Source organism: Silene latifolia, chromosome X, assembly GCF_048544455.1.
Source record: "Silene latifolia isolate original U9 population chromosome X, ASM4854445v1, whole genome shotgun sequence".
NCBI lineage: Eukaryota > Viridiplantae > Streptophyta > Magnoliopsida > Caryophyllales > Caryophyllaceae > Silene > Silene latifolia.
In genome coordinates this window covers 341,616,571-341,757,719 of record NC_133537.1, presented here as the reverse complement: position 1 = coordinate 341,757,719, position 141,149 = coordinate 341,616,571, and the positions used below count along the sequence as shown (strand labels likewise).

At 37.9% G+C, this 141,149-nt stretch overlaps 16 protein-coding genes and 1 long non-coding RNA gene across 21 annotated transcripts; 9 read left to right on the top strand and 8 right to left on the bottom strand.

Annotated features, from left to right (window-relative positions):
• Positions 1–20,083: 20,083 nt before the first annotated feature.
• Positions 20,084–25,919, bottom strand: LOC141619543 (transcription factor Pur-alpha 1). The gene is made up of 5 exons (XM_074436555.1): positions 25,297–25,919; positions 25,135–25,182; positions 21,751–21,891; positions 20,629–20,862; positions 20,084–20,544 (listed from the first exon to the last, which is right to left on the bottom strand). Exons 1-5 carry the CDS (start codon positions 25,549–25,551, stop codon positions 20,392–20,394), a joined length of 831 nt encoding a protein of 276 aa, XP_074292656.1. The 5' UTR covers positions 25,552–25,919; the 3' UTR covers positions 20,084–20,391.
• A 1,253-nt stretch (positions 25,920–27,172) lies between these two features.
• Positions 27,173–32,265, bottom strand: LOC141619536 (RGS1-HXK1-interacting protein 1). Its single transcript, XM_074436549.1, has 8 exons — positions 31,916–32,265; positions 31,558–31,624; positions 30,990–31,067; positions 29,657–29,709; positions 28,898–29,034; positions 28,752–28,816; positions 28,294–28,352; positions 27,173–27,625 (listed from the first exon to the last, which is right to left on the bottom strand). Exons 1-8 carry the CDS (start codon positions 32,156–32,158, stop codon positions 27,536–27,538), a joined length of 792 nt encoding a protein of 263 aa, XP_074292650.1. The 5' UTR covers positions 32,159–32,265; the 3' UTR covers positions 27,173–27,535.
• Positions 32,266–34,494: 2,229 nt separating this feature from the next.
• LOC141619535 (2-oxoisovalerate dehydrogenase subunit beta 1, mitochondrial-like) lies at positions 34,495–38,735 on the top strand. The gene is made up of 11 exons (XM_074436547.1): positions 34,495–35,004; positions 36,382–36,441; positions 36,577–36,634; positions 36,724–36,821; positions 37,289–37,378; positions 37,471–37,539; positions 37,617–37,703; positions 37,884–37,979; positions 38,063–38,140; positions 38,270–38,356; positions 38,466–38,735. The coding sequence occupies exons 1-11, from the start codon at positions 34,609–34,611 to the stop codon at positions 38,499–38,501; spliced, it is 1,155 nt and encodes a 384-aa protein (XP_074292648.1). The 5' UTR covers positions 34,495–34,608; the 3' UTR covers positions 38,502–38,735.
• A 4,526-nt stretch (positions 38,736–43,261) lies between these two features.
• On the top strand, positions 43,262–47,733 carry LOC141619534 (protein neprosin). Its single transcript, XM_074436546.1, has 6 exons — positions 43,262–43,782; positions 44,563–44,649; positions 44,756–45,187; positions 45,296–45,349; positions 45,457–45,603; positions 47,129–47,733. The coding sequence occupies exons 1-6, from the start codon at positions 43,618–43,620 to the stop codon at positions 47,504–47,506; spliced, it is 1,263 nt and encodes a 420-aa protein (XP_074292647.1). The 5' UTR covers positions 43,262–43,617; the 3' UTR covers positions 47,507–47,733.
• An 810-nt stretch (positions 47,734–48,543) lies between these two features.
• Positions 48,544–66,241, bottom strand: LOC141619532 (mediator of RNA polymerase II transcription subunit 13). Of its 2 annotated transcripts, none has more exons than XM_074436544.1 (23): positions 65,983–66,241; positions 65,270–65,352; positions 64,763–64,836; positions 64,533–64,672; positions 64,346–64,432; positions 63,916–64,003; positions 63,686–63,769; positions 63,437–63,514; positions 63,221–63,300; positions 61,193–61,271; positions 60,129–60,416; positions 59,318–59,377; positions 58,419–58,665; positions 57,815–58,054; positions 55,840–57,183; positions 55,286–55,553; positions 54,255–54,387; positions 53,722–53,809; positions 53,503–53,581; positions 53,000–53,295; positions 50,908–52,006; positions 49,769–50,125; positions 48,544–49,354 (listed from the first exon to the last, which is right to left on the bottom strand). In XM_074436544.1, exons 2-23 carry the CDS (start codon positions 65,291–65,293, stop codon positions 48,801–48,803), a joined length of 5,787 nt encoding a protein of 1,928 aa, XP_074292645.1. In that variant the 5' UTR covers positions 65,294–65,352; positions 65,983–66,241; the 3' UTR covers positions 48,544–48,800. The 2 variants fall into 2 exon arrangements, with proteins under 2 accessions (XP_074292645.1, XP_074292646.1); XM_074436545.1 differs by having other exon boundaries at positions 65,270–65,340; positions 65,983–66,220.
• Positions 66,242–68,141: 1,900 nt separating this feature from the next.
• Positions 68,142–73,175, top strand: LOC141619530 (peptidyl-tRNA hydrolase, mitochondrial). The gene is made up of 8 exons (XM_074436542.1): positions 68,142–68,445; positions 68,605–68,689; positions 71,100–71,167; positions 71,387–71,437; positions 71,555–71,628; positions 72,041–72,099; positions 72,173–72,249; positions 72,807–73,175. Exons 1-8 carry the CDS (start codon positions 68,308–68,310, stop codon positions 72,948–72,950), a joined length of 696 nt encoding a protein of 231 aa, XP_074292643.1. The 5' UTR covers positions 68,142–68,307; the 3' UTR covers positions 72,951–73,175.
• A 319-nt stretch (positions 73,176–73,494) lies between these two features.
• LOC141619529 (uncharacterized) lies at positions 73,495–75,734 on the top strand. Its single transcript, XM_074436541.1, has 8 exons — positions 73,495–73,788; positions 73,869–73,961; positions 74,124–74,335; positions 74,413–74,557; positions 74,655–74,727; positions 74,817–74,963; positions 75,093–75,218; positions 75,305–75,734. Exons 1-8 carry the CDS (start codon positions 73,514–73,516, stop codon positions 75,386–75,388), a joined length of 1,155 nt encoding a protein of 384 aa, XP_074292642.1. The 5' UTR covers positions 73,495–73,513; the 3' UTR covers positions 75,389–75,734.
• A 16-nt stretch (positions 75,735–75,750) lies between these two features.
• LOC141619528 (uncharacterized) lies at positions 75,751–78,280 on the bottom strand. Its single transcript, XM_074436540.1, has one exon. It carries the CDS (start codon positions 77,607–77,609, stop codon positions 75,951–75,953), a length of 1,659 nt encoding a protein of 552 aa, XP_074292641.1. The 5' UTR covers positions 77,610–78,280; the 3' UTR covers positions 75,751–75,950.
• Positions 78,281–83,633: 5,353 nt separating this feature from the next.
• Positions 83,634–87,206, bottom strand: LOC141619527 (protochlorophyllide-dependent translocon component 52, chloroplastic-like). Its single transcript, XM_074436539.1, has 4 exons — positions 86,614–87,206; positions 85,238–85,518; positions 84,774–85,152; positions 83,634–84,201 (listed from the first exon to the last, which is right to left on the bottom strand). The coding sequence occupies exons 1-4, from the start codon at positions 87,127–87,129 to the stop codon at positions 83,779–83,781; spliced, it is 1,599 nt and encodes a 532-aa protein (XP_074292640.1). The 5' UTR covers positions 87,130–87,206; the 3' UTR covers positions 83,634–83,778.
• Positions 87,207–94,138: 6,932 nt separating this feature from the next.
• Positions 94,139–96,849, top strand: LOC141622686 (uncharacterized). Its single transcript, XM_074438691.1, has 6 exons — positions 94,139–94,368; positions 95,234–95,266; positions 95,801–95,896; positions 95,978–96,104; positions 96,314–96,518; positions 96,623–96,849. Exons 1-6 carry the CDS (start codon positions 94,196–94,198, stop codon positions 96,715–96,717), a joined length of 729 nt encoding a protein of 242 aa, XP_074294792.1. The 5' UTR covers positions 94,139–94,195; the 3' UTR covers positions 96,718–96,849.
• A 6,408-nt stretch (positions 96,850–103,257) lies between these two features.
• On the top strand, positions 103,258–117,267 carry LOC141619525 (serine/arginine-rich SC35-like splicing factor SCL30A). 3 transcript variants are annotated; one of them, XM_074436538.1, is made up of 6 exons: positions 103,258–103,368; positions 113,516–113,580; positions 114,085–114,162; positions 114,952–115,116; positions 115,955–116,110; positions 116,727–117,267. In XM_074436538.1, the coding sequence occupies exons 1-6, from the start codon at positions 103,273–103,275 to the stop codon at positions 116,914–116,916; spliced, it is 750 nt and encodes a 249-aa protein (XP_074292639.1). In that variant the 5' UTR covers positions 103,258–103,272; the 3' UTR covers positions 116,917–117,267. The 3 variants fall into 3 exon arrangements, with proteins under 3 accessions (XP_074292639.1, XP_074292638.1, XP_074292637.1); XM_074436537.1 differs by lacking the exon at positions 103,258–103,368 and adding an exon at positions 112,293–112,398 and having other exon boundaries at positions 113,364–113,580; positions 115,958–116,110; XM_074436536.1 differs by lacking the exon at positions 103,258–103,368 and adding an exon at positions 112,293–112,398 and having other exon boundaries at positions 113,364–113,580.
• LOC141621925 (protochlorophyllide-dependent translocon component 52, chloroplastic-like) lies at positions 104,396–107,032 on the bottom strand. Its single transcript, XM_074438052.1, has 3 exons — positions 106,493–107,032; positions 105,695–105,975; positions 104,396–105,606 (listed from the first exon to the last, which is right to left on the bottom strand). Exons 1-3 carry the CDS (start codon positions 107,030–107,032, stop codon positions 104,763–104,765), a joined length of 1,665 nt encoding a protein of 554 aa, XP_074294153.1. The 3' UTR covers positions 104,396–104,762.
• Positions 117,268–118,034: 767 nt separating the features above from the next.
• LOC141619520 (constitutive photomorphogenesis protein 10) lies at positions 118,035–120,041 on the top strand. The gene is made up of 4 exons (XM_074436533.1): positions 118,035–118,200; positions 118,447–118,899; positions 119,411–119,632; positions 119,704–120,041. The coding sequence occupies exons 2-4, from the start codon at positions 118,701–118,703 to the stop codon at positions 119,799–119,801; spliced, it is 519 nt and encodes a 172-aa protein (XP_074292634.1). The 5' UTR covers positions 118,035–118,200; positions 118,447–118,700; the 3' UTR covers positions 119,802–120,041.
• Positions 120,042–120,308: 267 nt separating this feature from the next.
• On the bottom strand, positions 120,309–122,344 carry LOC141619522 (feruloyl CoA ortho-hydroxylase F6H1-3). Its single transcript, XM_074436534.1, has 2 exons — positions 121,720–122,344; positions 120,309–120,916 (listed from the first exon to the last, which is right to left on the bottom strand). The coding sequence occupies exons 1-2, from the start codon at positions 122,247–122,249 to the stop codon at positions 120,340–120,342; spliced, it is 1,107 nt and encodes a 368-aa protein (XP_074292635.1). The 5' UTR covers positions 122,250–122,344; the 3' UTR covers positions 120,309–120,339.
• A 1,983-nt stretch (positions 122,345–124,327) lies between these two features.
• On the top strand, positions 124,328–126,473 carry LOC141619519 (protochlorophyllide-dependent translocon component 52, chloroplastic-like). The gene is made up of 3 exons (XM_074436532.1): positions 124,328–124,922; positions 125,017–125,297; positions 125,386–126,473. The coding sequence occupies exons 1-3, from the start codon at positions 124,380–124,382 to the stop codon at positions 126,227–126,229; spliced, it is 1,668 nt and encodes a 555-aa protein (XP_074292633.1). The 5' UTR covers positions 124,328–124,379; the 3' UTR covers positions 126,230–126,473.
• LOC141619523 (uncharacterized) lies at positions 126,023–128,550 on the bottom strand. 2 transcript variants are annotated; one of them, XR_012531731.1, is made up of 4 exons: positions 127,673–128,550; positions 127,216–127,365; positions 126,711–127,108; positions 126,023–126,111 (listed from the first exon to the last, which is right to left on the bottom strand). It is a non-coding gene; the product is annotated as an uncharacterized LOC141619523 (long non-coding RNA). The 2 variants fall into 2 exon arrangements; XR_012531730.1 differs by having other exon boundaries at positions 126,711–127,365; positions 127,673–128,549.
• Positions 128,551–138,249: 9,699 nt separating this feature from the next.
• LOC141622684 (glucan endo-1,3-beta-glucosidase-like) lies at positions 138,250–139,988 on the top strand. Its single transcript, XM_074438690.1, has 2 exons — positions 138,250–138,343; positions 138,937–139,988. The coding sequence occupies exons 1-2, from the start codon at positions 138,262–138,264 to the stop codon at positions 139,875–139,877; spliced, it is 1,023 nt and encodes a 340-aa protein (XP_074294791.1). The 5' UTR covers positions 138,250–138,261; the 3' UTR covers positions 139,878–139,988.
• Positions 139,989–141,149: the final 1,161 nt, after the last annotated feature.

Below are 141,149 nucleotides of genomic sequence, written 5' to 3'. Positions count from 1 at the left end.
CAATTATCTATATGTTATTGTTGGTAATTCAATGATGATGCGTAGCTAATTCCCTTCTGCTAAGACTAAAGGGGATCCATAATTATGAAGGGATAGTAATCGATTTATTGGGTTAATGCTGGTATAGTCTTTGTTGTTAACTGCTGCAATTATCTGTATCTGTCTAATTGAGTCGACGCGATTAGGCATTTATATCATAGTGATCCTTGACCTGGACCGAAAGGTTGGAAGAGGCGAGACTAGTAGCGAACAATAGGGCATTATAGTTAGGGCGAAAGCTAAGCTATTTGTGCTTTAGGGCGAATTGAGACCGAAAGGAGATATTCACTGCTCCTCAGACCGTACTTGCATTGACCTGAGACCTAGATTACTTGACCGAATGATTATGGTGAACCGTCTGTCTTAGCTGTTTTCTCTTCTTGGTTAATCTTTATTCTCTTATTCTCTCTTCTCTATCCTTATCATTAGTTTAGATCAAACAATTAGAAACCCCCCAAATTGGTTACCGTGACGAACTTAGACAAAGCTGACATTTTCCCATCTCCCTGTGGAGATCGACCCGACTTCCCTAGCTATATTAGTTAGAGCCAGTTGGTTATTTTTGATAGGTATACGACTGCCCTGTCAAATTTTGGCGCCGTTGTCGGGGAGGTGGCGCAATTTTGCTTCTTTATTTAAGTTTGTTTCTCGTCTCAGGGAATTTATTCCTTGAGACTGATCTCATTTCTGCAAAGTTTTTTGATTAGTTTTGCAGGTTAGTTGTTTGCTTTGTAAAGTCTATTTGCCAGAATGCCTAAATTAGCCAGTCATTCAGAGCCTAATGTGGATTCGCTGCCGAAAGGTTTCCTATTACCCATTACTGATCTGGGAAACTTTGGAATCCACCCATCTTACATACAGCTGGTAGAGAGAAATCTCTTTAGGGGGGTACCTGAAGAGGATCCATGCAGGCATATAGAGCTGTTTACAGAGTATTGCTCTACCATTCCCCTTTCTGCTGGGGTGACACATGACAAGGTTAAGGGAGCTCTCTTTCCCTTTTCTTTAGCTGATGATTCCCGGGAATGGTTGAGAGATCTTGATAGGGAGGCAGCCGGTGTAACCGACTGGAGTTCCCTTGCTTTGGCCTTTTACAGGCGATATTTCCCACCGCAGCGCACCAATGCGTTGAGAGCTCAGATTCGTTCTTTCGAGCAGCTGTCTACTGAAGATTTGAATGGGGCTTGGACTAGGTTCAAGAAGCTTGTCCGCTCTGTGCCTCATCACGGGTTCAAACATTGGTTCCTTTGTACTCAGTTTTACAACGGATTATATCGGAGCGAGAGAGCTATTCTTGACAGCGTAGCTAAAGGGAGATTCACGAAGAATGTTGAAGATGACCAAGGGTGGCGTCTCATTGAGGAGATGGCTATTCATGTCTCTGAATATGGAAATCCCCGAGGTGGTGAGCAAGTTAATGAGTTGGCAGCAGCTGCAGTGGAAGGTCCTAGCAAAAGTCTAGGTAATGTGGAGATTACAGAAGCCATAGGCGAGAGTACACAGGTTTGTTCGATTACTGAGCATGTGGAGCCATGTGGTAGATGTGGCATGGAAGGGCATGACCCTATTGGATGCCTGGCAAGTATAGAGTGCGTCCTTGCTTATCAGAAATACAAGCAAGGAGTTCCTTTTTCTCAACTGTATGAGGAAATAAAGAATGTCGCTACTCTTTCTACGCCAGCGCCGCAACCGGTTTCTCCTCCTGCAAATCAGGAAATTGCCGAACTGAAGTCCTTTATGTTGAGTATAACACAACAGTTTGATGAGAAGTGCAATAGAAAAGAAATTGTCATAGCGGAATTGAGAGAACAAGTCGCGCAGTTAACACTCGCGAAAGACCAAGCCAAGCTTCTACCGACATGCGATCCAGTTAGTGCAACGAATCTCCAAGTTGGCCTTACTCATGAAGGGCCAAAAGTACCAGAAGACGGGGTTTTGATAGCTGAAGATACCCCGGAGGATTATATAGATGAGTTTTTGGACGAAATCATTGTTGCGTGTGGTCCAAACACTCAATCGAGTGAAAAATCTACTCGATCGAGTGAAACAATTCATCCTATCACTCGATCGAGTGAAAATAGTGGTCGATCGAGAAGTGCACAGATTGAAGATGGTCGATCGAGTGATATTCTTACTCGATCGAGTAAATTTGCTGAAGAAATCACTCGATCGAGTGATAAAAACGGTCGATCGAGTAAGGCAGAAAAAGAGAATGGTCGATCGAGTGAAAATAGTGGTCGATCGAGAGAATCCCAAAGTGAAACCACTCGATCGAGTGGTAAAAGTACTCGATCGAGTACCAGAAGCGGCGGAGATCCTATTTTACTATCTAATTCCGCTACCGTGTCATCTTCCCCTGCTGTGGAGACGTCACGCACTGATAAAGGTAAAGAGAAAGTCGCGGGTCCACTCATTGCTACCAGAGTGCCTTTTCCAGGTCGTCTGAAGGACGCAAAGATCGAGCGACAGTACGGTAAGTTTGTGGACGTTGTGAAGAACCTCCAGGTAACTGTCCCTTTTACCAAACTTGTTACCCAGGCACCTACTTACGCTAAGTTTATGAAAGATATTGTGACGCGTAAGAGAGATGTAAGCGAATTTGAGACAGTTTCATTTATGGAAGAGTCTAGCAATTTACTTTTGAATAAGGCTCCACCTAAAATGAAAGACCCGAGTAGCTTCTCTATTACCTGTATTATAGGCAACGTGGTTATTGATAAGGCTCTTTGTGATTTAGGAGCCAGCGTCAGTGTCATGCCCCTATCTCTGTCAAAGAAACGAACATGAGTCATCTTAAAGTGACTAACATTACCCTACGAGATGGCCGATAGATCCGTTAGGAAGCCCTTAGGTATCTTAGAGGACGTGCTGTGAAAATAGGCAAGCTCTTTATTCCAAAGGATTTCATTTGTTTTAGATATAGCCGAGGACACCCAGACCCCAATTATCTTAGGAAGACCATTCCTTTGTACAGTTGGGGCCGTTATTGATGTCAAACAAGGGCGTTTGACTCTTGCAGTAGGGGATGACGCGATCACTTTCAGTCTACCTAGTACTTTGGCTCGGCCAATGATAGAGGATACTTGTTATTCGGTTGATATTATTGACGAGTCTATATATGACTTCTGGTCGGGTTCTTTTATGAAGGACCCACTAGAAGCCCTTATGCTTTTTGATGAGTGTGCAGATAACGCAGATGACCATGACGCTGTGATGGATTTGTTGGTAGATGATTTAGATGAGCGTGTACTCACCGACGCTGAGGGAGAGCAAGTGGAACAGATGATTAGCACTTTTTGCTCCATTGAGGTAAAGGTACCGGAACGTAAGCCTCTCCCTTCTCATCTTAAATATGTTTTCTTAGACGATACAGAGCAATATCCAGTCATTGTTAGTGCTAAACTTGATGATGATCAGCTGACTTCTTTGTTAGCTGTACTTAAGAAAAACAGGAAAGCACTGGGTTATTCATTGGACGATATCAAGGGGATTAGTCCCGATATTTATATGCACAGGATAGAGCTAGAGAAAGATCACAAACCTTGCAGACAGGGTCAGCGCAGACTGAACCAGAAGATGCAGGATGTTGTGATGGCTGAGGTAATGAAGCTGCTCGATGCAGGTATTATTTATTCCGTTGGTCATTCTAAATGGGTGAGTCCAGTACAGGTGGTCCCGAAGAAAGGAGGGACAACTGTGGTTAAGAATGATAAGAATGAATTAATACCTACTCGAGTAGTGACTGGTTGGCGGATGTGTATAGACTACAGACAGCTTAATGCCGCCACCAAGAAAGATCACTTTCCCCTTCCTTTTATTGATCAAATGGTAGAAAGGTTAGCTTCTCATAAGTTTTTCTGCTATTTAGACGGGTATTCCGGGTTCTTTCAGATCCCTATTCTCCCAGACGATCAAGCTAAGACTACATTTACTTGTCCTCAGGGCGTGTTTGCTTATCGCAGGATGCCTTTTGGTTTATGTAATGCCCCTGCCACCTTCCAAAGGTGTATGATGGGGATATTTTCAGAGTATATTGAGTCTATTATGGAAGTTTTCATGGACGATTTCAGTGTATATGGAAGTGATTTTTCTAACTGTCTGTCTAACCTTGAGAAAGTGTTGCATATTTGCATTGAGGTTAATCTTGTCTTTGAATCGGGAGAAGTGCCACTTTACGGTCAACGAGGGAGTTGTCTTAGGGCACTTAGTTTCTGATAGGGGAATAGAGGTTGATAAAGCAAAGGTGGAAGTGATTCAGCAATTACCACCTCCTGTTAATGTTAAGGGGGTGAGGAGTTTCCTTGGCCACGCCGGCTTTTATCGCCGGTTTATCAAGGACTTCTAAAAAATTGCTAAACCACTTACACAGTTGCTACTTAAGAATGCCCCTTTTGTGTTTACTGATGAGTGTCTTTCTGCTTTTCACAGGTTAAAGCAGGCTTTAGTCTCTGCGCCGATCATACAGCCTCCCGATTGGGACTTGCCGTTTGAGATAATGTGTGATGCGAGTGACTATGCACTAGGAGCGGTGCTGGGCTAAAGGAAAGACAAAGCTTTGAATGCAATCTACTATGCGAGCCGAACTCTGGATGAGGCTCAAGTGAAGTACACTACCACTGAGAAAGAGCTGCTAGCTGTAGTTTATGCCTTAGAGAAGTTTCGTTCTTATTTGATAGGGTCGAGGTTCTTGTTTTTCTTGACCATGCGCACTTTGAGGCATCTCCTTGTTAAGAAGGAGGCTAAACCGTGGCTATTGAGATGGATACTCCTTCTTCAGGAGTTTGATTTGCAGATTAAGGATAAGAAAGGAGCGGAGAACGTTGTAGCTGATCATCTGTCGCGACTGACGCGATAGGATGGGGAAGATTCTCTACCTATTGATGACTCTTTCCCTGACGATACTTTATTTGCTGTTTTATCGTCTATTGTTAACCAAGAGCCTTGGTATGCGAGATATAGCTAACTTCGTTGTCGGTGGCATCTTTGCCTTTGACCTTTCTTTCATCCAGAGAGAAGCGTTTTACGTATAACGCTAAGCGATATTTCGGATGATCCTTATTTGTTTAAGGAATGTGCCGACGGTCTCTACAGACGGTGTATTCCGCAGTGGGAGGCCAAAGTAGTCCCGGAAGGCTGTCACTCCTCTTAATATGGTGGTCGGACGGTCCATCGCGCACCGTGGCTAAGGTACTTCATCCGGTTTTTCTTGGCCTTCTTTGTTTGTTGATGCTAAGTCTTTTGTTTCAGCTTGTGATGCTTGCCAACGATCAGGGAACATTTCCAAGAGACATGAGATGCCACAAAATGGTATCTTAGAGGTTGAGGTTTTCGATGTCTGGGGCATTGACTTCCAAGGACCGTTCCCGTCTAGTAAAGGTAACAGGTATATCTTAGTGGCTGTAGATTATGTGTCGAAATGGGTTGAGGCAATTAGCTCACCTCATTGTGACGCCAAGACCGTGATAAAAATGTTCAAAAAGGTCATATTTCCCCGATTTGGTGTCCCTAGGGTCGTCATTAGTGATGGGGGAATGCACTTAAAGGAAAAGAAACTAACTTCTATTCTGTCTAAAGTTGGTGTCCAACACCGGCGTGGTTTGGGGTATCATCCCCAAACTAGTGGTCAAGTTGAGGTCTCTAATCGCGAGTTGAAAGAGATCTTATCTAAGATAGTTTCTAAATCACGGAAGGACTGGAGTCTTAAATTAGAAGACACATTATGGGCCTACAGAACTGCCTTTAAGACACCAATTGGTGCATCACCATATAGGTTAGTTTATGGGAAATCATGTGACTTACCTGTTGAATTGGAATGTAAGGCTTGGTGGGCAATTCGTGAGCTTAACTTTGATCCTAAGTTGTCTGGTCAGAATCGTCTTTTGCAGCTAGATGAGTTGGAAGAGTTTAGGCTTAATGTCTATGATAGCTCGCGCATTTACAAAGAAAAGACGAAGAGATGGCATGACAAGAGAATTCTACCTCGGGAGTTTCATGTTGGGCAAAAGGTGCTGCTGTTTAATGCCCGATTGAGATTATTTCCTGGCAAGCTAAAGTCCAGGTGGAGTGGTCCTTATACGGTGACAGCCATCACCAAATTTGGATCCGTGGAGCTCGAAGATTCCGAAAGTAGTAGGTTCAAGGTGAATGGGCAATATGTGAAGCATTATCACGAGGCAAATGAAGCAGACAATCGTGTTGAAGTCCTGTACTTCGACGAGCTAGATGCGCCGGTTAATTGATGCCAGAAAGGTCGTGCGGCACCTCTTAAACCAGCGCTCTCCGGGAGGCAGCCCGGACTGTTTTATTGTACTTTTGTTGAACTTTTTATTTTTCCTTAGCTTTATGTTGAACTTTAAACGCTGTTTTTACGCAACTTTTGTATTTTCCTTGCCTTTAATGCGTATTTTGCAGGTCCAGTCACTCGATCGAGTAGTTTTTCTACTCGATCGAGCACTTTTGGGGTATTATTCACTCGATCGAGTGATATATTTACTCGATCGACCAGATGCAAAATCACGTTTACTCGATCGAGTAGTTTTCTACTCGATCGAGTCCTTCCAGACACCAGTTTACTCGATCGAGCTGTCCAAGTTGCTCGATCGAGTAGTTATGTCTTCCAGCTGCTATTTTACGTCTATGTAGCTACTGCTTGACTTTCTTTGACCTCCCATGTTCATGGTCGGTTTGGGGAGGTCCCTCTTTATGACGTTTTGTAAGTTTTTCGACTCCACTTCTCCTTTTCTCTTCAGTTTGCATTTCTTTCCCTATTTTCGGTACAATGAGGGCATTGTACGGTTTGGTTTGGGGAGGTATGCATCCATATCTATGTCTGCATGTTTTCTTGCATTTTTGCTTGCACGTTTATTTATTCTCGCATGCATTGTTACTTTTAATTCAAAAAATCACATAAAATTCAAAAATTTCACGTTTAATTTGAGTCGGAACGTTTGAACTTTGACGCTACACTGAATCCTTACTTGAGCCCTGCATATTCTTGACATTTAGTTGGCATGATTATGTGCATAATCTACGAGTTTTTGTTTCTCTCTTATCTGAACGAATAGACTTGATTCATATATCGGCAAGCTACATTACATTCTGAGGTTAGAGCTTTATAAATTGGTGACATTCATGACCGGTTTCATTTAGGATGTGAGTAGTACTCTCTTTAAGACATGTAACATCAATTTGCATAACCATGAGTCTAGTCTTCTTAATACCTGTATGCATTCGGTCTGTGGATGGTGACACATGTTAGGAGAGGCAGTTCCCTTTTATTTCATTCTACCCATGAGCCCCACATAGCCAAATTGCCTTTTTGTCCTATTAGCTACTATCTATAATTTTTCCTACCCTAGCCGAGCTAGTGACGAGTAGCTGTTTGGAATGTTTTACTGCAGTTTGGTTATTTTTATCTGATTTCAGAATATGGTAGAAGAATTGAAGGGAATGAAAGAAAAAATGTTGAATGAAAAAAATGGAAAATGAAATGAAAAAGAAAAAAAGAGAACGAAAACGATGGAAATATGAAAAGAAGAAAAAGAAAGAAAAATCATGTGCGAAGAAGAATGAGAAACTGTATAATGATTTTCACTCCCATGTCTTACTTATATCTTATGGGGAGTTGATGAGTTTTTGGTGTTTAGTGAGTAGAGTGCATGGTATTTGCACCGTTTCATCTTGTTATATTGAGTACGAAGTTGGGATGCAGTTTATATTTGGATTCGTTGTTGCTAGCCTGGCTATTAACCCCATATATCCAAATTCATCTTAGCCCCTTCTTACCCATTACCTCACTTACCCAAATGTAAGTCCTCGGAATGTGTCTTGGTCATAAGTATGGTTGGAATGCATATGTACGGTTGTATAGACTTTATTCATGTTAACTGCATGCATGTTCTTATAAGTCGAGTTAGGTGAGTGTCTTTGCTTCTTTCTATCTTTCACATATATGCTCACCTTGTGCCTAATTTTGAGTGACGAGCGACCCGTGAGAGTCCGATATCTTTTGAGTCTTGCAAGGTCGACGGTTCAGTAAGTTTGAGACATTGATTTAACTCGTTTGCACTTCTCATTTGCCACTCTGTCAGTTGTTGCATTAAACTGGTTTTGGTGGGTGATTTGTAGCTGATGCGTTGGTCCCGTTCCACTGTTTATTCTTAGTTGCATTCATAATTTGCTTGGGGACAATCAAAGGTTTGGTTTGGGGAGATTTGATGCGTGTATTTTATATAAGGTTTTTACCTCATTTTTACACGCATTTCTGTACTATTTATGTAGCATCTGGCTATCTATAAATACCCCCGAATATTCTACTTTGGTTCGTTTTATGTAATTTGCAGGAATAAACCAAAGAGGAGCTAAATCGAGCCTAATTCGTCCCAATTGCATGCATTTATGGAGAATAAGGAGCCGGAGCTTGGAATCTAACATTTTGGAGACGTGTGAGCTGGTTTCGGAAGGTGTTTTAATGTCTTACGTGCCAAGATAGCTCGATCGAGTAGATTTTCTACTCGATCGAATGCTTTATATGCTTAAGGTTGCTCGATCGAGCAGTTCGAGGAGTCAATCGAGGAGACATAGCAAGGAATGCTCGATCGAGTGGTTTATTTACACTCGATCGAGAGGGTTGATGCATAGTTGCTCGATCGAGTGGTTTATTTCCACTCGATCGAGTAGTTTATCCTGCTATAGACTATTTTCCGCTTAATTTCGTATAGGCTTTTGTAATTAGTCCATAGATTAGGTTTAGAGTGGATTTTCGTATAAGACAGAGGGAAGAACAACGTAACTGGCTCTCTCATTCACTTTTACTCTATCACTTTCTACTGTTCTTAGATTTTGCTCTTCCTTTACACTTTGCTGCTCGGATTTGGATTGACGATTGGTATTATTATTCTTATTTAATCTCTTAATCATAATTTATTGTTATCGTGTTGCTATTCTTCTCTTACTATTTTATCTCTACCTTATTCAATCCTTATTAGCTTGTTATTATGTTTAGTTTCAATTATCTATATGTTATTGTTGGTAATTCAATGATGATGCGTAGCTAATTCCCTTCTGCTAAGACTAAAGGGGATCCATAATTATGAAGGGATAGTAATCGATTTATTGGGTTAATGCTGGTATAGTCTTTGTTGTTAACTGCTGCAATTATCTGTATCTGTCTAATTGAGTCGACGCGATTAGGCATTTATATCATAGTGATCCTTGACCTGGACCTAGGGATGGCAATGGGTAGGGTCTGGGTAGGGTCCGCCTAGACCCGGACCCGACCCGAGATTTTTCCTTTGGACCCGTACCCGACCCAGACCCGCAAAGGTCTAAAATTTGAGGACCCATACCCGGACCCTATGGGTAAGGGTAGGGTCTGGGTCTACCCGCGGGTCCGAGTTTCAGCCACTTTAGTAACAAGATTAACAGCTATGGGGTCTATAATATTAAAAAAAAAAATCATACTACTTTAACATTATGAGTTTATTAATCTGCCGTTAATGGTGGTTGTCGGTCGCCGCCTATTAGAGAGGTGGTTGCCAGTCGCGTATCAGTGCTGTGGTGGTGGTTTTCTTGTGTCAGTGGTGGAGTGGTGGTATTGTCAGAAGAGTTTGGTTGGGTTTTATCACTTTATGGGATGAGGGAAGAGAAAGAGACTTTAGTTGGATTTCAGAAAAGTTGTAATTTTGATTTTTTTTTTCTTTAATAAAGGGTCTAAGGGTCGGGTATGGGCCTCATAACTTAGACCCGGACCCGGACCCGAAATATTTTCTTAAGACCCATACCCGACCCATACCCATTGGGTCTGAAAAAATGAGACCCATACCCGACCCGTTAGGGTCCGACCCTCAGGGTCTGGGTCGGGTCCCCGACCCACTGCCATCCCTACCTAGACCGAAAGGTTGGAAGAGGCGAGACTAGTAGCGAACAATAGGGCATTATAGTTAGGGCGAAAGCTAAGCTATTTGTGCTTTAGGGCGAATTGAGACCGAAAGGAGATAATCACTGCTCCTCAGACCGTACTTGCATTGACCTGAGACCTAGATTACTTGACCGAATGATTATGGTGAACCGTCTGTCTTAGCTGTTTTCTCTTCTTGGTTAATCTTTATTCTCTTATTCTCTCTTCTCTATCCTTATCATTAGTTTAGATCAAACAATTAGAAACCCCCCAAATTGGTTACCGTGACGAACTTAGACAAAGCTGACATTTTCCCATCTCCCTGTGGAGATCGACCCGACTTCCCTAGCTATATTAGTTAGAGCCAGTTGGTTATTTTTGATAGGTATACGACTGCCCTGTCAATAACGACCATTAAACGAGCATTAATCCATTTTTTACGATTATCCGAGGTTCGACGATTGCTGGTTTGTGGCATACCGGCACCCCCAAATGTCTACCGTTGCTACTCAAATTTTGCGTGGCCGCTTTATCTGACCCGAGGAACTTTCTATTTGATTTCCGGAGAATTTTGTTCCGGGACCCTGGAATCCCGAAAAACCGTGTATTATACACTTCAATTTGAGCCGTTCGGGAGGTCATATCGGACCCAGTTTCTTTTTCTTCCGGTTTTTCTAGCACGCGTCCGAGTTCATTTCAGGAGTTAACCTATTCGATTCAGCCTCTAATAACGAGCATTAAACCATTTTTCACGATTATCCGAGGTTCGACGATTGTTGGTTTATGGCATACCAGCACCCACAAATGTCTCCCGTTACTACTCAAATTTTGCGTGGCCGCTTTATCTGACCCGAGGAACTTTTTATGTGATTTCCGGAGAATTTTGTTTTGGGACCCCGGAATCCCGAAAAACCATGTATTATACACTTCAATTTGAGCCGTTCGGGAGATCGTATCGTACCCAGTTTCTTTTTCTACCAGTTTTTCTATCACGCATCCGAGGTCATTTCAGGATTTAACCTATTCGATTCAGCCTCTAATAACGAGCATTAAACGAGCATTAATTCATTTTCACGATTATCTGAAGTTCGACAATTGCATGTTTATGGCATAGCGGCACCCCCAAATTTCTTCCGTTGCTATTCAAATTTTGAGTGGCCGCTTTATCTGACCCGAGGAACTTTCTACGTGATTTCCGGAGAATTTTGTTCCGGGACCCCGGAATCCCGAAAACCGTGTATTATACATTTCAATTTGAGTCGTTCGGGAGGTCGTACCGGACCCAATTTCTTTTTCTCCCGGTTTTTCTATCACGCGTCCGAGGTCATTTAAGGAGTTAACCTATATGATTCAGCCTCTAATAGCGACCATTAAACGAGCATTAATCCATTTTTCACGATTATCCGAGGTTCGACGATTGCAGTTTTATGGCATACCGGCACCCCAAATTGTCTTTCGTTGCTACTCAAATTTTGCGTGGCCGCTTTATCTGACCCGAGGAACTTTCTATGTGATTTCCGGAGAATTTTTTTCCGGGACCCTGGAATCCCGAAAAACCGTGTATTATACACTTCCTTTTGAGCCGTTCAGGAGGTCGTGCCGGACCCAGTTTCTTTTTTTCCCGGTTTTTCTATCACGCGTCCTGGGTTATTTAAGGAGTTAACCTATTCGATTCAGCCTCTAATAACGACCATTAAACGAGCATTAATCCATTTTTGACGATTATCCGAGGTTCGACGATTGCTGGTTTGTGGCATACCGGCACCCCCAAATGTCTTCCGTTGCTATTAAAATCTTGCATGGCCGCTTTATCTTACCCGAGGAACTTTCTACGTGATTTCCGAAGAATTTTGTTCCGGGACCCTGGAATCCCGAAAAACCGTGTATTATACACTTCAATTTGAGCCGTTCGACAGGTCGTACCGGACCCAGTTTCTTTTTCTTCCGGTTTTTCTATCACGCGTCCGAGGTCATTTCAGGAGTTAATTAACCTATTCGATTCAGCTTCTAATAACGAGCATTAAACAAGAATTAATCCATTTTTCACGATTATCCGAGGTTCGACGATTGCTGGTTTATGGCAAACCGGCACCTCCAAATGTCTTCCTTTGCTACTCAAATTTTGCGTGGCCGCTTCATCTTACCCGAGGAACCTTCTATGTGATTTCCGGAGAATTTTATTCCGGGACCCTGGAATCCCGAAAAACCGTGTATTATACACTTCAATTTGAGCCGTTCGGGAGGTCGTACCGGACCCAGTTTCTTTTTCTTCCGGTTTTTCTATCACGCGTCCGAGGTCATTAAACCCGAGGAACTTCAATTTGAGACGTTCGGGAGGTCGTACCGGACCCAGTTTTTTTTTCTCCCGTATTTTCTATCACGCGTCCGAAGTCATTTCGGGAGTTAACCTATTCGATTCAACATCTAATAACGAGCATTAAACGAGAATTAATCCATTTTTCACGATTATCCGATTATCGACGATCGCTGGTTTATGGCATACGGCACCCCAAAATTTCTTCCGTTGCTACTCAAATTTTGCTTGGCCGCTTTATCTGACCCGAGGAACTTTCTATGTGATTTCCGGAGAATTTTGTTCCGGGACCTAGGAATCCCGAAAAACCGTGTATTATACAATTCGATTTGAGACGTTCGAGAGGTCGTACCGGACCCAGTTTCTTTTTCTCCCGGATTTTCTATCACGCGTCCGAGGTTATTTCGGAAGTTAGCTTATTCGATTCAGCTTCTAATAACGATCATTAAACGAGAATTAATCCATTTTTCACGATTATCCCAGGTTAGACGATTGTTGGTTTATGGCATACGGCACCCCCAAATTTCTTCCGTTGCTACTAAAATTTTGTGTGGCCGCTTTATCTGACCCAAGGAACTTTCTATGTGATTTGCGGAGAATTTTATTCCGGGACCTTGGAATCCCGAAAAACCGTGTATTATACACTTCAATTTGAGCCGTTCGGGAGGTCGTACCGGACCCAGTTTCGTTTTCTCACGGATTTTGTATCACGCGCCCTAGGTCATTTCGGGAGTTAATCTACTCGATTCAGCCTCTAATAACAAGTATTAAACGAGCATTAATCCATTATCCACGATTATCCGAGGTTCGACGATTGCTGGTTTATGGCATAACGACACCCCCAAATGTCTTCCGTTGCTACTCAACTTTTGCGTGGCCGCTTTATCTAACCCGAGGAACTTTCTATGTGATTTCCGGAGAATTTTGTTCCGGGACCCTCGAATCCCAAAAAACCGTGTATTATACACTTCAATTTGAGCCGTTCGAGAGGTCGTACCGGACCAGTTTCTTTTTATCCCGGATTTTCTATCACGCGTCCGAGGTCATTTCAGGAGTTAACCTATTCGATTCAGCTTCTAATAACGAGCATTAAACGAGAATTAATCCATTTTTCACGATTATCCCAAGTTCGACGATTGCTGGTTTATGGCGCATACGGCACCCCCAAATTTCTTCCGTTGCTACTAAAATTTTGCGTGGCCGCTTTATCTAACCCGAGGAACTTTCTATGTGATTTCCGGAGAATTTTGTTCCGGGACCCTGGAATCCCGAAAAACCGTGTATTATACACTTCAATTTGAGCCGTTCGGAAGGTCGTACCGGACCCAGTTTCTTTTTCTTCCGGTTTTTCTATCACGCGTCCGAGGTCATTTCAGGAGTTAACCTATTCGATTCAGCCTCTAACAACGACCATTTAACGAGCATTAATCCATTTTTCACGATTATCCGAGCTGGTTCGACGATTACTGGTTTATGGCATACCGGCAACCCCAAATGTCTACCGTTGCTAGTCAAATTTTGCGTGGCCGCTTTATCTGACCCGAGGAACTTTCTATGTGATTTCCGGAGAATTTTGTTCCGGGACCCTGGAATCCCGAAAAACCGTGTATTATACACTTCAATTTGAGCCGTTCGGGAGGTCGTACTAGACCCAGTTTCTTTTTCTTCCGGTTTTTTTATCACGCGTCCGAGGTCATTTCATGAGTTCACCTATTCGATTTCAGCCTCAAATAACTAGCAATAATAGATTTTTTTACGATTATCCGAGGTTCGACGAATGCTGGTTTATGGCATACCGGCACACCAAATGTCTTAGGTTGGTACTCAAATTTTACGTGGCCGCTTTATCTGACCCGAACAACTTTCTATGTGATTTCCGGAGAATTTTGTTCCGGGACCCTGGAATCCCGAAAAACCGTGTATTATACACTTCAATTTGAGCCGTTCGGGAGGTCGTACCGGACCCAGTTTCGTTTTTTCCCGGTCTTCCTATCACTCGTCCGAGATCATTTCAAGAGTTAACCTATCGATTCAGCCTCTAATAACGACCATTAAATGAGCATTAATCCGTTTTTCACGATTATCCGAGGTTCGACGATTGCTGGTTTATGGCATACCGGCACCTCCAAATGTCTTCCGTTGCTAATCAAATTTTGCGTGGCCGCTTTATCTTTCCCGAGGAACTTTCTATGTGATTTCAGGAGAATTTTGTTCCGGGACCCTGGAATCCCGAAAAACCGTGTATTATAGACACTTCAATTTGAGCCGTTCGAGAGGTCGTACTGGACCGAGTTTCTTTTTTGCCCGGTTTTCCTATCACGCGTCCGAGGTCATTTCGGGAGTTAACCTATCGATTCAGCCTCTAATAACGACCATTAAACGAGCATTAATCCATTTTTCACGATTATCCGAGGTTCGACGATTACTGGTTTATGGCATACCGGCACCTCCAAATGTCTTCCGTTGCTACTCAAATTTTGCATGGCCGCTTTATCTTACCCGAGGAACTTTCTATGTGATTTCCGGAGAATTTGGTTCCGGGACCCTGGAATCCCGAAAAACCGTGTATTATACACTTCAATTTGAGCCGTTCGGGAGGTCGTACTAGACCCAGTTTTTTTTCTCCCGGTTTTTCTATTACGCGTCTGAGGTCATTTTAGGAGTAAACGTATTCGATTCAGCCTCTAATAACGAGCATTAAACGAGCATTAATCCATTTTTCACGATTATCCGAGGTTCGACGATTGCTGGTTTATGGCATACCGGCACCGCCAAATGTATTCCGTTACTACTCAAATTTTGCATGGCCGCTTTATCTCACCCGAGGAACTTTCTATGTGATTTCCGGAGAATTTTGTTCCGGGACCCACGAATCCCGAAAAACTGTGTATAATACACTTCAATTTGAGCCGTTCGGGAGGTCGTACCGGACCCAGTTTCTTTTGCTCCCGGCTTTTCTATCACGCGTCCAAGGTCATTTCAGGAGTTAACTTATTCGATTCAGCCTCTAATAACGAGCATTAATCCATTTTTCACGATTATCCGAGGTTCGATGATTGCTAGTTTATGGCATACCGGCGCCCCCAAATGTCTTCTGTTGCTACTCAAATTTTGTGTGGCCGCTTTATCCGACCCGAGGATCTTTCTATGTGATTTCCAGAGAATTTTGTTCCGGGACCCTGTAATCACGAAAACCGTGTATTATACACTTAACTTGAGTCGTTCGGGAGGTCATACTGGTTGACGTTTCTTTTTCACCCGGTGTTTCTACCTCGTGTCCGTGATCATTTCAGAGGTTAACCCATTCGATTTCGGCCCCAAATAATGAGTATTAATATATTTTTCACTATTATCCGGGGCTCGACGAATGCTGGTTTATCGCATACCAACACCTCCAAATATCCTCTGTTGCTTCCCGAATTTTGTTTGGTCGCTTTATCTGACCCGATGAACCTTTTGTGTGTTTTCTGGAGAATTTGGTTCTGGAATCCGCGAATCCCGAAAACCGTGTACTATACACTTAAACTTGAGTCGTTCGGAAGGTCATACCGGTCCACGTTTCTTTTTCACCCGGTGTTTCTACCACGTGTCCGAGATCAATTCAGAAGTTAACATATTCGATTTCGTCCCCAAATAATTAGTATTAATCAATTTTTTACTATTATCCGGGGTTCGACAAATGATGGTTTATTGCATATCAACCCCTCCAAATGTCCTCCGATGCTAATCAAATTTTTTGTTTTCGCTTTATCTAACCTGACGAACCTTCTGTGTGTTTTCCGGAGAATTTGGTTCCGGGACCCGCGAATCCCGAAAACCGTGTGTCCGAGATCATTTCAGGAGTTTATCTATTCGATTTCAGCTGCAAATAACAAGTATTAATCCATTTTTTCTCGATTATCCGAGGCTCGGCGAATGCTGGTTTATCGTATACCAATACCTTAAATGTCCTCCGTTGCTCCTCAAATTTTGTGTGCCCGCTTTATCTGACTCGAGGAATCTTCTCTGTAATTTTCGGAGAACTTTGTTCCGGTAGACTGGAATCCCGAAAAGCGTGTATTACACTTCAATTTGAGCCGTTCATGAGGTTGTACCGGACCACGTTTCTTTTTACCCGGTGTTTCTACCACATGTCCGAGATCATTTTAAAAGTTAACATATTCGATTTGAGCCCCCAAATAACGAGTATTAATCCATTTTTCACGAATATCCGAGGCTCGACGAATGCTGGTTTATTATCAACACCCCAAATGTCTTGCGTTGCTCCACAAATTTTATGTGGCCGCTTTATCTTACCCGAGGAACCTTCTTTGTGATTTTCGGAGAAGTTTGTTCACGGAGTCTGGAATCACGAAAACCGTGTATTATACACTTCAATTTGAGTCGTTTAGGAGGTCGTACCGGACCACGTTTCTTTTCACCCGGTGTTTCTACCACATGTCTGAGATCATTTTAGGAGCTAATGTACTCGATTTCATCTCCAAATAACGAGTACTAATCCATTTTTCACGATTCCCAAGGCTCGACGAATGTTGGTTTATCGCGTACCGACACCCCAAATGTCCTTCGTTGCTCCTCAAATTTTGTGTGGTCGCTTTATCAGACCTGAGGAACCTTCTGTTTGATTTTTGGAGATTTTTGTTCGGGGAGTTTCGAATCCTGAAACCGTGAATTATACATTTCAATTTGAGTCGTTCGGGAGGTTGTACCGGACCACGTTTCTTTTTCACCCGGTGTTTCTACCACGTGTCATAGATCATTTCAGGAGTTAACCTATTTGATTTGAGCCCCCAAATAACGAGTATTAAACCATTTTTTACGATTGTTCGATGCTCGACGAAACCGACACCCCAAATGTCGTGTCCGTTTTATCTTACCCGAGAAACCTTCTATGTAATTTTCGAAGAATTGTATTCCGGGAGCCTAGAATCCCGAAAACCGTGGATTATAAACTTCAATATGAGCCGTTCGGGAGGTCGTAAGGGACCACGTTTCTTTTTCACTCGGTGTTTCTACCACGTGTCCGAGATCATTTCAGGAGTTAAACTATTCGATTATAGCTCCCAAATAATGAGTACTAATCCATTTTTCACAATTATCCGAAGCTCAACGAATGCTGGTTTATTGCATATCGATACCCCAAATTTCCTCCGTTGCTCCACAAATTTTATGTGCCCGCTTTGTCTGACCCGACGAAACCTTCTTTGTGATTTTCGGAAAAAAAAAATCCGGGAGTCTGGAATCACGAAAACCGTGTATACTTCAATTTGAGGCGTTCAGGAAGTCGTACCGGACCACGTTTCTATTTAGCCGGTGTTTCTACCACATGTCCGAGATCATTTTAGAAGTTTACCTATTCGAGCCCCCAAATAATGAGTATTAATCCATTTTCACGAATATCCAAGACTCGACAAATGCTGGTTTATCGCATACCGACACCCCCAAATGTTCTCCGTTGCTCCTTCAATTTTGTGTGGCCGCTCCTCTATTCTATGTTAATTTGAAAGAGATTTGAACATTTGATATTTACTTTAGGATATATTAAACAATATAGACAAGGAGTGAAGAAAAAACCTTTCGAGTTTCGGAATCGCTGAAAGCAGCCGATTCTGAAGATTATTATCCACGGTTTTGAGCTGATTTGCCTTCGGGATAAAAAGTCTCAATATTCGCTCTATAGTACCTGTATACCATACAAAATGCGTCAGGGGTATTACAATTGACATACGGTTTGAAATAGAGAAATTTAGAGACCTTAGCACGAATTTTAAGTCGTGTTGTTAATAAGCAAAACAAGCTCTTACTTTATTTTATGTTATTTTGAGAGAGATTTTGAACATTTGATATTTATATTTTCGGACATTATTGACCATATAGTCATATAGACAAGGATTCAACAAAAAGAACTTATGGGATTCAGAATCACCGAAAACAGTCGATTTTGATGGTTATTTTCAACGGTCTTGGGCCGATTGGACTCCGGGGTAAGATGTCTAAAAATTTAGACCATATTACCTCTATACCATATAATAATGAGTCAGAGTATTAGAATTGGCGGACGGTATGAAATAGTGACATTAGAGAGCTTAACACTACTTTTATGGTGGTATATTGTTAATAAGCAAAACAAGTTGTATACTCTCTTCTGTGACGTTTTGAGAGAAATTTGAACATCTGGTATTTATTTTTAGGACACAATAGACCATATTGAATAGGATTAAGGGGAAAAAAAAAACTTTTCGGTTTTGGAATCGCTTGAAACAATCGATTCCGAAGGTTATTGTCCACAGTTTTTGGCCAATTGAGCGCCAGTATAGGAAGTCTCGAAATTTGCACCAGAGAACCTCTATACCATATAATAATGATTTAGGGTATTTGAGTTGGCATACGGTTTGAAATAGAAACATTTCGTAATCGGGTGTGACAGTAATCCGGCGGTACGGCAACCGACTTGGTGGTGGTTGAATGGTATGAGTGAAAGGGAGAGTATGAGGGAGGGAGGCAGGGAGGGAGGGAGGGAGAGATGTAAAGGGTAAGTTCGTCTTTTTGTTTAAAGTGTTGACGAATGACGATTCGTTATAAAACGTCGACGACATTTCGTTCGTAATCGTGTTTTTTAATTTATTTAGCTTGGATTTGTGCTATTGGGTTAGTTTTTCCTAATAATGATCCTATAAAACAATTTGTGTATTGGATTAGTCTTTCCCTAAACATACGTCTTATAAAACTATTTGTGATCTAAAGAATGATAATGTCTAGGCCATAATTATTGCAAGACAATTTTACAATTAGACACTCGATAATAACAAAATTTAACCAATAAAGGACTGTCTCGCATTAACAACGGCATTATTCTATAAGATGTTCTTTTTTTTTTTGTACAATAATTTTAGGCACTACTTTGGGCAATATTCTGAACATACTTGGGATACACTAAGACTCTGTTTAACAAAACTACCTGAAAAGGTAGCTGATTTTGGTAAAATGACGTAAAAGGATATGAAAACTATTTAATATTATAGAATAAAGAGGTACAAAATGGAAAATAAGTCATTTCAGGTACCTGATTTCTCAGATGCTACCCGATGTAGCATTTCATTTCAGGTACCTTATTTGATCAAATAAGCTACTTGTCAAACACTTGTAAAAAAATCAGGTAGCTGAAATTTTGGTCAAATAAGCTACCTGAAGTGTCATGCCAAACGGAGCCTAATTCTCATTTCAAACGGACTATTCCGCCTGAAGCCTTGAAATGGTCTCATCATATGACCATTTTTATGGTAAAATATGACCATTTAAACAAGGGTCACATTTTTACCATAAAAATGCTAACCATTTAAATTAGGTATTTGGCGTAAATGGATCACATATAGCCCGTCGCCCCGTCTTAAGATTTCAAACGAAAACAACCGTCTGAAAGAAGACCTTCTGGTTGTGTCAAGATCCTCTCCATTTCCTAAAAAGAAATGGAGAGACCATTTCCCATCAACGGACCAGATTGTATCTTGTTAATATCGAACGGTTCACGATTTATGCAAGAAAATAAAGGTTTAATAGGGTGTAGAGGGAAAAATATTATTAAATGGGTTTGTGAGAGGAAATGGAGAGAAAGAAATGGAGAGGATCTTAATTGCTTCTGGTTGGGATAAGTTGGAGTAAAACATTCATTACATGGACGATGAGATTGATGACCCTATGGGTGCCTCATCATTTAATTTATCGCATCATCTATAAGATTACATTTTACCATTTTTTGTACCCGTCTTGCTCGAATCATTGTTCATCCGAGATGATTCATTGTCAATTGATCAAAGAGGAAATGGACCGTAAAGTTGAACAAGCAAACAGGGTCATATGATTACATACCGGGGAATCGGAACTTACATACTAGCATGAAGGTTTATTATTGCCCTCTCTATACTTACTACCTTACTAATGAAGGTAAAAACATCTCACTGAAATAAATACCGAGTATTATTATTATTATTTGCAGGCACCAAACATAAAAAAAGGAAAAAGGAAAAAGGAACAGAAATGCAATCGAACGCTTGACATTCAAAGTTGGAACATCAAACCCAATCGTGTGACAATCATAGTCGTAAACCCATATCAACCAAACACAATCGAAAGCTTCAAACTTTTATCGCTGAGGAGGATCCACTGTCCTCACATTTGCACTAGTCATTCCTTCAATTTTATCTTTACTAATCTCCACAAAATGCCCCAACGTTTCATGAAACTGTTTTAGTCCCGACAATGGAAGAATGATGGAAGAACGATCAGGACCAGCCACCTGCATTTCATTTCGTTTAATAGCTCGATACATATCAAGTAGATTTACATGATCATAAAGTTAACAGCCAACTGAAATACACACCTCAGATATCCTCAAAAAGTGGCCTCTGTTGTTGTTCCCGAGGTCAAAGAAAAACCTCTTTTGGTCAACTCTGATAACTTTTGAAGCTCCCATATTTCCACCACTTTCATCTTGTGCAGGGTGCTCAGCAGGCCTCTCGGCGTTTAAATCTGATTGCGGTGTAGACAATGTAGCAATGAAGCCAGCACCAACATCATCAGATAGCCCAACCAGACGTTCTGAAGCTTCAGAATCCTGTTTTGAGCAGGTAGAATCAGTCTACAAACATACTCACACGCACAAACGCAAACGAAAAGCAAACATGAACAAACACTATCCTCAAGTAGATGTCAAGCAGTGGCAACTGGCAACTCTGGTACGTATGATCTGGGTTTGAATCGTCAGCATTACACATTACTCTGTGGGCTGTGGCTCCCTTAACACGACACCTTATTTCGTTTATCCAATAAATTATTGATCATTTTCCATGTATATTAAATATGAGAGTTAACATTTCCAAATTACACGGTTCGTACTAAAATCAGTCCCTGATTATTGATCACTTTCCAAGTATATTCTACGAAGCTCATAGGCCCTTGACCATAGCCAATCAGTCCCTTATTATTGATCACTTTCCAAGTATATTCAACGAAGCTCCTAGGCTCCTGACCATAGCTCATGGGGAGGCAAGGGTGGTCAAATCTAAGAAGTTCCTGACCATTACAGAAACATTCCCAAACAAAACCATTATAATTGATCACTTTCCAAGCATATTTTTCCTTTTCAAAGTAAAAGTACTTTTTAAAGACGAATACAACAACAACAACAACATTACCCTAGTGCCTCAATGGCTCCCGCAAATTGCGGGGTAAGGGGGGTCGGATGTACGTAGCCTTACCCTTGTGTTAGCAACACAAAGAGGCTGTTTCCGAATGACCCAAGATGAAAATTGCGTCGAGAACTGCATCGAAGGACCACTACTTCACAAGAGAAAGAAGCGCAGCCACTTTAGTGAGCCATTTTGCTTTATTCCATCATAATCCAGAACCAAGGAGTAATGAATCTTTGGCTCCATTGGAAATATGGAAACTACTTTTTAAAGACGAATACGATGGTAAATAATTTCAAGTTTCTCATTAATACCTGATTGGACAGGGCAAAAAGCCCTACTGTTTCGTTGATCTCAGCTAGTATGTTACGAAACGCAGCCCACCCTTCATCTCTGGTGGTACCTGCTGGGATGATTATTGTACTGCGGTTTCGGCTCATGGAAGCTTCCGATACCTGTTAAAATAAAAATATTTCCTTACAAATAGAAGACAAAGAAGAGTTTATACGACCACCTATGTCACATTGTCAGTTCGACTCGGTGTCTCAGCTTCAAGTGTCAAACAGGACATGGTGACGGGTGTCGGACACTGCTGTTTTTTTAAGTTTCATGCCTTGTGTCTAAAATGAAGTGTAGAGGTGTTCTTGTCGTATCTAAGCATCTGAAACGCAACAAGCCACCAAAGTGAAGTGTCAAAGTAAAATAGAGTCCACTAACAAATATTTGTCACAGCTATATTTCCTCGTCAAACTGTGTCAAAATTGATAAGCATTAATCCCAAAATCACTTATGGTCCGTTTGGGAACAAAGATTCATTTAGAAATCTGCATTTCAATCAAATTCCTTGTTTGGCAAATCAGAATATTTGGATTTGGAAATATTCTGGATTTGATTCAAATTTAAACCCACTGCTTTTTAGCTTATTTGAAATACGGGCCTGATTTCATAATTTTTTTCTAGTGTAATTAAAATTTTACCAAACACCAAAATTTGTATTTGGATTTCATTATTTCAAAATACAAATTACAAATATAACATTTCAAATGAAATGAAGGTTCCCAAACACTCCCTTAGGGTGTGTTTGGATTGAGGGATTTGAGAAGAAAGGGAGAGGAGGGAATTGGAAGGATGAGAAATCCATTGTTTGGTTAGCAAAATGAAGGTAGAGGGATTTGGAAGGGAGAGAAAATGGATCCCTCCATTTCCTTCCTACAAGGCAAATTATTTCCCCACCAACATAGGCAAGATTTGGAGGGAAAATCATCTCCTCCATTCTCCCTCCCCTCCCCTTTCCTTCCTTTCTCTTCCCTCCTTCTCCCTCCCCTTCCTTTCCTTCCTTTTTTTCTATCCAAACAATGCCTTAAGGGAAAGCCAATGTGAACCATCACAAAAAAAAAAAAGTGATGCTCAAAGTATGATACTACCTCCAGCCCATTTATATTTTCACCCTTTGACTTTGATAGTCAACTTGACGAATAATTTCTCACAAATATACCATAGTTACAACTATGTTAAAATACAATATGCATATTGTTGTTTTCATGAATGAAATATAACAAATATGACATTGTATTTTTACACATATTTGTAGAATATAATGGTCAAAGTTGATTATCAAAGTCAAAAGGGGACTACATAGATGCAAAATCTTCTTTGCGACCATCGTATGGTACGATGCCAGAAAAGGTGATCATTTTATGATAAAAAGTGACCACTTTTTAAAAGTGGTCACTTTTTATCATAAAATGGTCACTTTTCCTCCATCGCACCATACAATGGTCACACACAAGACCTACTACTACATAAATGGTATGGAGCCATGGAGGTAGTACTACAATGTCAAAGATAGTAATCACTCCGTAAATGCTACAAGAACAAGTGCTCCTCAAAATATTTACCTTAAAACAAAAACCTTACAAATAGAGCACAAAGAAGAGTTTATACGACCACCTATGTCACATTGTCACTCAGCTTCAAGCGTCAAATGTGACACGGTGACGAGTGTCAGACACTGCTACTGCTGTTTTTTTAAGTTTCATGCCTTGTGTCTAAAATGAAGTGTGGAGGTGTCTTGTTGCATCTAAGTATCTGACACGCAACAAGCCACCAAAGTGAAGTGTCAAAGTAAGATAGAGTCCACTACAAAATATTTGTCACAGCTATATGTCCTCTTCAAACCGTGTCAAAAATGATCAATATTTCTCCAGGTGTGCAAAATAAAGGCTTCAGATTGATAAGACAAAGCAAAAAAGGAAAAAAAAAATCCTAGTCCAGATTCGCTATGAATACGCTATATGCCTTTACTGGCGATCCCTCTGACATAATGTGTGTTATGTGTATTTTTATTAAGCAACATGATAGAATTCGCTCTTAACGATTCACAATTCACGATTCATAGGGTACAACGCGAATCTGGTAACCCTGTCTAGTTGCCATAATCCACAATTTCCTAACCCATTATCTACAGTGTTGCCCATGGTGGCTAGAGCTTCTCACATCCCCAACCCTTCCCGTGGAATTTATCCCTCGGAGTACATCACAAGTCACAACCACGACAAAAACAAAGCACTAATCCCATATTACTTAGCGAGTGTTTGGCAACAAGAATTTAATTTGAAATGCCTCATTTTAAATTTAGCAAAGTGAAATAAAGATTTGGAAATAAGGGGGCTTAGAGAGTGGATTTCAAATGGGTTTATTTTAGCCTTACTTGGATTTGGTAGGGATTTGGAAATCCAAATCTAATAGGTTTGCCAAACATGCAAATTGGTCCAAATCTGAATTTGAGAATACAATCTTTGTTCCCAAACACACCATTAAGGGAAAGCCAATGTGAACCATCACAAAAAATGTGATGCTCAAAGTATGATAGTCCCTCCAAGCTCCAGCCCATTAATATTTTCACCCTTTGACTTTGATGGTCAACTTTGACAAATAATTTCTCACAAATATACCATAGTTATAACGATGTTAAAATACAATATGAAGATTGTTGTTTTCATGAATGAAATATAACAAATACTGTATGACATTGTACTTTTACAGATATTTGTAGAATATACTGGTCAAAGTTGAACATCAAAGTCAAAAAGGGACTACATAAATGCAAAATCTCTTTTGCGACCATGGTATGGTGCGACAGAGAAAAAGTGATCATTTTATGATAAAAAGTGACCACTTTTTATTATTAAAAAAATAAAAAGTGGTCATTTTCTATCATAAAATGATCACTTTTCCTCCATCGCACCATACAATGGTCACACACACGACCTAGTACTACATAAATGCTACAGAGCCATGGATGTATTACTACGCTGTCAAAGATATTGCACTCCGTAAATGCTACAAGCACAAGTGCTACTCGGAAAGGGGATACCAGACATGCATTGTCAGCGAAAGCCAAACCAACCCCAAGAATTAAGCTTCACTTCAACTAACTAAAAACCATAATATACAAACTAATTCTCTCTTCAACACAATCTAAACTAAAAATGGCAAGCAATAACAGTATCAAAGGCAGTCAAAAGCGAAAACAAATACTCCCTACATCCCCAATCATTCGTTTACTTCTATTATTCTTTGTGACGAGTATTTATCAAAGGTAAACAAATGATCGAGACAAAGAAAGCATCAACAACCCAACAACACAAACATAAAATTACAAACCCAATCACAGTATAGTTAACAATCAACAGTACCTTCAAAAACCGCCCCCTCCGATTCTCGCCGACATCAAAATAAAACACCTGCAACATCAAAACCATCAAAATGAACTTAAACTTAATACCCTCACTAACATATTTTAAACAAACGTATGGAAATGAAATGAACACGAGAACGAAAAGACGGAGGAAGCTTGCCTTAGCATCAAGCTGCAATTCCTTGCTAAAAAAATCATTATCATCAGAATTAAGATAATAATTGAACAGATTAATAAACCAAGAAATTCCATTAGCAGGAAGAATAATAGTAGATCTTGTTGCAGAAGTTTTCTCAGAAATTTTGAGATAACGACCTCTTGGATTTTCCTTAAGATCGAAATAAAATAATTTGTGTTCAACTTGTAGGGTTTTGCTTACTAATTCCGCATCATTTCCACCTGTTTGATTATCCATGATTGAATTGGGATTGTGATTTTGATTTTGATTGTGATTTTTCCCCAATTGAGTAAACCCTAACCCTAATTAATCGATGTAATTGCAATTCAGTAAATACCCAATTGAATTTGAGCTATCTTCATACTTAGTCAGTAATTAGAGTAAGAAGTGGAGTGATGAAGTGAAGTTAGTTGAGATCGAGGAAGACGAGGTTGGTATTTGGGGTTGTTGATATTGAGGAATTAGGGTTTGTTAAGATTCAACGGATTATGAGTAGTGTTGTTTTATTAAATTTTTGGATATCGGATCGGATACGCAAATGTTATGGTACGGGACTACGGTAGTTATCGATCATGTTTTTATTCTAGTGTTAAATTAAATTTTTAGCTATCGGATCAGATATAATATTCCATATTAATATGATATGGCACTACGGTCGTTGTCGATAGTAATAGGTGACTTTTTTTTTTGGATCGGACGACTTTTCTTCCAACATCACACTATATAGTAGTATACTAGTAGAGATCCCGCGCAAATGCGCGGTTTTTTAGATAGGAATATTAGAGAATTTAACAATTATACTATTGGTATTTAACTGCATTTGAAATTTAATTATAAAATTTACTATTAATAATATTTTGTATTATTAAGAGCTAGAAAAAAGATTGTTCAACACTTTTACTCCGTATAAGATTGTCGAAACCGAAATTATTTTATTAACTTTGTTTTAAAAAAAAATATTGTTTTTAATTATATCATTATATCTACTAAAGCCGGTATATAAACAATTAAAAAAATTAACCAAAATTTAAGTTTTCATATAGTATGGAGCAAAGATATATATTAAGTTAAAGAGTAAGAAAAAATATGTCATAAGTTTTTCTTTTTAGAAGGAATAACAATTCATGAATACTCTCAAACCTGTACGTTTGTATCAAAAGATAGAAAAATACAATTAATTAAAATGTTTACTAAAAACATGTTCTTGGCCGTAATGTTTAGTTTTAAAAATAATAATAGTAAAAATATTTCTACCACATTATACATATAATTAGTGCAATTTTATGTATGTAATAAAATAATAATATCATATTAATATATCTATACAAATTAAAAAAAAAATATTATCCCTTTTTTAAATGGTATAGAATTATTTATGTATGAAATTAATCAGTATGGTGCACTTGTAGATATGATATTATGAAACCCATTTATAGCATAAGTCAAAATTAATCAGAATGACCCAGTTGTATATATGATGTTATGAAACCCATTTATAGCCTAATTCATTTAGGCGGGAAAACTTAGAGATCTCTTATTCTTTTAGTTTAATGGGGATGATTATATATTAATTATATATTAAGACTTTAATTCAGGGATTTTATGAAGGGGTTTGGATTCAGATTACGCAAATAATGAGGGATGAGAGTTTTTAAGAATTCACAAATTCTCATTTGTGAAGGCGCTATTCTGTAAGGAGAGGTCACAAGCTTGTGACAGTCACAAGCAAGACGGTCTGCAACGAATTAGGGTTTAATAAAATAGATTTCATTCACGTTGAGTTATTTTAGTTTCACTTGTGATTTCGACTTAAATACCATCCCTAATCATCGGCAAAGCATGAGGCTTATAAAAAGAATTTGCAACAAGGTTTACGAGTATTTGCGTAAAACAAGTCAATGTAAAACCGTGTTATACAGGTAACTTTGTAAATACTTTTAGTGCAAAAATTGTTGTCAAAAGTAACCATATCAACATGGTGTAGACTGTAGAGTTGGTCAACATACGTCGAGTCGTCGATAGCCGATCGCTAAAATTCATCTAACACGCGTTTCATTAGATTATTACAACTTGCACCAAATTTCTTCCAAGAAAATGTCATCTAACAATCCTAAAACGCTGGAGTATAAGAGTTCAATCACCAAGGTGAAGCAGCAACAATAAAATCCAGAGGCAAAAAGTAGCGACTCTCAGAAGTTGCTGACTTGCGGCTCATGCGAGATCACACTGGAATACCAGCTTCAGTTAATTTGCTCATCCTTTTAACTAAACCAGTCTTTTGATGATTAAGAAGAGATGCTGTTGAAGCAACCTGAGCAACAAAAGAAAACTACATCATAATTAACAATACGAATATACGATTCCACAGCAAAATTGGTATGGTGTAGGCTTTCACCCTTCATATTCATATCTTCTCTAAGCCTCGGTAATATTAAATAATCAATCATTAACTAATCCCTTTTCTTGTTAAATTCCCTCTAACCTTTTTATGCTCGTTCCTTTACCTAACCTGGCTTGGAGGATTGCCACCACCAAGTCTTTCATCCTAACCACAATCCTCGCCAGATCAATCCACCAACACATTAATCTTTTACAATTTTACGGTTACTCTTTACTGAACTTCAGAAAGAAAAAGAAGCCAACTGTACTCTAAAATTAAAACTGAGAATCTCATTTTCCCGTTCTTGATTCTTCTCTATATCATCTCCCCTTACCCTCATCTGAACAAAATAGTCGTCATGAATACCTTGGTTTTCACAACTGGCATCTTTTTGTTATACACCTTTCATTAACAACAGAAATGGGTAGTTTAACCATCCCAACAAACTAAGGGCTCCATCGTAAATGACAGGCATTCGTGGGAATGACTACTAGATAGCCAGAAAGTTACAAAACCAACAAAGAGATTTACTTATGCAAATATGGTACTAGAAAAAGTGTCATTTACTACAAAAATCACAATAATAAGTTGGTACTTGCCTCAGCTCGTAGCCGCAATGCCTCTCTACCTGGCATTTCCCGCAGCAGGTCCATTAAATCTAGACATGAAATGGGCAATTGAATATCATTACACTTACAGGGAACTGAAATAAGAAGCACAAGCCGACAACAACGTAAGTAACAACAAAGTTTGTGTTCCAATATGATTTGCGGTTGGCTACCACAGCATAAGTAACAACAATTAAATGTGAAGTTTTGTGAGTTCCTTTAATTGGGCTTCAGGCTGGTACTGAATAGTGAGTACCATATGTAAACAAACTCACAATTTAACAACACGACTTGGTAATATGTCACAACAAAAAGTTTCTCTCTCTATTTCAATTAATAAGTCCCATTTACCTTCTATAGTGAGGATATAAAATTAAATGAGGCGTATTCACTGAAATTGAGAGAGTAAAACCTAAGGGTATAGAAACTAAAAATCAATCCAGAATTACCAGCAGCTTGAGATTCAACATGATTGACTGATTTGGCAAGGCGCTGCATCTTCTTTCCGACATTACTGCATTAAGAACTTACATTAGGATTAGGCTATTAACTACTGTGTAGAAATTAAGAAGAGCTAACATATAATAAAAGTTACATGAGTTCAGCTAGGCCACTTCTCATCTCCTTCTCAGCAAAAGTTGACCTTTCGAGAAGTTTTCGGCTCTCCTTTTTCATTAAATCCACAGAAATTTCTAACATTTTCATATTCCTCTCAGCTCTAACAAATCGTGCCTGCAATTACTAAAGCATAATAGTCAATGCAAAAACCACTCTTTTTCATCACTCATCCTTGCATGTAGTAACGACTGAGACCATGCTTTTCAAACAAAAGAGAAGTCAACATGGTGTTGGGCTTGCTGGGTGGTGTGATCTAGAATTGGGAGACGAGGACGAAAAAGATGGAGGGGTGATTTGAGAGCAGGTGGCAAGGTGGCTAGGCAAATGATGGGGGTGAGTGAGTGGTTCTACGGGTGTCGGTAGGTGGATCAAGAAAAGAAGAGAAGAGACATGGTTGGCTGAGTGGGGAGAGAAAGGAGAAAATTTCAAGATGACCGAAGGAGTAGTATAAAGACTAAAGGGTACACTGAATCATGATTGTGTTATAATTATCCATAATCATGCACAAGAAAAGACCGCTGACAAGATGGGTAAGCAAGAAATCAGCCCAATGAATCATGAAGGCTCCTAAGAAAATGGGGATTTAAGTAGGCTCACTAACAATGGAAAAAATCAAATAAATGTTGAAAGCAGATTGCTGAAGGCTGCAAATAATATTTTTTTACTGGTAATGGTAGATGCATCAACTAGCAGAATGCTTCCATGGGCAACAGATGGTAGAAAATAAAACAATTACCTCTTCGCTTTGGAAACGACCCACTGTTTGACGAAACAAAAATCTTCTTGGACCTGCGCACGGGGAAGCAGAAATTAAAACATCAAATAGTCATTAAAAAAGGAGAAAGCTAATAACTTGTGAGCACCTTTCAAATGAACAAAAACAAAACATAGGATTATAAGTTAAATTTCTGAAAATCAAGGAAGTAAGTTAAACAATTGCAACAAGCGAGTATAAAACTATCATCTAACGAACCAGTTTTGCATAGGTAATACTGTGATCTAACTAGGCAATACCTCAACATCAAGGCTAATACAACAACATCCCCATGTTAAAGATGCCGGAATGATTTCAGTTGTACTAAATTAAAATTTTCAAAATGTAATAATCACTTCACAAAAACAGAAAGATCCTGAATCATTTTTCTCTTTCTATAATATAATGACATCTCCGATATATTACTGAACTAAATTTGAGGCATCTTTTCTATTTATAAGTAAGACATTAAATTGGAGGTTTTGACACCTAAGAAAAATGTCAAACCACACACAAAAAAAGCCTTTTACCAAAGTCCATGCAAGGCTACTTGGCTCGATATGAAACACCACATCTCTTGGACTGTTACATTAGACGCTCTTACGAGTCTCTCACACATGGATTTCAAGCAAGCGTTGTGAAAGAATCCGCTTGGAAATATTACGTGAATCACTGGGGGTTGAGCGAATCAAGTAACCCAGCCTCCATGCCATGAATCTCTGAACTCTTTCACTAAAAGGTTATAAATGTCTTTAAATAGGTGTAATATTAGCATACTTATGAATATGACGTCACAATAGGCCTTCCTTGTAACAACCTCATAGGAAGGTGGATTATCACATGATGAGAGAATCTCTTCACCCTTTCCAGACCAAGCACCATCTCCCATTACAAAGTTAAAACTTTTACTAAAAGGTTATAAATGTCTTTAGATAGGTGTAATATTAGCATACTTATGAATAATGACGTCACAATAGGCCTTCCTTGTAACAACCTCATAGGAAGGTGGATTATCACGTGATGAGAGAATCTCACCCTTTCCAGACCAAGCACCATCTCCCATTACAAGTTAAAACTTTTAAAAAGGATAGCCATGAAAGAGCCCAACTAACTCTTAAAATGTGCACATTATTGCAATGTCTCTACTTGTTTCCTCACCAAATTCACAACATGGGCCAGTTGAGCAATCAGACTAGAGATCAGATCAATGTTGGCAAGCAGCGATCACCACATTATGTATTTGCATCATCACAATCATGAATCATCTTTAACAAGACAGATACAAGGAAAAACCGCAAAAAGAAAAAAACCATACCACGAAAAAAGGCAAAAGTCGCCGCCAAAGTAATCCCCGCAGCCATCGCAGGGTGTTCCGCCCCAATGCTTAACCCATCTAGTACCAAATAGAACATACGAACAAAGTTGTTAAAGCATTATAATTTGATAGCAAACCTTGAAAATTCACAATTACTCCGTGAGTATAACATCATCGTGCACCCTAACCAATGAGAAGCCTCCTTTTTTATTCTAATTAGATTATTCTTAGTTCTTTATCCCAAACACTGCCAATTCCAAATCCACGTATTGGCCAAGGCGTACAACAACGCGGTACACGAATAGACCATCTTCAATACTCCTGGAGTACCACGTCACTTCACGTCATTGTACACCCTAAACCATGAAAAGTCTCCTTTTTTATTCTACTTTATGCTTGGTTATTCTTCTAAAACATTGTCAATTCCAATTTTCTAATCAGCCTAGGGTGAACGATGATGTGGTACACAAAGAAACCATCTTCAATACTATTTCGAGTACAAATGCGTAGAATTAACACGGATATATAATACAGTACGATTATAATGAATACTTAATGGAGTACTAACCTTTAAGATTTGTGAATGCAGCATGTTCATAACTTTGGAATTTCTGCTTAATTTCTGGAATAAAGTCCTGCATATACAAATTAGGTCATGAAAATCGCTAACCACTCCGTAATTGCATATCAATCGAGTGAAATTAGGGTTTAAAACATCCGAAAATCTCACGAATTACAGATTAAAGATGATGTGAATGAAGAAAAGCATAAATTAGGACATGAAAATCGCTAACTATTCCGTAATTACATATCAATCGAGTGAAATTAGGGTTTAAATAAGTCAGGAAAAGCTCGCGAATTAGGGATTGAACACAATGCAAATGAAAAAAATTGCAGAAATCGCACAATTGTAAAGATTGAGAGACCTGGAAAGAACGGAAACTGGCGAAAGCAGTATCAGTGGAATCCATGAATGATTGGGGAAGATCTTCTGAGAGATACGAGTGCCATGCTTTCGCTGGTTGTTCTTCAATCGTCGGCTTCGTTTCCGCCATTGCTGAATGATTTTGCAAAGTTGGTTGTTCTTCAATCGTCGGCTTCGTTTCCGCCATTGTTGAATGATTTTGCAAGGTTGGTGGTTCTTCGATCGTCGGCTTAGTTTCCGCCATTGTTGAATACTTCAGCAAGGTTGGTTGATGCGTCACTGGTTTAATTTTAGGCGATCAATTTACTGGGTTTTGGTTTGGGATTAGTCCGGGAAAATTGACCCGACACGAAAAACTCGGCTTGATAAGACGGTCGACGGACCGGAGATTCGAAATTGTGTAAGTTGAGTATGACCCGATCCGGGTGGCCCATTTGAGGATAGTCTCTTTTTTGGGACTTGACCGGACCTGAAAATTGGCCTGGCAAATCTGACAGAACCTGAATAAGTAATAACCCGGTCTAATAAGAATGAACCGAATACCGATTCTCAAGATTACATAATAAGAATGTGGCTCAATATTTGATTTGACTCGACTCGAACTCGATTTAAATAACCTATTTGCGGTAAATCTTATTTTGAAAACTTTTAATTGGGGTTTAATAAACAGGTGGCATTAGGTAGAAGTATTAAGTTTTCGTTATAAAACTTGGGTTATTTGTGGTTTGGGCTGTTTGATCGACTTGGTCAAATGATTAGGCCTATATTGTGCGAAAAGTATTGGGGTAAAGTAACTCCTTGAAGTTTTTTAGTCTTTTAACTTCTAAGGGGTCGTTTGATTCGCTGCTTAGAAATGGAATGGATTGGAATGAAAAACAAGTATGGGGTTCCAACTCCATGCCTTTTAAAACTTGTTTGGTTCATTGCAAAAATAAACATAAAAGTATGGAGTTTAAATTCATAGGGAGGAGGTGGGTATGGCTAGAGGTGGACAACACAGCGGGCCAGCCCGGTCCGGCTCGGCCCAGCACTGTCACACGGGCCAGAATTTAGCAGCCCGGTCAGCACATGGCCCAGCCTGGCCAGCCCTACGGGTCGTGCTAGTGTTGGGTTTTTTCAGCCCAGCCCGGTTTTCAGCCCGTTTTTTTTTTTTAAAAAAAAAAAAAAATTGTAACCAGCCCGCCCCTATAGTGTCGTGCCCGGGCCTGACCAAAACCGGCACAACCCGGTCCTATGTTAGTGTCGTGCCAGGGCTGCTCTACCCCAGCCCAACCCGCCCTTGGCCCAGCCCAGCCCAATGTCCATCTCTAGGTATGGCCGTATGGAATTCCAAAGGTTGGAATGAAGTTAGAATCCATTGAATATCTAACTTCATGTCTCCATTCCAAAATGTTCCAACCAAACATTGTAATAAATCAAATCCATTTCAATCTATTCCAATGATGTCAACCAAACACACCCCAAGTAAAGTACGGAGTATTTCTTCAGAAAAACGTTTTACACTTGCAAATCTACTCCTCATTGACCAATACATTTCTTTTCACAATAAAAATATACCATTAAATCATCTCTTAATAACATAATCATCGACAAGAAATCCATCTAAAAGTTTTTTTCTTTTGTAGAAATGGCAAGGCCCTATTTGATTTTTACAGTTGGTCTTGCTTCAGACGTGACATTTTGATCTAAAGTAAAAAGACGGAGATTTTATAACTGTTCCGGGTGTAATTCCAGAGCAGATATTTGATACCACTCGTAGCTAGTAGATTGATGTCCTTGCTTGAATGCTCCTTGCGGTCTCCTGAAACGATGAACAAACTGAGGGCTCGGCTTTGGCCGAGCGTCTTTACTCCGACGCTCAAGCTCGAAGTCGAAAACTTAGAGAGAAGTTGTTGTAACTTGGCTAAGCGTGTATTTGTAGAGAGATAAGGGAGATATTACTGGATGAATAGTGGTTATTAGGTCAATTTGTGGATCCTTTCCTCAATGAAGGTTGAGGAGTATTTATAGCGTTCACCTTTTGTCACGTAGTGGCCAGGGTGGCCAAGTGGCTATCAGGTGAAAAGACAGTTGTACCCTCGGTAGATGGACTGTGGCGGGCTCGCCGAGGTCTTGGATATGAGTCGCGGGTTGTGTCCCGGTTGGCGGTTAATGGCGGGACCAGTAATGTGTAGATGGGATCCATCGGCTTTGACTGTTCAAGTCGTTGACTTTGCTGTGGATACCCTTGACCTTGCTCAATATGTTGACTTGGTCAGCGGTGCAGAATATGCCCCATCAATAACTATTTTACAGCCAAATATAACCACTATTGAAAAACAAGTTATCACAAAATATAACGTTAAATGTACCATTATGGACATGGTTACATTAAGAATAAAATGGTCACATATGATCTTTGAAACTTCAAAATTTGCCTTGATTTTAAATTTTGATGACCATAAAAATATTGACTAGGATTGAAAAGGATATTGATGACATGGAAATGAAATCAATGATATAATCCAAATCACCTCACAAAGGAGAGTATGTACATAACTACATGCTCAATAAATAAAGGAAGCGTGTTAATTTAAAACTAAGATTAGGTGACACAGAATTAGGTGACACTTATAAATGTAACAACACAAATGGATTGCAAATTTGCAACCAAACACATCAATTTCATAACATCAAACAACAAAATAATCAAACATGGTAACTAAAATTTGTGAAATTATATGTAAAAAAAATGGTAGTATTACAACTACAAATCTTAGATGCATGAAATCATTTTTCAGAGGATTATCATCATCATCATCATGTAATAATCATAATACTACTACTAATAATATTACTAATAATAATAATATTAGTCAACAATTAGTAGAAGAAGGGAAACAAATGAATTTGTTTTCAGCAATTAATCAAGCATTAGATATAGCATTAGATTCTGATCCTAGAGCTTATGTATTTGGTGAAGATGTTGGTTTTGGTGGTGTTTTTCGTTGTACTATGGGATTAGCTGATAAATTTGGTCGAAACCGGGTTTTTAATACTCCTCTTTGTGAACAAGGCATTGTTGGTTTTGCAATTGGTCTTGCTGCTATGGTACTTCCTCAACTTTTGTCTTGTTTGCGGAACTAGGGGGCTAGCAGGGGCGATCACGTCTTTTTTAGCTTATTATATTGCAGAACTAGGGGCTAGCAGGGGCGATCACGTCTTTTTTAGCTTATTATATTGCAGAACTAGGGGGTTAGCAGGGGCGATCACGTCTTTTAGCTTATTATATTGCGGAACTAGGGGGTTAGCAGGGGTGATCACCCCACTAGGAATAAAAAGTTGTGATTTTTTAAGTTTAATTCTCGTATATTGCATTACTTGTTCGCCCCACTACGGTTTAAATGAAAACCAGTGTGACTACTAGTTTAGTGGTGCACCCACTTATTTTGGGGTGATCCCTCCCATGAAGAATAAAAAGTTTTGGTTTTTTAGTTTCACAAATTCTTGTTTCAGACAGCTATTTTGGTCTGAAATAATAAGACGGGATTTTGTGACCATTTTATGGTCAAATGTAACCACAATGGTTTAGTCAATGTTACAGCTTATGGTAACTTGTTTTCCAAGAGTGGTCACATTTGGTTATCAACTGGTAACAAAACCCCGTCTTATTATTTCAGACCAAAATGGTCCGTCTGAAGGAAGACCAACTGTTTTAGTTTATATATTGTATATTGCATTAGTGGTTCGCCCCGTTAAGTTTAAATCCTGACGGCTACTTTTGTGTTGCACCCACTTATTTTGGGGTGATGGTGCCCCTAAACAATAAAAAGTTCTGATCTTTTTAGTTTACTGTATTGCATTACTGGTTTGCCCCACTGGGTTTAAATCCCGGTTCTGCCAATGTGACTCCTAGTTAAGTGACGCGCCCTGGCAGTGTGACTACTAGTTAAGTGGCATGGCCAGTTATTTTGGGGTGATCGCGCCCCTAAACAATGAAAAAGTTCTGAACTTTTTAGTTTACTGCATTGCATTACTAGTTTGCCTCACTAAGTTTAAATGCTGGTTCCACCAGTGTGTCTGCTAGGTGATCGTGCCCCTGAACAATAGAAAGTTTCGATGTTTTTGTTTATACTGTTACATTACTGGTTTGCTGCTCTGAGTTTAAATTCTGTTTCCGCCAATGTGACTGATAGTTTTGTGGTGCTCTCACTTATTTTGAGGTGATCGCGCCCCTAGGCCTGAACAATAAAAAGTTTCGATTCTTTTAGTTTATACTGTTTTCTGGTTCCGCCAGTGTGACTACTAGTTTTGTGGTGCACCCACTTATTTTGGGGTGATCGAGCCCCCAAAGAATAAAAAGTTTCGATTTTTTAGTTTATTCTGTTACATTGCTGGTTTGCTGCTCTGAGTTTAATTTCTGGTTCCGCTAGTGTGACTACTACTGTTTTTGTGGTGCGCCTGCTTATATTGTTTACTGTGTTACAGGACAATCGAGCTATTGCAGAAATCCAGTTTGCTGATTATATATATCCTGCTTTTGATCAGGTATCATCCCTCTTTTCCCCTATATCCCTTGTATTATAGGTTATGCCTCACGTTATCTTAATGTAAGACGGTTATGTTATGGATTGTTATCAGTTCATTACTTGGTTATATCATGAAATGTTTCTTTCTTTGTAGATTGTGAATGAAGCTGCTAAATTTCGATATAGAAGTGGCAACCAGTTCAACTGTGGAGGTTATCATTTTTTTTTCTTTTGAATAGTTGTGTTGTACATGTGACTTATACTATCTCGTTGTTTTGACATTCGCTTTATGCGTTACCAGGATTAACAATAAGGGCTCCGTATGGAGCAGTTGGTCATGGTGGACATTACCACTCACAGTCTCCGGAAGCTTTCTTTTGCCATGTTCCTGGCATTAAAGTATGTCTTTATTCGTCCTTGTAAAACCAACCATTTTCATCTAGTATTTGGTTTGTTGTGAGAAAATTTTGAATAGAGCCTTCATTCACCATCATTTGCCTTAAAATATGATGGAACGAAGGAAAATTAATTGTTAAACAGCTTGTGAAAGAATTTAGGGTGACTTCAATCTTCAGTACGGGGTATGCCGGGTATCCATTAACAGCCTCTTTGTAGTTAAAACAAGCCGTTCATGGCTTGAGGCACTTGGGTAATGTTGGTTACTCGTGAAACAATGTTCACATTCATACCCTTGTGAGTCGGTGTTTTAGAGGTCTTTGTGATAGGAGAATAGGAGATACTGTAGCTGTGTGTGTGGGTTTTTGTTTATGTACGTCTAGTTGTGCACTTGTGCAGTTGTGCCCCTCTATGTATATCTTCCTCCGCAACGTGCTGATACACACAATCTCTAAACCATGTAATGACAGGTTGTTATTCCTCGAAGTCCACAACAAGCTAAAGGGTTGCTCCTTTCTTCCATACGCGATCCAAACCCTGTTGTCTTTTTTGAACCAAAGGTATGGATTCCCATGGTGTACTCAGCTTCAGCTTCAGCTTCTGTTGTATCATCTGATACAAATTATTAAGTCGTCTTTTTTTTTTGTGGCAGTCTCTTTACCGCATAGCAGTAGAAAATGTTCCTGAGAGTGATTACATGTTGCCTTTGTCACATGCAGAGGTATGTTGCTTAAAAGTAATTCCCTTTGATGTTATTATCCGCAATCGTGCCTAGAATGAGATGTGTTGAGTGTCTAGGTGATTCGAGAAGGCAGTGACATTACACTTGTTGGGTGGGGAGCTCAGTTAGCTGTCATGGAAGACGCTTGTAAAGATGCTGAAAAGGTACTTTTCTTGCAACAACTACTTTAAAGTAGTGCCGCAAAGTCTCCTGCTTACAGCGAGGTTGTTTTCAGATGACCCATAGTGAAAATTACGTCCGAATTGAGTCTTTTGCTCCATTGTAAGTGGAAGACGGAGAGGTGTTCTTATTGTCAAATTGTTTCACATGTGTTCGTGTTACAGGAGGGAATTTCATGCGAGCTTATAGACTTGAGAACGCTTATACCGTGGGATAAGGAAACTGTGGAAGCTTCTGTGAGTAAAACTGGAAGGTTACTTGTGAGTACATCGTCTTACTCTTGAAGTTTCTTTTACGAAAAAATCACTCCCATCTGTTTTCCTGAGTTATTTATCACTTACAGATCAGTCATGAAGCTCCAGTAACGGGAGGTTTTGGCGCTGAAATCGCTGCGTCTATTACCGAACGTTGCTTTCTAAGGGTAACTCTCTCCAACCGATTGACCTGAACACTCACACGGTTCAACATTTCTCCAAAATTTATGTACTACGTATTTTTTTGTGAAATGCTAACGCTGTTTGCTAATGAGTTATGACCGAATGAGTTGCAGTTAGAAGCTCCTATTGCTAGAGTCTGCGGCCTGGACACACCATTTCCGCTTGTATTTGAACCGTTCTATCTGCCTACCAAAAATAAGGCAAGCGATTGTACATTTGTTTGTACTTCTCTAGCTGCTGTTTTAAAAATCATATGAGAAAAGTTATTTGATGACATAAAACATATTGTACTCTGGGTGACATTTGCAGGTGTTAGATGCAATCAGATCCACTGTAAATTACTAAGTCATGCAATACTGCAATCAGATCCACTGTAGATTTCTGAGTCGATTCGCCGATGTCATCTATAAAACTGGCAGCTCAGTTTATTAATGCTTTGTATAATGTACTCCATAATCCATATATAATACAGTATACTCCTGAAGATCCTGTGTATCGGACATTGGTCGTCGTCGTCAAGTGTATATTTTATTTATACTCCGTCATTGTTTTCTGAATGTAAGATTTGTAATGACAAAATGTGCTGCCAGTTTAGATTTTCTAAAGCTTAATTTAGTTATTGTGATAATGTATATCTAATCCTTTTGTGGGATTAGATTAGACTTTTCTTACGATGAAAATGCCGTGAAGCTCGAACCAAGATCCATCGACTGTTGTCTCCTGAGTCAGCCGGGTGCTTCAGATCGGTTGCCTTAGGAACCGACTTGGTCCCGTCAATGCTCGAGGAAGCAACTTTGGAACTTGACCAATGCAACAAATTCAGCTCGATAACCGGGATAAACCCTCTAGACTTGGCAGAATTGATCAGACTTGAATAACCCGACCCGACACCTGAAGTCAAGACCCAAGCTTGACCCGAATCTCGAATTGACGCGACCCACTATAACCCCGACTCGAATGTTTATTGTTGTAAAAAAATTATTATCCACGAATAACTTGATAATAATTGACCGGAAAAGAACCCGAACGCAAAATAACCCAGCCCGATCTGAAACCAGTAAACCCGAATTGACCGACCCGAAATTGACCAAGTAAGCCCGTTTGTCAGGTCTACTTATAACTATACAACAAAGCTAGCTGACATCTGCACTACGTAATATAAGTATATAACAAACTCTTTTGCAATAGAGTTTTTTAGGTAGGAGGTAAAACCGTCTTACCCAGCTTTTCGAGATATAAAGTTTTTTACGTAGAAGGTAAAAACCGTCCTACCCGAGTTTTTGAGATACGGTAGTAAAAAGTAAAAAGAGTAAAATGGCACATTTTTTTCTACTAGTGGTTGATTACAAATTTGAAAAAAGAGGAATAAAAAAATGGGAAGAATATGGGCGAGTCGATGTTTTTCGTCTTTATCGACTATACTAGTGCATTGGGTTCCACGCACGAGGCAGCAGTACCTCATTAACCAACCTTTTTTTTGCATGGACCACCCTTCCCTTTTCTTTTGGGCGCCAGTCTCATAAAGTTAACTTTGCTTTTCACTAATTACTCTATTTTTAGGGTCATTAACTCTTCATATTTCGGTGGATTTATCATCATAATCCTTTTGATTATTACTACTTTTTAAGTTTTAAGTATGACTTAGAGAACACTTTAACTTTAAGTTTTACGTTTACACGGATTATTAGTTTTTTGTCAAAATATACGTTTGTGAAATATACTCCCTCCAATTCGCTATAATGTTCCCTCTTTCCTGAAACGGATTATTCAAGTAATGTTCCCCTTTCCTTTTTTGGTAATTTTTACTCTTATTTTATTCATCCCTCTCTCCTATTACCAAACCCACACAACTCTTTTACTCTTATTTTATTACTTTCTTAATGTTTTGGCCCCACAACTCCTTATTTAATTACTAACTATTCTTCCCTCTCTCCTATCAACAAATCCACATTTGTCCTTTATTCTTTTATATTGATTTTTCTTAAGTATTGTGTCATTCTCAAATGGGAACATTATGATGAATTGGAGGGAGTATTTAGATGATAAGTTCGTATATATTAGTCTCTCTAAAAGTAAACAAATGAATAATGCAAAAGAATACAACTCTGTACTTAATTGCCGTTTACTACAAATAATGAAATACGAGTAGAAATATTGTGGAGGGTGAAAATATTTAATACTTAATTATTGAAGTTAAAATCAATAATCTGATAAGAACGGATATTATACTTGATCTTAGCCAAAAGACTGAATCATTTGAGAATATCAGTTCTAGTAATTCTTAACTTTTTTATGTTTCTCGTCAATTTTACAACAACAACAACATCAGAGCCTAATCCCAAAATAATCTGGGGTCGGTTGACATGAATCATCCTTTAGAAGCGTCCATGATGAAAGCACACCTCAAAATGCGAAAATACAGAAAGAAAAAGTAAAAAATAAAAGAGGAGGGGGAGGGGGGACATAATACAAGGTAAACTAATAGATTTTAAAATCAAAGTCCGAATTTCTTCAAAGCATCTTGCTTGCGACGTACACAGTAGGTCTCATGTCTCATGATAGACCGTCTCTTACTAATTTAGTGAGAGACATAATAGGAAAAATATAAATTATATGAGTCCCTCACCCCATCGTGAGAGAGGACCGTCTCTCGGAAGTTTTTGTGGTGATGTACACTATCCGTCACAATTTGTGACGGATAGTGCTCCTCTCACAATAAGGCAAGTGGGAGGGCAGGTCGGGGGAAATGTAGCATCTTATGGATAGTGACACTTGCATATTGTAAGAGGGATACTATTCGTTTTCAGCTTATGACGAATAGTGTCCGTCTTCGATGAGAATTTATGGAATTTTTGTTTTAAAAACTTAGAAATTTAAATCGAGAATAAACATTAAAACCATTTCTCAGCGATTATACAAATAAGTAAAAATGTTTTTGGGTTATTCTACATGGTGACCCTGAACTTTTTCAGATCCCACGCGGTAACCCTGCAAATCAGAAAACAAAAATGGTAACCCTGAACTTCAATATTATATATCTCCGTAACCCTTAACTAAAATTCCGTCAATTTGCACCGTTAAGTGATGATGTGTCGTGTGATGTGGCTATTTGGTCTTGATGTGGCGTGTGACATGTATTACAAGGCGGGATTAATTAGTTAGTCGTATTAGTTAGATTTAATAAGTAGTCGGGTTTTTAATATATTATAAGTATCATTATTATTTTATTAATTTATTATGTAGGCGAGACGGGATTGCAAGGCGGGATTGCGAGACGGAATAATGTAAGATGAAAAACAAACAAAAACGACGCAAGTTAAACCATCTTCTACACCACCTCGCACCACCACCGTGGCTACCACCTCAGACCACCACCGTGGCTACCACCTCGACCCACCACGCCAAAGACACCCTCTCGCCGACCTCCACCATGGCGACACCGGAATAAATTTCCCAAAATTCATCCCCTCTCCATAAAACCCAGATCTAGTGTTTTTAGGGGGGTGAGATGAGATTACAAGGGTGGGGGAAAAGATTAAGGGTGTCGGGTTTCGACGGGCGACGGTGGTATTGGTGTTTCGACGGGCAGCTGCGGACGGTGAAGGGTGGGGAGTCGCTGACGATAGTTCGACGAAGGTTGGTGAAAGGTGGGGTGGCGGCGACGGTAGTGGTGGTTATGGCGAAGGCTGTGATTGTGGTGGATTGGTTTTTTTTCTTTAATTTATTCATAAACATCCTAGTCATTAGCCACATCAGCGAACATTAGCCATGTCATTCGCCACATATGACACTTAACGACCCATTTTGACGGAATTAAACTTCAGGGTCACGTTAATTACATTTAAGGGACTTCAGGGTTACCAAAAACTTTTTCTATTTTGTAGGGTTACCATGTGTGATTCGAAAAAGTTCAGGGTCACCATGTCGAAAAACCCAATGTTTTTCTTTCTTTTAGCTTGAGGTCCACCCTAACATCGTTGAAAAAAATATTCTATACAAATTTTTACGTTTAAGTTAGATAATCCGATTAATTAATACATTCGGAGCTAGCACAAATAAATTACCTCAGGCTTATTCCCTAGATTTACTCCATTAAACTCAATCAGAGAGGTAGTGTCAGATGGTGACAGTGTCCTTTTTGCTGCCATGTGCTGATGATAATACTGGAAAAATTAAGACTAATTATAGTTTATTGTTTGAACAATTAAACCTTTTGTAAGTGTTCTTACTCAATTGACTCATATACTTGACCACCTCTTACGGTCTTACCCCTTTGGTCCTTTACCAAATTACCACTAATACTAGTGATTAATGAATTTGGAAAATGGTTTTTAGTCTTCCACCATTATAGATAGTCTGTTTAAGACGGATATGTTTATTTTTAACGAGTATTTCAGAATTATTGTTATAACTATAGACTATAGTTATCCATGTCGTCAAATGATTGAGTCATTCGAATAGGAGAATGACCCGTCTACGTTTTTTATTCTCGATACAAAATAAGAATTAAATAAATTACATAGATAAAGAACAACCCAAACCAATCTGAACTCAATATTGACCCATCAAAACCCGAAGATGGTATATGACCAGACCGAATTTAGCCCAACTCATGTCCCTACCGATTGACCATATTACCACCTTTAGAGGGGATGGAGTAATTTATCCATCAAATTTCCATTTTGCTTAATCTCTCGCGCATATGCAATACCCTGCAAATCACGTGTGCCAGGTAAGACATCCATTGGGATGACAGGTAACAGCAGCACTCCCGTGTAGGGAGTCGAACCCGGGACCTCTCAATTCGTTGCCAATTGCAACACTTTGAGGCACTCCCGTGTTCCACTACACTAAAGCCACTTTGGTTAGGTGACCACCAATTTACCATCAAAAAGTGATACGAGTAATTTAAACGGTAATTTTTTATTACAAAATGTTTTAACATTAATTTCGTCGTCGTAATTTATGACAATCACAAATGAGAATGTGCACATTAAATAGTCCGTCCTCTCACCTTCTATTATCCAATTTTAATAAATAAAGACAAACAAATAACCGAAACAGACGAAATTATTACACATAAAAACAGTCCAAAATAATACTCCAAGACACGCTCACATTCACACACAAACATACAGACTAGTAGACCACAGAACCACACAGACACCCACCAACTTAAACAACCAAAAAAAAAACCAAAAAAAAAACCAAAAAAAAAGAGGAAAGTAGTGGAAATTTTTAGTGGAAGTGGAAAGTATTACTGCTCCTCACACTACTAGATCTCTGAATGTAGGCATTAATTTCAACTATACCCCAAATTTCAACTCAAATCTGGGTTTTTTTCAGCTAAAAATCCATTAAAAATCCAACTTTTTTGAGTTTTTTAGCTCAAAATTTGTTAAAAATCCATTTTTTTTGAGTTTTACAGTTGAAAGTATCATAAAGGTTGAAGCTTTTAAACATGGGTGTTAATGGTGGTGGTTGTTGTTCATTAATGGTGGTGTTGGTATTTGCTGTTTTTATTACTGTATGTTCTGCAGGAAGACACAGTTCTATTTCAAGGAATAAGTTGCAGCTTCAAAGGCATTTGAATCGTTTGAACAAGCCTTCTCAAAAAACCATTTTGGTAATTTTTTTTCTTTTTCTACTTATTTATGTTTTTCACTTTTTTGTTAAATGTTTTGGTTTTAGTTCAGTGGCGGAGCCAGAATTTGAAGTCGGGTTTTGGTGAATTAGTAATGTAGGAATAACCGAATAATAGAGTGACTTGTGAAAAAAAGTTGAAAGTTGAAAACTTTTTTGAGTAACAAAATTGTATTTTGTGTTGTAGGTGGTGATGCTTGTTGTTGTACTTTTGATTCTTTGATTCTTTTTTTTTTTTTAAATTAAATTTTTGGGATTTAGTAGTTTGGATTTTTGGTGTTAGTTTGTTTTTTCTTTTGTGGGTGTTTTTGATTTTTGATTTTTCAGCATTTCTTGTTTAAGGCTGTTTTTAATTTAAGACGGTTCTCACACCCGATTAAAATAGAGGTGAAATAAAGGAGGTTATGAGAGGTTTTAAGTTAAGACGATTTTAAGCAAGACTAACTGTTGATTTTTAGGGTATGAATGATGCATTGTGGGTGTTTTTGATTTTTTAGCATTTCTTGTTTAAGGCTGTTTTTAATTTAAGACGGTTCTCACACCCGATTAAAATAGATGTGAAATAGAGGAGGTTATGAGAGGTCTTAAGTTAAGACGATTTTAAGCAATACTAACTGTTGATTTTTAGGGTATGAATGATGCATTGTGGTCTTGTGGATACTTCAGTTGTTTGTTGAATAAATGGCAAGATTTGAAAAATGTAAGGTGAATGTTAGAATGTATTCATGGATGGTGTGTAAAGAAATTTGTGTTTTGTGAGCAGAGTCCAGATGGTGATGTGATAGAGTGTGTTCACATTAGTCGACAACCGGCTTTTGATCATCCTTTTCTTAAGAATCATACCATTCAGGTTAGCATTTTGTTCATTGAAAGGTGATTTCATTAGTTTACATTTTACAATGTATGGTGTGGCTCACACTGTGTGTGTGTGTGTTTGTTTTGTGGGGGTGATGTAGATGAGGCCTAATTACCACCCAGAAGGACTGTATGATGACAGCAAAGTGGCATCAAAATCGAAACCTAAAGAGAAACGACAGACAGTCAGTCAGCTGTGGCACCACAGTGGTGAAAAGTGTCCTGAGGGTACTATCCCGGTTAGGCGGACCAAGGAGGAGGATGTATTGAGGGCTAAGTCTATCAAAACATATGGTCGCAAGAAGCATCGGAGCATCGCCAAGCCTAGGTCACCTGATCCCGACCTTGTCAATGAAAGCGGTCATCAGCATGCAATTGCTTATGTTGAAGGAGACAAGTATTATGGAGCTAAAGCAACTATTAATGTGTGGGAGCCGAGGATTCAGCAGCCGAATGAGTTCAGTTTATCGCAAATTTGGGTTTTGGGTGGCTCCTTTGGTCAAGATCTTAACAGTATCGAAGCTGGTTGGCAGGTAATAAGCGATTATTTGGTTCTGCGAATCTGCGTACATGAACTTGTTACTCTTAGAAAGGACGGGTTATTTAATGGCTCTTTGCTTTGTGAAATTGAATGGTTACAGGTCAGTCCTGATCTATACGGGGATAATAACACCAGGCTTTTCACATACTGGACGGTAAGCCTTTCATCAAACCGCAGCATGCGTATATAACTACTTGCCTAATTGCCACGAGTTGCACGAGTCTAGTGTTAAATTCTAAATGAAATGCCAAATGTTAACAGAGTGATGCTTATCAAGCCACGGGTTGCTACAACCTTCTGTGCTCGGGATTCATACAAATCAACAGTGAAATTGCAATGGGAGCTAGCATCTCCCCTGTATCAGGCTACCGAGGTTCTCAGTACGACATCAGTATCCTTGTCTGGAAGGTAACTTCCCATTTTTTGCATTCAACCTAAGTTGTTTGTCACCCGTTAACTCAAACATCTTTCTCTTCAAATTATATCGACTCTTAAACCCTGCATTTTCAATACATCTTACATTCATTGTCGCTATCTCTATGAAGCTAGCATTCAAACCATTGAAGATGTTACAGCATTTGCTGCTAACCAGGCACCATTAATAATGGCGGATGTAAGATACATTGATGGATATTATAAGTCGTATGCTACTCCGACTCTTCTGATCCCCCTACGTACCCGTCCCGACACTCGGACAAGGGTACGACACTTCGACACCTCATTTTAGAGTCCATTTTTGAAATAATGGTCAAAAATAAAATATTTGTCGTTTTGGGTCGGTTTTGAAAATATTTGTCAAAATGGTGTCCACGTAGGCTCGGGATTTCTAGACCTGAAACACGCCACTACTAATGGCGTGTTTTGTGAAGGAAACACGCCATTAGCAGTGGCGTGTCTTTACAACAATTTTTTTCCTCAACTGACTGAACTTTAAAAAAAAAAAAAAAAAAAAAAATTATTACATAAGACACGCCATAGGGGGTGGCGTGTTTCCCCTCCGAAACCCGCCATTCCCAATGGCGTGTTTGTTTTAGTCCATTTTTTAATGAAGTTTCTTTCCCTACTCATTATAAACACGCCATTGGTAGTGGCGTGTTTTAGGTCCAGAAATCCCGAGCCTACGTGGACACCATTTTGACAAATATTTTCAAAACCGACCCAAAACGACAAATATTTTATTTTTGACCATTATTTCAAAAATGGATTCCTCATTTTAAGCCAAAATATGCATATTTTCAACTTTTCATTAAAAATGGCCAACTCTGTCACTTGGACACGCACCCACCCATGTCGGATACTTGTAAAGGAGTCTAGAGCAACATACACTATGAAGCTATGTTACTCGAACACTTAACCCTGGCCGAGTGTCGCATGGCCACGACACTTGGAGCGTCCGACACGACACAATACTTCGACACCATTTATACAAAAGAAAAAAAAACTTCACGAAAATATCTGTATCCGACAGTCTCAACGTGTCATGTCCGAGTCCGACACTTGGAGCTGAGTGGAAATGAAGCTAACATGCAAGATTGCAAGTATTTCAAAATAGCAACTTGGATACTAATAATTCAAAGGACTAAGAATCTTTCTCAATTTTCTCATGTCAATCAAGAGTGGAAACAAATGAAAAGTAATTGATTGTTAGTCTTGTGATTCAGAGTATATGGACAAAAGATGATCACATGTATACTGTAATTGCTGAAAATTAAACTAATAGGATGTGCTAAATAGTCCAAAACTACTTTTGACTCATACTGCATTTTGTGGGTAACCCTTTGTCTGCAAGAAGTGGTGTGTGGGTGCCCAGAATTAGGCTGTCTTTCTATCCTTAGATTAGTGCTATTGATTGATATTTCGTCGATAATATCGACACATGTATTGTCCGTCCTGTGTCGTCATTGATTGATTCATTTTTTTTTGCAAATGGTAGGATCCAAAAGAAGGGAACTGGTGGATGCAATTCGGGAACGACTATGTAATGGGGTACTGGCCATCGTTCCTGTTCTCGTATTTGGCAGATACAGCGTCGATGATTGAATGGGGAGGGGAAGTTGTGAACTCGGAACCTGATGGACAGCATACAGCAACTCAAATGGGGAGCGGTCATTTTCCTGAGGAAGGGTTTGGAAAGGCGAGTTATTTCAGGAACATTCAGGTTGTCGACGAGTCCAACAATCTTAAGGCGCCGAAAGATATTGGTACGTTCACCGAGCAATCCAACTGCTACGATGTTCAAACTGGTAACAACGGTGACTGGGGTCATTACTTCTATTACGGTGGTCCAGGCCGAAATGACAATTGTGCTTAGCATTTTTCTTAAAAAGTACGTATGTATTTAAAATACCGAAGTAGAAAGTCGAGTATTAAGACAAGCTTGAAGTCGGGTTTTAAAAAAGACAGGCATTTTGTGTGCAGGAGGCACCCCAAGGGATTGCCTCCCTAGTCTCTCCTCATCTGTAATATTCCGCCGCCATCTCTACATCTCCTAATTTGTTTCCACTGTGTAGCTTAATGCTGCTTCATGTTTCTTAATCATACTCTTATTATTATTTTAGTTTTATACCCACCCTGGTTTTCAAATCTAAAGGGCATAATATGGAGTTTTTCGATCCAAAATAATTCGTGTATTGGACTTGTTATCTAGAGCAATGTTCTGCAATTGTTTCCAACTCTATCATTAGAAGAGCGCGGCAGCGGCCTGGGTTTATTTGTTTCTGTTGTTGACTTGTTGCCAGCGCTTTTCTGGGCCGAGCCAGAGTTCAATATAAATAAAGAGTAGGCAAAGCCCAAAGGCTGTTATCCCAATGGCCAGGGACCGCGGACTGGCCCAATTACCACTGCAGTCGGGCCAAGCCTGAATTCTATGCAAATAAAGAGTAGGCAAAGCCCTAAAGGCTGTTATCCCAAACCGGACTTAGGAGAAATCCGATTACCATTGTAGTCGAGAAAGCGTGTTCCCTTCTTTCAAAAGAAAAATCACATTCTTGGTTTTCTTCGTTTTCAATTAAAAACAAAGAAAATCCCACTCGGAAGTTATTTACATTTAGAGAGTATAATCACCATTTATTCGAATAAATTGATTACCATTTGATTGATGAAGAATGAAAAAAACGTTCAACAGTAGATTTCATCTCGAGTCATCCAAAAAACCGACTTTCTGGATTGTTAACACAAGGGCTAGGCCCAATCTCCTTTGCCCTGCCATTTCGGAATCATTGAGAAATCAAGGTGATGTATTGGTTGTTATGCCAGTCAGATTCTCTCATTGAGTTCTCTGATGTTTAAGCTAGGCAAGAGTAGCATAAGTTCCAGGAAAAAAAAAAAAAAAAAAAACAGGCCGAAGAATTTGATGACCAGCACTCCGACAGCGGTAACGTGCTTAACTTTGTCCCTGTATTATAAGCAAAAATCCAGATGTAAGTTCATCTGGCATAATGCATTCTAAGTTGGTGGCTTGAATCGCTAGGTCCTATATTTTCATCGAATATACATCTACTTCCACCAGAGTTCGTGAGCAAATTGCCGACTTTCCTAAAAAAAACGTAGATATACGATATATTACATTTCTACATGAAGTACTATGCCAAACCCGATGAGATTCATTAGGACTTTTCAGTGTGATCAGCAAAATGAAGCAGTCTTCTGAGTCGTAACACGGCATCACAATGAAAAGGCAGTGCACTACGTCTATCCAAATAGGCAGGACTCGCGGTCATCCATGACAAAGCTTGGAGCTCTGATGCAACGGACTCGAGTATCACGTGAACTTGGTTGTCCCTGGCATCGGAGACCATGTTCCTTCCTCCTTGTTGCTTATGAGTCACTCTTTTCTCACTATACCCACCAAAATAATCGACAAGACTTACTGACAGAACTGAAGGCCATTCGTCTTTTATATTATTAGAATCTTTCTTAAGAGACGGAACAGCTTTGGAAACTGTAAAGCCTGTTGATAGAGGAATTGCATAGCCTTTACTGTGAAGAAGGTGAGCCAAAGGGGGGGATTCTGAAGTCAGGCATGTTGGAAGCTGAAGAGGGGCGGGAGTGAGGAAACGCATGGTGGGACCGGGAGCTATAATGTAAGATGCAGACGCACAACCAAGAGATTTAACAGGGGTGAAACCTTCCAGGTAATTCTGTGAGCCTTGGCTCGTCCCTGTAAAAACATCACTTCTTTATTAAAGCGTCATCATCCAATATGATTATAATTTATAAGGATGCCTTTATTTATTTTTTATTTTTTTCTAAAAAACAGAAAAAGTCCCTTCAATCTAGCCAATCAGAAAGAACACTTGGTCTTCCTTGAGACGAGAAAATTGTCACCATTTATAATAGAAAGTGACCATTTAATGATAAAAAGTTGTAACTAAAATTGTCACTTTCTAATAATAAACTGACGGCAACTTTTTATCAGGAAATGTTCGCATATCATCGTAAAATGGTCACATTTTATCCATCTTAATTTCAGACGGATTGAACCGTGAAATAAGAATTTGCGCACAAAGAATGCCAGGGAGCAGAAATTAGCTGCACACTTAACAAAGAATACACGGAAAGAAAGAAACCCAACCTGTAGAGACGTCAGCTTGAGAGACAAGACGCAAAGAATGGTCAACTGATATGGAAACAAAGCTTATGCTCTGAACCCACTGAAGTGGTCCCGTTGAGCCATCGACAACTGCTGGCCCACCTAATAGCTGCTTCCTACTATTAGTTTGTCCCAGGCCTCCTTTCATGATACCAGCAGATTTTGAATGAGGGCTGTACAAGGGATTGGGTGAAGATGGCAAACTTCTATCTAATTCTTGCTGCTGGAGTGTAGCTCCATTACTATTCGATGGCACACTATCTAGGCTAGTTCGTCGTAATTGTAACGGCCATTTTTTTAATTCTGGACCGCCTATGAAATATAGCGCCTTCTGCCATTCTGTACACACACAGCAAGTCAGGTTGTTAACATTCAATTTGTGCATACAACAAGGAGAATTTAGATGATTTTACGAAATAAGAACGTCAAAGATTGAGAATTTAGTTGATATTGAACGAAATAAGAGTGTCAATGATCCTAACTGCTTAACTGAGGTCATAACATATCAACCTACATGCAGGAATTAGTTTTCAGTCTTCCACGCGGAGAAAATTGGTTAAACATAGGTTTATCAGCAAAAGCATATTATCCACAAACTCTATTAAGGATTCCGGTCCCTAGAGTAAAGTAAAGTTCCGATCCCATGAATAGAGAACAAAGAAAGTGGGTAACGAACTATCGATGAAACATTCAGTAATTGTAATCTGTAAAGAACTTGTCACAATCAACCACATCAAGAAATGGGGGCCAGAGCAGTTACGATTTTTAGACTTCACGCGATTACACCAACTGCGTTACTCTCAAAACCTCAATGACTCCCATAAATGTAAGGTAAGGAGAATCGTATAAACGCAAATTACCTCAACACACTGACTGTTTTTAGGAAAGTTGAAAATAAAAATAAATCAGAATTATAATATCAATAAAACCAAATACCAAACAAATAAAATTAAAAATGACAATTTTTTTTAAGAAAAAAAAAAGTAATCAAAATAATTAAAAATGATAAAAAGGAGATTCAAGTGAAGATTGAGAAAAATGAACAAAAAAATAATAATTTAGAGGGGCAAAAATAATACCAACTACACACGATTACACGAGGTGGAAGCTGGTAGATTTACCTTGACATTCTAGTTCGTAGAAACATCCAATCCTTGTAATGACAAAATCTCTTGATCTGACAACACCATTATCTGGAGATGAACAGGCCTGCAGTAATTGGCAGCCTTGATGAAGAACTTGAACAAAAAGATTCTGCATGCCCTTTGTATCTTGTCTACTGCTAATTCCACCAAAAGGGAAAATGTGACTGTCCAACAACTCCCCCCTGGAATCAGTCCATACGCATACCAGCCACCGCCAATCTTCCGTCCACCCATAACAGCAATGCAGGCTAGGAGGTGGTCTTTGTTGGCTCGATCCAAAACCATCTCCCTCAGATCCATCAAGCTGAGAGCCAGGTCCAGTATCTCCGCATAAACTCTGAGTATGTCCGACACTGCTATCATCAGACATTTGCTTGGAGAGCTCCATAGCAAGATTACCGGTAAATGTAGGTGTCACTCCCTGCTCCACAGAGCCAGGTTCAGCCAAAATAAAAAGTGGTTCAAACATGAGATGGATTTCCTCTTGAAAGAAACTATCTCCAGCCCTGTTAGAGTCGGAACCTAAACCCACTGCCCTTGAATTTTGCCAGGTATTATCCCAAGTTCCTGCTCTTATACCAGGATCAAGATCACTCCCCCTTGTAAGGGACGTTCCAGAAATACGGGAACCAACACAGTCTTTCCACATACCTGGGACGGGGTTACCCATTTGCATAATTGAGGAATTAGATCTATCAGAAAAAGTTGATGATTGAGCGAAACCATTGGAAGATCCTCGTGACAGACGTCTAGCCTTGTTGTAAACTGTAAAAGCCATCTCCTTAAGCAAAACTATCTCATTAATACTAGGACTCGTAACTCGAAATACGGCATCTATGGGAACTACTTGCAAGACTAATTTAGGGATACTGAACCCAGAAATTGCAGGAATATTCGATATGGATGCTTCATCAACACCAGCAGCATAACTTAATGCTTTTCCCACGTGACTATATAAAGTGCTTCTCTTATCATTGTCTGATGAGTAGACTGAAGATGCAAGAGCGATAGAAGATTCAATTATAGTTTGGAGAACAGCTGTTGAATCAGGAAAGGGACACACAACATAAATCACCTGCTCCAAGAAACAGTGAAAGCCCATGCCAAGTGAGTTGCATGTCTCAAAATCCACAGCACAACAATTAAACCATGACAAAAATCTACATGCACTTTTTTTTTTCCTGAAATAGTCAATAAGCAGTATGAAATATGAAGCATTTAGAGAAGTACAAAAACATAGGTAAGACCATCAAAAGGCACGACTACTAGAACAGTGACATTTCAGGGTTTGAGCGAAATGTTGGAGGTCCAACCTGAAACCCACTCCCAAAGATTGTCATCACATTGACCCCAGATACAGCAACTAGCTCCAAGTACACCATCTCCAAAGAACACATATACAACTAAGAGTTAGCCTTAATAGACACGCCAGAATCCAGATACAGCAGTTCGTTTCAACATCCACAAAGAGCACAACTAACAGTTAGCCTTAAGAGACATTCTAGACAAGTTTGATGTGTTTTGTTCACTGACGTCAACCACTTCCGGGCCTTTAAGCGGTATCATCTACTACTTACCCAAACAAAAACAGCAACCAACCTCTAGCCTCATGCATAGCCTCCTTAAACAATAAAGTTAGCCTAAGATTCCCAATAGTTTCATTCTAATTCCAAAACTTTTGCATCGAAAGCTTGAACTGGACACTTACTATGCTCCACTCCTCATAACTAAAAATATGAAGCGTTTCGGAGACCCAACTTGATGTAATGTCGTATAACATCATTGTTGTGTGGTAACTACATAAGCCATACCTCTACATGAGTACAACACTATGAGTGAGCAGAAGGTGCTAAATTGAACCACAAGGCGACATAAGCCATACCTCTACATGACACTATGAGTGAGCAGAAGGTGCTAAATTGGGCCACAAGGCGTATCCATTCTTCCCTACTATATTTTCTTTAAAAAGAATAAACAGCCAGGATGAGCTAAATCAAAAGTTACATTGAAAAGTTGCTACTTCAGAATTGAAAGTTGTTGGACACACGTAACTGAGAAGATCACTTACAGTGCAAGGGCTGCTATTTTCTTCCTTTGCATTTGCCGCAAAGCATGAGCCAAGCTGCAAGGTCTTAAGAACCTTTGAAAGAGACTTGAGAAAGCTCGCAAGATCCCAATCATTTGATAAACAATGAAAATAGTCACTCAATGATCCCACCAGAGAAGCAGTGTTGCTCTCTACTTTAATTGATCGAGGGCTATCAAGCAGAAGAAAGCCAGAAGTTGAACACTTCCCTGTATCTACATCCATTTGATTTCCAACAGTATGGGGTGTGTGGTTCCCTAATTTGCACGTCTCGTAAACTAGAAAAAAAAAGTTACAATTAGCAGGAAGCATCCTTCACTTACGGAAAGAAAAAGAACAAAAAAAACTTTGTATATTAGTAAAAAAACGTATTAAGGGGGAAAGACAAGGACTTGGTGAAAACAGCGTGACTTCTGATCGACACTTATTTTTAACTAGAAAGATAGGAAGTACCAGGGAGGAAGATAACGATCGCTTTTACTTACCAGTTCCTAATTGTTGGAAAAAGTCTGCAGCTGCTGAAGGAAGGGAATCAATATTCGGACAAACAACATAATATGACATCTGCAGTCAACCGAGAAAATGTGACACAGGAAAAAGAACTACGTGTTAGTTTGAGCTTCAACTTCGTGAGAATTGTTAGCCAGTAAAACCAAAATCAATGAAACAATGCACGCTTCAATTCAGGTAGCTCTAAAGCTTACATGTTTTTGGAAAGCATAAGGTTCAAGAGGAACTTTTTCCCAGTGTTGCAAAGAGCTTGCAGATGTTTTCAGCCAATCATCTTGGTACCTGCAAACATATTCACGTTATCCTCGCAATTAAATTTCTCAGATTCTATTCCCCTTATACAAAGGACTGAGTAGCACGGCCAATCATCCAAGGGCTCAAATTACGACAAGATCAGCAGCTCATTTGCAGATGAACTGACATCTCTGTGGATCTCGGAACTTTTGCTTATGAGCCAACATTATTGGCCGAGGGAATCAAGATATGTTTACTATTAAGTTGTGAAATGTGATGATACTTGCACCATATTCTGAATTCAGATAGATGTCATTCACAATATCATGCATCATATATCAATATGGAGTTTAGACACATTAAAACTTGAGCAGATTTCTCAAGCAACATAAAGTACTTCACATTGGTATCTATATAATAAAGGAAGAGGGAAGAACCAAAACAAATGACATGACGAGGTGAGTGCATAGGATGACATTAGCTGGTTACACACCCCACAAGGATAGAAGGATACGGGATAACAGAGAGGGTTGCCCTCTTCCGAGACCCCAGCTGCTGCTCCGACTCTGATATGCAGTGTTCCTGGCTAGGCCTTCTTTGACTACTGTCATCTCCTTTACCTCCATCTGTAAAAAGAGAAATATTTCTAGTGTAAATATATCCTAATCACAAAAACAAAGCATTAACAAGTTACATGCCTTAACAGTAAGCAAAAGTCACAGGCATTATACAACAAAATCCTTAAAGAAAGGGATCTCCTATGAGTGTTTGTATGACCACATGTAACATGCAAAAAAAAAAAAAAAAAAACAAGGGCCTTTAGACTCCTGTCTCTTTTCAATGGCATTAAACCTACTCCTAGTCCACATGTTGTAGCAAGTTTTAGGGGCATATCCACTTCCCCAAGGGGTTAATGCCTGTGTTATTAAAAATAGTACTCTTTTTCATAATCACTTTTCTTATTGCTAGTATCAGTTGCAAGTCAAGGAGCAGAAGAATTATAGTCAACATCAATATGCTGTTGTTGAGGTTGAAACACCAAAGACAGATGTATTCTCTTCATCTTATCTTTTACTCAAGTCCACTTTCAGAACATCTCTGGACTTATTGTCTGAAGTGAATTTTAAGATTTAGAAAAATAAGATAAGTTGAGCTAATCGAATGATGTGAAAAGCAACTAAACTAGCAAGGTCTCTTTTGGTGTAGAGGAACAGTTCGGCCAGATGTATGAAGTGAACTTAATCAATTTATTATTGCTAAATTTGCCAAGTGAACAGAGATGATGAAGCGGTAGCCAAACTACCTAAGAGTTCTATAAAAAAATTATATAAAAAAAGATGTAGCTCTTGGAATCTTTGAGATTTTCGCAAGGATTTAGAATATAGTTATGGTGAGGCCTTGTGAGGTTTAAAGGTTCTAAAGCACTTAAAATCAGATATTAAGCTTTATAGGAGATTTCCATTAACTGCTGAAGCGTTGAGCTACTGAGGTATCAATAAAACAAATAATACAAGTGTTCTATACCTCTCAAACCAGAAGACATGCTGACAGAGGCCAGAGGTGGGCTTAGCGGGTCTTCAAGAGACGTCGCAGCAGTATTGGAAGAATCCCTATAATCACTTACAGAGGATTCAGCGGATAATGCTTCAAGCAATGTTCCTCCATCTACTGATTGAGACCGGCCTTTGCACCAATCTATGACAGATAAAGGACCATCCGCAGTGCCAAACGCAGATTTCAATGCTACTTTCATATCAGATTGCAGCAAACCAATCACAGATGATGCCTGGACCTGCAACAAATAAGATCCAATAATCCAATGACTAAGAAGTTCAAGGTTCAGACAGAAGCGCAATCACCAACTAGACACAGTTGCAAATTATCAATGAGCATTATTGAACAAGTGGACGTGAAAGTTAAACAAGCATCATTGGTCTCGATTGGTGAGTTCTCTCATCAGAATCACACCACCCAGGGTAAGCACTTAGGAGCATTAGGACTCAACTAATAACTCTACAGCAGAATAAAATTTCCGGACACTAAAACTCAGTATGTAGGGGCACACAGCCAGAACTTACATCAGCTGAAATAGGATCAAGCAAATCAACACCAGCGATATCAAAAGAATGGCAAGAAGCCAAAATGCCGCCACAACCTGCATGAGCCATATGTGGCCCACAGCAGAATCCCCGTCTTCTCTGCTCTTGCAAAGAAAGCCAGCCATAAGGACCGTCAACAAACTCACCATCCAGTGTCAGGTCAACAAAGGAGACAGCTTGTTGGACAAGTAATGGTATGGCATTAACAAAATCCTTAAGCGACTGTCTTTTTCCAGAAGCAATCACGGTTTCCTCACTAAATGTATGATGAGACAAAGAAAAGGCCTCAGTGGTAGGCATATTAGAAGGTTTGGGATGTTTAGGTGCTCCAACAGAGCGCCAAACTCCAATGGGTGCGTTACATGAACCATCCAATATTCCTCCGTCAACATCACCAGCAATTCTAATTGGTATGGGTTCCTTCTTCCTTGATTCGTATTTGGTAGACATATTGTCTAATATGCTGTCCGAATCACCAGGAACTTGGCTCACAGACCTGTTCCAGGCTGTAGGAACGGAATTACCAACAGATACTAGAGTATGCCTTATCCGGCGCATAGATGCCTGAAATATAAGACACTCAAGTTCAGAAGCAGGGACTATCCTTCGAGATAGAAGAAGATGCTCAGACCCACTAACAACTTCACTAGCCATGTTCTGGCAAGAGTTTGTTGCAGCTGCAGAGTTAATACTAGAGACCAATGACATGGAAGATCTCTCAGATGAAGTAACGGTGTTATTGTATACTTTACACTTCTTATCGACAGGATTTTCCCCTTTAGCAATTTGGGTGTAAAATTTCTGGAAAACAGCATCCGTGTCATATTTTAAAGTGTGTAATCTGGAATCAATAGCCATGTTATGATTCTCTTCACGTCCATTAGCTCCAGGAGATGAAGGCGGTGTTGCCCCATACACATAAGCATTCCCACATGAATTTAAACTTTCCGCTTTTTGAGATTTTGGCTGATAAGGACTTTTAAAGATAGTTGATGACAGCTCACTTGAAGTATCAACTGCTCCATACTCAGGAGCAAAAGATAACAACGCTTCAGCTTTCATTACGCGTTCTGCCTCACCTGTTGAAACTGCTGGTGCACAGCTGACAAGACCAGATAGAGTAGTGCATTTGGTAGCCTCTTGAACAGTGCTAACACATTCTTCCACACTTGTTGGAGGCTGAAAGCTTTCAGTTGTTTGGAAACCCACGGGTAAGAGATTCTGATCTGAAACATCCATTGCTGTAGCTGTGGGACTGCCTTCTCTATCTCCATATTCTTGCCCAGAAAACATTTGTGTCTGAGACTCTGCTGTTCCTGGGGGCTTCCAAAGAAAACAACACCAAGATGAGTTACAGTTTGAAGTGCTTTCTTATCGTGTTCACCAGCAAAAAAAAAGAGAGAAAAATGCAACCTCACAAATAAGACTGACAAATTAGCAGGCATGAAAGCCAACAATATTAACAACATTACTCCAATGCCTCAAGGGATCCCACAAATAGCAGGGTAACAGGGGTTGGATGCAGTCTTACCCCAATGTTGGCAACACAAAGAGGTTGTTTCCAAATGATCCAAAATGAAAGCCAAAAAAAAAATGTCTGAAGCAACTTATGTCCGATTTTAAAGGCAAACAGCTGATGGTGAGCAGTCTAAGCACTACAGAGGCACTAATCAGCCTTATTGAAAATACAAGTAAAGGCATCACAAAAAGGAAATTTATACAGGGATCTGAATCAACGTATCTATACAAGCACATTGTCTTATAATGTCAGCCAGATTTAAGAAAGGGGGAGAAAATGCATCTCACTTTCTCTTGTCATTTCAAAGTGTTCATTGGAGATTGTGCTATTATGGCATAAATACATAGGCATTAGTAATTATGTAAGGAGAGGTACGTTCATACAATTAATGAACAGTTAAGCATATTATAATTTTACACAGAAAATCAACAATACCTCTCCAAATGGCAGGGAGTCATTGACGAAAAAGTCACCGAAGTCGCCGAACTCAGAAAGAAGTGCTTGGATGTCCATGCCTACACCAGCGTCATCATCGTCCCAGTCCCATTGAGATCCAATTTGATCATTTGCAATTCCTGTGATGTCTGAATTATCACAATCATGTGTCGGAGCACTCCCTGCACCGCCTGCTTGAACCAAGGAATTATCTAGCCCTGTCCTAGGCCGTTTTAAACCCTGTGTTGACACTTCAGTTTCATCAGTATAGCAATTTTTGCAAACATTGCATAGGTACATATGCTCTCAAGGTGAATATCAACACCTTCAGTTTTAGATAAGGATGTAAGAAAGAATACACTGCTCTACAAAACTCGACACGTGTAGATGATAATTAGAACTCAGCAATAAGTGACGTAACAGTCTGTTAACATAAATGTGCCTACATTATGCTGCACTTACCCCTATTAACAAGACCCTATGGTAACACTTTGTTGAACAGAACAAAGTCGCATCACGCATGTACCACAAAAGCACATCAATGTTAAACACACATTACTTGAAGAACAAACCATCATAATACAGACTGCTCAAAATTGCTGACCTGTTTAGGACCATTGGTTTCCATTGATGTAAAAGAGGACAACCCGGACTGTCTACCATTTAAGGAATCAGCATCGGCCTCAAGGTCACCAAAAGTTGCTTTCGTTATACAGTCACTATCACTTGAGCTACTACATATGCTGCTCACGCTGCTAGTGTTGCTATTGCTACTACTATTAAAGCCATGACGCGAATAAATTCCATCAGATTCAGACCAAGAATCATCCACATCATCCGTCTTAGAATCACTGCCACAAATAAACAGATGTAAAATGAGAAAGTGTGTAAAAGAAAGTAAATTTTACTGACAACAATATATACGACTAAAAATAATAGACGGGTGAAGATATGGGAGACTTCAATCCATCATTTTAAAAATAACACTTCCGCAGTTTAATATATGCATTTGGAGCAGTAGAGCATAATAAATCAGAAAAAATAAAAATTTACGTACATCTAAACCTTGCAAACCAAACCAGGTGACCTATACCAGACCATACCCAAAATCCTAAATAGGGTGCCAGAATTGACGCGGTGGAAATGACCTACCCGAGAATGTTTGGACACAACTCAAAATAAAATCATTACAATAGATTTTTCTACAAATTATATGCCTCTATCAAGCCAAACCCAGATGACCAGAAAAGGACCTACTAACTTGATCAAACCATACAAGTTTTCTGACATCTTCAAATTTTATCGAATATGTGAATGAAACCAAGCAAGACGGCAGACAAAATTCAACAATGTTTATTATACAAAGAGATGGTTGTCAAGTCTAACTTTTACAGCACGCTAAAAAACCATATTATATAGCAGAAAAGGTTTAACAAAATTTTAAAAGAGGGAAAGAATAACCAGAGACTATTATGCTAAAACGCTCAAGTGGTAAAAACTAACCAATACATAAAGAGGGTAGAACTAGCCAATGACATCCCTGTCCAATTATGAAGCCAAAATCTGCAAGAATTAGAGGATCAGCCAAGAAAAAAGGTCGTCACAATTAAGGTAAATCTGGCAATCGAGAGTACATAACGTCCATCTCTATGCTAAAGCTAAACAATATGTCCATCTCTATGCTAAAGCTAAACAATAGAATCACCTGCACCTGGATGCCAACTTATATTACCATCGATATATAGATAGAAGTCATATAAGACTACAAACAGTTATATGACAGCATAAGAGTATACAAAATCCATGGCCAGCAATTAAGGAGCCAAGCCCTACAAGTGTGAGATGCACCATGCAACAGCCCAAGGCTACACCGTACGTGCCTCAAGCACCCAAGGCACTATTCCTTTTTTCAAATAAACTTGCATCTCTCAAAAGAAATTGTGCAACATTACCCCAATTTGCTTTCTAAAGGAGGCTAACATGTAACAAAGCAAAGGGAGGAGCATAATAACGAGCAAGAAGAAGAAGTATAAAATTGCATAGCAATCTGCCCCAGCTGCGCCTGTGCATCTTATTCACAGGGTGTGCCTAAAGCAGTGCCTCACTGTGCCTTGAGCCAAAGCACGCTTTCTAAAACTAAGAACCCCGTACAAAGTCCATTGTTCTTTATCTTAAGACTTTCCCATTATCTTTCTATAAAGAGGCATGCTACCAATAGCCAAGGAACTAATGACTCGTTAATGGTGAAAAAGCGAGAGTAATAAAGCATTCACCATAATGACGGACCAACAAACAACAGCCAAGATAAATTTACCTTTTCAAAGATCTTGGATATGATGGTTTCAAGACTGGAACAAGAACTGCCTCATAAGGATAGACAAATGTTTTTTCGCAAGCAGTAGCATCACCTGATCCTTTCTCGTTGCTTCTAGAAGAGGAGGGAGTGTTTTGCGTTGGATGATAGGACTTTTCGGGATTAAAATTAGGCATATTGCAACCAAGAGAAACTTCAATGTAGCAATTATGCCCTTGTAGCTTGCAACCTGGAGCTTGAGGTACAGGATATGGTAAACCTACAAGCCCAGTTATAGATGTGCTAGACCTGGTTAAATGAGCCACAACAGAGTAATACAGAAACAAAATTAGGCTTCACTTTGTTGAGATGTTTCAGGCATGAAGTATCAGAAAAAACCTGTAAATGGTCGTAAACATTTAGGTTTTATAATAAGAAGGCAACACACTAAGATTGGTGCTATTTTAAACATAACGTAACTCGTTAAGAGTTTGAAACCATGTCCTTATTTTAGAAACTCGCTCATTTATATTTAGAGCTTTTAACCCTTCTTTTAACCCTGTACGACCATCACCTTATGTTAAAACATTCTAGGAGGTATCTCCTCTTCATCTACATAGTTAATAAAGTGAGGTTTGACTGTCTGAGATAGCTGATGCAATTTTCATGAAGTGTCTTCTAAAAACGGGTATCTAATTGTAAAGGCGTGCCTTCATATATCTGGCACACCTCAAAATTAGAGCCCTAACAGCGGCATTTAGTTTAGATACTTTTAACCGATTATTCAACAAGAAATTCCCGGGAACAGTTGCATGGTGGAACAGACTGGTAGGTAAACTAGGTCGACGGAGTGCTTTAATCAGAAACAAGAAATCTCAGTTTGAAACTTGAACTTGGAATCGACCCGTCGCCGCCTGATCTCGGCCATTTCGCTATAAATACGGCATGGTAAACATCAAAACAATGATAAGTCGGTTGGGTTATACTGTCGGAGCTGATTTTTAAAACCATGCAACATTGTTCCCGATTGTAAATACAAACAAAGTGCTGACAAGAGGAATAAGAGACAATCTCCCATAACTTACCCAATAAAAACATGCTTCACAAGTTCATTTGAACAGCATCCAGTTACACTGCCACGCATTCCATGAGGAGAGACTATAGCTGCCACATCATCAAGAAAAAAGGAAAAAAAAGAAGTAATTATTATAGTACATGCAATTACTTATAAGTAATACATAACACACGAAAAGGCAGTGAACCCGATGACACATCAGGTAGGTGGAGATAGACTGTAAAGGCCAAACTGGTTCTGTAATTTTACCATGATAATCTATACAAAATAAATAAAAGCCTAGTAGAGATGCAAACTAAAAGCCACGTGACATCTCAGCAAAAAATTGCCAGTCTCGTGTCAAGTCTAAGGTTGTTTTACAAGTGTTCTCAATAAGAAGTTAAGAAATTATCCAATTATCTTTTCACCTTCTATGACTTGATGTTTTAAGGAAGTAAAATCATCGTTCTTCTCTCAATGAAAACAATTAGGAAACTTGCAAGCATATTTGAACTTTTAAACTTAATATATCTTATACTCCCTCCTATTCACTCATTTCCTCCCTCATTCCTTTTTGGGTAAGTCGGGTTTTCTTCCCTCTTTCCTTTTTTGGTAACTTTTGTGTGGTCCAAATTTAATTACATGTGGGGTAGAGTGGAATAGAGTGTTTTGTGTGGTCCAAAATCATTTTCTTAATTCTTGTGCAAAATAGAAGGGGGAAGAAATGAGTGAATAGGAGGGAGTATATATTTTTTTCCATTCCTCTCAACATACTTTTTAAGAAAAGTGTTGAAGTCAATCATTTACCTTTCACTTAATCACTCACCAGCCCTTCCTTCCCACACCCGCCTCCTAGTCTCCTACCCATCACGGCCACCAGTCCACCACCCATCTACAACCCCATACCAATCGTCTTCACCAAAGCCTAACCCACAAAACCACCTGACTACCACTCAATCCACCACCCCAACCCGACCTCAAGTGCTCGACTCCCCACCAAACAGCAGCCACCACTAAAAGCATCACTGTCACTGGACCTACCGCCTATGCAATCGGTGAAATTTCTGACAAATCAAAGAACAAGACCAAAAAAAATAAGGACAAACACTTTGGTGGTGTTGGTTTTTTCCAAAAATCAAGTACAAAATTTTAGATCTGAGATATAAATTTGAAAAACTCAAAATTTTGGAAGAGGGATGGAGTGAGTTTGAGGAGAGATGAAGGGTGAGTATCAAGAATGTAAGCAAAAAATAATAATACTTAATTGGGTTAATTATATTTTTTAACATCTTACTTAAGTTCTATGGTGTTTCCTTTTATTTCACTGGTTTGCTGTTCAAGAATGGTTTCAAACCTTAACTTTAAGAGGCGCAAAGTGTACCGAGGCCAATGACAACTCCAAAAAGCTTTGGGACTGAAGCCTTTGTATTCAATTTAACCAATCCCAGATCATGTTGGGACTAAAATTTTGTTGTGTGCATATACATGATTGGTTCAAAACGATGGCAGGTCATGTAGCAAACTCATCCAACTTCAAAACATACCAACCATAGTATTTAAGTGTATTAACTGCAGAGTATGCAATCATAAATCTGAACAAGAAACAGGAACAAAAAAACATTCCCTATAATCCCTGCAAGGAATGCTTCCCCAGTTTAATCTGTGACAAGAATTGCTAGGACATAAGAGATGTGTACTGGTAGACCAGGAAAATGCAATATTAGATCATCAGTACATAGAATAAAACTAAAAGACAAAAGCAACGACAGTCCTGCAATAGTTGTCAGATTAGAGCATATTATAACCTATGTCACTAGGACTACGCCACAAGTATCTGACACTAGGACTATGCCACAAGTTTATGGGAAAACTGAAGTATTTCTATAGGTGTGAATCTAGGTTCCAACTTCCAACTGCTAAGTATTGAGGAGTCAAAGAGGTGATTACCCGGTGCTGGTATTTATGGGAAAACAAAAAAGTCTGAATCAAACAGTGAAACTTCTTTCACCAAGACAACCTACGAAATGAGCAGTTTAACAAGGACTCAAGGAGTACCAACCAGGAAATCTCTGACCAGTATTATTTGAAGAGAGCCTCATCACTTTTTCAATATCTCCACCAGATAGAGTTCGAACATGCCTGGGAAACGTCAAAAAAAGTATGGTATAATGCACCGTCACACAGTATATATGATGACATTAGCTCTAAGTTGAAAAAAATTACATTCATGTATCGTAAATATGAATATGAATTAAGAAAGGATGGCATCACATACTTTGCTGATAATACAGCATGCACAAAGATAGCATCTTCACTTGCAGCAAAGACAAACTCAATTGTTGGCTGGCCTTTCCTACAAACATAAGAATACCATAGGAATTCAATTGAAATTTTCCTACAAATGTAGCATCCCCGTTTACAAGCATTATGGATCAAATAGTTAACCTTGACCTTTAATTTAATCCAGTGTATATGCAGTGGCATGAAATAAACCCAGCAAACTTGTTTGAAACTTGCAACAAACCTGAATAATTCTTCATTGTGTGAGGACGATCGATACCTTAAAAATACATTTCCGAACCTCACATAAGAGAGTTCCATAAGAGCTCTGCAGTAGAAGAAAAACGTTAGATGTGGATATAAGAGTATCCACTATCCACTAAGAACATTAAAAATAACGGACATTAAGGAAAAAATTTGGCTCTTGACATGAAATGTAGCAAAAATCGAAAGACAGACTGTGAGGATAACAACCTTTCTAGCCGGTTTTTTAGAGCTTGAGATAAAGCAGTTGCAACCTCTTCAGAGTCACCCGGAGACACCCAAAGCCCAGAGGCAATAACTTAAACAAGAAACATTGTAAGGAAATTGTTATGACAGCTGAACCGGTAAAATAAAGCTAATACAAACAACGACATCAGCCCAATGGCTCAAGGTTCCTGACTGTGTTACAGTAAGGGGTAAATTGTATGAAGAGTAGCTTGTGTTACAACGATCCACATATTATAAGAAGCGCAATCAATATCATGAGCCATTCCGCTTTATTTCATTATACTCGATAGTTACAGGATTGTGAATTTTTGGGGGTCCACTAGAGATCAAAATAAAAGCAACCGGCAGCAGTAGAAAAAACAGATAAGGGAGAAGGAAGAAAAAGAAAACATAAGCCAAAAATGGGAGGTACCTCTTAATCCAGAAGCAGCAGTTTGAGCAGTCTCAGGAATGGACAAATATCGGCCAGGAAGAAAAAGCCATAGTTTAATTTTCTCGTCTGTGCACATGAAATGACTAGTAAAGAGCGGGCCAGAAGAAAACAACCTGTATTGTATACAACTAATACAAGGCAGGCAGGGAGGGAGGTTATGCCTTACCAGGGTTGTGTGTCCCTTGAGAAGGATCCCAAGGACCCACAAAAGAGTTGGTCCACGAGCTGAGAAATCCTTCCTTTTGTAACTGAAGATGTGAAGAAAGCACTTGATGCGTAGCAGCATCTCGCTGTCCTGCCCTTGCACTGGCAATCGCGATAATAAGTATTGTTAAGAAGAGCAGGGTAACAACATTTTGAGAAGGACTGCAACATATGTCAAGAGGTAGCGCAAACCTAATGTCGGGCAAAGAGGTTACATCGGAATCGTTAGGGAGAAACTGGAACCATGAAATCTGATGAAGGCCTCCCTGAATGTTGAATCAAGTGGCAAACAATTAAGCACTTTATACTTATATTATACCACTAAGGATTCGCTTGGGATGGGAGCAACTACTACCAAAGTAATAGAGCTAAAAATAAGTAGAAAGGCGAGGAGATTGGTGGTTGGCGATGGTAGTGGAAGGACGAAAGAAGAAGTGACGGGAAACTATTTCCCTGAAATAAGGGTAATGCATTACCCTAGGGTGGCATGTAGATAACTAGTCCCCCTCTATGGAATAACCATTAGACTCTCTTCCTCATTTCCACCTTCCGCCACCACCACCAGTACCTACATTTCCTAGCTCATTTAAGATATATCATCTTAGTAACAATGATGCCCACATCCCAAGCGAGCGATAAGAATGGAAACAAGAAGCAAAATTACAACAAAATGATGATAAACCAGGGAAATAAACATACGATTCGGAAAATATTAGTCCACATCCAGGAAGGAGCAGAATCACACTCTCTCCTTGAGCATACGCAACTTACTGTATTCCGACCTTCAAATATCAGGCAAACCAAATTACATGAGTTCGAGCAATCATACTAATCTTGCTTCCAAACTAACACAGTATAAAACAAGAACGACAAAACGCTAAATCAAACAGAATTCCAGAACACGCCAGTGAAATTCCAGCTTCCAAATCAAACAAAGCAGAGTGCGTAAAGCTTGAGCATTGAATCAATTTAACCTACTTCAATTATCCGTAAATCTCGCTTTTAAATTAACACAACATCAAACTATAATCACAAAACACTAAATCAAACGGAAATTCAAGAACACAAAAGTGAAATTCCAGCTTCCAAACAATCATACAAAGCAAAATGCGCATTGAATCATACTGTAACTACTTAAATTATCCCTAAATTAACACCGCATCAAATTAGAACAACAAAATATCAAATTAAACAGAAATTACACAACACGTAAGTGATTCCAGCTTCTAAACAATCAAACAACACAAATACACAATTTACGTAGAGCTTGAGCATTGAATCATACTTAACTTACTTAAATTATCCCCAAATCATGCTTCTAAATTAACAAAAACATAAACCTAGAACAACAAAATATCAAATTAAACAGAAATTAAAGAACATAAAGGTGAAATTGATGCTCTAGAGCTTACACAAGCGATAACAATGGCGAAAGAGGTGGCAGAAATGGCGGCGATACGGCGGAAATGGCGGCGAAGAGAGAGAAGAGAAGTCACCGTCAAATCGAAGACGAAGGGGCAACGACGAAGATAGCCATGGTGTGTGATGATGTCAAAATTCGAAGAGACGAAGTAAAGGGGGTCGGTCAATTACCGGGTTCTATGCCTGTCAAACGGGTCGAGCGAGTCGGGTTCCATTCCGGTGAATGTTGATTTATATGAGGTTGAGTTTATGTTAGTTTGCATATTTGTCTAACTAAAAAACATCATTGGTCAATTTAATTTTTTTTCTTTTATCTTTTGTTTTATTAGTATAATCAAATAAAATATATAGTTAATATTGTATTTTTGTTTTATATAGTTATAATAAAAGTTAATATTTTAGTACAAGTATTATTTTATAAGGACACTTTAATCATTGTAATGACTTATTGACATTAAATTCATATAAATATATACCATGATCAATGTAAATTGATATTTTTATTACTATGTCAAGTTTTGAATAATCTTTTTTTGTTTAGATAAGTAACATTATCACAAAAAAGTTTGAGACATTTTGAGTCCAATAATTTTGAATCAAGTAATAATACCGGTCAGGAGTCATGACCTTGTAAATAGACTTGTTTGACCATAGTCGATTGCGGCCTAAAACCGAGATCGATTCATAGCTTACTGGGTAAGAGAAAAGCCAAACCTAAGTTACCTAACTCAATCTCACTTCATTTCATTATAGGACTCGAATAGAGGCCAAACGCTCAACTCGTAACCGAAAAGTTGCATGTCAATTCTTTTGCATATCTCATGTAATTCAAGATGGGCCGAAACGAGCCGATAAATTCGCGTCATTTGATCACCTCTACTTAAAACTAACAAAAATTACCCGATATGATTAACCAAACCCAAAAAAACTTGACCTAAGACCCAAAACTAACTCGAGAATTTTGACCTGATAGACCTATTATTACCCATAGACTAAAAAAATTAAGGCCAAATTATGGGTCCTGCTATACGTCGTCGACAATTTACTAATTATCGTCGATAATTAATGTAAATTTCCAAGTTTGCCCTTCATAACATAACTCCATTTCCGTCTCACTAAAATGCAATTTCCGTCTCACTAAAACACAAGTCAATTTCCGTCTCACTAACGTCTCACTAAAATCTTTCAAACAAAAAAAAAGACGGTTTTTCAAAAAAAAAAAAAAAAAGCGGGATTTGTAATTAACAACATGAACGAGAACTTAGCGATTATCGATTACCGCACCAAAAAATTAATCTAAGTCAGAAATGATTTTTTTTTTCAAAAAAAAAAAAAAAAAAAAAAAAATTCCGGACGAAAAACATTTTCGTCCGGACAAAGAAAATTTTCGTCCAGACAAAAATATTTTTCGTCCAGACCCATGTCCAGACGGAAAATATTTTCGTCCAGACCCAGGTCCAGACGAAAAATATTTTCGTCCGGAATTTTTTATTTTTTTTTTTTTAAATTTTTTTTTTTAAATTTTTTTTTTTTTCCGGACGAAAATATTTTTCGTCTGGACGAAAATATTTTCCGTCTGGACGAAAAATTTCTTTGTCCGGACCTTGGTCTGGACGAAAAATTTCTTTGTCCGGACCTTGGTCTGGACGAAATATTTCTTCATCCAGGCCCTTCTTCAACAATTTTTTTTTTTTTTAAAAAAATTATTAATTTCCGTCTTAAATTAGTTTTGGGTGCGTGGATCGATAATTGCTAATTAAAATAAGTTTCAATAAATTAAAAAATTAAAATAAAACGAACTATCCCCGAACGGGGTTTATTAGTAATTATTAATTATTTTTTTACGAAAACAAAACAAGACGGAAAAAATATAAGGGGGGTGTGAGGGAGGGGTAGTTTTGGAAGTTCATTAAAATTGTCAACGATAATTAGTAAATTGTCGACGACCTTTAGCAGGCAGGCAAATTATACCCAACTGGTCCAAAACAACACCATTCAAATTGAACCGACCTAGAGTGGTCTAACCCAAAAACGACGGAAATGTCGTACTTGAAAAAAAAATGTTAAAATATAGAAGGCTTAGAGTGAGCGGTAGATTAGGAAAGTCATTAAAAAATGTCGTGTCGACGATGTTTAGCAAGTTGAAACCCTATGCTAACAAAGACAATAATTATTGACCCAAAAATAACCCGACATAAACCCAACTCGAATAACCCATTTACCAATTGAGCTCTACAGCTACTCAATCTCCACCTTCCACCTTCCAACCCCTCTGATGAAACTGCAATGAATCAAATCAAAACTAAAGAAAAGTGATGTTGAGGCGTTTAAAGCAAGTCCAACTCCATGGGAGAAATATAAGCACACTTTCTTCAAACCAATCTCATCAACTACCATGGTTATTCCTCGGATTAGGCAACCCAGGCCACAAATTCCAAGGCACTCGTCATAATGTCAGTCACTCGCTCGCTCAATTCAACTAGTTATTTACGTTTCATTAAAATACCCGTCACAAAAGAATAAAAACGTACTCCCCGCCCGTGTCTCATTCATTTGTTTACCTTTTTTATTCGTAGTTTGAATTGGATAGTTGTTTTATTTATTTCATGCAGGTTGGTTTTGAAATGATTGATGCGCTTTCGGAAAAGCTGGGGATTTCAGTTACTGATGTACACTGTAAAGCTTTGTTTGGTCAAGGTTCGAGTCTGTCTCGATCATTTGTTTACCTTTTTTTGGTGTTAAGTTTGAGATTATTGTTTTTGGTTGATCAGTGGACTAGATTGTATTTTGTAGGTTAGGAAAGGTAAATAAATGACTCAATAGATGGAAAATAAATAGGTAAACAAATAACTAGGACGGAGGGAGTAATATGCTAGTGGCCGCCTTTGCTGAGGGTAATTTTGAGCAAATGGGTGACTGAGTTGTGAATTACAATGATTCGTAGATTAGAAAAGGTAAACAATTGACCGAAGAGTTGGAATATAAATATGTAAACAAATGACTAGGACGGAGGGAGTAATATGCTAGTGGCCGCCTTTGCTGAGGGTAATTTTGAGCAAATGGGTGACTGGCTTATGAATTACAATGATTTGTAGATTAGAAAAGGTAAACAATTGACTGAAGAGCCGGAATATAAATATGTAAACAAATGACTAGGACGGAAGGAGTAATATGCTAGTGGCCGCCTTTGCTGAGGGTAATTTTGAGCAAATGGGTGACTGACTTGTGAATTACAATGATTCGTAAATTAGAAAAGGTAAACAATTGACTGAAGAGCTGGAATATAAATATGTAAACAAATGACTAGGACGGAAGGAGTAATATGCTAGTGGCCGCCTTTCTTTGAGGGTAATTTTGAGCAAATGGGTGACTGAGTTGTGAATTACATTGATTGGTAGATTAGAAAAGGTAAACAATTGATCAAGAGCCTAATATAAATATGTAAACAAATGACTAGGACGGAGAGAGTAATATGCTAGTGCCCGCCTTTGCTGAGGGTAATTTTGAGCAAATTGGTGACTGAGTTGTGAATTACAATGATTCGTAGATTAGAAAAGGTAAACAATTGACTGAAGAGCCGGAATATAAATATGTAAACAAATGACTAGGACGGAGGGAGTAATATGCTAGTGGCCGCCTTTGCTGAGGGTAATTTTGAGCAAATGGGTGACTGGCTTATGAATTACAATGATTCGTAGATTAGAAAAGGTAAACAATTGATCAAGAGCCTAATATAAATATGTAAACAAATGACTAGGACGGAAGGAGTAATATGCTAGTGGCCGCCTTTGCTGAGGGTAATTTTGAGCAAATGGGTGACTGAGTTGTGAATTACAATGATTCGTAAATTAGAAAAGGTAAACAATTGACTGAAGAGCTGGAATATAAATATGTAAACAAATGACTAGGACGGAAGGAGTAATATGCTAGTGGCCGCCTTTGCTGAGGGTAATTTTGAGCAAATGGGTGACTGAGTTGTGAATTACATTGATTGGTAGATTAGAAAAGGTAAACAATTGACTGAAGAGCCGGAATATAAATATGTAAACAAATGACTAGGACGGAGAGAGTAATATGCTAGTGCCCGCCTTTGCTGAGGGTAATTTTGAGCAAATTGGTGACTGAGTTGTGAATTACAATGATTCATAGATTAGAAAAGGTAAACAATTGACTGAAGAGCCGGAATATAAATATGTAAACAAATGACTAGGACGGAGGGAGTAATATGCTAGTGTCCGCCTTTGCTGAGGGTAATTTTGAGCAAATGGGTGATTGAGCTGTGAATTACAATGATTCGTAGATTAGAAAAGGTAAACAATTGACTGAAGAGCCGGAATATAAATATGTAAACAAATGACTAGGACGGAAGGAGTAATATGCTAGTGGCAGCCTTTGCTGAGGGGTAATTTTGAGCAAATGGGTGACTGAGTTGTGAATTACATTGATTGGTAGATTAGAAAAGGTAAACAATTGACTGAAGAGCCGGAATATAAATATCTAAACAAATGACGGACGGAGGGAGTAATATGCTAGTGGCCGCCCTTTGCTGAGGGTAATTCTGAGCAAATGGGTGACTGACTTATGAATTACAATGATTCATAGATTAGAAAAGGTAAACAAATCTCTGTTACTCAGACACGTGTCGGCGTGTCGGTGTCCGACACGTGTCGGCGTGTCGGACACGGCTATTTGGGGTGAATTTTCCTGTTTTCTGGTTTAAATTGAAGTGTCGAAGTGTCGTGTTGTGTCGGACATCGACACGTGTCTGACACGTGACACGGCAGTTAAGTGAAGTGTCGGAGTAACATAGAAACAAATGACTGAAGAGCGGGAATATAAGTAGGTAAACAAATACTTCAACCAAGATGGGGGAGTATTATGCTAGCGCCCGCCTTGCTGAGCCTAATTTTGTACAATAGCTTTTTATGCAAATGGATGATTGATTGTGAATTAAAAAGATTCGTAGATTAGGGAATGTAAAGAAATGACTGGAGAGCGGAAAGAGTAATATGCTAGTGCAGCAGTGCAGTAGTGCCTACGCTTGATGAGCGTATTTTTGCTGCTTTTTTTAATCGACTGGTAGGATTTTTCTGTTTCTGATACACAGGTTTTGTGGGCGATGTTCCTGTGTTCTTGGCCAAACCTCAGACTTACATGAATTTAAGCGGGGAATCCGTGAGTACTCGTTAAACTATGATTTATTACTTCGTTATAACCTTGATTTCTCTGTAATGCTGGGTGTTATTAGTCATTTAGTTGGATGCTGTTTTTTTTTTTTTTTTATCAAGTCTTGACAATCAACGAACAAAATGCTTCCTGTTGTATTATGAGACTTTTTGGCTTAATGAAATTCGTATGTGAACATGAACTTACGAACTAGCACTCTTGCTGCAGACTGGGCCGTTAGCAGCATATTACAAGCTACCCTTAAATCGGGTCATCGTGGTAATTTGTTATTTGAGCAGTCAATTCCTCTTTCCCTTTGTTTGCCTGGTGCGTTTTAGCTTAAGCGCCTTTTTGGAACAATATGTGCTCCATTTGATGGTTCTTCTCTGCCTGTAGTTCCATGATGACATGGAGTTGCCATGCGGTGTACTTCGCCTACAACCCAAGGGAGGTCATGGCAGTCACAACGGGTATAATTTCTGACTTTTGATTATCAATAATCAATCACCAAAGTATGAATCGACCTAGTATGCCTTCTACAAAAGGCACTGCATGAATTCCATGTCATAGAAACTTCTACGAGCATAATGGATGCCTCTGCTGCGCTTTTATTGTGTTTTTACCTTTACTTGGTCTTCGACCTGTATTTTTATCTCTTTACATCAGGTTTTGTTGGAGAGGATCTTGTAAGGTTTATGCATACCTGTGTAAAATAAATTGGACTGTATGCATGCATTGAATCATTTGCATATCTCTTTATATATGATAAATGTCGGGAATGAGCTATTGAAAGTATCTCATGATATACTGAAGGTAACATCCGCATTGAAGTCGTGCCGACTTTGTAAACACGTTTTCCTCATTTAACGTAGTTGACTCCAGGTTGAAGAGTGTAATTGATCACTTTCGAGGGAATAGAGAATTTGCTCGCCTTAGAATTGGTACGTTGATTTCTAAGTTTTGATCCACGCATTGTGGGACTCTATGAATGCGAACTTACTAGACTTTCATCAGGAATTGGAAGGCCTCCTGGTCAGATGGATCCCAAAGCTTTCTTGCTTCAAAAGTTCAACAATTTGGCGAGAGAACGGGTAAGTGGAGCTTAACTATTTAAGCCACAAGTAGACGCATGTAACTCAGTTTCAAGTTTTAAGCTTTTGCAGTTAAACTTGCAACACTGAGATATGTGGACCTACTTGTGGCTCATGTTTTTAAGATCTGGACCGTAAGTTAATCATCCCGTTAGTGATGCATGATTTATATAGTTCAGCTTTGCCTAAGCAAAGATTAAATAAGTTTTTCGATTTCACCTACTGTTTGGAGTGTCATGATCTCATGAATATTGAGAATATTGAACCTGAGCGAGGCCTGTAGAAATATTTTGGATTACTGCGTTCACGCTTACTGTTTGTAACATCATGACAGCCATGAGCACCCTTTGGATTGATTCAGTAATTAAGCTAAATTTAGTCGAATTTTTTTTTTGTGAATAGCCACTTTAGAAGTACCGAACAGGAAAAAAACGGTTCTGAAAAGAAAAGAAAGTCTTTGCAGACTCTTTTCATCTGATTTATCATTGTTTACGGCTCAAAACTCTGTTTTATCTAATCCCTTATCCTTTTATTATTTATTTGGTTTTCGAGGGTAGATTGATGCTGCTTTGACAGAGGGAGCTGATGTACTGAAGCTGATCCCATCAGAAGGTTTTGCAGAATGTGCAAGACGGTTCAACTCAGAGCAGAAATACAAGCATATACGTCCACCAGACATACTTAGAAGTTGTGAACAATAACCGCAGACCTAAATCTGGCACAAACAGCTTGTAGTCGTAGATGGCAAATAGGACCGAAGAGATTAAGTTAATCTGATAGATGTTCAGTTCTTTTACAATCGCTGTTTCATGGTGTCAATCTTGTAAATTACTCTTATGATGTTGAAAATTACAGTTTTTATTAAGATTGAGGAATGTAATTGATAATTATCTTTTCAGTGAGAAATCCAACTAAATTGCCGAAAATCAGAGCAAGAGATTCACACTTTCTGAACTAGAGACTAGAATGGACTCTACTAAGGCAGCCATCCGCGTAGAGCCCCTGATCAAGTGGAGCATTGGCGGAACCTAAAAAATATTTTGGGATCCCGATGAAAATATTAAAGCTATTTTTCAGGCCTTTAAATCAGACTACGCGTTTTTTTTTTTTTAGTGTCCCGGGACCCCGGAACCTTGTGCATGAATCCGCCGATGAAGTGGAGGAAAAGACTCAAACATGTGGTTCAACTGTGACCACCAAATAAGAAGAACAAAGTATTTAAGTGCTTTGTATAAGGTTTTGGTTTTCAAGTAATAGAGCAGAGATGAGGGCCACAAGCTGGTCACCTACAATGACATTGCCTCTCTCTAAACTAGATGTGCATTTCTATGGCTGCATTTCTAAGACTGCTTTTCCTTCTTCGCCGCCTCGCCTCACTCTTCACAATTCCCTTCTTCCCAATTTCCCATTTTTAATCAAATCACTTTCTGTTAACTCTGACTCCCAACATCGTCTCCCCCTTTCCGCTTCTGCTTCTGCTTCTGTTTCCGCTTCTGTTTCTGCTGGCAGTAATGATGACCGTTCAGCCGTTCAATCTTGGTATTTTTCTCAACTGCGACTGCGACTTTTTTTTCAAGGTAGATTGTCTTATCTTGTAAAATTCATTCCTTCAAGGAAAGCATTTGGAAATGGAAGGGATTTTCGATTAGGTATCAATGCTGTGGAGATACCGGTCCTGCTCTTGTTCTTATTCATGGGTTTGGAGCCAACAGGTTCCCTTTTCTCTCCATTATTAATGAATGAATTTTTAACTACTTCCCGTGTTCTATTGAATTATTTACGTTTTTCAAAATATGCGAGGAGAATGTTGAAAAACGTAAACAATTCAATGAAACAGAGGAAGTATTAAACAAGTAGAATTTGCATGTCAACAGTGATCATTGGAGGAAAAATGTGGGAGCTCTAGGAAAGTCACACAGGGTCTACGCCATCGATCTCATTGGCTATGGTTACTCCGATAAACCCAATCCTCGAGATTTTGGCGATACTCCTTTCTATACCTTCCCTACTTGGGCTTCTCAGCTCAATGACTTCTGCCAGGAGGTAGTTCAAGACAAGGCCTTCTTCATCTGCAATTCTATTGGAGGTTCATAAACCCTAATCCTACAGTACTGCTCTCGGCTTTTCTTTCTTTCTCGCTCATCTGCGAATCTGCAATTGCAGGACTTGTCGGACTTGAGGCGGCCGTTATGGAGCCACAGATTTGCAGGGGACTTCTACTACTAAACATATCTCTTAGAATGCTTCACATTAAGAAACAGCCTGCACTTGCGAGACCTCTGATTAAGTCTTTTCAGAGCCTACTGCGGTAATGGCTCTTATTCTCTACGACTAGTCGACTACTTCTCCATTGCTTGCCTTTTGATTTAACCTGAAAACTCCGGATTTAAAATGCTTGATGATAGGGATACTGTTCTAGGCAAATACTTCTTCAAAACAGTAGCTACCACTCAATCTGTCAGAAACATTCTTTGTCAGGTAACTACTTTCCTGCTAAATGCTTCGTGCGTGAAAAATGGAAATCAATCTGTAACTCTAAAAAGGCTGACAAACAGTTGTTCTTCCAGTGTTATAATGATACGTCTCAGGTGACAGACGAACTAGTCGAGAAAATCCTTCTTCCGGGGCTTCAGCCTGGTGCTGTGGACGTGTTTCTTGAGTTCATTTGCTACTCTGATGGCCCTCTTCCTGAGGAACTATTGCCTCAGGTTAAGGTCAGGTTTGCTTCCATAATGCTTTTTACGAAAATTCCCCCTGTAACCTCTCTACGAGTCCCAGGTTGGGACGACATGAGGCATGAAGTCGAACAAGTTGTTTCAGATAGTTGCTTCTGCTGATTGCAGTGCCCAGTATTGATAGCTTGGGGTGATAAAGATCCATGGGAGCCCATTGAGCTTGGAAAAGCTTACGGAAACTTTGAAACCGTTGAAGAATTTGTCGTCCTGCCTGATGTTGGTCACTGCCCTCAGGTAATCATCAATCTCTCCATCTGTCGAATACATGTATTTGCATTCTACAGTTTAAGTAGGCGATGATGATGATGATGATATTGCAGGATGAGGCACCGCAACTGGTTAACCCTCTGGTGGAGTCATTCGTGGCACGTCACTCTACTAGCAGAGCTGAATCCTCACTATAAATGCCTTCAGACGATAAGATCTCCCAAATTGATGTAATGCTCAACGATGATCTGCATTCCAAAAGACGATCTGTCTGGCAAATTACATACAACGTGCGTACATGCTCAAGAAAATGTACGTCCAGTGATCATCCGACTTGGTCTGTCCACAGGAAACTTTCAGAAAAAATTTCGCCTCACTGAACAAACCGGGTGGGAACTTTTTGTGTATAATGATATACTTGTATTCTTGTCGATCACAAACAAATTATATTTGGGAAAACTTTTATATCAAGCATCGTCCACAGGAAACTCCTGCAAAGACTATGCATGCTATTAACTGAATATTCGCAATAAAAATGATTGATAACAATGTCAGCACAGCTCGAAAAAAATGAATGCATACAGATGAAGGAAAGTAAGTACAGTGCGCAAAGAATACCATACCATACTGGAGAACAATACAATTTGTGTTCACTATAAGATAACAAAGGTAAAATGAGCTTATACGCGAAGTCGCGAACTGTCATACGCGAATCTAAACAAACATCTTAAAAAATAAACAAATGTTTCTTTGACCTGATCAACATGTATTGATTCCATCTTTGCAGTCGCTGGTCAAGTTATAGAACGTCTCCACCCGCGTCTTTCCCCTGATAAAAACTTCTGTATCTACCTCAACCCTCATGTAACCATCAAAATCAACAGGGTGGCCGCCATTTAAAGCTGTAGTCTCGTTGTACCAGTCGCTCGTGTTTCCCCACAGTTCCTTATAATCATCGAGCAAATGCACATGGTAGTGTGACCTTAGTTTATCAAAGTAGTTATAGAAAGGCTCGTTGGTGGCAATGTATAGATTCCTCCAAGGCTGGAGTGCTGCTTGTAGTTTCGTAACAAGAGCTTCTGGAGATGTGTCTGCATCTAAATGGGGCCACAGTTGCGTGTTCTGAGCCTTCTCTCCTCGAACCACATGAACTGCATCGAAATCCCAATCCATCCTTCCACTGATTTCAGAGACTATATTCATCAGCCTCTTTGATTTCCAGAGTGCATGCCACGGCCTCTGAATGTTTTTGCCAGCTTGGCCTTCACACACCCTATACCAATAATTGTCCGGTTCTGGAGCATCGAACTGCCTCCATAAAATGGTGCTCTTGTCTTTCTTCAACTGCATGGGGGTGGTCTTATAGCTGGTCACTTTTCTCGTAGGAACTTTCCTCTTACGGGTTCTCTCCCATCTTCTCCAATCCCTGAGAAATTCTCGCTCCTCGACAATGGAAGCATCCTCTTTCAGATGCTCAAAGTCGAAATAGAACCTAAAATCCTTGCCCTCCTCATCCTTTCCGCTAGGATTATATTGCGCAGCCAGGCAAACACTCAAGTCCATGACAAAAGTTCGATTCAAGAACTGAGCTTCCCCGAGCGCACACAACAAACTCCACATATAATGATTCATCCCTTTACAATAATCCCCTCCTCGTGAATAATACAAGTACCTGCCTTTCCTAAAGGCAGCATCAGAGCTGATAATAGGTATCGTGTCATTAATGTCACTGTCACGCACAGGAGCAGCAATCCTAGGATTGCGTCCAGCACCAGGACGAGGTCTAGGCCGTCTAGCATTAACCCCGGAATGCCACCCACTAGCACCAATCACCTTATAAGCACAATCATCCCCAACCCCAATCCTAAACCTTCTAAAATCGCGATACTTTCTCCAAGATTTCTCCTTCTTGTTCCGAAACTTCCAAGCAACATCACATTGATTAGGCTTCGACCCATTCACAGGAGTACTATATTCCAAGAACACAATGTACTTGAAAAACTTAAGATTAAACCGCTCAATCGCAAACACAACACGAGGATCCGAGCAATTAACAACCGTAAGCTCTTCTGCACAAACAGCCTCACTAAGAGTAGCATTAAGGGTAAGATTCTTTTCAGAGATCTCAATGCCTGCCTCAGTAATCGGGTTTGAGACAGGGGCAGTAGCAGAAGACAGATTAAAATCCTCACCGGTTTTAAGAACCGACGAATCGTCTTTAAAAGTGGGTCCCTCAGTCTGAGTAAACAATTTAGTAAGGGCTGGAGCTGACTGCAGCCATGGATCTGGAGGTTGGTATGTAATTGCAATCACAGTAATAATCAACACACCAAACACAAATGCTGAAAAACACAAATTACTAATTTGCTTGATTATATTTTGCCCAATTGGTTCTGCTGTATTAACTGGTTCTTTCATTTCCTGGGGTGTAAATTCTAAATTCTAGGGTTGTTCAGCAATCAATCTGAAGAACAAATACCAGAAAATTAAACCCTTTTCCCCCAATTGAATCAGGAATTCAAGAACTACCACAAAATCAAAGCAAAATTGGGGATTTAGAACAACGTTCTAGGGTTGTTCAGCAACCAATCTGAAGAACAAAAACAAGAAAAACAAACCCTTTTCCAAAATTAAACTAGGGTTTCAAGAACTAATACAAAATCAAAACAAAATTGGGAATTCAAAACAAAGATTGGATCTTTAATTTGGTGGGGATTTAGAACAAATTTCTAGGGTTGTTGAGCAATCAATCTGAAGAAAAAATACAAGAAAAACAAACCCTTTTCACCAATTAAACTAGGGATTCAAGAACTAGAACTAAATCAAAGTAAAACTGGGGATTTAACAGAAAGATTGGATCTTTTAGAAGAGGGAAATTGATGAAATTGATTGAAGATGGGAAAATGGGAGATGGGTTAGAATCAAAATCGAACCTTTGCAATGAAGTTGATTGGGATTGAAGAAAGAAAGAGAGGAAAACAGCACAGAAGATGATGCAATGAACTTCAGTCCTTGAGTATACTGTTGGTCTTTCACTGTCAACTGAACAAACACATTTTAACCACCGACGATCTACTCTTGTGTCTTTCAAGTCTTACGGTCCACCCAATGTTTTATCTAGTGCCGATTTTTTGTCTCATTTTCGTGTTTTGTTGACCTTTTATTACGAAGTACTATATCGGTTTAAGTTAAGATGTTACTTATGTGATCGTGTGAATTATATTAGACTAAAAAAGACGAGATATAAAAATTGATAGATGTTCTACTCATCATTTCATTACCTGATCGTATATTTTCAAAATAATATTAGTAATAATGTGTATAATAAACCTTTTAAAAATTTTATTAACATTGTTTATTAATTTTCGTGATGTTAAGTCATATACTCCGGAGTTCATAGTCCATACTTGTGAATTTGTAATGTTTAAATCATTACTTCATATTAATAATGAATTTAATATTGTTAAACTGACGATACCGATTTAATGTGAATTCAGTTTTCTTAATTTACTATCGTGTCAAGCGGTCCGTCATCAAATCAAGTTAAGTGATAGATTAACAAATTGATTTTTCCATTAGGAACCTTAATAAAGTTTCTCAACCAAATGAACTAACTATTAACAATAATATTTAAATATAGTAAATATATTAGATATTATTATCATATGTAAATATAGGTAACTTTTCTCTCAAGCATATAATCTTTGTATACCTTCCTAACTTAGCTTACAACTCTCCCTATAAATACATGTATACCCTAACATTCATTTATACAGTCAATACAACATTCATTCAACCTTGTATCTCACATCTTATATGGTATCTACGAGTTCAAATCGATCCGCCAAACACTTCCTCAAACCCCGCCGTTCCACCTTCAAACGACAAACACCAATCACCTTCAAACCCTCGTCCTCGACAACGACCAACAACAACCAAGACACCATCGTCAACAATCCTCACGATATCGCCGCGCCTCTCACCTCGCCGAACCTAACTCACTGTGTCAAATTGACACCAACAAATTACACCACCTGGTTTTTTCAACTCACCAATATCTTCTTTGGTTTCAGTTTGCTCGGATTCCTTGATGGATCCAACCCCGCTCCATCACCAACCATAGTCGGTGATGACAAAACCGAGAAACCCAACCCCTCCTATTTTTCGTGGCTTAAACAAGATGGGTTGATTTTAGGGGCCCTTATGGGCATTCTATCGTCAACCGTCCAAGCCCTCATAATCCATGCTAAAACCTCTAAAGAAGCATGGGATATTTTAGCGCAAACCCCTCGCGTGCGCATATTATGCAATTGAAAGACCGCTTAGACTCGATTGTAAAAACCTCTAATCAATCTATAACCGAATACATGAACACCATAAAATCATGTATCGGCCAACTCGCATTAATGGGTAAAATAATCGACCCCGAAGATATTATTTCAAAAGTTCTTAAAGGTTTAGACTATAAAACTTTTAAACCCGTTATCGACACGGTTATAGCACATGACAACCCAATTACGTTTGAGGCACTACATGAAAAATTGCTTCAACACGAACTTTTAATAAAACAACAACAACCCGACACCGATATTTACAATCCCACCGCCAATGCTGCATATCGCCCCAACTACTACAACAACCAGCGTCAACCCAACTACAATAACAACCGCTATCAATCCAACACCGCCGCCAACAACACCCGCCAACCCTCTGCCCAGTACAGCCCTAACCCGAACACGCGTCCCTTTAAAGGGCGTTGTTAATGGTGTCGTCAAGTGGGCCATGTCATAGCTGATTGTCCTCTCTTCCGCAAACTCTTTCCCACCATTGTTTTCCCTGAACCCCCGACCCGTCAACACCAGCAACCTCAGGCGCATTCGGCCACCACTTCTGCCGCTACTGTACCGCCACCCAACCACCAGTACCTCCTTGACAGTGGGGCCTACAACCACGTCACTCATGATCTTGACACATTGGCCTTTCACTCTCCCTATTTCGGTCAAGATGACCTTATTATTGGTGATGGTTCGGGTCTCGACATCGCTAATATAGGTAAATTTCAATTATCGACTCTTCAATTCAATAATGTTTTACATGTTCCTAAAATATCTAGAAACATTGTAACCAAAAAAAAAAATATCTAGAAACATTATATCAATCTCTCAACTTTGTAAAGACAATAATGTCAATGTTATTTTCTCATCTAATTTTTTTGCTGTTAAGGACAAATTGACGGGATCGACGATACTCCAGGGCCAAGCTAAAGATGGAATTTACGAGTTGAGCCCATCGTCTCCAACCGCAAATTTAATTAAGAAAGGCTCATCTCCTATTTCATGGCATCATAAATTAGGCCATCCTACTTTTGATGTAATGAAAACTATCAATAAAAGTCTACCATTTAGTTTATCCGATTTTTCGTCTTGTGATTCTTGCAATATTAGCAAAAGTACTAAATTACCATTTGCGATATCCTCATTTCAAACAACCGCTCCACTCGAATTAATTTATTCGGACCTTTGGACTAGTCCCGTTCTTTCATATGACCATTATAAATACTATGTGATATTTGTTGACCACTTTAGTAAATATACTTGCCTATTTCCTTTAAAGCAAAAATCTGACACAACCAAAGTCTTCCTTCGATTTAAAGCACTTGTTGAGAAATACTTTCAAAAACCAACTGTTCAATTCTTTTCCGATAATGGTGGTGAATTTAAAAAGCTTACCCATGATTTATTAGACAATGGAATTAGTCACTTTACTTCTCCTCCGCATACTCCCGAACATAATGGATATGCCGAAAGGAGACACCATCACATTGTTGAAACGGGCTTAGCCCTACTCGCTCACGCCAAAATGCCGACCACTCTTTGGCCATTTGCCTTCAATACCGCTACTTATCTTATTAATCGTCTTCCAACCCGAACATTACAAGGTCAAACACCGTATTTCAAACTACATAATAAACCTCCTAATTATACAAAACTACATAACTTTGGATGCCTATGCTATTCTTGGCTTCGACCCTATACAAGACACAAGCTAGAATATCGATCCATTCCATGCATTTTCGTTGGCTACTCATCTACTCAAAGTGCTTTTCATTGCTTTGAACCAAAAACAAACCGTATTTACACTTCACGACATGTTAAATTCGTTGAAGACAATTTTCCTTATGCTCAATTACTTGCTCCTGACCCACCTGCTAATAACAACACCGATCCGAACGACTGGTGCTCGCTCATCATAGCCATTGTACAACCTGCTCCTTCACCCGTGTCGCCCCCACTCCACCACTTCAGCCTCGGCCACGCCCTCCCATAACCCAGGTCTACCACCGTCGCCCTCCTCCCATCAATCCAGCCCCCTCCACCACCTCTGCCAGCCCCACACAACCTGCCACCGAACCTCGCCCACCACATGTCACACCTTCCCCTGCCTCCCCTGCCACCCCGCACACCCCTGCCTCTGCCACACCGCCCCCTCCTCCTCCACCACCACCTCCCCCAACTCGAACAGTTGTCACTCGATTAGACAACAATATTCGAAAACCCAATCCCAAGTATGTCAAGAACAACTCTAAATATGCCAATCTCGCTCATGCTTCCGCGTCACCCAATGCTCTTCCCAAAACCGTCAAACAAGCGCTTATATTACCTCAATGGAGGACCGCAATGCAGGAGGAATTTCATGCTCTCGAGAAAAATCAAACCCGGACCTTGGTTCCGCGTAACCCATCTCAAAATGTCATAGGTTGCAAATGGGTCTATCGAATTAAATATAATCCCGATGGCTCCCTAAAACAACACAAAGCTCGCTTGGTAGCAAAAGGATTTCATCAAAGACCCGGTATTGAATACACGGAAACTTTCAGTCCTGTTGTCAAACCAACCACCGTTCGCCTTATTTTATCTCTAGCTGTTAACAATTCATGTACTTTAAGACAACTCGATGTAAATAATGCATTTCTCCAAGGGACTTTAAATGACAATGTTTTTATGAGTCAACCACAAGGCTTTGATGACACCTCTAAACCGGATTTTGTGTGTAAACTAAACAAAGCCATTTATGGTCTAAAACAAGCTCCTCGAGCCTGGTACACGGAGCTCAAAACCTTTCTACTTACTTATGGATTTAAACAATCAATTTCCGATTCGTCCTTATTTATTTATACAGCCAAAACAACTCGCATATTTATGCTAGTCTATGTCGATGATATTATTATTACCGGTCCAAAGCTCATTTACAGTGCTTTATTGACAATCTATCTAAACGTTTCTCCCTAAAAGATCTAGGACCACTTTCTTACTTCCTTGGTATTGAAGTCACACCGAATACTAATGGTCTTCATTTAAATCAGTCCAAATACGTACATGACCTATTAACAAAATACAAAATGGACAATGCAAAACCAATTACTACTCCTATGTCGCCCGACACACACCTCACTTGGGAAGACAATAAACCCATTCATAATCACCCCGACTATCGTGCCATAGTTGGAAGTTTACAATCTCTCTCTCTTACCAGACCTGACATTGCTTTTACTGTTAATCGGTTAGCTCAATTTCTCCATCGTCCTACCGATACTCACTGGTCTGCTCTAAAACGTCTCCTTCGTTATCTTCAAGGGACTCAACACCATGGCATACAACTATATTCCAACAACCCGCTATGTCTCCATGCCTTATGTGATGCAGACTTTGCCGGAGACAAAGACAATTACATTTCGACAACTGGATATATTCTCTATCTCGGACGTAATCCTATTACATGGTCCTCCAAAAAGCAAGGTGGCCTAGCCCTATCTACCACGGAGGCCGAATTTCGCGCAGTCGCTTCCGTCACAACTGAGTTACTCTGGCTTCAGAATCTTCTCACTGAGCTTAACTTCCATGTCACGAAACCGCCAGCTATTTACTGCAACAACATGTCCGCTACAATGTACGCCAAAAATCCAGTCTTTCATTCCAGGATGAAGCACATGGCCTTATCATTTCACTTTGTTCGAGAACAACTTCATCAAGGCTCTCTTCGAATTCAGCACATTGCCAGTACAGATCAACTAGCTGACGCTCTCACCAAACCCCTACACAAGCAACGATTCTTTATCCTACGAGACAAGATTGGTCTACTTTCTCCGTCGTCCATCTTGCTGGGGCGTATTAACAATAATATTTAAATATAGTAAATATATTAGATATTATTATATCATATGTAAATATAGGTAGCTTTTCTCTCAAGCATATAATCTTTGTATACCTTCCTAACTTAGCTTACAACTCTCCCTATAAATACATGTATACCCTAACATTCATTTATACAGTCAATACAACATTCATTCAACCTTGTATCTCACATCTTATACTAACTCGCTTAAACAATGATCATTTCCAATGTGTTTATTGGGTTACAGGTTTTACATTAACATTATAGATAGACGATTTCACCTGATAATTGTCGATTAAAGAAAAATGAGGATACATTTTATTTTATTTAAATATTCTTGTAAAATAGCAAGTCTATTTTCATGAATAATACATTTTCTATAGCTTTATTGATACATAAACATAAGAATTGTACATCAAACATGACCATGATTATAGTCATGAAAATGGAGATGCTTGGATATGAAGGAGGACAACAATTTGGAAGCAGCAAAGCAAACCAAGGCAGCGGCGAACACAAGACTTTTCTTCTTAACAAGCGCAACAACTCCGATTAGAGCAAAAGACGATATCTGTAGCACAGTTTTTGCCAGTTTGAGTCCCTTATACGCCTTACTACAGCTCGTACACTTCACGACATGACTCCAGTACCTGTCGAATAACATGTCCCTGCGTGGTGTAGGCGGTAGTTCTGTTGCCACGTATTTGTTTCCCCAGTCGACGACTCCTCCAGCGTACTTGTCTAGCCACTTTCGGAATGCAACTACCATTGCATCTGCATTTGTTGGCATGTAGTACCCTTTCTGCCATTTTCCTCCCTTTTCCATTAGCCTCCGCTCCTGCACCAGACCAAACCCGTATTCTGTCAATATCTCATTCAACATAGCATTCATCTGATTCTTGCACATTTATTAGCTAACTAGTTTAGATTCCGTGCAATATATACACGGTATTTATAAAATTTTACTTTTTAGTGTCTCTGTATTATTTATGGAGTTTAAATTGACAATTCACTAATTTTTTATATTTCTCATCACTGTATTTTGATTTGAGCAATAAAAATTAAAATTGTAAAAAGTCATGAAATGAATATTTTAATAAAAAATTTCTTTTTACCGAGAAATTAATGATATTATTTTTAGTATATTTACTATTAACATTTTTTGTGCAACTTCTAATCAATAAAAGTTAATGAATTTTTCATTAAAAAAAATGTATACAGTCTTTTTTATCATATAATAATGAAGATAAATTTATGCAGAATGTAAAATAATATAGAATGTTTTAAATATTAAATTTATTAAAAGACTGTGCCATTAATCACCTAGCATATTTAATATATGCTAAGGAAATATGGTTTAGGCGAGAAAAGTGAGAGTTTCACCTATTCTTTTAGTAAATAGAGGATTACCTCGACGTGCAGTAGCTTCAAGTCGGAATCCAGTACCAGATTGTGGTATACATGAAAAACCCATCTTGGGATTATATTATCAAGCCATTGCATGAAATTCCTTGGGAATATCAAGATTGCTCTACTTTTTCCGGGACTCACTGGAATACAGATAAATATCAAAAGCCGTCTTTCCTGCTCCTTCTTCTGCGCATCCTTATCAGTTGTTATTGATCCTGATGCATCTTCACTGTCTGCAAACTTGTTGGCAGCCATATAAAAGACACAGGGAGGCATAAACTTGTTGTAGCCTCCTGGTTGATTACCTGAAAACCCGTTTTTCTCAATTTTTTCGACACTGAAGTCAAGAGGTCTCCCACCCTCTCTGTCAAAATCAGGCCTGCATCCAATTTCATATATTCTTATTCTGAACTCCAAAACTGCATCGCGATATCAAAAGACAACGACGATAGATTAATGTGTACCTGGTTTTATCAGTGGGCATTGGTGGCATGAGTCCATAATGTGCATAATGAACATGAGCAGGATCCATTATATTTTCGACCAAAACCTCGTAACCATAAGGTAAATCCCTAATTCCCATGGACCTAGTATAGTTAGGATCATCGAGTTCAGGGATATAAGGAGGTTGTTTCTTGGTTGCTATGTCTCGGTATTTGGGATCGCTGTTAGGCCAGACCCAGAGAATGTCATTCTGGACTGTGCATGGATAGGAAGCTACACACGCTTTCTTGGACGTGTGAACCTGTAAATTACAATTAACGAATTAAACACTGTCTGATGTATGTAATCTTACAGAAAGCCAAGACGGTTTGCAGATGACTCAAAATAAAATCTACATGCTTTATTAGATGTATCACCATGTATGAACCTGTAAATTACAATTGACGAATTAAACACGGTCTGATGTATGTAATCTTATAGAAAGACAATTTGCAGACGATTCAAAATAAAATCGACATGCTTTATTAGATGTATCACCATGTATGAACCTGTAAATTACAGTTAATGAACTAAACACCGTCTGATTTTATGTAACCTTAGAGACAGACGGTTTGCAGACGACTCAAAATAAAATATGAACCTGTAAATTACAATTGACGAATTAAACACGGTCTGATGTATGTAACATTGTAACCTTACAGAAAGACGGTTTGTAGACGACTCAAAATAAAATCTGAATGCTTTATTAGATGTATCAGTGTATCACCGTGTATGAATCTGTAAATTACAGTTAATGAACTAAACACTACCGTCTGATTTTATGTAACCTTACAGAAAGACGGTTTGCAGACGACTAAAAATAAAATATCAACCATTAATGAATTAAACACGGTCTGATGTAAGTAACCTTATAGAAGACGGTTTGCAGACGACTCAAAATAAAATATGAACCTGTAAATTACAGTTACTGAATTAAACACGGTCTGATGTATGTAACCCTATAGAAAGACGGTTTGCACTTTGTAGACGACTAAAAATAAAATATGAACCTGTAAATTACAATTAATGAATTAATCACGGTCTAATGAAAGTAACCTCACAAAAGACGGTTTGCAGACGACTAAAAATAAAATATGAACCTGTAAATTGCAATTAATAAATTAAACACGGTCGGATGTATATCACCTTACAGAAAGAAGGTTTGCAGACGACTAAAAATAAAATATGAACCTGTAAATTGCGATTAGTGAATTAAACACGGTCTGAATGTCTGATGTATGTAACCTTTCAGAAAGACGGTTTGCAGACGACTCAAAATAAAATCTACACTGTGAATCATATAGTTCAGAGTAAAAGAAAACGCAACCAGTTTAATGACAGGATACGATATACATACCGGACTGGCATCAAGAGGAGCTTGAGGAATGAGCTTACAGCTACCAGAACCATTAAAACACCAGCCATGATAAACACACTGCAACCTCCCCCATTTATCGATCCTTCCTTCCGACAAAGGCGCCAAGCGATGTGGACAACTATCCTCGAAAACTCTCCACTGTTCCTCATTACTGTCCCACCAAACCACCAATTCCATCCCCATAATCGTCATCCCGTGTGGGACCTTCTTGTCCAGGTCACACACCGGTGCTACCGCGTACCACTCCGAATACCAGTCGAATTTTTCGTCTTCTACTGTATTATCTTCTGCTGTTACTGCACTTTTCTCATACACTTCTTCAGTAACTGTCTTTGTTGCTGTTACTGAATTGTTAGTGCAGGAAAGCCTGAATTTTCGAGTTGGTGATAATGATAATGATGGACGGTGGAGATTGAAAGATTGTTTTTGGAAATGAGTCGGGTCGAGTCGAGTACGGATAGTAGCCATACTAATGGTAGTAGTAGTAGTAGCCATGGCTTTGAGTTTTTTTGATTTGCTTAGTATTATTAACTTCACTTCAGTTTTTGTTCTATTTATACAATGTTTTTAATTAGGGCTGTCGGTGACAGCCTGACGGGGACATCTGATAAAATTGGCACGATACCTAGGAGTATAGGACTATTCTTTGTTGTTATAGTGCAATTATCGAATAGATTTAGCGGTGCGGAAAAAAAAATTAACCAAATAATGAAGAGATTAAGTTGTTTAAGTACCGGTCATTCGAGATCCGTCGTGTTGTTAATTGTTGTTGTTTTTTTTTAATTTAGTTGAAGTTGAGAGGAAATTTTTTAGAGAGAGAAAATGTTGGATGAGTGGAAGGGCAGTTATCGTCTTTTTTTTTAAAAACGTCGTCGATATTTACTAAAACGTCGTCGATATACTCTTAAGGCATCCGTCATAAAATTAAAATGGGTCAAATACAGTAGTATCCTTGTTAATTAATGTGTTGAATCTAATAGTTGTCGCTTCAAATTACTATCACGATTCACGGGATTCTCGTTAACTTTTGTAATTTGAATCCGAAATCTGTAACTCCTGCCCGCTAGTCGGTTTTTCATGTTTATTCTTTACGTTTTATTTATCTTTCTCGCTTCTATTGTAACACTATTTTTGTTTTATCTATATTATTTAATCTGTTTTAAGTTTAAGAGAGATATTTTCGCGGCTTGGTCAATACTTCAACAAGTAAGACTTCATCTTCAGTCTTTAGTCTTAAGCCATGTTTACTGATCAAAGAAGTTGAATTTTCAGAGTTGATTTTTTTTTTTATTTTTTAACAAAGAAATTCAAAATTGGCAGATTTGTTTAGTGTACTATTCAAATAGTTCGCCTGTTTTCAGTGGTCATTAATGCTGAAACACAAATTCTTATGTCACTTGGGCACTTTTCATCTGAAATTTTAGACGGATAAATGTGATTATTTTATGGTTGAATGTAACCACAATAATACAAATAGTGTTATAATTTATGATAACTCTTTTTTTTTAATAATGGTCACATGTGATTGTGTCGAGTGTTGTGTCTCAATGGCCCGTCTAAAGCTGGCCTGCCGAGTGTTCCATTTATTGGCTCAATGGCCCGTCTAAAGCTGTGTTACCCTAACTCTCCGAAACGGGTGTTGTGTTTGAAATGTGTCGAGTGTCGGATACAACTATTTTGTGCGAATTTTTCAATTTTTTTGTCTAAAATGAAGTATCAAAGTATCGTGTCGGTACCAGACAAGTACGTGTCGTATACACGACGCGGCAGCTAAGTGAAGTGTCGGACTAACATACTCCGTAGGTCTAAAGTAAGAGAAACTGATGCTGAAAACAATGTGTGATTACTGATTAGGGGTGAAGAAGCACATTTATGAGGGCATTGAATATAAGTAGTGTACTAGACTACAAGTCAATGTTTCAACTTTCAATTGTGGTTGGCTGCTGTATTTTATTTACAATAAGGACGTCATCGGACGGTTATGCTTTTATTTATGTTTTATTTGCAAATTCATCCCGTATTATTGGTTAAGGCAGATATCACAAATACTATCCTCCAATCAGTTGTATAATAGCATTATACAACCGCCTCAAAGTTGTTGAACTCCTACACAAAGTTGTTGAGTTATTTTACAAGTTATTGAGCTATTTTACAAAGTTATTGAGTTTAATAATTATTATGTTAAGCTCAATAACTTTGTACCATAACTCGATAATTTTGTTAATAAAGCTCGACAACTTTGTAATAAAGTTCAACTACATTGAATAAGTTGTATATACAACCAGTTGTATAATACATTAAGTGGGCAGATATCTCTATCTTAAACGAGAATTTCTAATAAATATAAAAACACCTTTCTTAAATCCAAATCAATTGGTCTATTTACTAATCTAATTCAACACTATCTTTTAACTCTACTCTACTTTGATGACTTAGACGATGGTAATGCTTGATAGAGATTTTATAATTCATAATTCAGGCATTTGTATTAATCGAATTCAATGGTCGTAAATTGTTTTTTTTGGTATAAATCAAAGTGTCCATCGTCGATAACAGTGTACATTTTCCTCGTCGTGACTCGTGAGTGCTCTCACGAAAAGGTAAACGGCAAGTCAAATAATTTGCTCCATTCATGATTAAGGTCTAAGGGATAAGGTTAGCAAACATCACACCAAATTCATTTGATTAACGGTCGTACATTGTAATGGGCCTAATGACACTATTGAATTAGTTAATTCATTAAATTAGTCAATGTACTCGTACTAGTCTTCATGCTTGAATTTGTCAATTTGCGTATCCTATCATTAATGTCAAACTCCGTGAGCTCATCTCCATTTTTAAAGATATAGAGATAGAGATAAGATAACAAGATTGATGAACTATTATGTGATTAAACAAGGAAAAATTATTACTATTTATTTGTAGCTCACCAGCCAGTCAGTCACCATTAGTTTGACTCAATAAATGTCGGTTAGACTAGCCGTTAAAGTTATGATGGGCGGTAGTACGATACTCATCACCTGGGTTCAAACCTCATTACTCCGCTAGCATTATATTCGCTCTTGTGACTCATTTAAAAAAAAAAAAAATAATAATTTAACTTAGAGTTGGTCCTTCTCTTCCTAGTCCATTAAACCTCCCGTACTAGTAAAATAAGTGGATCCAAATTATACATTTCATAAAGTTAATAAAGATACGATCCGCTAACATGTTTTTCTATGGAATGACAACATACAAAAAAAAAAAATGTTAGTACAATCCTTATATATCCAGCTCCAACCCGCATTAAACTATGGCTCCGTTTGGTAAGATATTTCATGTACCTGATTTGGTCAAAGTAGCTTATTTGACCAAAATTTCAGGTACCTTATTTTTTTTTTTTTTGTAAGCGTTTGACAAGTAGCTTATTTAACCAAATAAGTTAACTGAAATGAAATGTTATCTCGAGTAGCATTTGAGATTTCAGGTACTTAATTTGATTTAATTTTCTATTTTTACCCCATAAATTTATACTATTAAATAATTATCATATTCTTTTACGTCATTTCATCAAAATCAGTTACCTTTTCAGTTAGTTTGTCAAACATTTCTTTATATAATCAACTACCTTATCAGTTCCGAATTTTCAACTACCTTATCAGTCACCTTTTCAGGTTTCAGTTAAGTTTTCAGATAACTTTTCAAATTTCAGCCACTTTTTCAGTTAATTTTACCAAACAGAGCCTAAATAACATCTAATTTAATTTTAAGATTTTAAATTCAAAACAAACTGAATAAGCCCATCATAACATAAGTATATATCAACGTCAATGGTTTGGTTCTATGAATGATAGTGGGCTAAAAATGACACACATATAGGCCCATCTTCAAACACAATCCCAACTCTCTTTAACACACACATCCCTCCTTCCCTCCCTGGTCGGTAGGTAAACTTACAAAACTAGCCTGATCCGATTGACCTAATCAGGGGCGAAGCCACCTAGTAGTAAGGGGTGGAGGTCGCTACCCCAAACTTTAAAAAAATGGTTTAAAAGACGGATTTTTTCTACCCCAGAAATTAATCTTGGCTTCGCCCCTGGACCTAACTCAAAAAGATTGATCCGAAAACTAAAAATTGTGATCTACAACTCTGAATGTGACCTCACAATCTAAATTGACCCAAGTTGACTCAAACATGACATGAGTTTTGTTGACCAGTATGGCGGTAATTACCCATCCGAAATGACCTGATCAGAAACCACTCAATCCGAAAAAGGCCCGACAAAACAATACTCTAATTGAACTAAGGCAGTGTTTGGATATACGGAATTGATTTCATTTCCATGATTTCAATTGTAGAAATTGAAATGTTTGAATTCAATTCCAAATCCAAAATTACGTTTGGGAAACCCATGGAATTGGAATTGGAATTGGAATTGAATTTGGGCGAGACGGGTATGGGTCGAGACCGTTGGATGTTTTATATTTGAAAAAATTAAATAGTCTCGAAAAATATTTGCGATCGGAAAAAATATCATAAATAAAAATATTGTGACGAAATTTGCGTCACAAAATAAAACGTAAGAAGTCATGGAATTGAAATGACTAGTATATGGTACGTATTTGAGAACCCAAATTTTAACTAGCTTGGAATTGATAAGGAATTGAGTCAATTCCAATTCCAAATTCAAGGGGTTCCCAAACACTTGAAATATTTCAATTCTGGAATTCAATTCCAATTCAAGGTTCCCAAACATAGCATAAATATATTTGAAATGACTAAAATCATACTATAATACTATATGGAGAATTATTTACGTTAAAATAAAGAATAGATCACCAGAACTAAACTAAAAGTAGGTAATATTACTAAAGATGCATTTTTCTCTTTTACGGTAATCAATGACCCAAAATAACTCAACCGCTTGACCGAAAATGACCCGGCCAATAAATCGAAACCCGAAATGACTTAACTTGACCCGAATGAACCCGAAAACCCGATCGCAACCCAAACTCGGCTAACTCGTTTGTCAGGTCTTAGTAGATACAAATTGATCTGAGGGAGCCTACACCTGCCCTTACCCCGCATTCTCCACTCTACCCTAACAACATCCTTATTTGTACCTACCCTTATTAGTTTAATTTTTCATGGTTTGGTTGTTATTGGGGAATTAAATTCCCAATAAATTTGAAAAGGCACGAATTGACCAATTTATGTGAATTGTTCAAAAATCCTTTAGATGACATACGAGAATTGAATGCATGTGGGAGTTTCCAATAGCCGAGGAGGACTAGGTAATCAATTCTGAATAATCCCGAACATCAAATATCAAAGTCGATGATTCGGCTAGACCGATATCCGAAAACCCATTTCAAAACGGGCTAAAAATAACACACACATAGGCCCATCCCATCTTGGAACACAATCCCAAGTCTCGAGTCTCAAAACTCACCTCACCTTCTTCACTCTTCTTCCTTCACTCAACTCTTTCTCCTTCTCTCCCTCTCTTCATTTCTTCAGGTACTTTTCCCTATTTATTTTACTTTGCGAGTAAAACCGTCTTACACAAGTATTAGCGTTTACGCCTGTCGGTTTTTGGTTTTTACTGCATTTTGTGAATTAGCGAATTAGGGCTTAGGAGATGAGACAGCTCGCGAGCAGCTTGGCTCAATCTCTCGGGCTTGGCACGTGTCAAACCGAGGTAACATTTGTTCGGCTTGAAAAGCTCATGAGTGGCTTTAACTTGTGTGATAAAATAATACTTTGCTTTTATCATGCAAAAATATTTAGGGTATAACTATATCAAGTGTCTTAATTAATTTGATCAATATTTTTTTATTTAATCCTCTGAATCCCTTTATTTAAATTATTTAATGAAAAAAAAATCCAATAACTAAACAATTATATAAAGGCTCGAGTTAAGCAATCGAGCTCAGGTTAATTCCCGCGAGCATGATAATGAGCTCAATTAGTGATGTAGGTAATACTATACTTTGTCACTGTGTAGAGGTCACAAGGTCACTGTGTAGTACTCTAGTCTGTGTTGTATTATTATCGAAGAGTACTGTTCCGGGTGTAATTTCCAGAGCAGTTTTTGTGACCACGTAAGCTTGTTGAATGATGTCGCGGCTTGCCTCTTCCTTTCACTCTTTCCTGTTTAAGATGAACAAACTGAGGGCTCGGCTTGGGGCCGAACGTACTCACTCCGACGCTCAAGTCAGTAAACTTAAAGGGATAAGTTGTATGTTACTTGGCGAAGTATATTGTAGAGAGATAAGGGAGTCTATACCAGATTATTGAATTGTGAGATTATTAGATAGATTTCGGATCCTTTTCTCAATGAGAAAAGTGGAGTATTTATAGACTTTCACCTTTTGTCACGTAGTGGCAAGTGGCCAAGTGACAGAGCAGGTGGAAAGACCGTTCTACCCTCGGCCGAGGGACCCATGGCAGGCCGGCAGGCCTGGTTGACTCTATGCCGAGGGGACTGGATGTGAGTACGCGGATATGTCTCTCGGCCGGCTAGTTGCCGAGACCGAGACCCAAGTGACAGGCCGGCATGCTTAGTCGGCTAGACCGTCCTTCTTGTTGACTTGTTGTCTTTTGGCTTTGTCCTTGGTCAATATGTTGACTCGGTCAGCGGGTGCAGAATATGCCCCATCACGTACTAATCTATATACTTCGTATTATTTTTTATTTTATAACTACAAAGTTTTTTTTAAAGTATAATTGAACTTCTATTTTAGTGGAGGATATTGTCTTTGACGAAGTAGAATTGCCATACTAAAGTTTTGAAGTTGAAGTTCTATGTTAATGAATTTTGAATTTGTCTAACGCTTTTGTGCAAATAGTGGTATGCAGTTTATGCATTCATTAGTCAATTCTGAATGGATTACTTTTACATGATTTTACCATGTAAAAGTATTTCCGAAGATATCTTGGTCTAGTGATTAAGACAGAGGTATTGTGGATAATAGGTCTCAAATTCGAATCCCCCTTCTCCTCCTATTATAAGGCGACTAACCAAAAAAAACCATGTAGAAGTGTTTATTATTTATCGAAGAGTCAAGATAGATAAGAATGATAGTTTTAGATAAAAATTCTCCCAAACCCCTAAACCATCAGCTACTTATTCTGGCATGCACGAAAAATAAACATTAATATTTTTTTTAGGATATTGAGATTAGTCACAAAGAACTTGATAATCATGAATTATGAATCATAAAATAAACACGAAAAAACGAATAACTAAGAAAGAAAGAATTGAACGAAAATAAAGAAATTATGCTTGCAGGAGGGATTCTTTGTGCGTGAGATTTTATGTACGTAAACCAAATTTTATCTCCCTAATATTATCTCAATTTCTAAAATAAAGGAAGTATATCTTAATTATATATGTATTTATTATTTATTTAGGTATTTTAGGAAAGTTTTTTTTTTTTTTTGAGGAAAGGTATTTTAGGAAAGTTGGATTCACCATAATCGCTCAAAAAAAGTTTATATATATATATATATAGATGATGATTGAAGGCAATTGAGCAAATTGGTTAAAAGAAGGGAAGCAGGAGGAAATAGAGAGAGATGGAAGAAGCAGGTATGCGTCCGTATAAGGTATCGTATCCCGGAGAATATGATCCATATGAATTGATGAGGCCGTCCGAGGATCCTAGACTTGGTCATGCTCAGAAACAAAAGGAAGAATTCTATGAACAACATGGTTACAGTGATGACGACGATGATGATGTTGATGTCGGGTATTATTCTTTCTTTATTTATATTTAATTTAATTAATCTTCGTAATTCAAATTCAATTCCGGACTTCCGGTAGTAGTATAAACTCCATGGTTACGTTTTTATAATTCATCTTCGTTAAACTGCTTTGTATCATAATTAATTAAAATTACTTGTATATACTCCATGGTTACGTTTATATAATTCATCTTCGTTAAACCGCTTTCTATCATAATTAATTAAAATTACTTGTATAAACCCCATGGTTACGTTTATATAATTCATCTTGTTTAAACCCCTTTCTATCATACTCCGTAATTAATTAAAATTACTTGGGTTTATATAAGTCATCTTCGTTAAACCGCTTTTTATCATAATTAATTAAGATTAGAATGAGTATATTGTTTGGTTAGCCCAATTCAGGAAGTTCCCATGAATTCCAAATTCTTCCATTACATGAATTCCAATTCCTCCATAATGGAGGAAGTTGCTTAGATGGGACTGCCTACATGAATTGCACTTTCTTCAAGGCAACCAAACAATATTTTGCAATTCAAGTGAATTCTAAATTCATGTGTTTACATCCTAAACAATACAAATTATTCCTATATGCCATGGTTGAAGGAAAACTCCATGGTTATGTTTATATAATTCATGTTCGTTAAACCGCTTTCTATCATAATTAATTAAAATTACTTGTATAAACTCAACTCCATGGTTACGTTTATATAATTCATCTTGGCAAAACCGCTTTCTATCATATCATATCATAATTCTGGTGGATATTAGTTTGAAGGAAACGCTGGAATCAAGTGTTGTTGCTTTGTTGTTTATCATTGATTGATTATATTTACTGATATTTGATTTTTTAATTAATTGGAATCTCAGACCTTTTGAAGATAAAATTGAAGATTATTACCCGTAAGTTATACTCCCTCCAAGTTTTTTCAATCCTCCCTTTTACTTTTTGCACCAAAAATAAGGAAAACAATAAAAAATGGATAAAGTAGTGTGAGTTGTGGAGAGAGAAAATAATAAAGAATGAATAATGGATAAAAAATGAATAAAGTAGGATAAAGTAGGGAAAATTGTTGACTTTTTAGGAGAGATGATGAATAAATAATGAATAAAAGATAACCAAAAAAGGAAAGGGGAAGATAAGAAAATAAGCTCAAAAGAGAAATAGGGAAGATTGATCAAACTTGGAGGGAGTACTTATTTTAAGTTTGTTTCTTGTTCTATGTACAACCGCGTCAAAGTTATCGAGCTCTCATACAAAGTTGTTGACTTATTTTACAAGTTATTGAGCTATTTTATGAAATTATTGAGCTTAATAATTATTCTGTTAACCTCAACAAATTTGTATCATAACTCGATAATTTTGTTAATAGAGCTCGACAACTTTGTAACAAAGCTCCACAACACAACACTGATTGTTTTGTCAATTTTCAACAGCAACCCCCCTCTCCCACTTGTTCCGAGACCTCCGACCACATACAGTCCGTCGTCGCCATTTACTTTCCTTCTCCCGCCGCTCCTACACGCTGAATGGTTGGTTTCTTCTGCTTTGCTCTTTTATTCTGAGTACCGTCTGTTTATGATTATGATTTTTTGTTTTCATTTTCTTCTTAGGGTTAAGAGTTACAAGCAGAACTGGAAAAAAACGCTCAAGCGAGATGTGAAATATGAGGCAAAAGTCTTGGAGAAAACAGATTGTGATTGTGTAGAGGCGGCTATCAATTTCTACAACCAAAAACATGTATGTATCAGGGGTTTTATCCAGTACTCCCTCTTCCCTTTTCCATGCTAGTTGGGTATTTTGTGTGGTTCAAATTCATTTCCTTAATTTTGTTGCCCTAAAGAAAGGGAAGTATTTAATTTGCTAAATTACTAATTACTCGCTTGTTTGTTTTCATTGATGAACTCTAATATTTAATTACTGGTATTTGTTTGGGCGCATGCATGCAGGGTACTGATTATAAGATTGTGGAAACCCTAGGTAGCTATGGGTGCTTTGATACTGGATTTTGGTTTCATTGCAATTTCAGAGCTCAGTGCTGCGAATCTGATCCCTCCTCGCCGCCTAAGCTCTTCTTCGCAGAGCTTAATAGGATCGAATATGATCAACTCATCGTCAAAGTTTGTATGCCCTTGGACGATGGCCTTGGGAATCGTAAGTCATTCCAAATTTCTTGTTTTCTAATGTATCAGTATGCATGTTTTTTCATCGCGGCCAATGTAGTAGAGATTGAAATTGGGTTGGTTATAATTTTGCAGGTAATTCTAGTATTGTTCGTGGCTGCGTAATGTGTGGCAATCACCTCTTGCATCCTGTCAAAGGATTTCAAGCTGGGAGGAATATTGGTGGATGATGAGGAAGAAACACACTGACTGTTTAATGTGATTCTCATGATTATTCTCATTAGCTTAATGTTTTTGTATCTCAATAATTAATAAACGTAATTTATTTTCGCATTACATATTTTATTCATTACAATACTTTTTGTGGGTATTTTGCCAAACTAGCCATTTGCTCCAAACTATTTACCAAAATAACCAAATAGCAATTTTATTTACAAGAATAGCTATTCAATTAACAAACTTACCAAATAAAGTTGTGAACGAATATAAATAATCATGGCTGGTTCAAACATTTATTTTCTTTTAACAATGTTTTGGTTTAGTTTAATGAACCAAAAAATTAAAGTCAAATTACTTAACCAAGACCTATGCCAAACATTGACGGAAGCTGACAATTATTTTCAAAGCTCAGTGACATGTCATACATTAAGAAAGCTCAAAAGCTCATCTGTCAAATTTCACAAATTCTCATTTAAGACGATTTCTATCCATCTTAAGCTTAAAACGAGACAAATATATACCAAATCATCTCACTTATTGCCTAGGAAATGGTAAAAAAATTTATCTTAATATTTGACCTGTCTTAATCATAAGACGGATACAAGAGTTACTATTAATTTTCCCAATTTCATTTCTATGAAAAGTGCTGCAAAATCATATATTTACATACATATACATAAACGATATTGAAAACTATTGTACGAGCAACACTTTTCAAACATTAAATTACTATCAAAGAATAATTTAGCATGAGAAATACTTAGACCTGGCAAACAGATCGGGTCGTGTCGTGTTCGTGTCCGTGTTGACTTTAAACGGGTCACAATTACCCCATTCATAACCCGACCCAATTACATAAACGGGTCATTTGTCTCAACCCTAACCCAACCCATTAATTTTTCTATAACCCAACCCGACCTATTTACCCATTTATCTTTTAGCAGGTCATTTTTAACCCATTTAACCCGTTTAACCCAATAAACTAATAAAATAAACTAAACGTTATAGCCCTATCCTATTATCCCAAAAATGACGAATGAAAATGCTTATTTTTAAGTTGTTTGGTTGAGTTATTTATCAACTCAAATATATTATGACACTTTTAAATAAATAAGTTATTCATGTCGGGTTCGTGTTAAAAGAGCTCAACCCTAACCCGACCCATTTAAATTTCGTGCCGTGTCTGTGTCAACCCCCAATTACTTAAATAGGTCACAACGTCTTAACCTTAACCCGCTAACTTCGTATCGGGTTCGTGTCGTGTTATCGGGTCGTGTCAATGATTGCCACCTCTAGAAATACTAAACGCTTGCTCTTTTGATGTAAACATGTATATTTTCCTAAAAGACTACTTCGTAATTAACATTACAACACGTAATCAACATAATGATAAGAACATTAAACTGAATAATTATAAAAAATGATACTACAATTAGTGATTGTTAGATTATACTGTAAGTAGGTAAATAAGAAAAACGTATCGAAAAGAATTAAATATGATTAATAAGTTAAGTTAGACACCTTGTTGAAATATGGAAAAGATAATTAAATTGAAGACAAAGTGATGGCATTGAATCCAATCAATCAAAGAAGCGGCAAAATTAGAGTAGGAGCCTCAATTTTTTTTTTTTTTTTTTATCCTTTTTACCCTAGTAAACCGCTTAGTTTACAAAAAGGTTGGTTTTTTTTTTGTTAATTATGTGATTTGATTTGGCTAACAATTTAATAAGGTTAATTTGGAAAATATAATGTCATATTGATTATTTTGGTAAATAATTTGGAATAAATGGTTAGTTAGGCAAAAGACCCACTTTTTGTATCATATTTTCCATTTGCCTACCCCTATATGGCTATATTGAAAAACATCAAACATAATTCTCTCTATTCCAAGCCCTACCTCTTCTTAAAATAAACAAATTTATTCAATTATGAATAATAATTTAAATGTTAAAACGTATATTCAATTTGTTAATTCGCTAATTAGGATGGAGGGAGTCCCAAATCTCAATCCACCGTCTCAGGCAACATGGGTTATCGATCAGAGTTAGTGTTAATAGGCTTAGTGTATGTGTTTTTGTTTTTCTTTTTGAATATTATTTAGGCAGTACGTTTTGTATAGTTTTGGTGACGGTAGTTTTGGTTGTTGACCGTGGTAAAGGGTAGTGAAAGGCGGTCATGGTTGATGACGGTAGTTAATGGCGGTCATAGGTGAGAAATTAGAGGAGATGGTAATTAGGAGGAGAAAGTTAGAGAGAAGAGAGAGAAAGGAAAATGAGAAGGGTATAATGGTAAATAGTGTACTACGATGAGTAAAATGTGTACTTCGAAAATCACTACCCTTAATAAATCCTAGTTGTGACAATTGAACCTGTACGCTCTCCTTAAACTTCTTTCACAATTCATTCAATTTATCCTTATAAAACTCAAGCTTCATTAAATTCATCATCTTATGATCACTAAACACATCTCACTTCTCGTAATGGCACTCAGCCGGAAACCACGGCACAAAGCAATATCAACCATAGCCATATTCATCATATCAATCATGATCATATACAATATCTCAATCATATCATATCATCATCAAATTCACACCATAAAAGCATAATCATACTAAGTAGGGAAACCCTACCTTATTGGGAATTAATCAACTCAGACGGTGATCTAGAAGGGCTTTTCTACGAAATTTCCACCTAAACAATCAAACATATGCATACAATTAACAACCGCGAAAGTGGTAAATAACCCCCTTACGTTTACTTCTACGTGAGATTAAGCCCCTTAAGTTTCATTTGGAGTAAATAACCCCCTTAACTTTGCTATAAAGTGAAATCAAGCCCTTTCTATTTTTCCGGTCAAAATCTCACCGGATTTTTCAAATTCTCACCAATTTCTCATATCGGTGTACGTATTAGGTATAAATTTCTCTCGGATACGTTTACTTTTTCATTTGTGTGCTCCTGTCATCAAGTAAGGGTGGTGATGATGATCCTCAAAAACTGTCGAGTTGTTTGCCCGGTAATCTAAGATCAAATCCATGGTTTGCCAAATTGGTTTTCCCCTCCAAAATTACAAATTAAATTGTTCAAGATGCAGTTATTATTCTTAGCATCATTAAAGGGCGTTGGTAGGAAAAAATATGTTGTACGACTATTGAGTGTGCGCAATTACTGGAATTCATAATTATTTTTCATTCACGCATTTTAGTCAGCATTTTGATTGTTAATATGAAGAGTATGATCATGTGTTTCTTAAGACGCTATAAATATTGCGATACATCTACATGTACACCGATATGAGAAATTGGTAAGAAATTGAGAAATCCAATGAGATTTTGGCCGAAAAAATAAAAGGGGCTTTTGATTTCACTTTATAGCAAAGTTAAGGGGGTTATTTACTCCAAATCAAACTTAAGGGGCTTAATCTCACGTAGAAGTAAACTTAAGGGGGTTGTTTACCACTTTCGCGAATTACGAACCGTAGCCAACCTGTGTGGAAACAATTAGTAGATTATACAACCAGTTGTATGCAGTTGTACGGTATAGAATCCGAGCTGTATATTAACGTTTTCGAGTTTTGTTTAAAAGAATTTGAGCTATGCTGTAAAGTTTCTGAACTCACACACTTAAACATAAAAAATAAACTCTTATAAAACTCAGAAAAATTACACATAAGCTCGGATTAATGTATATGGTTGTACAATGCTTATTATACAACTGGTTGTATAGTAGTATTTGTGTGGAAATCAATTAGTAGATTATACAACCAGTTGTATGCAGTTGTACGGTATAGAATCCGAGCTGTGTGGAAAAATAGGGGCTCTTTTATGCCTTGTGTAGTTTTCCAACCTGTTGAAAATAGGGGCTTGATTCCGCTTAAGAAGTGATTAAAAGAGTCGAGAGAGAAGTGTAGGAACTTTTTGGGATTGCAACTATGTTTTGAAACTAACGAAATGAAATGAAATAACCCTAAACTCTTTTAGGGGTGTTTGGTTCGCGCGTGGGTATGAGTTTGGAATCAGGAATCATATCCGGGTAGTATGAGTTTGGAACTTGATTTCTTATACCATGTGTTTGTTTCAATTTTGGGTGGAATGAGATCGAACTTTATCAAAGTTAAAAAAATCTAAAATACAACATTAAAAATAATTATTTTTGATACTAAAAAATCATGAAAATGAAGAGTTGATCAAATAAATGTAAAAAAAAAAAAAAGCATTAAAAATGTTCCATTTAAGTTTTTTTTTACTCCCTCCTATTCACCATTTTCTTCCCTATTTCCTTAAACGGATTATTCAGGTTTTCTTCCCCTTTCCTTTTTTGGAAAACTTTTACTCTTATTTTATTCATTCCTCTCTTCTATCACCAAACCCCACTCAATTCACAATTCTTTATTTAATTCTTATTTATTCATTTCTCTCTTCTATCACCAAACCCCACCCAACTCACAATTTCTTATTTAATTTCTATTTATTCATTCATCTCTCCTATCACTAAACCCCACCCAACTCACACAATTCATACTTTATTCTCCTCCTAAAATCTTGTGCCCACAACAAAGGGGAACAAAATGGAGAATAGGAGGGAGTATGTTTTTTGGTTTTATTACTTGATACCCATGGTTATCAATCTCATACCCACCTCCCCCCTTGGGTATGAGAAACCCATATCTCATGGGTTTGAGGTATGGGTATGAAACCTCTATTTTTGTCAAACAAACACTTGGTATAGGTTTGGCTCATTCCAAACTCATACCCCATACCTTTATGAGTTGAACCAAACACCCCTTAATCCTTCTCGCGTAAATAACATGTATCAGACTGGTACTCGGTCGAGTACCAATGTACTCGACCGAGTACGACCAACTCGGCCGAGTACCAAAGATGCTTGGCCGAGTGCCACTAGATCAGTAGCTTGATCGTGACACACCAAAAACATACTCGACCCAGTGCCCGCTGAGTACTGGCCAATGTTATTATGATCTAGATTCTACTTTGAATCGCTAGAATCGGAGCGTAGGTTTATAAGAGCTTACAAACTCACTAAATATAAGTTTTTTATTTGGTAAAAACATAAAATCAAAGAACAAAATACATATTTATCCATTTTTGTCAATAAATTATTGATTAATACTCCCTAGTCCCTCCTATTCTCTAACATCTTCCACATCCCAAAACGGCAAATTCACTAAGATATTTCACTTTCTTTATTTGTCTATCATTTGTGATTATACTAATTTGTGATCCCGCATTCTCTCTCTTACTTTAATTTATATCCACACATCACCATACCACTAAATTTTACCCCAAAACTAATGTAGAAGACCATAGTGAATACGAGGGAGTAATAATTTCCGTGTTATTGTATGAATATGTTTCTAAAACTTACACAAATCGAATTTTTAAATGTCATTATATAAAAAATATATTTCATTTCATAAAACAGGCTCTAGAAATTTTCAAACGAATAAAAATCGGGGATCGGTCGAGCATATTTGAATCATAAACTCGTAATGTCGTAGGATGGAGGTTCTTCCCTTGTGTGGTAGGTCCCCTAGAATCTTCCATTGTCTGCTATGGTATACGGTGGTAGGTCACCTAATTAGGGTTTACCTTTCGCTTGAAAGGTAATTTTTGGCGTTTTCTTTTGCTCGATACGCTGATTTTTAATTGATTGAGATGTGCAATGTTTATATTTATGCATAATTAAGATTATGCTAAACAATTACGACTTCGTTTCTTATATCATTCTGTTATTGATTTGTTAAAATCTCAAACAATTTATTTTCCTGAGTTGTTTGCTTGAATATGAATTGTGTGCATTACGCTTGTTTCTCATGAGAATTACTGTTGCTGTTCTTGTTTTGCTAATTTAAGCTCCAAAAAGTTGTTTTGTTTGCTTGAATATGAGTTGTGTGTATTACGCTTGTTTCTCAGGAGATTTATTGCTACTGTTCTTGATTATCGGTTTTTTGAACGTTGTTTTCTGGAATGTAATCGTTTATTTCGCTTGTTTATCAGCTGATGAACTCACTCTGCATGACTCTAGTTATAAATCTTATATACACATTTGAAATTTTAAAGGCGTCCGGATTTGGTGCTGTTTTTGATTTGTTAATTTTAGCTCGGGAAATGTTGTTTATGTGACGTTGTACACTTGAATATGATTTGTGTAAAATGCTTGTTTCTCGAGAGATTCATTGCTGCTGTTTTTGATTTGTTAATTTTAGCTCGGGAAATGTTGTTTATGTGACGTTGTACGCTTGAATATGCGTTGTGTAAAATGCTTGTTTCTCGAGAGATTTATTGCTGTTGTTCTTGATTTGTTAATTTTAGCTTGGAAATGTTGTTTCTGTGACGTTGTACACTTGAATATGAGTTGTGTAAAATGCTTGTTTCTCGAGAGATTTATTACTCCTGTTCTTGATTATCAGTTTTTTGAACGTATTTTGTTGATTGTTGTTCGTTTCCTGGTTCACTAGTTATGGTTTCTTGCTGATTTTTGTCTTACTGGTTTTCAGAGTTGCAATCGGAGCATTAATTGCACAATAACCGAACACTGAAAAAAATGAGGGGAAAGAGTTATAGTCCTTCACCACCAAGGGATGGTTACAGCAGGAGACGGCGCAGCCCCAGTCCTAGAGGACGGTATTCTGGCCGTGGCAGTGGCAGAGATCCATCAACTAGTTTACTGGTTCGGAATCTTGGCCATCATTGCAGGTTTGCTCTAATGTTCTTCTGGATTTAAAGATATCATTATATTCCTGCTATGCGATTTTCTTTGTTTTTCTCTAGTTTCGACTTTTAAGTGTTTCTGTTGACAATATACGGAGTATATGATATTGTAGGCGCGCTGAAGGATTATTGTCTGTTTAATATTCAACTTTTCAAGTAATATAATAAACCCGTTTGTCTGTTTCTTTTCTGTGAATTAATTCTTTATTTCATTTTTTGAATTGAAGTCCCGTGCCTTGCTTCTTCAAGTACAATATAAGCCTTGTTGGTTGTTTTATTTCGAAATGTTCCGTGTTTTGCAGACCTGAAGACCTTCCACGGCCATTTGGGCGGATTGGTCCTCTCAGGGACATTTACTTAATTGCCTCGAGATTATTACCCTAGGTGAGTTCATTGAATTCAGTGATATTTGCTCTGCTTCTGAATTCCCCATGTCTCTTTGTGAGAGTTTGCCTCGAGATTATGACAGTGGCTGATTTTTCTTTGTTATTCATAGGGTAACCTTAATTGGTAGTCTGCTACTGAAAAAGCTGAACTGTACATTTCAGAGTTGTAGACGATATTTTCCCTGCACTCAATTGGGGTCTTGGGGATTGGTAATTTGGACATTAGTAACACATCAGTATGCCGGTAGCGTGATTTTGAAAGCATAGAGTTACCTACCTCGACCCACTTTACAGTGGGTTTGTTTGTTGAGTGGAGGTCCGTCTCAGTGATGTATTTTACCATCCAGCTGATGCTTCTGATGCAAAACACCAGATGAATCATGGATGGTCAAGTTTATCAGGGTTGTGAATTGACAGTTGTGGGTGGTAATTTATGACCTGAATTCAAATTCCGTCAACAGTTCAGAGGTAAAATTGACAGATGACTTACTCATCCTTTCCTAGTTTCATCAATCATCATCCCACTAGTATTAACCAAATGAACTCACTCACTTAAGCAAACTAATAAAAACGGTTTCATATGATAATTAGTGATAGATAATACTGTACTTTATAGTCCTCAATAAGTAGATTATTGATTATTGAATAAACAAAAGTGAAGAATTTACAAGGAAAAAAAACAGTCGGTAATCAAGGATGTATTTTATTTGAATATTCTTGTAAAATAGCAAGTCTAATTTCATGGAGGATACATTTCCAATAACTTTATTGTTACATAAGAAGTGTACATCAAACATGATTCATTAACTATGAAAGTGAGATAAATTTTGACCTACTTTATCACAAATACTTGTGTAATGCGGTGTTATACAAGTTTATTGTAAAAAACAGAAGACTAATGGTTACTTTATTATGTAATCCGTAATCAGTAATTTGATTACTTGGTGTTTAGGGGCCTCATCTTGAAACCTGGAACAACGTTACCCATAACCGGTTTAGCGTCCTTAACATGAGCATGATTATAGTCATGAAAATGGAAATTCTTGTATATGAAGGTGGACAAGAATTTGGAAGCAGCAAAGCAAAGCAAGGCGGTGGCGAACACAAGAGGTTTCTGCTTAACAAGTCCAATGATTCCGATAAGAGCAAAAGACGATATCTGGAGCACGGTTTGTGCCAGCTTGAACCCCTTATACGCCTTACTACAGCTCGTGCAATTCACGGTATGGCTCCAGTACCTGTCAAGTAAGACGTCTTTGGGTGGTGTTGGCGGTAGTTGTGCTGACTCGTATTTGTTTCCCCAATCGACTCCCTCTCCTGCGTACTTATCTAGCCATTTACGGAATGCAATGACCATGGCGTCCGCTTTTGTTGGCATGTAGTATGCTTTCTGCCATTTCCCTCCCTTATCTAATAGTCTTTGCTCCTCGCCGTGCAGTAGTTTCAAGTCTGAATCCAGTACCAGATTATGGACTATATGAAACGCCCATCTCGGGATTATTTTATCAATCCATTGCATGAAATTCCTTGGGAATACCAAGATTGCTCTACATTTTCCGGGACTCACTGGAATACATATAAATATCAAAAGCCGTCTTTCCTGCTCCTTCTTCTGCGCATCATCTTCAGTACCTTTGGCAAACCTGTTGGGAGCCATATAAAAGATACAGGGCGCCATAAACTTGTTGTAACCTCCTGGTTGATTACCTGAAAACCCGCTTTTCTCTATTTTTTCGACACTGAAGTTCATAGGTCTCCCGTTCTCTCTGTCTGCAATGGGCCTGCACACAATTTCATGATATTCTTATTCTGAACTACAGAAGGATATGAAAAGAAGACGGTGATTAATCTGAATGTGTAAATACATACTTGGTTTTATCAACGGGCATTGGTGGCATCAGCCCATAATGTGCATAAGGAACATGAGCAGGATCCATTATGTTTTCGACCAAAATCTCGTAACCATAAGGTAAATCCCTAACTCCCATGGATCTAGTATAGTTAGGATCCTCGAGTTCAGGGATATAAGGAGGTTGTTTCTTTGTTAGTATGTCTCGGTATTTGGGATCGCTGTTAGGCCAGAACCACAGAATGTCATGCTGGACCGTGCATGGATACGAAGCCACACATGCTTTCTTCGATGTGTGAACCTGTAAATTACAATTAATTAATTAATTAATTAATTAAACACGGTCTGATGCATGTAACCTTACAGAAAATCTACGTGTTTTCTTCCAATTAGTAGATTATACAACCAGTTGTATGCAGTTGTACGGTGTAGAATCTGGGCTGTGTATTAAAGTTTTTGAGTTTTGTTTAAAAGAATCTGAGCTATGCTGTAAAGTTTTTAAACTCATACACTTAAACATAAAAAAATAAACTCTTATAAAACTCAGAAAAATTACACATAAGCTCGGATTAATGTATATGATTGTACAATGCTTATTATACAACTGGTTGTATAGTAGTATTTGTGGTTTTCTTAGATGTATGAACCTGTTAATGAATTAAACACGTTCTGATGTATGTAAAAAGACGGTTTGCAGGCGACTCAAAATAAAATCTACGTGCTTTCTTGGATGTATGAACCTAAACACGGTCTGATGTATGTAACCTTACAGAAAGACGAGTATTTAATTAATAAAGGTAAGGTGAATGAATATATACCGGAGTGGTGTCAAGAGGAGCTTGAGGAATGAACTTACAGCTACCGGAACCATTGAAACACCAGCCATGATAAACACACTGCAATCTCCCCCATTTGTCGATCCTTCCCTCCGACAAAGGCGCCAGACGATGTGGACAACTATCGTCAAAAACTTTCCACTGCTCCTCATTACGATCCCACCAAACCACCAGTTTTATTCCCATAATCGTCATCCCGTGTGGGACCTTCTTGTCCAGGTCAGACAAGGGTGCCATTGCGTACCACTCCGAATACCAGTCGAATTTTTCGTCGACTGTATCTTCTGCAGGTACTGCACTCTTCTCATACACTTCTTCAATGACTGCCTTTGCTGTTTCTGTTGTTGTTGCAGTAGAAGTGTTTGGAGAAGAGTTACTGCAGTAAAGCTTGAATTTTGTAGGATTAGTACTGAATCGAGTTGATGATAATGATGGATGGTTGAGTTTGAAAGATTGTCTATGGAAATGAGTCGGGTCGAGTCGAGTACGGATTGTAGACATACTAATGGTATTAGTTGCCATGGCTTAAGGTGGTTGTTTTGGTTAGTAGTATTAATTTCACTTGGTTTTCTTCACTTCATTCTCAATCTATTTATACACTCTTTCCACGTAGGGTTGGCGTGTGACAGGAGCATTTAATAAAAAAAATTGGAACGGTACGTTGGACTAATCTTTGTCGCAAATTCTCGTTTTAGACGATGAGTCGTTGAAATTGTGAAATAACGGATGATATAATATGTGACCATTTTTGGATATTTGAACATTTCCTACTAAAACTTATCATTTGTTTATACTTAGAAAGTGATAATTTTAGTTATATTCGTAATTTTTTATCGGGCAATAGCAATGGTTATATTTTCATATTATATTTTCATATTATATTTTCAAATGCCACCTTTGTGCGAAAATTCTTGTTTCAAACGAGACTTTTCGTTTGAAACTTTAGACGGCATATCTGATAATTTTATGGTTAAATGTAACCACAATGATACAGCTAGTGTTACAACTTATAGTAACTTATTTTTCAATAATGGTTAAATTTGACTGTAAAATAGTTACAAAATCCCGTCTTATTCATTTAGACCAAAATGGTCCGTCTGAAGCAAGACCAACTATATGAAACCTCTAATTTCACATGAAACTAGCTTCTTAAGCAAGAATCCGATTTCATATTAGAAGCTCTTTTTGTGAAATAAAACTCCTTATTTTATCTTATTATTATATTAACTTAAATAATCACTTTTTATTATAAAACGATCATATTTTCTCGTCTTAAATTAGATATACTTAAATGGCCACTCTTTAGTCTTTAGTCTTCAGTCGTAAGCCACGTTTACTGGTCTAGAAGTGGAATTTTCAGAGTTAGATTTTTTAATTATTCTTTTACAATTAAATTCAAAATTGGCAGATTTGTACAGTGTACTATTCAAGTATTTCAGCTGTTTTCAGTTGCCATTAATGCTGAAAACAATGTATGTGGATTACTAGACTAGAAGTATGTTTCAACTTTCCACCACGGTTGGCTGCTAATTATTTTAGGAAAGCGATAACCGAGACCATCCCCAAACAGTGGTCACGCTAACTAGGTTATGATCCGATTTTACTCTTAATCTCACCTTATTAACCTTGACTCATTTTCACCCTTCAAGCAGAAGATCGCGACCTTGGTCATCAACCCAATCATTTTCCATTTCACAACATTCACAATCATACCCCACTATCATATTATATACTTTTATTTATTATTTTTTTATTGTTCAACCAATAAAAAGTGTTCACCTAAAAGGTCACTAAGGTAGTCAATTTGCTCAACAATGGTCACAAATTGACCTTTTGATGCAAAAGGTCACAAATTAACCATCAAAGGTCACCAATTATACTTGTTAGTTATGTTATTAGCATGAGCAAGCAAGGTCATGACCTACCAATTGACCTTGCTTGGGCATGGTTTTAGGACGTCACCCAATCGTACTGAATTTCAGTACCGCCCGCCAAAGTTCTATTCATACACGTCCTAATTAGGATGGGTGCGGGGCGATATTCACTTGTATCTGCCTCACCGACATCCTTACTTACTAGTGTAGTACAATTAGTTTTCTTTAAGTCTATCATATTCGTCTTAAATGTAAAACGGAATAAATATTAGTTCATATAACTATATCGGACAAGACTATGCCCGTTCCTAGAGAGTAGAGACTTTTACTTATTGTCTAATCTATCCTTTTAACCAGTTTTATCACTTAAAACGGATATATCCAATAATTTGTAAATGTAAATACATCCTTCCTAAATCCATCCCGAATGGGACTCTGTGGTCTTAAGAGTTGGAGATAAGCGGACTCGAACCGCTGACATCCGCCACAGGGTAAACCACCGTCTCTCAGGCCCCCGACTGACTGATTCTACCATAGAGGCCAACGATAGACAATAACTCCCCCCGAACACAGCTTATTACAACTTTCATCGTAACGTGCTCTCCGAAGAGCAACTCTTCTCAAAATCTCAATGAGTTGGAATACAATTCTAACTAAGGATTCGTGTGGTTCCGGAGGATCCAGCTACAGGAGAACCAAGAACAGAAAGCTTTCCCCCCTTTTCCGTCCGATTCTGTGGTCTTAAGAATGTTTGTTTTTACAAGTCTAAAGTCTACATTTTTTTTAAGAAAATAATCCCGAAGGGTATTACTCATTAACGATAAGTCAAACATCACAGCAGAGTTCGCGGACGATGGCAACACATCCGACCAACTAATTTTGCCAATGATCCTAGGCAAGACACGAGCTAAAGCATGAGCAACACTATTGTTAATACGTCTCGTACGCGATCAAATGACAAACTCAAACTCGTTACAAAATGTAAAAATATCATCAATAACTAGCGAAAATAAGATACCCATGACTCCTTCCATTCAGCGCATCAACAACTTGAAAACATTATCTTTCAATAAGTCTACTCTATTTTAAAGTCTACTCTATTTTGATGGCTATGAAGATTTTATAATGAATGCATTTAAATTTGGTTTGTTTGTAAAATTATATGATGTATACCATCTAAGTATCTAACTCATTAAATTGGGCAATTTACTAAGTCTAAGTCCTTCAATTTGCGTATCGCCATACCCTATGGACCATTATTGTCCATCTCCCTGACATAAGACGATTGTAACCGTCTAGTATTCGTATATTAAGTCAAAACTGTTATGAAATATAATATATTATTATTATTATTATTATTATATAGATGTTTATATTTCAACAAAATCAATCCATTTTCATACTTTTAAACATTAAAATTTTGAGTTCATCACAATTTTTAATGCTATATAGCGACACATTAAAAATTTGACTTTATATTGTAAACTATAGTATCCATGTTTAGTATCCTGCACTAGTTAATGACGATTGACTAATTTGTACTTGTACGTTATTACGGAGTATTAGTTTGATTTGGAGATCATCCTTAGCAGCTAGTCTTGCTTGTGACGGGCTATTCCCGTCACAAGCTTGTGACCTCTCACAAAAAGGGAGAGGGGACAAGGTGGGGCACCCTCCATGTGTTTCCCCACTCACCTCTCATGGGTTATTTGTGAGAGAAAACGGTATCCGTCACAAGTTTGTGACGGATATCGCCGTCACAAATAAGAATTTGTGCATCCTCAGACATCTCATCTCAGTTCATTAAACTTGATCCGTTCAGTTTAGGGTTGTAAATGATCTGCGCCGGTTCATCGAATCCTCGAAATCGGCTCGATCAAAGCTCGACTCGTGCTCGGTCAAATCGAGTTTGAGTGAGCTTGGCTAAATACGAGCCGAGCCCAAGCTCAGCAAGGCTCGGCTTAGAAGCTCATTTTAGCTTGTTTATAATTTTTTTATATCTAATTTTTATATTGTGATATTAATTTTATTTCAAATTATATGTTATTTAGGCATTTATAAATATATTATAGTATGATATTTTTTTGAACTTTATAATCTTACTAGGTTTGGTGCCCGGTTTCGCTCGGGCTACCTCTATTTACCGTTATATTTTATTTTCAATGAAATAAACTATGTTGGAGTTGTCTAACTCACACGTTTACTATTTGTAATGTATTTTTCTACATCACATCTTGTAATTATGATGAAATGTAAAATTTATTTTCAAATTATGAGACACGTTCACTACCCTGCTATTAATATTATTACTTTCACGACATTCTTTCTTAATATCATTACGCTCACTACTCCCATGGTTACTATTGTTTCTTTTACTAATTCCTCTATTTTTTCTGTTAAATTCATTATTCCCGTTAATTTTATCCGGCCTGTATTTAAATAAATAAAATATTTTCTTAAATCGATTGGTTATTTAATTGTTCATACTTTTCTCATTGTTACCACGGTTACTTTTACTACATTCGTAGTTACTTTCACTACTCCCACTATCATTATTATAACTGTCTCTACTCCCACGTTAATACCGTTAATTTATTAATCTCGTTGCTGCTACTATTACTTTTACTACATTTAATTTAATGTATAATTATATGATGATACTAATTAATTCCAAAAGTGGGGCATGTTAATTTTAAGGAAAATTACTATATTCTTGTGTTTTCTAAATTTAATTACTTTAATTTAATGTAGTTTCCATAAATATTCTTCATCAAGGCATCTTTATATTATACTTTTAACCAAAACTATATAATATTTATATTGAGGTCCCTTTATCAGGTCCATCACATGATGCTATCGATTTAAAACTATATAGTATAATTAATTTGTATAGATTTTTTTAATTACATTGAAGTCCCTTGGTTTCTGGAATTAATATATAGTATTGATTTGCTTATTAAAACTATTTATATATAGTTTGATTCGAAAGTGAAAATAATATAATGATAAAACGAGCTTGATTCAAGTTCGAGCTTAAGCTAAACAATTCGAGCCGAAACCGAGCCCACCCCAACTCGAGCTCTAATCGACTCGTTTACAACAATAGTCTCTCAGTAAAATCAGTGGGTCCAAATAATGCACACTCCAACATGAGTCTAGCCCCGGTCCAGCTCAAACCCGCATTTGATCACCTCTATTTACCATCAAGTTTTAAGTTGAAATCAATTCTTTTTTTAAGTAAGCCCAACATAACATAAGTATCAAAGTTAATAGTTTGGTTCGTTTGGGGGATACCAAACGAAAGCTGACACACATATAGGCCCATCTTTGAACACCATCCAAGTCTCTGTGACTCCCCAGTCACCACAGCTCCTCTCCTCAGCGGGTTCGAACACAAATTTCGCGTGGTGAATGCGTGTGCGAAGAGGCCTAAACCTACCCAGCTATCTTCACCCCGCCCCACTCCACCCCACCCCACCACACCACACCCCACTTTTACAACATCCACTTTGTTTTTTTGTTTTTTTTTTTTTTTTTTTTTTTTTTTGTCTAAATCACTCCTTTAATTTTGTCCAAGCCGATTCTCACTCCAGTCGAGGTTTCATGTTCCACTATACCTAATGTAAAACCTCTTCTTCTCAGTTTTTCTCGACTTCGCTAATTAAAAAAGATAATTAAATAAACCGTGCCTGTAAAAATCTAGGCCACCCCTAAAAGCCCCCTCGCCCATTACTTCAACCTTTTTTCAAAATCAAATTCAAACCCGAACAAACCCGAACATCAAGTATCAAAGTCGATGGTTGGACTAGACCGACCAAAAACCCATTTCAATACGGGCTAAAAATGACACACACATAGGCCCAAGGCCCAAATCCCAAAGCCCATCCCATCTTGGAACACAATCCCAAGTCTCAAGTCTCAAAACACTCACCTCACCTTCCCTTCCCTTCCCTTCTTCACTCTTCTTCCTTCACTCAACTCTTTCTCCTTCTCTCCCTCTCTTCATTTCCTCAGGTATTTTTCCCTATTTTTTCTCCTTTATTTATTTATTTTATTTGTGTAAAATTCAAAATTATTTGTTTCTTTAATTTAATTTAATTTAATTCCTTGTAAATTATAATCTAATTAAAATAATTTAAAATAATGTTGAAAGATGTAATTAATTTGAATATAGGAGTAGTAGCAGTTTGCAGACTAGTTCCGTATTATTCTGCGTGTAAAACCGTCTTACACAAGTATTTGCGTTTCAGCTGTCGGTGTTTGCTGCATTTTGCGAATTAGCGAATTAGGGTTTACCTTACGAACTTTACAGCTGTCGGTGTTTGCTGCATTTTGCGAATTAGCGAATTAGGGTTTACCTTACGAACCTTACAGCTGTCGGTTTTTGCTGCATTTAGCGAATTAGGGTTTACGTTTCGCGTTTCCAGTTGCTCGATACGCCGATTTATAATTCATTAAGATGTGCAATTGCTAAACAATTACGATTTCGTTTCCTTTTATCGAGTATGTTCTTTTGTTAGCTAACTTCAGCTGGAAAAAGTTGTTTCGAATGATATCGTTTACTTGAATGTCAGTCATTGTTTATTTTGCGTGTTTATCAGGAGATGATCTTTACATGACTGTGTTTGTAAATCTTTTATCCATATTTGAAATTTTGAAGGCGTTCGGATTGTATTGCTACTGTTCTTGATTTGCTAACTTAAGCTCGAAAAAGTTATGGTCGTGAGTTGTTTGCTTGAATATGAATTGAACTGTTCTTGATTTGCGAAGTTAAGCTCGAAAAAAGTTGTTTTCGTGACGTTGTTTGCTTGAATATGAGTTGTGTATTACGTTTGTTTCTCAGGAGATTTATTGCTGCTGTTCTTGATTATCAGTTTTTTGAATGTGTTTTGTTGATTGTTGCTCGTTTCTTGCTGTACTGGTCATGGTTTCTTGCTGAATTTGTGGGATGACTTAAGTTTTGTCTTACTGGTTTTCAGAGATACAATCGGAGCATTAATTGAACAATAACTGAACACTGAAAATGAGAGGAAGGAGTTATAGTCCTTCACCACCAAGGGGTGGTTATAGCAGGAGACGACGCAGCCCCAGTCCTAGAGGACGGTATTCTGGCCGTGGCGGTGGCGGCGGCGGCGGCGGTGGCGGCAGAGATCCATCAACTAGTTTACTGGTTCGGAATCTTCGCCATGATTGCAGGTTTGCTCTAATGTTTTTCTTGATTTAAGGTTATCATTCTTGAATCTTGCTATTCTATTCTCTTTGTTTTTCTGTAGTTTCGACTTTCGAGTGTTTCTGTTGACAATATACGGAGTACTCCCTCTGTCCCGGTCATTTGTTTATCATTTCCATTTTTGGGTGTCTTAGTCATTTGTCTACCTTTTTATATTAGGCATGCTTCTAATGGGTTATTTAATCATCCAATTTCAATATTGTCCACTTGTCATCCAGTAACACTACCCTCAAATGGTCCCCTCCCCTCTCCTTTGTCTTTATGCCAAAAACAAAGGTAAATAAATGACCGGACGGAGAGTATATGATATACCCGTTGGTCTGTTTCTTTTCTGCGAATTAATTCTTTATTTCATTTTTCATAACATGGACGGATTTTCCTTTTTTGAATTGAACTCCTGTGCCTAGCTCCTTCAAGTGCAATATAAGCCTCATTGGTTGTTTCATTTCGATATGTTCCGTGTTTTGCAGACCTGAAGATCTTCGAAGGCCATTTGGGCAGATTGGCCCTCTCAAGGACATTTACTTGCCTCGAGATTATTACACTGGGTGAGTTCATTGAATTCAGTGCTATTTGTTCTGCTCCTGAATTCCCATGTCACTTTTTGAGAGTTTGTACAATGATGTTGATTGGACTTCCGTCTGTGAGTAGTAGTAGTTATTGTAGGAGATGATTTTTCTTTGTTCTTCATAGGGTAGCTTTGATCTGTAGTCTGCTACTGAAAAAGCTTAACTGTACATATCAGAGTTAATTTTTTTTAATCACGTAGTAACCATAAAAAATAAAATAAAAAAATTGCACGCAAAAGCAAGTTGTAAATGATATTTTCCCTGCACTCAGTTGGGGTCTTGGGGATCGGTAATTTGGACATTAGTAACACATCAGTATGAAGGTAGTGTGATTTTGAAAGCATAGAATTACCTACCTCGAATCACTTTAGAGTGGTTTGTTTGTTGAGTGTAGGTCCGTATCAGTGATGTATTTTACCAATTCATTAAAGTTTTTGAGATTGAACAGAGTATATAATGTGTTTGAAGATACCAATCAAGTAATAAAAGTCATCAGAGAGATGTTAATAGTAGAAGAGTTGAAGAGAAGTTGGAATGAATACATTGTGAAGAGATTCAAGTCTTGAAGGATTTCAAGTCACTCTTTAAATTGATATTTTCAAGGTCAGCAGCCTTGTGCTTGCTTCTTATGTTCTCGCCACAGCCTTTCATATTGACAGGTCTAATGCAAAAGATCGGAGTACAGTTAGCTCTTTTGTCTACATGTTTTACTTTTTATCAAGTATTAGAGCACATCGTTATCATGAAAGTATGCTTGCTCTTTTGCAGTGCACCTCGTGGATTTGGTTTTGTGCAATATGTGGACCCAGCTGATGCTTCTGATGCAAAACACCAGATGGATGGTTATGTTTTTCAGGGTCGTGAATTGACAGTTGTGTTTGCAGAGGAGAATAGGAAGAAACCAATGGAGATGAGGTCAAGAGATCGGACAAGGTAAATAGTCCCCTTTCATGTAATTGTCGCAATGTATGTGCTGTAAGCTTGTGGTGATTTGTTGCAAGTGACTTGATCGATGAGTGGATGTTTTTGCATTCCAATTTGTCGGACATTTCTGCTTGGCATTTCAATTGGTATTTAATTTATGGTTTTAAACAGAATGTTAAATTTCAGAATCTTAGGTGGTCATTGCATTGTTTGATAGATGCCTAAGTTTAGATTAATTTATGGTCCATCAGATATGCTTTTATGGAAATTCTTGTCAATCTGTTTAGAGCCACAATGGACTAGAGTTAGAAGTTAGATCAATGCTTCAGGCTGGGCTAGTCTTCTCATTGTATCTTCGTCTTATTCAAAAGGGCTACCATCTTAGACTGGTGAAGCAAATTTGAACTTCATTCTTTTTTGAAGCACTTTCTTCAACTTTCTGTTTTGAAGCTATATCGTTCTATCCTCACCGGAGTCCTTTTAATACTATGTTCGACTTTAGCTTTGTTCCTTCACCGAGGCTACTATCTTTTGCCATTTCCAAGGGAAAAGACTTTGTACTAAGCGAGATTATAGAGTACTAGCTGCTGAGAGATGACATCCTCATGATAAAATTTCTCAAGTATTTATGTCATGTCTCATGAACCAAAATTGGTGTGACAGGAATTATCGGTTGCTTGATTGAACCAACCTCTGAGCTACTTACCTGTTCATCTCTTGTTACAAGTTACAACTATGTTCATATATGAATTGCTCTCTACTTAGTTGTTAAGAGTGCATACGAAGACAGTATTATTGTTTCTCTTCCATTCTACTTCATTTAACAACTTGCTTAATTTCCTAACAGCAGCCACAAGGGCCGGCATGAGAGAAGACGTTCTCCTGCTCGTTATTCTCGTTCCCGCTCACCTCGACATTCACGCTCTCCATCTGCTAGACGTGGAAGATCAAGGTCCCGTAGCCACGATAACTCACCTCCACCCAAACAAAGACAACATTCAAGGTAGTTTTTGCCGCATCCTAACTAGTTGTCCGTTTATTGTGTTTCTACTTCTTTCTTTTATGCGCTATAGTGTGGACACGTGGTGCCTTAGTGTGGTGTTGTTGATTGTGACAAACCATTGTACGGAGTATCTTACATAGTGGGTTGGGAACATATCTTTTGTGTGCTAAACTGCCAATGTTTTTATCTTTGTTGTCATTGCTTGACTAAATCACCATATCTGAAGTGTAGGATGAAAACATTCTGTCGTATTTTAATTGAAATCAAGCTTGATTTTATGGTGGTAATAATAGTGTGATGTGCTTGCCCCCCTAAAAAAAAAAAAAAAAAAATTAGTGTGATGTGCTTGAAGAGGTTTCAAATGTTGCTGAGGTGTTATTGTATTACAGTACTGGGAAAGTGTTTTGTTTCGCAGGGATATAGTAGTGAAATACACTGTATTTGCGGGAGCTCGTTTTTTCTTGTTTGCCACTGTAAAATTTTCACTAACTTGCTTTTTTTATTTGGTTTTAAGGCTTGTTCTCAACATGTTAATCTTGGTTTCACGATTCTTCGTGTTGTTTGTTACTTTGTTCAAGTAACTTCCTGAAACATGACTGGTGGTAATCTGTTCCAGGTCTGTGACACCCAAAGACAGGAAGCAGGGCAGGGAAAGGTCGTATTCTCGAGAAAGTAGAGGAAAATCACTTTCTCCAACACCACCGCCTCGTAATTCTCGAAGCCGTAGCCGCAGCAGGAGCCCATATCCGGAAGAGCCTCCTAAGGAGCAGAAAAGAGAGAGGTCGGCTAGTGAGGAAGATATCTGATCTGTTGATGTCGTCTGTTGCCATTGCGTTGGTGTTTGCGGATTCTGGTTCACCTTTTATGCTCTTGTATTGTTTGTCTTGCGTTGAACTTGTTATCAAGTTGTTATTTGTGATTTGTAATAGATGAGATTTAGAAACTCTTATTGCGTTTTATGTAACTCGGATTAAGGATGCATACTTTTGTTTTTTTCGAGCTTAAAAATGGTTGGGAAGGTGTCCCAAGATGGCATTGACTTCCGTTTGAAAGCATGTACAATAGTTGAACTTGTTAGCAAGTTGTTATTTGTGATTTGTAATAGATGAGATTTATACTCTTATTCCGTTTTATGTAACTCGGATTAAGGATGCTTACTGTTTTTTTTTTTTTTTTCCCAAGTTTAAAAATGATTGGGATGGTGTCGCAAGATGGGCAGTCTAAGATGTCAAAAACAAATAAAAAAAGAAAAAGAAAATTATGATAATACAATAAAGTAGCTGCTAGTGACCTTTATATGAGAGATCACTTGTCATAAAACCGTCTTACATAAGAATTATGGAGTTATATACTCTGTAGTAAACTTGATAAAATCTAGGGTTTTTTTGTCAAAAACTACCTTACATTTATGGGTATTTGTAAAAAAAACTACCTTATATTATTTTTTTTGTTTTAGACTACCTTTTTTTTCTCAATTTTTGGTCAAAAACTACCTACGCTGAAAATATGGCGAGATTTGGTCGATTTAGTGACATTAACCTATTTTACATGACTTTGTTAACATCAAACAACAATGATCAACTGCGTCCAAACCACAATTTAACTTCAGATAAGCAAAATTAGTGAATTTTACATTTCAATAATAACTACAAACATCTACTAAAGTTAAGCGTCGGTACTTCATGACTTCCCAAAATCGGCATTAGTAAGATTAAAACATAAAAGAGTCATGAGATAAGTTAAAGCCGGAAAACAGACCAAATATATCTAGACTCTTAGCATAGGTAGTTGTTAACCAAAAATAAAGAAAACAAAGGTAGTTGAATACAATAAAAATAATATAAGGTAGTATTTTTACAAATACCCCTAAATATAAGATAGTTTTTAACAAAAAACCCTAAAATCTAAGATCAAATTCACCAGAAAAGTACAACCACAAACTCATTCAAAGCCCAAGATAACCCAATCGAAAATAATCTCCCATCTCAAAATAACCCGATTCAAACAAAATCCAAAATGACCGATTTCAATTAAAAATGTCTTTCAAAATATGACCTAAATTACCCGAGTCGAAAACAATCCTACTTAGGGCTTGCTTGGATTGATGGTAATAGGAGGGGAATGAATAGGGGAGTAATAGGTGAGGTGTATTTCCCATGTTTGGTATGCGGGTAATTATTCACCTCCTGGAATTATTACCCTTGTGAAGGGGTAATACATTACCACCCTCCCCAAGGAACTCATTATTCCACTAATTAATTTCCCCAGTAATTATCGCCTAATAAAACTTACCCCTTAATAATTCCATGGATTCCAGGCAAGCCCTTACTTTCGAGTTTTGACCAAGCAAAAGCTGGCCCGTACCCAAATAACCTGACAAATAAAACCCAACCCGAGCTGACTCGAATTGACTCGACCCAATCCAATCCGAATGACCCATTTGCCTTTCATTTCAAACCAATTGACTGGTGGAAATTTCAGATGAATGAGTGAAAGTGAATGACTGACTACAAGAGCTCAACTCAGTAATATAGAGTCAATCACTCAGCAGGAGAAATTAACCAGAAAATTAAGTAGAAGAGAATAAGAGATGAACAGCGGAAGCAGCGGCGGCGGCGGCGGCAGCAGCAGTAGAAGACCATGGCCAACAACAACAGGAGTCACAGGTTCAGGAAAAAGAATACAGAAGGAAATGAAAGAATTGGATTCTCATCCTCCTCCGCTTTCCTCGGCCGGTCCTATCGCCGATAATCTCTATCACTGGCTCGCCACTTTCCTGCCCCCTCCTGGTTTGACTTCTTTTTTATAAGACCGTCCTATAATAATTTATTATATTTTTTTTTTCCTAGACGCCTTTTATTTTTTTAAATATCGTCAATGAGTGACCATTTTAGTACTACCCGTCCCAGTCATTTGTTTAATAAAAAAAAAGTAAATAAATGATTGGGACGGAGAGAGCATTAGTAACATATTTTTATGTGACGACTTTTAATAACGTTTTAGACAGGAACGTTTTACAGGAGACTTACAATTTTCCGTAAGCCTATCAGTAACATATGTTTAATAAAAAAAAAGGGTAAATAAATGATTGGGCGAAGAGAGCATTTTAGTAACATATTTTTATGTGACGACTTTTAATAATGTTTTAGACAGGAACGTTTTACAGGAAACTTACTATTTTCCGTATGCCTATCAGTAACATATTGTTATGTAATGTAAGGACTTTTAACAGTGTATCTACCCGGAACGGTTTTACAGGAGACTTACTGGTACTATATTTCCGTGTGCTTTTAACCTTAGGTACACCGTATCAAGGCGGTCTGTTTTTCCTTGAGATAATCTTCCCTGCTGATTACCCATTTAATCCGCCAAAGGTGGTGTTTAAGACTAGAATTTTTCACTGCAATGTTGATTCTTCTGGTAATGTTAACTTGGATATTCTCAAGAATGGTTGGAGTCCTGCACTTACCATTTCTAAGGTGTTACTTGCGCTAACGACGTTGTTCTTAACACCCGATCCATGTAAGCTCGACTTCTCCAAATTGGGATGGACTGATCCAAATTGGGTACTGACATAAGGTTTCTGTTTGTAGATAATGCTCTTGTTCCTGGTATTGCACAACTGTATTTGAATGATAGGAAACGACATGATCAACTTGCCGCTGAATGGACACTCCGGTTTGCCAAGTAATCTGAGAAGAGTCGTTAGCACGACAGGTAATTCTCGGACATTGCTGTAATCTGTAAATAGATGCAAGAACGGTCTGCTACATTGTCTGTGGTCAGCAGACATCTTAAATTGCGTAAACTTCTCTGTATCTACTTTGTAACCGTGTTTAACCCTGTAAATTGTGATTCATGTTCGGTTTTTAACTGTTGTATCATCTGAAGTCTGGTTACATGAATTTCATCCTACGCGATAATTTTATTACCTGGTTCTGATACACAGTAATGCATTTTTCGACTGTGAAACTGGCAAGTGCTGTATAATTGATCAGGTAACAAACAGGAAATCATTGCATTATTATGACTTATCTGTCATATTTCCGAATTCAAAATTACAATTTGTTAATGACGAAATATTGATAAATCTAGTACTGTATTTTATTGACTTCTGTCGCTCTGAAGTACTAACTAATACGGAGTATCTTTTATTGTTTCCCTAAAAAAAATACGGAGGGTTTTTTTATTGTTACTGTATTATTAATGTAATAATCTAAAAAAGGCGGTTATATCTTGGCGAAATCTAAGGTACCCTTGCCATCATGAGCCTTCCTGTAGAAGCACAAAGTATAATCAGAATATAAGACATTCTTGTATTTCGGCTTTTCACCAGTATTTTCCAACACTTCCTCAAGAGGTCCAATTACTTCACTCGGTTTTGGGTTCACAAACAACGGGATTGAAATCCTGTCCTTAGTTCCATTAGCAATGACGCGGTGCTCAATGCTTTTGTACCTACCGTTGCTCAGGATTTGCAGCGCATCACCAACGTTGATAACCAAGGCCCCTGCAATGGGTGGCACATGAACCCAGCTCTCACCATCTGGTGCTCGAACATACAGACCTCCGATATCATCTTGCAGTAGGATGGTGAAGGTTGAAACATCGGAGTGGCGTCCTACTCCTACTGTCAGTTCAGGTTTCGGACACTTTGGGTAATAGTTTAGATTAATCCTCTTAGAGCCTGTTAGTTGTGTCCATTTCGTTTCATTAATCTCATCGATGCTCAACCCTTTCATCAACGCCTCGACTAGAGGCTTGATCACCACCTCGCACTTTCTCATGTAGTTCAAAAGTTGATCCCTGGACAAAATGGTATATATGTCAGTGACTGCAAAGCTGCGTTTCAGAAAAAAAAAAAAAAAAAAAAAATCTAAGATGCACCCCTCTTTTTTGCAAAATAACTTTAACCGTCAATAACTCTTAGCTACAAGTTTAGAATACGATAAACTTTTTATTTTTTTTCAAATTGACCGTTTTTAAGAGGTCTCCAGTTTGAAAAAGAGTTTACCGACGTCTCAACTCGTAGTCGGGAATTATGGTCGGTCAAAGTTTATTCGTTAAAAAAGCTTTGAGCAACCATAACTACCGGCTACGAGTTCAAAAAGCGGTGAATTTTTTTTTTTCAAATTCAAGGCCTTGACGAGATAATCGGTTTGAAAAAAAAAAAATTACGGTTTTCTGAACTCGTAATAGAGAATTATTGTCGGCCAAAGTTTTTTTTGTGAAAAAACAAGGGGTACACCTCAGAAAATGAAAACGTTCTGGGATACACGAGAGAATATACCAAAAAAAAAAAAAAAAGGTTTCGACGGGGTTTTTAACTCTATTCCCGAGTATCACCTCAACGTCTTACCGTTGAGCTAGCTGACATCTACACGGTAACATGTTATTACATATATATGATATAAAATGGCAACGAAAAAGTGAAAAATATATAACAACAATGCAGAAACACATTGTGCTTAGCCGATGCAATTACTTAGTCGTAGTAATTTATGTTATTACTAAAATAAGTGTATTTGGCCATATGAGTCATATGTCAACTGTATAAAAACCTTTTTTTACGGCTGCCAAAAAAAAATGCAGGAAATGTTATATGTAACCTGCAGGCAGAGGGCCAGAGAGCAAGAGCTTCATCATCCGAAACATAAAACAGGCTAAGGTAATCCTTCCATTCCAGAGCATTCTCAGCCTCAGGGATGAAGCTAGTACTTAACCTTACATGATTACTAACCGAATTCTCCTTAAAATACTTCTTTTTTTCGTCTGGTGGCAAGCCGAAGAATGCAAGAGTCGCTTGCTTTACGTCCTCCAGCACCTCGACTGGCACCCCATGGTTAACAATCTGAAAGAATCCCCATTTCTCGGCTGCATCACATATTGAATTGGCCACCCACGGGTCCTCCCATTTCGACAGGTCAATGATAGGAATAGACGACTCCTCAACTCCGTCTGTCTCCTTGATTTTCATGCTACTTGGTCTTTCGGATTGTGGTTGTATGTATTGTTTAGGCAAGTTATTTAGGTCCATTTCGGATAAACCCTTCACCCCATGTCCCGTCTTTGTCACATATTCGGTTAGGTCCTCCATTCTCGGTTCTTCATCATCCTTAAACGTTATTTCTTGAGACATTTTTTAGCTAAAAAACTTATATGAAATTGTTTCGAATACTGTATGAATTAATTCGGAGATAATACTCGATTATTAACGTAAAATCTAAGGTTTTTGTACAAGGAAGAATACTAGGAAGCTAAATGTAAATGTAGAATTTAAGAAAAATAGTCAATTTAAACTTGTTGTAGAAGTAGTAACATACCATGGTGTTACTCTAAAAATTATGAGATTAAATTGATGCATTTATGATTTAGTAACTTTTTTTTTTCTATTTTAATTACGTTTTTTTATTTATGGATGTCTTAACGTATACAAATAGTTATGAGAGGACGTGTCTTATTGATGGTTTTTTTGAAATCATAAATTCATAGGGCTTTTGCAATGAGGAGTAAATATTGGTAATTTGACGTTAATAGTTCACTTGTTTTGGATTGAGATTATAAAATAGGTAAATAAAAGCATTACGCCCAATGACGCCCATATTGTAAATAAATTAAACTAACTGCTAAATCTCGCGTATCATTTTATTAAATCCAACGCAAATTACTTCCTTATTCCAATTTTACACCTCTCATTTCAAAAACATAATTAAAAAAAAAAAAAAGTAAATTAGAAATTACTCCCTTTTACATACCATTTTTTTTAAAGTAACTCCTTTTTATAATTTTTTTTAAATTACTCCCTTAAGATGTATTTTTGTCAAAATTTGCTTCAAACTCCAACTTAAATCACTCATTCCGTCTGTTTATGAGCTTATTACTTTTGTAGCTGAACTGAACTAAGCTGATGGGAGTTAAACTGAACTATAATAATAATAATAAGGGGGTGGGGGCTCAGATTGTTTCTCGGCTCCCACCAATTTCATGTAAACTTTTATTTTTTTTATCTATGAAAGCTGCGCACATCCTTTATAATAATAAAAAAAATAATAAAAAATAATAAAAATAAAAATAAAAATAAAAATAATAATAATATTTTGATATTATCTTAATACAAGTTGCCTTTTTTAAAAATAATAAAAATAAATAAAAATAAATAAATAAATAATATTAATAAAAATGAGTATTAATTTCAAGAATACTAGAACTGAAATGGGTTGAACTGAATGAAGCTGAGCTGAGCTGAACTGAACTGAATGAAGCTGAGTTGAACTGAATGAAGCTGAGCTGAACTGAATTGAATTGAATGGAACTGAACTTAACTGAATTGAGCTATGTTGAACTGAACTGAACTGAATAGAGCTGACCTGAACTGAAGTGAGTTGAAAATAAGTCAGAAACAATAGAGCCTAAGTCATCTCATCTGAAATTTTGAAACAATTATTGATATGTAAAAGGACGTACGAAGTAATTGTTAATTGACTCTTAAAAAAATCCGCTCACCCTTCTCTTTCAATTCCCTCTCCTCTCCCGTCTACCGTTCTCCGCCGGCAATAATTAGCAGCCAACCACGGTTGAAAGTAAAAACATTGACCCCTAAACACAATTCACACATCTGAAAACAGCTGAAATATTTAATACTCCGTAACTCATCCGTAGTACACTAAACAAATATTGCCAATTTTGAATTTCTTTGCAAAAAAATAATAATTAAATTAAAAATTCAACTCTGAAAATTCAACTTTCTAGATTAGTAAACGTTGCTTCAGGGCCTCAGGCTAAGGACTAAAGACTAAACAATGAAAAATGCTGTCTTAATTAATGCAGTACCGACGTCAAAATCCAACTAGTCTCCTTTAAAACGAGAAAAATATCATCATTTAATAATAAAAAATGACCATTTAGCGATAAAAATTACGAATATAATAATATTGTCACTTTCTCATAATAAACTAACGTTAATTTTTTGTCAAAAAATGTTCACGTTTTATCATAAAATAATCATATACGGAGTATTATATTATTTTTTTTGTCAAGAGTACGGAGTATTATATTATCCGTCTTAATTTTAGACATATTCAACCGTATGAATGAGAATTTGCGACAAAGAATAGTCCAATATGTCGTTCCATTTTTAGTAATGTTCCTGTCATGACGACGAGTCGACGATCCAACGTAAAAAGAGTGTATAAATAGATTGAGAATAAAGTGAAGAAAACCAAGTGAAATTAATACTACTAACTACAAAGCAAAACAACTTCTTTAAGCCATGGCAACTAATACCATTAGTATGTCTACAATCCGTACTCGACTCGCCCCGACTCATTTCCACAGAAAATCTTTCAATATCAATCATCCATCATTATCATCAACTCGATTCGGTACTAATCCTAGAAAATTCAAGCTTTACTGCAATAATAACTCTTCTCCATCCACTTATACTGCAACAACAACAGAAACACCAAAGGCAGTCATTGAAGAAGTGTATGAGAAGAGTGCAGTACCTGCAGAAGATACAGTCGACGAAAAATTCGACTGGTATTCGGAGTGGTACGCAATGGCACCCTTGTCTGACCTGGACAAGAAGGTCCCACACGGGATGACGATTATGGGAATAAAACTGGTGGTTTGGTGGGATCGTAATGAGGAGCAGTGGAAAGTTTTTGACGATAGTTGTCCACATCGTCTGGCGCCTTTGTCGGAGGGGAGGATCGACAAATGGGGGAGACTGCAGTGTGTTTATCATGGCTGGTGTTTCAATGGTTCCGGTAGCTGTAAGTTCATTCCTCAAGCTCCTCTTGACACCACTCCGGTATATATTCACCTTGGCTTTATTAATTACCGTCTTTCTGAAATAAGGTTACATACATCAGACCGTGTTTAATTTAATTAATTGTAAATTACAGGTTCACACATCGAAGAAAGCATGTGTGGCTTCGTATCCATGCACGGTCCAGCATGACATTCTCTGGTTCTGGCCTAACAGCGATCCCAAATACCGAGACATACTAACAAAGAAACAACCTCCTTATATCCCTGAACTCGAGGATCCTAACTATACTAGGTCCATGGGAGTTAGGGATTTACCTTATGGGTACGAGATTTTGGTCGAAAATATAATGGATCCAGCTCATGTTCCTTATGCACATTATGGACTGATGCCGCCAATGCCCGTTGATAAAACCAAGTATGTATTTACACATTCAGATTAATTACCGTCTTCTTTTCATATCCTTCTGTAGTTCAGAATAAGAATATCATGAAATTGTGTGCAGGCCCATTGCAGACAGAGAGAACGGGAGACCTATGAACTTCAGTGTCGAAAAAATTGAGAAAAGCGGGTTTTCAGGTAATCAACCAGGAGGTTACAACAAGTTTATGGCGCCCTGCATCTTTTATATGGCTCCCAACAGGTTTGCCAAAGGTACTGAAGATGATGCGCAGAAGAAGGAGCAGGAAAGACGGCTTTTGATATTTATATGTATTCCAGTGAGTCCCGGAAAATGTAGAGCAATCTTGGTATTCCCAAGGAATTTCATGCAATGGATTGATAAAATAATCCCGAGATGGGCGTTTCATATAGTCCATAATCTCGTACTGGATTCAGACTTGAAACTACTGCACGGCGAGGAGCAAAGACTATTAGATAAGGGAGGGAAATGGCAGAAAGCATACTACATGCCAACAAAAGCGGACGCCATGGTCATTGCATTCCGTAAATGGCTAGATAAGTACGCAGGAGAGGGAGTCGATTGGGGAAACAAATACGAGTCAGCACAACTACCGCCAACACCACCCAAAGACGTCTTACTTGACAGGTACTGGAGCCATACCGTGAACTGCACGAGCTGTAGTAAGGCATATAAGGGGTTCAACCTGGCAAAAACCGTGCTCCAGATATTGTCTTTTGCTCTTATTGGAGTTGTTGGACTTGTTAAGCAGAAACCTCTTGTGTTCGCCACCGCCTTGCTTTGCTTTGCTGCTTCCAAATTCTTGTCCACCTTCATATCCAAGAATTTCCATTTTCATGACTATAATCATGCTCATGTTAAGGACGCTAAACCGGTTATGGGTAACATTGTTCCAGGTTTCAAGATGAGGCCCCTAAACACCAAGTAATCAAATTACTGATTACGGATTACATAATAAAGTAACCATTAGTCTTCCGTTTTTTACAATAAACTTGTATAACACCGCATTACACAAGTATTTGCGATAAAGTAGGACAAAATTTATCTCACTTTCATAGTTACTGGAAGTGTATCCTCCATGAAATTAAACTTGTATAACACTGCATTACACAAGTATTTGTGATGTACACTTCTTAATTCTTATGTTTATGTAACAATAAAGTTATTGGAAATGTATCCTCCATGAAATTAGACTTGCTATTTTACAAGAATATTCAAATAAAATACATCCTTGATTACCGACTTTTTTTTTTTTTGTTCCTTCTAAATTCTTCACTTTTGTTTATTCAATAATCAATAATCTACTTATTGAGGACTATAAAGTACAGTGAGTTCATTTGGTTAATATACTAGTGGGATGATGATTGATGAAACTAGGAAAGGATTAGTAAGTCATCTGTCAATTTTACCTCTGAACTGTTGACGGAATTTGAATTCAGGTCATAAATTACCACCCATGGTTTCTTCCTGTTCTCCTCTGCAAACACAACTGTCAATTCACAACCTTGATAAACCTGACCATCCATGATCCATATGGTGTTTTGCATCAGAAGCATCAGCTGGATGGATCCACATACTGCACGAAACACATTAAATTCTCTGTTCAGTCTCAAAAACTTGAATCAATTGGTAAAATACATCACTGAGACGGACCTCCACTCAACAAACAAACCCACTGTAAAGTGGGTCGAGGTAGGTAATTCTATGCTTTCAAAATCACGCTACCGGCATACTGATGTGTTACTAATGTCCAAATTACCAATCCCCAAGACCCCAATTGAGTGCAGGGAAAATATCGTCTACAACTCTGAAATGTACAGTTAAGCTTTTTCAGTAGCAGACTACCAATTAAGGTTACCCTATGAAGAACAAAGAAAAATCATCCACTGTAATAATCTCGAGGCAAACTCTCACAAAGTGACATGGGGAATTCAGGAGGAGAGCAAATATCACTGAATTCAATGAACTCGATCACCTAGTGTAATAATCTCGATTCTCGAGGCAAGTAAGTAAATGTCCCTGAGAGGACCAATCTGCCCAAATGGCCGTGGAAGGTCTTCAGGTCTGCAAAACACGGAACATTTCGAAATAAAACAACCAACAAGGCTTATATTGCACTTGAAGAAGCAAGGCACAGGACTTCAGTTCAAAAAATGAAATAAAGAATTAATTCGCAGAAAAGAAACAGACAAACGGATTTATTATATTACTTGAAAAGTTGAATATTAAACAGACAATAATCCTTCAGAGCGCCTACAATATCATATACTCCGTATATTGTCAACAGAAACACTTAAAAGTCGAAACTAGAGAAAATCGCATAGCAGGAATATAATGATATCTTTAAATCCAGAAGAACATTAGAGCAAACCTGCAATGATGGCCAAGATTCCGAACCAGTAAACTAGTTGATGGATCTCTGCCACTGCCACGGCCAGAATACCGTCCTCTAGGACTGGGGCTGCGCCGTCTCCTGCTGTAACCATCCCTTGGTGGTGAAGGACTATAACTCTTTCCCCTCATTTTCAGTGTTCGGTTATTGTGCAATTAATGCTCCGATTGCAACTCTGAAAACCAGTAAGACAAAAATCAGCAAGAAACCATAACTAGTAAAGCAGGAAACGAGCAACAATCAACAAAATACGTTCAAAAAACTGATAATCAAGAACAGCAGCAATAAATCTCTCGAGAAACAAGCATTTTACACAAATCATATTCAAGCGTACAACGTCATAGAAACAACATTTCCGAGCTAAAATTAACAAATCAAGAACAGCAGCAATAAATTTCTCGAGAAACAGGCATTTTACACAAATCATATTCAAGTGTACAACGTCACAGAAACAACATTTCCAAGCTAAAATTAACAAATCAAGAACAACAGCAATAAATCTCTCGAGTAACAAGCATTTTACACAAATCATATTCAAGTGTACAACGTCACAGAAACAACATTTGCCGAGCTAAAATTAACAAATCAAAAACAGCAGCAATAAATCTCTCGAGAAACAAGCATTTTACACAAATCATATTCAAGCGTACAACGTCACATAAACAACATTTCCCGAGCTAAAATTAACAAATCAAAAACAGCAGCAATAGTGCAATGCAATCTGGACGCCTTTAACAAGAACAGCAACATACAGTAATTCTCCTGAGAAACAAGCGTAATGCACAATTCATATTCAAGCAAACAACTCAGGAAAATAAATTGTTTGAGCTTTTAACAAATTAATAAGAAACCAAGTCGTAATTGTTTAGCATAATCCTAATTATGCATAAATGTAAGTGTAAATTCATAACTATAATCTAACTTTTGGGTGAATTCATAACCACAATCAAATTTTCATTTGAAGACGATTACGATTACATATCCGGTAAGATCGAGTGTAGAGGTTTGTTCGTTTTAAATGAAACTGGGATTTGTAAATTTGTAACAATTGCAAGTTTAATAACTCTCCTCTTCGTATATTTCCTCGGGTTTAATGGAGGTGGTGATTGTGAGTGGTGGTCAGATGGTGTTGGTTTTAGTGCATTAATACATAAATTAAACCGGACTTGTTTAAGTTACTCACTTAAAAATAAACCGGACTTGTTTAAGTTACCAGTTACGTGTATAAGAAGTCCTACTAATATCTATATTGGATATTCTTCTTTCTCGAGTTCTTTAATGAAAATTTAAATTTTTATTTGGTACCTTCATACGGACTTACGGAGTATAAAATTGTTGTATGCAAACAGATTTTAAATAGTATTTTGTTATCCTATAAATAATACATTATTATAAACTAAAAGATCTATATATACCGTGCAGCGTATGCATGCGCGGGATCCATACTAGTTTATATAATAAGGGAAAAACTCATGTTTTTTCATTGTTGTGACTTGTGATGAGAATTGAGTTTGTAGGTGTTACAAAGTATGATTTATGGCTCACTGACTCGATATCTGGTTCAACTTATATTTTATCTAACATATCTCCTTAAGGCACACGTAACCACGCACCAAACTTATTTTCGATACAGAAAGTGTGTTAGTAGACTACGATACTCAGCTGGAATTATATTGCAATTAAGTGTCAATTACGATACATTCCGAGATGAAGTTATTAGTCCTAAACAGTTTGGCATAATCTGTTGTGTATTATGTGATAGCGAAACTATGGGATTCTTGCTTAACTTGTGTCATCTTCATCAACTTCACGGAGATTGAATAATTGACCAGGCGGCTAATCTACTTAAAGTTACGGAGCATCATTTTTACTAAATCACGAAAATATATACACATGAGCTCTTAGATTAACTGATAATATTCAAAGAAATACAAGTGCTTACAATTGAGCTTCTTATCATTAAGCTGGTTTGCATCGAAATGTTTTTATTAACAATTTGTGATTGTTCAATGTCGATTTCATGAGTATGAACTCTCTGGATCGAAGATATATGATGAAGAAGGCCTAACATTGACAATTACATATTTCTTGCAAATCCAAATTAGGGGGTACAATCTTAACGTTATTGAATGAAAATTCAACACGGAGAATCGACCAAAAGACTAGTAGTCACTAGGCCAGTACACTAGTGATTACCTAACTAACACAACTTGGAAAAATAACAACATTGTAGACTTCCGTACACTAGAAATTAGAAGAATCATCTCGTCACAAGCTGAAGACGAGATAAAACGTGACCCATTTAAAATAAAAATTTAACCATTTTTAGATAAAAAAAGTTATTAGAACAATTTTCTAAACTATAACATTTGGCCCGTTTTCACTTTATGACAAAAAGTGTCAGTCTTCAATGAAGAATTGGTGATTAATTTGTGTAAATTGAAAGGCATTCGGCTAAGCTTTATACCTATGAGGCTATGATCAAACGTAAAGAATGGATAATCATGCTTGCAACAATTAATTACCAATCACCTTGCATGATCAAATCTATCCGTCTAAAATCCGTTTTACTATATAAATAGATGGTTATGCTTACAAGAATTGATTATCAATTTAAATGAACTCAATGCATGAAATGCTCAACAACCTTAATCAAAGTCGTCCACTCTCAAAAACCAGCAAGTCTCATTTCAGACGGTGGTATCCATCTTAAGTTAAGACGAGTATAATATGGTTATCTTACGATAAAAATGTAAAAATTTTCTGATAAAAAATTATCATAATTAAGTTTAATGTAAAAAAATTGACATTTTTTATTAAATGATTGACTTTTTCTCGTCAAACACTTAAGTTAATACCGTCTGAAATGAGAATTTTCGCGTAAAATCAGACTAGTATACTAATGGGAATGCTACTTATTGGAAATTGAAATTAATGCAACAAAAGGGTCCATATATTGTACGTTCACGAACCATTATAACCAACATTTTTATGTGGAAAAATTAATGCACAACAAGTCTAAGAGTAATTGACCCGTTAATTGAAGTCTCTTCTTCTCTTCTATAGTGGTGCTCAACACTTCTACTTGGCAATTAAACTTCTATATAAAGGACGATTTAAAGGACTTCTAATTATCAATCAAATATTTCATTAACATTGTAACACCCCCTCATACCAGGGTACCTTACCAAGGACTACCCTAGCATGAAAGGCTGTTACCATCTCGGTTTCCCGAGGTTAGTATATCAAAGTTACAATTTCCAAACAACATTTATCAAAGTATATAAGTTAAAGATTACATTAGCTCAGACTAACTCATACCAGGGTACCTTACCAAGGACTACCCTAGCATGAAAGGCTGTTACCATCTCGGTTTCCCGAGGTTAGTATATCAAAGTTACAATTTCCAAACAACATTTATCAAAGTATATAAGTTAAAGATTACATTAGCTCAGACTAACTCACAATGAACATACAAGGTCTCAATACAAATGAAATCCAAGACATCTAAACTCATAACAACGGAAGCTAGACTTGACGTGGTGACTCCCCATGACTGTCCCATAGCTAAACATCTGCATTACATCACAATCGCTCACCATCCCCGAATGGATCACCGCAGTTTTACAAAACAACAACACGGGTCGATTACTCAATCAATATAAGACAACAACAATACAACCAGCTGATCATCGATTTCACACAGTAACCGACTACACACCGAAGTGTGTAGCCCTGCCAGATTACCCATCGCAACAGGTAATCCACGCCGCCAGTGGGTGACCGCAGCCCATCCCCACCTAGTCCAGCTCATCAACGAGCGACTAACAATCCCTGTCCCTTAATGTGCACATCCCCTCCCGTGGCGGGTTCCACGGAGGGCGAACTAGGGTGTGAAGCCACTCCCGCAAGTGACTCCACCACAATCACAATCACATGACATCACAGCCATCTCAATCCGCTCATACCAACATCGTCACAACAATCTCCATACTCCGATGATCAGCAGATAACAACAATTACAACAAGCACAATCTCAAATCAATTGACAGTAAACTGAGTAGGGAAAACCCTACCTTTTCGCAATCCGCTACGCTGCAATCAATCATACAAATGCACAACTAGTAACACACCATCACCTACAACAGCGATAATCAACAATCAACGACATATGATGACCAAAACCCTAAATCCCCAAATTAACCAAATTAGGGTTTGTTAACTTATAAGAATGACAATAGATGAACAAGTACAAGACACTTACTACGGCGATTGACACGGAATGAGATGCTAGAACCCACAATCGACAACCTTTGACTTGGAATTGATGAAGATGATTAGAGGAGAATGAACGTAGTTTATGTTTTTGGGGAGAAATGATTTTAGAAACTGACGACGATTATGTATAACCTCTAATCATTTTAACCAAAACCGCAGAAACATTACTTCGCCAGACCGGGTACTCGGTCGAGTAAGTGTATACTCGGCCGAGTGTCCCATACTCGGTCGAGTGTTCACTTTACTCGGCCGAGTGTTCCTCGGCAGAACCAAAACAATACACAACCTCGACTACTCGGCCGAGTAGGTTCTACTCGGTCGAGTAGTCACCAAGGAAAATCCGTAGTGTTACAATCTTCCCCCCTTAAAAAGAACTTCGTCCCGAAGTTCACACTCTACTATAAAATAAAGCACAACACTACGCCACAAGGCTACACCAACCACATATAACAACACCAAGGAACTATACAAGTCACCACAAAATCATTACCCCGACTCAAAGCAAACATCGAACAAAACAACCACGACCGCGAAGTTCCCACCCAACCTATAAAACATGGACACTTAACACCAACTCCACAAACAACATGGCTCACGATATCGTCTCAACTATAGCATAGGCTCTCAATACTGACTCCATAACATTACCCAATAACCACAATATGATGTTGTCAACCTTGTATCACTTCCATAACACTCAATAGCACTCAATCCACAAAAGAAGATCAATCATCAAAACGGAATGTTACATTCTATCATCCTTAAAGCGAACTTCGTCCTCGAAGTTTACTCAAACACATAAACATCATCTTCCAACTGTCAAAACTATTGGACTCATAATCATTGTCATTCAACTGTCAACACTGTTGAAATATTCTCTCATTGCTAAACATCGAACTACTACAAGCACGATCATGACCTTAATAAAATCAACACAAATATCCGTCCTTTAAGCTACACCAACACTCTACTTCCAATTATACTACTATATGCACAACCATCAAAACGCTCTTTGCCGCATCCTACTCCTCTTAGGACACATGTTACGTCCTCGTAACTCACTAATACTAGATCCTTAGCTATACTTCTCATTATCTTCATCACCACCACATGAGAAAAAAATACCTGCCTACAATCTAACACTTACTATTCCTATATCCAAGGCTCTCTTACTTAAACAGTTCTCATACCTCAACTCATTCTGCACTCCATTTAACCAATACCACACAATCCTGATCATGACAAACGCTCTAACTCGTCCACATTACCGCAACACAACATACCTCTCTATATAAACTCTATAAAACTCTTATCGCCAAAAGAATAACTCACGATCCACAGTTGTTACGTACACTCACACTAGATCCTCAAGTTCCTTTCTTTCATTACCGCAAGACTCATACATAACTTAACACGACACTAATTACCCCACACTCTACACTCACTTTCGCAACAAAGGATTGTGAATCACCTGCATATATCAGATCATTACCACACATGTTCCATGAATCGCTTGTCATTACCATGTCTACCAAAGCCTTATCTAGAACAAGATCAAAATTATCAGAACAACCTATTACAACCGTGTCCCATCAATGAAATATCACTATACCATGATAACAATGAAAACATATACAACTCTCTTTCATATCGTACTCTACCCCCATTCCCAAACTTAACCTGGTAAGAAACATCAACAAACAAAACAACAGTCTACATGTCTAACCGAAACTCACAAGAAACAATAGTGACACAAAACAACAATCTGTGCATAACTGGTCTGTACTTTCGAAACTCAAATCGTAACCACCCCGTATACTCCACCACAACCGGTGACGGCATCGCAACACCGCCACCAACAGCCGCACCACAGTGCGAAAATACCCGCATCACAACAGTAAGTACCGTGCCCGGATCACCACCCGAGGCACCACAACCACACCGATAGACATCACAACATACACAATCCCATAAACACTGACTCAATATAACATCTTGGACAACAAACTTACTCAAAACTGCTTTACCAGATCACAACACCATACATAATACGGAATAAATAGACAAGAATCTCATGCATACCATCCATACTTTTCATGGAATAAACCTATATCATGAATACCCATGCAAGTATAACCACCCAAACTATCATTTTTTTTTTGATCATCATTCCATTAAGTTACCGTATCCAACATATATTACAAACATTCATATAACAACTTTATGACTATCACACCATACCGCATCTCGTGAGGTCACAACCTCACACCAACATTTACATACTCCTAAGACCCATAATCACATCCAAATAGCCAATCCTGATTACGTAAGTTACCACCTGTTAATAGTTACCTCTCACCCGAGCTTAACTCGTACACCCCTCATATCATATTCTCCCATCCGCATAACCATCACCCCCTGCCAAATGTAACCATACCATTAATACTCAACTACTACAACCGCCTCATATAACCACATCTTATACTCTCTCACAACCATACATATCTATCTGGTCTCTACAAAATCAACCTCATTAGATCAACTAGCTTCCCTAAAGTAACATCATCCTCAACCGCTAGTGACAATACTATGGCACCAACATCCTTCATGTGACTACTCTCTTACTATCACTTCTTAATATCACAATCCGTTTTCTCTCTTTGGTTATCATCCCAAATAACGATCATCCAATCCATCAACAAGATTTACCTCAACACTATTCCCAATTCTATCCTTTATCATATCGTTACCTAACTCTCCACCAAAATCTCAGATCGTGCAAACACTCTACAAGCTCCTTATTCCCTTAATACCTCGAAACTCACAAATAACATGTCGTCCTACTCTCTTATATAATCATTAACTCACACCCTCTAGTGAGACTATCGTACATTTCCATAATTTCTTACCTTCATGCTCCTTAACTCCGGTCAACATTCTCTCAACTTACTTCCATCCTTATTTCCCCCTTTTTACTCAATAATACTAATTAATAATTCATCTCCTTTCTCTTCCTACCTAACTCCATAGCTCCACAACTCTAATTCCCTTAATTCATATCAATATCTTATCATTCTTCTTATCATTTATCCTCTCTTATCTTGCTTCACACTCACCCTTGTCACCATCAAGTCCACGCACTAACAGTTACTCTTCAATTAGTCGTATCTCCCTTTCTCATCTCTAGAAACCAAAATTCACTTCATACCGTTTGTCCAAAGAATTACACACCAGGCTCACCCCTTGATATTCCAACTTCCCAAACTTAGCCACTATCTACAAATCCACATCGCGATATAACTTCCTTTAAGTTCATTACATACCCCTCTTCTCTATCCCTCTCCAACATCCTTTCATTTCATATATCCTTACGCAACACAATACTAACCGTCTCCCTCCATAAGTCCTTACACATCCCAATATGCCACTAATCGTATCCTTAATATCAATCTTTCATTCTCACGTTTCTTTAAACTTACATCACTTTTGCCCGTATATACTTACTTTTATATTACACAACACACAACTATATCACTCGCCATATCTCACAAAACATGCTATTTACCTCGACTAGCTCATCATCCTTCCCTTTTCTTTTTCCACTATTTCTCACAACCACATTAACACATGTCTTCCTTATCCAACACTTATCTCTCATAACCCGGCTTTCTCCCTATCATAACATTTGGTAACTTACGTATCATGACCGTCGCATATAAAAGAATACTTTAAGACCCAAAACATACATGTATACATACCTTACGACTCAAAACAATGTAAAAACATAGCCACCGGCTCAAAACAAAGGTAAGAACATAGCCACCGACTCAAAATGGCCGCCCAGTGAGGTACTCGGTCGAGTAACTATATTACTCGGTCGAGTTTTCGACTCCAGAAGCAACTCAATTGCCGCAGAAGGATTACTCGGTCGAGTATTGGGAATACTCGGCCGAGTATACCTTACTCGGTCGAGTATAAGACTACTCGGCCGAGTTCACGACTCCAGACGCTAAACAGTATTATCATAGAAAGATTACTCGGCCGAATATGGAACACTCGGTCGAGTATAAAAGACACTCGGCCGAGTAGGGACTACTCGGTCGAGTATAGGCGCAGCTCAAGACACCTCCAGTTTTCGTAAAACAGTCATATCTCACTCGTTACTTGGTCAATCTGGGTGTGTGACCTATCGTTAGAATCGTAAGAGGACAAGCTATCACCTCAACTTGGAATCACAGCAATATCTTTTCTAGAACTCTACTTATGACAGTTTTAAGACAACCCTTCCAAAATCGGTTTGTATACAAATCAAAATTTCTTTTCAAAACAACTTTAACATGCATAAAACAAACAATAACGACCCAATGCTTCTAAAAAAAACAGTACATAGTTGAACATTTATCATATTCACATTAAAGTTAAACGCCACATTTACATATACAGACGCATGACCTTAATCACATGCTTCTACCAACAATCAAGCATTAAAATCATCGTATTCATATGCACATGTATTAAACAGGTAACATGATCACATTCTTCATGCTCAATATCAACCAGATACAATTTCACAATTCACTTTTCATCTTTTACCATGTTTCAACACTTAACATGCCAACACATTCCATGCTCAAAGTTTAGCATCAACAAATCATCGATATATTTTTCGACAACCATCACATTCCACTTCTTTCATCATTTCATCCAACCATGGACAAGATTCCAACTATAGGTATCAAACACACATGACTCAACATACAGCAATTTCCCCCCATGTGACCGGCTTGAGATCGTAAGGGCCTTAATGCGACTTCGGGACGTCTCCCAAGTCTTTGCGGCGACTCAAACAACTCTCCCCGGTTCATTTTATTTAGACTCCCTAAGTTCATTGGGTTCATTTGTTTTAGGTGCCGGAATCGTCGGCTCTGATACCACTTTGTAACACCCCCTCATACCAGGGTACCTTACCAAGGACTACCCTAGCATGAAAGGCTGTTACCATCTCGGTTTCCCGAGGTTAGTATATCAAAGTTACAATTTCCAAACAACATTTATCAAAGTATATAAGTTAAAGATTACATTAGCTCAGACTAACTCACAATGAACATACAAGGTCTCAATACAAATGAAATCCAAGACATCTAAACTCATAACAACGGAAGCTAGACTTGACGTGGTGACTCCCCATGACTGTCCCATAGCTAAACATCTGCATTACCTGTCACAATCTGCTCACCATCCCCGAATGGATCACCGCAGTTTTACAAAACAACAACACGGGGGGTCGTACTACTCAATCAATATAAGACAACAACAATACAACCAGTGATCATCGATTTCACACAAGAACCGACTACACACCGAAGTGTGTAGCCCCGCCAGACCCATCGCAACAGGTAATCCACGCCGCCATGGGTGACCGCACCCATCCCCACCTAGTCCAACTCATCAACGAGCGACTAACAATCCCTGTCCCTTAATGTGCACATCCCCTCCCGTGGCGGGTTCCACGGAGGGCGAACTAGGTGTGAAGCCACTCCCGCAAGTGACTCCACCACAATCACAATCACATGACATCACAGCCATCTCAATCCGCTCATACCAACATCGTCACAACAATCTCCATACTCCGATGATCAGCAGATAACAACAATTACAACAAGCACAATCTCAAATCAATTGACAGTAAACTGAGTAGGAAAACCCTACCTTTTCGCAATCCGCTACGCTGCAATCAATCATACAAATGCACAACTAGTAACACACCATCACCTACAACAAATATAATCAACAATCAACGACATATGATGACCAAAACCCTAAATCCCCAAATTAACCAAATTAGGGTTTGTTAACTTATAAGAATGACAATAGATGAACAAGTACAAGACACTTACTACGGCGATTGACACGGAATGAGATGCTAGAACCCACAATCGACAACCTTTGACTTGGAATTGATGAAGATGATTAGAGGAGAATGAACGTAGTTTATGTTTTTGGGGAGAAATGATTTTTAGAAACTGACGAACGATTATGTATAACCTCTAATCATTTTAACCAAAACCGCAGAAACATTACTTCGCCAGACCGGGTACTCGGTCGAGTAAGTGTATACTCGGCCGAGTGTCCCATACTCGGTCGAGTGTTCACTTTACTCGGCCGAGTGTTCCTCGGCAGAACCAAAACAATACACAACCTCAGCACTACTCGGCCGAGTAGGTTCTACTCGGTCGAGTAGTCACCAAGGAAAATCCGTAGTGTTACAAACATTTTGTTTGAGTTTCGACATGGCTAGCCATTGTTGTGTTTCGGTTCTCGTTACCATGGTGGTTTTGGCATTATTGTTAACATTTGTCCTACACTCGGCAGGTATATAATTTATATCTTTATTGATCTGTGTCGAACAAATAAATTTCAAAATACGGAGTTCTTTATTACTCCGCAAGTTATTGTAATTATGTACACTGGACTATGTAAAATAAATACGATTTGAAAACCTAATACATATATATAGTCGAAATTATATAATCAAAAGTTTCAATCTTAAACGTCGATTCTCTCTAAACAACCTACATTTATATCATTAGTCTTTTACTCGTAAGTCTAGTTCATTTAATTTGTCGTGTATCATTTTTGAATGTATGTGTCGTATATATACTCGCAAGTCCTTTTAAACTTTCGATAGGTGATCGAACTACTACTTAAAATCTAAAATCAGTTTTGTTCAAAACACGGTATAATTAATAATCAAAATTTCAATCTTAATCGATTCTCTCTAAACAATTCTTAAGTCTAGCTCACTTGTCGCATAAAGTTTTTAATTTGTTTGTCTAATATACTCGTAAGTTATTATTCAGGTAAACTACGTAAAATCTATAATCAGTTCAAAACACAGAACAGTTCGAAAAAAGTTTCCCTAATACTAACTGAATGATTATTATTATTATTATTATTGCATGCAGAAGCACAAATTGGAGTATGTTATGGAAGGAACGGCAACAACTTACCCTCAGAACAACAAGTAGTGAACCTCTACAAATCCAACGGTATCGGATTAATGCGATTGTACGATCCAGATCAATCGGCTCTTCAAGCACTACAAGGTTCAGGCATACAACTTCTCTTAGACATCCCTAATGACCAACTCCAAAATATAGCTAATGATCCATCCCAAGCAAATCAATGGGTCCAAAACAACGTCGCACCATTCACGTCCTCCATTCGCTATATCGCGGTAGGGAACGAAGTCCAAGACTCCTATAAACCATTCGTCCTACCCGCCATGCAAAATATCCAAAATGCAATTAACTCGGCCAATTTAGGAGGTCAAATTAAAGTCTCTACCGCGATATACTCTGCATTTATTGTAAACTCGTTCCCACCCTCTATGAGTACATTTAAGGATATATCGTTCATGGGTCCAATAGTAAATTTCCTAAATAGTAACGGGTCACCGTTGTTAGCTAACATTTACCCGTATATTTCTTACGTTGGTGATGAAAAAAATATTCAATTAAACTACGCATTATTTACGGCTCCTGGGACCGTGGTAAATGACGGTGGCAACGGGTTACCATACCAAAACTTGTTTGACGCGCTAGTGGACGCAGTGTATGCGGCCTTAGCTAAGGCTGGTGGGGAGAATATCCCGATTGTTGTGTCAGAGAGCGGGTGGCCTTCGGATGGTGGAGATAGCGCGACAGCGAGCAATGCCGGGACTTATTATAACAACTTGATTAACCATGTGAAAAATGGGACGCCTTTGAAACCAGGACAGATTGAGACGTACTTGTTTGCTATGTTTGATGAAAATCAGAAGACTGGTGCAGCGACTGAGCAGAATTTTGGGCTTTTCACGCCTGATCAGCAGCCTAAGTACGGCCAACTCAACTTCGGCTCGTAGACTATAGCCGACTAAAGATACCGAGTATCCTTTTATTTATTTCGTTTTCATACGTTTGTTCAAAATCTATGGGAGATTTTGGAATAATTTATGAAAATGAAAGAAATAAATGGAATATAAAATAGACTAATTTTACTATATACGAATATATACTCGAAAATACATATGTATTCACTTTAAAATAAAAACGGACTTGTTTATCTTACGTGTACAAGAAATTGTACGGATATGAATAGTTAAAATTAAAATATTGTTGCCTTGATGAAAAATTGTTGTGTATGCAAATTGGATTTGAAAAATGAAGATTTTGTTATGTTACTAAAATGAAAATGAGATGGCGTCACCGGGTGATATTCAAATTGGGTGCCACCGAGGATACTATAGTAAATTACCTAGTTATTTTCATTTCCTTCTCTTTAAATTTAAATTTCAAACTAAATAGTAAAAAGGGTAGTTTAGGAATTTAAAAACGAAGAATTAACTAGGATTTTCCTTGAGTCTTGCCACTTTTTGAGGAGGATTGTTACAACTAGCCAAGTTTACAACAAACAAGATAGTGTTATTTGTGTATACTGTATATGGTGTCTTTCCAGTGCATTTGTTTATCAAGTAAATGATGAGACAATAAGACATACAGTAAATTCATGCCTTCATGAATCATGGAACTATGGAAGCTCGTAAAGCACTGGGTATAAGTATTATAGTTCATCGAATGGAATCACGGGTAAGGCAGTGGATCGAAACTCGAGCTTTTATTTGATTCATGTTCGGGTACAAAGATTAAATTAAGAGAACCATTTGTCACATATCAAAATTCCGTAATTAATTTCAGTACCTTCTTCATCAATGCATCATATTGTATTTTTTCTTTTGTGCCCGGGCTTGTAGATGAATAACGAACCAAGTGGATAAAATTTAAAATACAATAATGAAAAATCGTAACTAATGATGATGATAATTTAGTGTAAATAAGGTTTGGTGTAAAATGATATGTAGAGTATATTAATTTTAATTTAGTTATAGTTCATTTTAATTCAATAAATATAAAATGACATACCCACCTTTAAAAGTTTGGCGCAAAACGAAAACTAATACTTTATTTTTCTATTTTTACTTTTCTTTATTTACGGCAGCGCCCTATCGCCATCCTTACTAAAAAAGTATCAATAGTTTTTTCAATGATGTGAGAATTGACTATTGAGTTTATAGGTGTTACGGAGTATGATTTATGGCTCACTAACTCGATATCATATTCAGCTTATATTTTATCTA

Bases quoted from the DNA above. Each gene is read 5' to 3' on its own strand.
- LOC141619543 (XM_074436555.1), bottom strand. From the start codon at position 25,551: ATGGATAATCAAACAGGTGGAAATGATGCGGAATTAGTAAGCAAAACC. The intron at 25,183-25,296 runs GCAAGCTTCCTC...TTGATGTTGCAG, and splicing joins AATTGCAGCTTGATGCTAAG to GTGTTTTATTTTGATGTCGG. The intron at 20,863-21,750 runs GTATTAATGAGA...TGCTCAAAACAG, and splicing joins TTTTTGCCCTGTCCAATCAG to GATTCTGAAGCTTCAGAACG.
- LOC141619536 (XM_074436549.1), bottom strand. From the start codon at position 32,158: ATGGCGGAAACTAAGCCGACGATCGAAGAACCACCAACCTTGCAAAAT. The intron at 29,710-30,989 runs GTATGGTTTTTT...CCCCGTGCGCAG, and splicing joins GACTTTTGCCTTTTTTCGTG to GTCCAAGAAGATTTTTGTTT. The intron at 27,626-28,293 runs GCAAGTACCAAC...TTTGTTGCTCAG, and splicing joins CATTGCGGCTACGAGCTGAG to GTTGCTTCAACAGCATCTCT.
- LOC141619535 (XM_074436547.1), top strand. From the start codon at position 34,609: ATGGTAACTAAAATTTGTGAAATTATATGTAAAAAAAATGGTAGTATT. The intron at 36,635-36,723 runs GTTATCATTTTT...ATGCGTTACCAG, and splicing joins CAACCAGTTCAACTGTGGAG to GATTAACAATAAGGGCTCCG. The intron at 37,704-37,883 runs GTACTTTTCTTG...TTCGTGTTACAG, and splicing joins CTTGTAAAGATGCTGAAAAG to GAGGGAATTTCATGCGAGCT.
- LOC141619534 (XM_074436546.1), top strand. From the start codon at position 43,618: ATGGGTGTTAATGGTGGTGGTTGTTGTTCATTAATGGTGGTGTTGGTA. The intron at 45,188-45,295 runs GTAATAAGCGAT...GAATGGTTACAG, and splicing joins GTATCGAAGCTGGTTGGCAG to GTCAGTCCTGATCTATACGG. The intron at 45,604-47,128 runs GTAACTTCCCAT...TGCAAATGGTAG, and splicing joins TCAGTATCCTTGTCTGGAAG to GATCCAAAAGAAGGGAACTG.
- LOC141619532 (XM_074436544.1), bottom strand. From the start codon at position 65,293: ATGTGGACTAATATTTTCCGAATC. The intron at 64,433-64,532 runs GTAAGGCATAAC...TCATGTGCACAG, and splicing joins TCAAGGGACACACAACCCTG to ACGAGAAAATTAAACTATGG. The intron at 59,378-60,128 runs GTAAATTTATCT...TAATTCTTGCAG, and splicing joins TATCCAAGATCTTTGAAAAG to ATTTTGGCTTCATAATTGGA.
- LOC141619530 (XM_074436542.1), top strand. From the start codon at position 68,308: ATGTTGAGGCGTTTAAAGCAAGTCCAACTCCATGGGAGAAATATAAGC. The intron at 71,168-71,386 runs GTGAGTACTCGT...CTCTTGCTGCAG, and splicing joins TGAATTTAAGCGGGGAATCC to ACTGGGCCGTTAGCAGCATA. The intron at 71,629-72,040 runs GTATAATTTCTG...AGTTGACTCCAG, and splicing joins GGTCATGGCAGTCACAACGG to GTTGAAGAGTGTAATTGATC.
- LOC141619529 (XM_074436541.1), top strand. From the start codon at position 73,514: ATGAGGGCCACAAGCTGGTCACCTACAATGACATTGCCTCTCTCTAAA. The intron at 74,964-75,092 runs GTCAGGTTTGCT...TGCTGATTGCAG, and splicing joins AACTATTGCCTCAGGTTAAG to TGCCCAGTATTGATAGCTTG. The intron at 75,219-75,304 runs GTAATCATCAAT...ATGATATTGCAG, and splicing joins ATGTTGGTCACTGCCCTCAG to GATGAGGCACCGCAACTGGT.
- LOC141619528 (XM_074436540.1), bottom strand. From the start codon at position 77,609: ATGAAAGAACCAGTTAATACAGCAGAACCAATTGGGCAAAATATAATC.
- LOC141619527 (XM_074436539.1), bottom strand. From the start codon at position 87,129: ATGGCTACTACTACTACTACCATTAGTATGGCTACTATCCGTACTCGA. The intron at 85,519-86,613 runs GTATGTATATCG...TGTAATTTACAG, and splicing joins CTCCTCTTGATGCCAGTCCG to GTTCACACGTCCAAGAAAGC. The intron at 85,153-85,237 runs GTACACATTAAT...AATTGGATGCAG, and splicing joins ATGCCCACTGATAAAACCAG to GCCTGATTTTGACAGAGAGG.
- LOC141622686 (XM_074438691.1), top strand. From the start codon at position 94,196: ATGGAAGAAGCAGGTATGCGTCCGTATAAGGTATCGTATCCCGGAGAA. The intron at 96,105-96,313 runs GTATGTATCAGG...GCATGCATGCAG, and splicing joins ATTTCTACAACCAAAAACAT to GGTACTGATTATAAGATTGT. The intron at 96,519-96,622 runs GTAAGTCATTCC...ATAATTTTGCAG, and splicing joins GGACGATGGCCTTGGGAATC to GTAATTCTAGTATTGTTCGT.
- LOC141621925 (XM_074438052.1), bottom strand. From the start codon at position 107,032: ATGGCAACTAATACCATTAGTATGTCTACAATCCGTACTCGACTCGAC. The intron at 105,976-106,492 runs GTATATATTCAT...TGTAATTTACAG, and splicing joins CTCCTCTTGACACCACTCCG to GTTCACACATCGAAGAAAGC. The intron at 105,607-105,694 runs GTATGTATTTAC...AATTGTGTGCAG, and splicing joins ATGCCCGTTGATAAAACCAA to GCCCATTGCAGACAGAGAGA.
- LOC141619525 (XM_074436536.1), top strand. From the start codon at position 113,408: ATGAGAGGAAGGAGTTATAGTCCTTCACCACCAAGGGGTGGTTATAGC. The intron at 113,581-114,084 runs GTTTGCTCTAAT...CGTGTTTTGCAG, and splicing joins AATCTTCGCCATGATTGCAG to ACCTGAAGATCTTCGAAGGC. The intron at 114,163-114,951 runs GTGAGTTCATTG...GCTCTTTTGCAG, and splicing joins CCTCGAGATTATTACACTGG to TGCACCTCGTGGATTTGGTT.
- LOC141619520 (XM_074436533.1), top strand. From the start codon at position 118,701: ATGAACAGCGGAAGCAGCGGCGGCGGCGGCGGCAGCAGCAGTAGAAGA. The intron at 118,900-119,410 runs GTTTGACTTCTT...TTTTAACCTTAG, and splicing joins CACTTTCCTGCCCCCTCCTG to GTACACCGTATCAAGGCGGT. The intron at 119,633-119,703 runs GTAAGCTCGACT...TTCTGTTTGTAG, and splicing joins GTTCTTAACACCCGATCCAT to ATAATGCTCTTGTTCCTGGT.
- LOC141619522 (XM_074436534.1), bottom strand. From the start codon at position 122,249: ATGTCTCAAGAAATAACGTTTAAGGATGATGAAGAACCGAGAATGGAG. The intron at 120,917-121,719 runs GTTACATATAAC...CATTTTGTCCAG, and splicing joins CTCTGGCCCTCTGCCTGCAG to GGATCAACTTTTGAACTACA.
- LOC141619519 (XM_074436532.1), top strand. From the start codon at position 124,380: ATGGCAACTAATACCATTAGTATGTCTACAATCCGTACTCGACTCGCC. The intron at 124,923-125,016 runs GTATATATTCAC...TGTAAATTACAG, and splicing joins CTCCTCTTGACACCACTCCG to GTTCACACATCGAAGAAAGC. The intron at 125,298-125,385 runs GTATGTATTTAC...AATTGTGTGCAG, and splicing joins ATGCCCGTTGATAAAACCAA to GCCCATTGCAGACAGAGAGA.
- LOC141622684 (XM_074438690.1), top strand. From the start codon at position 138,262: ATGGCTAGCCATTGTTGTGTTTCGGTTCTCGTTACCATGGTGGTTTTG. The intron at 138,344-138,936 runs GTATATAATTTA...TATTGCATGCAG, and splicing joins ATTTGTCCTACACTCGGCAG to AAGCACAAATTGGAGTATGT.